At 42.5% G+C, this 144,179-nt stretch overlaps 1 protein-coding gene across 1 annotated transcript; it reads right to left on the bottom strand.

The window, feature by feature from the left end:
- Positions 1-37,744: 37,744 nt before the first annotated feature.
- LOC138762928 (omega-hydroxyceramide transacylase-like) lies at positions 37,745-130,129 on the bottom strand. Its single transcript, XM_069936438.1, has 8 exons — positions 130,051-130,129; positions 76,978-77,210; positions 75,687-75,752; positions 55,872-56,078; positions 54,031-54,091; positions 48,716-48,898; positions 46,796-46,892; positions 37,745-38,946 (listed from the first exon to the last, which is right to left on the bottom strand). The coding sequence occupies exons 1-8, from the start codon at positions 130,100-130,102 to the stop codon at positions 38,925-38,927; spliced, it is 921 nt and encodes a 306-aa protein (XP_069792539.1). The 5' UTR covers positions 130,103-130,129; the 3' UTR covers positions 37,745-38,924.
- Between the last annotated feature and the right edge of the window lie 14,050 nt (positions 130,130-144,179).

Here is a 144,179-nt window from a genome sequence, read left to right as displayed (position 1 = left end):
AAAGCTTCTGGTGGCTGGCGCCCCTGCGGAGATTATTGATGGATTAACGACGCGACAGTACTTGACTGTTACCCGATCCCTCACATTCAGGACTTTAAGGACAACCTGCATGGCGCAAGGGTACTCTCCAAGGTCAACCTGGTGCGCAAATAACATTAAATCCCGGTGCACCCCGAGGACATCCCCAAAACGGCCATCATCACCCCCTTCGACCTGTTCAAGTTTCTTTGAATGCCTTTCAGGCTCAAGAACGCAGCCCAGACCTTCCAGCGCCTTATGGATACGGTGGGCAGAGATTTGAACTTTGTGTTCATTTATCTGGACGTTATTCTTATCGCCAGCAGAGACAGGGCACAACACAAGTCTCACCTGCACACCCTCTTCTCCCGACTGGCTGACTTCAGCCTAACGATCAACCCGGCCAAGTGCCGGTTCAGGAAAGAGTCCATGCAGTTCCTGGGCCATAACATCACAGCCGAAGGAGCTAAACCAGCTGCTACGAAGGTCACCGCAATCAGGGAGTTCCCGTGTCCTGACAATCTCAAGGGGCTACAAGAGTTCGCGGGTATGGTCAACTTCTACAACTGATTTATTCCAGGCACTGCATGCATCATGCAGCTGCTCTTCGCCCTCATCGCGGCCAAGGACAAGACGCTCGCCTGGACTCCAGAGGCGAACAGAACATTTAAATCCATGAAAGGTGCCCTCGCGAAGGCTACTGTGCTCGTCCACCCATGCACTGACCTTCATATGGAGCTTGCCTGGGATCAGAAGTCCGATGAAGAGCTTTCCATCGTTGCCTCCGCCACCACCGTTGGTGTTGTCCTGGAGCACCATTTTAACAGACAGTGGAAACCACTGGCATTCTTCAGCTGACTTCTTCGTCCGCCAGAGCACAAGTATAGCGCTTTCAACCATGAGTTGCTGGGCGTGTACCTCACTGTGTGTCATTTTCACTATTTCCTGGAGGGGAGGCCTTGCACCATTTTTACCGACCACAAACCACTCACTCAGGCGCTCGCTGTGGTTAGAGATCCCTGGTAAGCCCGTCAACAGCATCACCTGTCCTTTGCGTCGGAGTTCACCACCGACATTTGGCACAAGGCAGGGAAATACAATGTGGTCACCGACGCGCTCTCCCGACCGGCCATTTGCTTGCTGACACCCGGGTTAGACTACGACCAGCTTGCCTGGGATCAGAAGTCCGATGAAGAGATGCAGACCTTCAGGACAGCCATCACAGGTCTGCGGTTCCAAGACCTCCCGACTCTTCTCAGTGATGATACCGTCCTGTGTGATGTCTCCATGGGCATCCCGCGACCAGTGATTCCCCAGCAGTGGCACAGGCAAGTCTTCCACCATATCCATGACCTTGCCCATCCTTCCATCAGGTCCACGGTTCATAAGGTGGCAGAACGTTTCATCTGGCACGGGCTTCGGAAGCAGATTGCAGACTGGGCCAGGACCTGCACCCATTGCCAGCTTTCCAAGGTACACAAGCACACCATAGCGCCCATGCAGGACTTCAAACATGTCCGAGAATGGTTCAGCCACGTATATGTGGACATTGTCGGCCCCTTATCCATTTCCCGAGGTAACCACTACCTTTTCATGGTGGTAGACCGCACCACTCGCTGGCCCGAGGCGATTCCGATGCCAGATGCCTCCACGGACTCCTGCTCTCAAGCACTTTTGACCGGTTGGGTTGCCCGGTTCAGCATCCTGACCCACCTCACCAGCGACCAAGGCGCACAGTTCACCTCCGTGCTCTGGGCACAGCTCACCAATAGACTGGGAATTGAGCTGCATCACACAACGGCCTATCACCCACAGGCCAATGGACTGGCCGAGCGATTACACCACCACCTTAAATCGGCACTTATGGCCTGCTTCACTGTCCCCGACTTGGTGGATGAGCTGCCTTGGGTACTCCTGGGCATCCGTTCAACACCCAAAGACCTGCAGGTGTCATTAGCCGAGCTGGTCTACAGTGCACCACTAGCCCTGCCTGGTGAGTTTATCAATGCACCTCACAGCCCTCGACAGTCACTGCAGTTTACTTCCCTGCCTCCTGGCCCAGTTGGACTCTTTCACACCCCCACCACCGCTCAGACATGGCACATGGGCCTCCTACATCCCCAGCAAGCTGTATTCTGCAGAATATGTTTTTGTCAGGCAAGGCCTGTCCACAGCACCCCTTCAAAGACCGTACGAAGGGCCATACAGAGTCATCCAGTGTTCAGGATCCACCTTCTCATTGGATATCAGTGGTAAGAGGGAACTGTTTACTGTGGACAGATTAAAGCCAGCACGCCTCGACCCCAATGAACCAGTGGTTGCGGCCCAGCCCAAGAAGCAAGGCCACCCGGAAAAGAAGGACATTGGCGCCGGTTTTGGGGGGGGCTACGGGGCGGCATGCCATTAGGCAGGCGAACCGGCCCTGCATGTCATGCACGCGGCGGGGCAGCTGGCCAAAATAGTGCCGTCAGGGGTTTTTTCCCCGACTTTGGCACCAGGCTTAGAAACCCGCGCCCTGCGGCCCACGTGACGCCCTGACAACGTCTGGACCCATGGTGCGGTTCTCAGCCAGGTCCGGGCTGGGAGAATAAGAACAGCCAGGCAGACCTCAATAAATCAGTTTTGCTCACTGAACTCAACCCGTTTGGTGGTGGAGTTATTCAGAAAGCAGAGTCACCGTCGCTACATATTCACCTTTGCTACATAAAGGACACTGACCTGCTGAGCTTCTCCAGCATTTTGTGATTGTTTTACTTCAACCAGTGTCTACTGAATTTTGTGATTTATTACTGAGGGCTAATCTGTGGTTTATGAACATTACTTCATTGTTAATTATGGATTCATAATGTGTGAGGGAGAATAAATTGCAAAAGTTATAAGGAGAGAGGGATTGAGACAATGAGAGTGCTCTTGCGGGAGTCAGCATGGACCCTGTGAGCTGAATGGCCTCCTTCCATGTTACCATACAATAAGATCACCTCTGCTTAAGTTCTCCACATTGGACCCCAATGCCAGGAAACAAGAAGATGAAGCCCTCTTGCAGCTATATCCTTCCATGAGTAGAAAGGCCTAAAGTGATATATAGGGTACGATTGCATTCTGTATATAGTATGGTTTCTTTACTATGGTTCCTTCTTACAATAAAGGTCAGCATCTTGTTTCCCCTCATTGTACCTTCCCATAGGATTCTCTGAACACCACACCTGTCAATCGCTCTCATTTGCAACAAGGGTGGCATGTTTAGCGTAGCGGTCAGGGCAACACTGTTACAGATTGGGATTCAAAACCAACTCTGTCTGTAAGGAGTTTGTACATTCTCCCAGTGTCTGCATGGGTTTCCTCTGCCTGCTCCAGTTTCCTCTCACCCTTCAAAAAAAAGTTCCCAGATTGGGTGTAATTGAGCGGCATGGGCTCATGGGCTGAAAGGGGCTGTTAAATTTTATTTAAAGAATCTTAACTCTGATCTTCTCTTACTTTTAAGCTGAGGAGATGGTCTCACACATTTATATATCTTTCATCTGCCATGGCCTGTACATTTTTTATTTAACTTTCTTTGCGTCCTCCTTGCAACTCACACCATTCATCAATTTTGAATCATTAATCAAGTCTGTGAACAGCTGTCAATCCCAGTGATACCCCACTGGTCAGTAATGACCAATATGAAAATTACTAATTTATTCCCACTCTATTTCACTTCATTAATCAATTCACAATCCATTGATAATGGATTCAGATATCTTTTGAACCAGATCGGAGCCAGACCACAGAAATAGCCCCCTGATCATCTTCCTCAGAGCAGAAGAATTATTCATTTTAATACTGTTCTTTTTGGCAATTGTTAGGTCTGCTTTGTTCATGAATGAGTGAGACAAACACCAGACTGAGTCGAAATCAGGGTTCTTTGTTCTTTATTACCGGATTGTAACACTTGCAACTAACCATGTTAGTCGGAGAATGCATTCTGCTGTTATCAGCAAAATGGTGATTTTTTATACCCTTGGATACGTGCTTAGAACATCATCATATCATTACTTGTCCAATGACTAAAACTGTTGCTATCCTTTCCCTGCTAGCTTCCTGCCTCTCAATCCATCAATGTCTCTCTTATCTTGTAAGTACAAGGATGCATTCACATCTTGTTACAGCCCTGCACATTCCCATCTTATGATGTTTTACCTTACACACTTCTCCAGGTTAGTTAGGGGTTCTGAGAACTGCACGACTCCAAAAGGCTGTTGACTGTGAATGCAAATGTTGTACTGCTAGATTAATTAGATATCTTTGTTAATTTTAGATTTTAGTTAGAACACACAGTACAGGCCCTTTGACTCACGATGTCGTGCCGCCTTATATAAATCAACTCAACAAATTAAACCTTCACCTCACACACAACACCTCCAATCTTAGTGTCATCAGCAAAATTGCTGAACCAATTTACCACATTATCAACCAGATAATTGATATAGACATCAAGCAACAATGGTCCAGCACCGATCCCTGAGACACACCACTAATTACAGGCCTCCAGTCTGAGAAGCAATCATCCATTACCACTCTCTGTCTTCTCCCCTTCAGCCAATTTTGAGTCCAGTTTACAACCTCTCCATGGATGAACCTTCTGAACTAGCCTCCCATGTGGAACCTTGTCAAAGCCCTTACTGAAGTCCATGTAGACAACATCCACAGCCTTTCCTTCATCTACTTTCTTGGTAACCTCCTCAAAAAACTCTACAGGATTTGATAAACACAACCTACCACACACAATGCCATACTGACTATCCTTAATCAGCACTTGGCTGTCCAAATATTTGTATACCTGATTTCCCAGAATGCCCTTCAATAATTTACCTATTGCTGATGTCAGGCTCATGGCCTGTAATTTCCTAGTTTACTTTTGGAGCCTTTTTTATACTTTAATATCATTCATTAACTCCTTGTATGATAGCTATAAAAACAACAAATGCTGGAGAAGCTCAGCAGATACAGAACCGACGTTTCAGTCTTGAGCCCTTCATCAAAGTATGAACACCAGCATTTTGTGTTTTTACTTCAACCAAGATGTCTACAGATTTTTGTGATTGACTTTCCTTGCATGATAGCTTATCATTGGTCTTTTGATCCTGATTACCTCTTGTATCTCTCTATGTTTCTTATATGCTTCTATCAGGTTAGGTGCTGTGATAGTTCACCTGGGGAATTTAGCCTGTACCTTAAAGACTCAACACATAGGTGAATTATGCGCTCTCTTGTAGATCAGCATCTAACACTTTCAATATATATTTGCTGTTTAACAATGTAATCTGAAGGCATTGCAGGTGATCAGAAGGCACTGTGAAAGGAACAGTACACAGCAATGATTGGAGGATCTGTGCAGGTGAAAGGACATAGCATGAACCAGATGGCACAGTATGTGTGATGTCAGAATACAGTCAGAGGGCATAAAGAGGGCAACAGTATACAGTGTGATCAAAAACCACTACGTAGGTTATAGAGCACAGCAGCAATGACAGTGCATGGTATCAGAGGGCACTGTGAGGGTTACAATATATAAGTTGGGTCACAGGTCACTGTGAAAATGCTTGTCCAGAGTTGGTTACTCTACCGGCAGCCTCTCATCCAACTCGGACAATCATAGAGAGTGCAGTGAAGGTGATGTCAAATAAATTTGGCCATCCACCCCTTCCTCCCCCACCTCCCACCACCATTTTGTTCGGGCACCTACCTACATTTTGCTCTTACTTAGGTGAAGGTCTCAAGCCTGAAACATTGGTTATGTATCATTATCATTGCTATATATACACTGTTTTACCTGCTGAGTTTATCCAGCATTGTGTTTTTACTTCAATCATTGCTTCTGTTGAATTCTGTGTTTTACTTAAGAGATGCCAGACAACGTGGGTCGGAGAGCATTGCAAGTTTGACTCTACAGTTTGACAAAGCCAAATTCTACAAGTATTTGAACATCTGAAATAGAAAAGAAACAGGAGGGAGCTCAGGAGTTCTGTGAAGAGAGAAAAACCCAGATAACGTTTCAGAGCCCTGATCTTTTATCAGGACAAAATGGGGACTTAAGGGCACAGCTGTGGTGGTGGTGCAAGGCATGCAAGGTTCAACATACAGAGTGTGTCAGAGAACACAGTGACGGTGCAGGTATAAGCTATAGATGTTTATCAAAGAGCCACAATGCCTTTGTCCAAGGGAAGAGGTAAACAAGGAAGTAGTGAGGCCTGAAATGATTGATTCCTTGTCCTTCCCTTCAATAAACAGAACCCAGAGTCAATTCTTCTACAGAATGTGTTCTGGTTTTTTTTTGTTGGTTGAACCACTTCCTTTGCATGCAATATCTGGAACAATAGAATGACTCCAATCTTCAGGGCTGAGAATTTGGATTTGCAGTGCTGTGATTTCAGTTCTACCTGTTTAAATATCTCTTTTCCAGGTTGAAGGAACTATTCCAGACTTTGGAACAACTACTTCCAGTTCAACACACAGCCAGGCCCACCTATGTAATTTCCCCAGTAGTAACGAAGAGCATGACAGGGGACCAGGTCACTGTCCCAGGAAGACCCTTACCAGAAACTCCAAGAGCATCCTGTTGTTTAAAAAGCAGTGTCATTTAGAAGGGTTGCCTGAGCAATCTTTGTGGGTGCCTCGATGTTTGTAATTTATCTTCTTTCCCAGGGGATTCACCTCTTTATCTCCCAAGCCCACCCACCTGAGGTCCAGAAGTCAAGATCTACAATTCTGTCTCATGCAGTCCACACCTCCATTCTCTGGTCTGCAGCTAAGACTTAGCTGGATCCCCAATCTTCACACACTATAGAACCAGTCCAAACAATCTATGTTCCTTTGAACTGCATGCGGTGGGTGAAGGGAAGTGAGCAACAAGCCATCAATGGCACTGAACCCTAAGCATCACCAGATCAAATGTTCCATTTTGTCCTGATAAAAGATCAGGGCTCTGAAACATTATCTGGGTTTTTCTCTCTCCACGGAACTCCTAAGCTCCTGCCTGTTTCTTTTCTATTTCAGATATTCAAATACTTGTAGAATTTGGCGATGTCCTTTAACTTATCCCCTTCTGCACTCACTTAAGGACCAACCCTGGTATTGTTCTGGACAAGTGTGTTGGTCCTGCAGTTTGGGAACTGAACCCTTATCTTGTAAAGGCCAAATGTTCGCATCACTGTCACCCTCATACTTTCTTCTGGACTGTGACCCCACTGTAGAAGATCAGGCCAGATGGTCACAGATCTAATTTCCTCAGGATAGCTACCCTCCACTCTGGGCCTTGTGGAGCCTCAGTCTAGCACTGCCCACTTAAAGCTCCTCCCCGAGATCCATGAACAAGATTATCCTGGCAGACCCGTTCTCTCAACCCCTCCATACCTTTCTGTCAAAGATGTCACTGATGTAAATAGGAAAAGACTGGAATGGAATTGAGATTGGAAGAAATATATTCAGTGGCGCAATAGCAGGCTGAGCGAATGGGTCTGCCTGCACAGTCACTTCGACCATTTCCACTTTCCTCATCCCAACCTGCTAATCTATCCTTTCTACCTCTTCACTCCATATAAAGAGGGTCTGTCATCTACAAATGTGTGATGGAAAGTGTGCAGATCGGCTGCATCATGGTTTGGTATGGGGACACAAATCCTCTGAGCGTAAAGGCCTGCAAAAAAATGGACATCACCACCTTCTGCACTATAGAGATCAATTACAGGGAATGCTGCCGTTGGAGAGCAGCAGCCATCATCAAGGATTCACGCCACCTAGCAGATGCTCTATTCTCACTGCTACCATCAGAAAAGAGGGTGGTGTTACCTATGCCGACTGGGATGTCTTGGAGCTGCAGTCTCGATATGGCAGTTCTTTATTGGGGCATTTCCTTGTCGCTCAGCTGTGCCTCTACCAGTGCCACAAAGTCCATTCCCCTCAATAGTGCATGGATACTCTGTCTGGACAGTGCATCGGCCACCACATTATCCTGCCGGAGATGTGCTTTATATCTGTGGTGTACTCCGAGATGTAAGACAATGTTGTTGCTGGAGGGCTGACCAGGGGTCCAAGATTTTAGCCAAGGCAAAAGTCAGGGGCTTGTGGTCTGTGGAAAACCGTGAAAGACCTGCCCTCTAAAAATTACCTGAAATGGCGAATGGCTAAGTACAGCGCCAGTAGCTATCTGTCAAAAGGGCTGCACTTCATTTTGGGAAGCCGCAGATGTTTGCTGAAGAAAGCCAGCGGTCACCAACTTCCTTTGATCTGCTGCACCAGAACTACACTGATTGCCGTTCCTGAGGCATCCACCAAGAGGGCCATTGCCCTGGGATGTGCCAGAAGAGCGATGCCTACCAGGACTTCCTTGGCCTTCACGAAGGCCTCCACTGACTCCTGATTCCACATAATGTCCTTCGCCTTGCTTGCCATCCGGAAGAACAAGGGCTGCATGATCTGGGCAGTTGATGGAATGAATTTGTAGTAGAAATTCATCATCCCCACGAACTCCTGTAGCCCCTTAGTCATCCCGGGCCTAGGGAACTTTCAGATGGCCTCCACTTTGCTGGGTAGCGATGTGGCTCCTTCCCTAGTTATCCTGTGGCCCAAGAAGTCAATGGTCTCCAACCCAAACTGGCATTTGGCTGGGTTGATTGTCAGGCCGAACTTACTCAGTCAGGTGGAGAGGTTGCAGAAATGCATCATGTGTTCTTGTCAGTTCCTGCTCACCACGAGGATGTTGTCCAGGTATACGAAGGTGCCATCCAGGTTTCGGCCCATTGCCATTAGTCACTGGAACGTCTGCGCAGCATTCTTCAGCCCGAACGGCATACAAAGAAATTTAAACAGGCCGAATGGGGTGATGATGACGGTCTTGGTGATACCAGGGTGTCCTGGGATCTGTTGATATTCCTGCACAAGGTCCACTTTGGAAAAGATCTTTGCCCCGTGCAGGTTAGCTACAAAGTCCTGGATGTGTGACACGAACTATCAATCTGGTGTGGTGGCCTCGTTGAGCCAGCAGTAGTCACCACATGGTCTCTAGCCCCAGTTGCTTTGCGCACTATGTACAGAGAGAAGCCCATTGGATGTATGATGCCGAGCTCCTCCAGTTTCTTAATTTCTTCCTTTGCCAGCAGAGCTTCTCCGGAGGAAGACGTCTTGATCTTGCATGGAGTGGCAGGCCATGGGTCAGGATATGGTGTTGGAGTAAAGGTGGAGTAAACGTGCCCCTTGCCCAAAGGTCTCGATAAGCAAGTCCTTGAAGGCAGGGTATGTGCCTTCCACTGGGGGTTCCTGGATGAATTTGGCCACCCAGCTTGTCGTGTCCTGGTCCAGGGCGCTCACCACATGGTAGTACTGGGTGGGCTCTGCTGTGATCTGCCAGATCTGGAACGTGCCTCAGCCTGGTGAAATCACACACGTGGTTGATTCGTCCAGAAAGTTGGCAACTTGAGAGCGACTGTATGGACTGGTGCCGGTTCACTCATTGTTGGGTTTAGATGCTGCCTAAATCGTCGTGACCACCGATTGTAGCGGCGCACTACATGAAAGAAAGCACACACACGTAGTGTTAGTCAAGTTAAGCTCTGTGCTTTATTAGGGGCTCAGACCCAATTTTTAGACTCGGCGTGTTCCCGCTGTTTCCCCCTTTTGCTTACATCACGATCTCCATAAGAAAGGTAGATTTCCTGCGCACGGGTACCTTCTTGCTTAACAATCCCTTCTTCCCCGCGTGCTGTCCCTGACTATTGGCTATGCATCAAGGTCAGCGTCATTTTGGGGTTGTTGGCCTTTAAGCTGCCCTTGCAGTTAAGTCTGCCGGTTTGCCTGTCGGGACCAGTGCCGCTGCGCAGGCTGCTGGCCTTTAGTTGGGCTCGCTGCTGCGGCATTCCGCCTCATTTCCATAATTAGATTGTCAAAATTATTTTTTATAATTCCACATTATTCTGCTGGGAACCACGCTGAGTTAGAACCCATTATGTTGTTTTTTTTTTGGCCAACTGAATAACAGTGATCAACTTGCTCACATCATTTTTTAAAGGGAAGAAACAATCTTTCAGAGTACCCAACTTTGCCGCAGCATGGTCTATTTAATTTTGAAACTGAATTCTGAGTAGAAATCATTTATTCAGTTTAGCCTGAAAGGGTGCAAAAGGGGCGGGTGTACCTTGTCCAGAGCAGAGAGAGTAGCCAAGAAGCCCCAGCTACTTGAGTGGAGTAGGCAGTGGGCAATCCGTGTTTTCCCCTGCTGGGGCAGCTCAGAAGGTGTCTATTCGATGCCCTTCATACCCAGTACATCCCTGCGGAAGGAGAACATACTGGAGGGGAAACCCTCAGGCCACTCCCCCAGGTAACGTGTCTGTTATTCAAAGAGGAAGTGGTGGCTGCTTTTGGGGGACTTAAACTGTGGAGGGGAGCTCAGTTGTGCTTGGATAGCATGGGAGGATGGACGCTCTTTTAACCATGTGTTCTCACGCAGCCTGGTGTCATGTCTGTGAAGAAGTGCACCTTGTTTGTTATGCAGCTGTTGCCCCAATTCCAAGAATTCTACAATCACTAGATTGTAGTATGCATTCATTTTGCTTCTGGGTGCTCTTGCAGCTTGAATTATGCTGGCACCAGGAATAGCAAAACAACTAAAAAGGATTCCAGGTTTTTGTGAAGAACTGCGTAGTTGGGCGACAGGGGTGTTGGGATGGAGCAGAGTGGTGGAATCGGTGTAGGGCTGTTGAGGGGGGGGGGGGGGTGATGGAGCAAGAGGGAAATGGAAAAGAGAAGGAGGGAATGGGGAGGAAGGGTAATGGAGGAGGAAAGGTGCAGGGTGGTGGGGCTGTCAGACAGCGGGGCTCAGGCAGTGGAGAGGGAGACTGTCAGACAATGGGGCTGGGGGGCTATCAGGCAGTGGAGCTCAGGCAGCAGGGCAGGGGGCTGTCAGAATGTGGCCGCTGCACAGTAAAATATAATTGCCAGACTGACACAAGCACAACATTAATGGTACCCAGTAAGTCGAGTGGACCATTCACACGGCCAGAAGACTATTGGTGAGTTAACTCGGCTGGGCTCTGATACATGTCCCTACCTTTGAAATTTACTTGCCCTAGCCAGTTAAATAATTTCACACCTCGCGATTTGACCCATCAAATTGGAGGGTTAACTTACATGTAATCAGTGGTGTGAAAGGGGCTTAAGAGGAACTAATCCCAGCAAATTTGGAAAGTGTTTGACACACAGAGAAATTTGAATCAACAAGTGATGTGAAATTAAGAACAGAACTGAAACATGGGTAACTGTTAAAAGGAATTTGATCTGATAAAGTAGGAAGAGGAGTGGGAAAGGTAACCTTAGTCAGATTTCTTAGAATGATGATGGTTGATGAAACAAGGAAAAGGGAGAAAACAAGTAGAATATAAAAATACAGAAGGGAAGCAAAATAGGAAACAAGTGACAGTACAAAAATAGTTTGGTGGCTAACATAAAAGGGAATCTCCAAAAATGCATGATAGGCAGATTACAGTTTGATGGTTGTCAGAGACGCCTTGTGATTGGTTAAGAATTAAACTGGAAAGCTTGTGGAGAATGTAAAGGCACAGCTAAAATATTAATTCGATAACAGAAAAGCTGGAAATGCTCAACAGATCAGGTTCAAAAGAGGTTAACATTTCAGGTCGAAGACCCTTCATTATGGAGAAGGGTTAGACTTGGAAGCAAGATGGGATTGGGAATGAGGAATTACAGTTACTTGAAAAGTCAAAAGATGCAGTGTTAGAGAAGTAAAGCCTAGGTGAGAATTGTGTAGAAATTTATCAGATTCCTGCAAATAGGAATTGGTTAAATACTTTGGGGGAAAGAACTGAGATGTGGTACAAATGGGAAAGTGAAACTGAATGGGTTCTTCTTTGACAAAGCTTGAGTGAACTCACTCGGTCTGAAATTTGGATTTTGTTTCTCTTTATGCAGATTCTGGTTGATTTGCTGAGTGTTTCCAGAATTTAGAATTATAGTCATCAAATTTTACAGCTTAGAAACAGGTCCAACTTGTCCATTGCATCCCAGTTATCCAACTCAACTCATTTTCTAACTAAACTCGTCCCATTTGCTTGCTTTTAACCTATATCCCTCTAAACGTTTTCTACCCATGCAACTGCCTAAACGTCTTTCAAATGTTGCAATTATACCCACTTCTACCACTTTGTCTGGCAGCTTGTTTCAAATCCCCATTAGCCTCTGTGTGAAAAATGTCCCTCCTCACGTCACTTTTAAATCTTAAATCTATGCCAATTAGTTCTAAAGACACCCTTTCCCCAGGAAAAATACTACGTTGATTTATCTAATCTGGTCTATGCCCCTCATGATTTTACAAACCTCTCTAAGGTCTTCCCTCAGCTTCCTATGATCCAGAGGGAAAAGTCCCAGCCTATTTAGCTTCTCATTATATCTCCAGGCTGCAACCTCCTTTGAAGAAGACCGCAGAGCCCACCTCACTGACAAAAGGCAAAGGAGGAAAAACCCAACCCCCAACCCCAACCAACCAATTTTCCCTTGCAACCGCTGCCTGCCTGTCCCGCATCGGACTTGTCAGTCACCAACGAGCCTGCAGCAGACGCGGACATACCCCCCCCCCCCCATAAATCTTCATCCGCGAAGCCAAGCCAAAGAAGAAGAATATCTCCAGCCTCCCAGTTCTGGCAATATCCACACAAATCTTTCCTGCACCCTTTCCAGCTTAATCATATCTTTCCTATCTTTTACTTTAATTTTGGATTTCCAGTATCTACATTTGTTTTTAATTTTTGTGAAATTGCATGATCTTTAGGATTGGTCCAATGATTCCAGAAAGATATAAACCTGCATTTAAATGCACATATTTTTTTAAAAGACAACAGGACGCGTAGAGAGACCTATTTTAAAATTGACATTTGGCTTTACAAAACTAATAATAGAATATAAAGCATGAAAACATTTATTCTGGCTGAATATATTTTAATTTCAAGTCAAGTCAAGTTTATTGTCATCTGATTACACAATTACAACCTGATGAAATAGCATTCTCAGGCATTAAGACGTTGGAGAGGAACTTCTGTACCTTAAATATTCTAGACTAGTATCAGAGAGGGTCTTTGTAGTTGTGTGAAAAGACTAAAAATCTATTTGCTAACGATGTGTTGATATATTTGACAGAACCAACGGGGCCATTGGCCAAGTTCCAAACCAGACTGGAAGATTATGGGAAATCTAGAGATACAAAATCAATTACGATAAGAATGAAATAATGCCACTAACAAAAGGGGACTATAAAGAATATTAACGAGAAAGTAAGTTCAAGTGGCCATAAAAGGGGATTAAGTATTTGGGGATAAGGTTGACAATAACTTACAGAATTTACGTAAACTGAATTAACTCTCTTTGCTTGGAAGGATTGTGCAGGACCTGCGCAGGTGGATGAACCTGCCCATAACGTTGATGGCCAGGATTAACTGTATTAAAATGAACATGATGCCAAGGCTGAAATACTTATTTCAATCTTTGCCCATGTCATTGTCCCAGCGATTTTTTATAACACTCAACAGACATGTTAGGCAATTTCTTTGGAGGGGCAAGATTGCTAGTCTCCATGGCGAAATTAACTTGGGACTTGTGATAGTACAGATCTATCACCAATGTACATAGTGTATATAGTTACTGTATCTAGACTGTGCTTACAGCGATTGGCTGAGAGCTAAGCCACACCTATTACCTGGGCCTTAAAGGGTTGTGTCCCTAGCCAGGTCGGATCATTCCGGACTGGTCGGCCACCTGTGAAGAGCTCCGGTCTTTTGCTAATAAAAGCCTTGGTTTGGATCAACAAGTCTTTGGTTCTTTCGACGAGCTCTACAATTTTATTAGCAAAATAATTTTTTTGAAAGGGATGGAGCGTTTAACTCGGCCAGAAAAACTTGATATCGACCCACAGTCAGCTACAGCCTTCAAAGCCTTTAACTTCTGGCTGCTGAACTTTGAAAACTTCCTGAGATTCATTCAGGTAGAGGAGGATAACCAGCGTCTAACAGCATTGCTGTCTATGGTATCCTTGAGAGTCTACGAGAACATCCAGGATGAGACCACTTACACCGCAGCCATAAAGGTACTGAAAGGACTGTATGATCAACCGGTGAACAGAGTTCATGCCCGGCTTGTGCTTGCGTCGAGGAAGCAACAGCCCGGTGAGTCCAGCAGGGCATATTTACAAGTATTAAAGGCATTGGGCAAGGACTGTAACTGTGTGGACAAAACTGCTGCCGAGATCACAAATGATCTCGTCCGGGATGCCTATGTGGCCGGGCTCAGATCGAATGAAGTGAGGCTGCGCTTGCTCGACAAGGGGTAGAAAAACTAGAGGACGTGGCCCGGATTGCAATCACAATGGAGGATGCAGCCTTAAAGTCCACCGAGCTCTCTAGGGACTGGACCCCTCGTTCTGATGTGAGTAGAGTGCCCTTCTACCCTACCCCTGACGGCCTGTCGGCTGCTGCTACACTGCCCCCTGCGAACCCAAAATGTTATTTCTGCGGGAGGGACAAGCACAGCAGGTCCCAGTGCCCAGCAAGAAAAGCCAGGTGCCAGAAGTGCCTTAAAAACGGCCACTTTGCTGCAATCTGTAGGTCTAAAATGGCCGCCAGCAAACACAGTGCCTCATGTGAAGCCCAATCGCCGCTATTCCATTCAAACTCTTCTTCCCCAGAGCTCTCGTCCAATGAGAGCGAGGGCTCCCCTGCACGGCAACGCCTGACGTCACGGAGACGCCGAACCCGGAAGGGGCAACCCACCCTCGGAACCATGGTGATGGCCTGCCTCTCGCCCCCGTGCGGAACACTCGACATTGCTGCTGCCGCCACAGCCACCCCCGGGGCCGACGCTACTGCCGCTGCTGCCGCCGCCACAGACACCCCCGGGACCGACGCTACCGCCGCTGCTACCGCCGCCACAGCCATCCCCGCGGCCAACCAGGTGCTCACCCTAGCGTCCATCGCTGACGACCGCCAGGGCCCGACCGCCGCGACCAACGACCTACCCACCGCCAATCGCGAGCAACTACAAACCCCTGTACTTACCATTCACCCACCAACGCCGCCACAACAGCACTTCCGGGAGGTCCTCCAACCTGCTCCTCGAGCGTTGACTACGTCATCCCGTTGCGTGACGTCATCCCGTTGCGTGACGTCATCGCGCAAAACTCCCCTGTCAACTGCTTCAATAACATTAAACCAGCAATGCTCTCATCCCCTCACCAGAGCAATGGAACTGATTAAAGTGCATGGACACTACACCAATTGCTTATTTGACTCTGGGTCAACTGACAGTTTTATCCAGCCACATCTGGCCCTCCGTTGGGGACTTGACATTATCCCCACTACCCAGAGGATCTCATTAGCGACGAGGTCGCACTCGACTGGGATAAAGGGGTATTGCATCGCCACGCTGGAAGTACAGGGCGTGACGGTCACCCACTTCAAATTATTCGTCCTTCCCCAATTGTGCGCCCCAGTGTTGCTGGGATTAGACTTCCAGTGTCAGTTCCAAACGGTGTCCCTACACTTTGGGGGACCCCACGCCCCCCTCTCGGTCTGCCATCGCCCCACTCCCGAAGCACCTGAGCAACCCGCCCCCATGCCCCAGGGCCAATCCTGCGGCCTTTCCATACTCCGGATTGCCCCGCCAGCACTCTTCGCAAACCTCACCCCTGGCTGGAAGCCTGTGGCCACCAAAAGTCGGCAATATAGTTATGAAAACAGGCAATTCATTAGGAGTGAGGTGCGTAGATTGCTGGATGAGGGCATCATCGAACCCAGTTCAAGCCCCTGGAGAGCCCAGGTGGTGGTTGTCAAGAATGGGGAAAAACTACGGATGGTGGTCAACTATAGCCAGACCATTAACCGCTTCACGCTCCTGGATGCGTACCCCCTGCCACGCATCACGGATGTGGTGAACCATATCGCCCAGTACCGCATTTTCTCCACTATTGACCTACGTTCGGCCTGCCACCAGCTCCCGATCCGCTGCGAGGACCGACCATTCACGGCCTTTGAAGCGAATGGGCGGCTATATCAATTTCTCAGGGTACCATTCGGGGTCACGAATGGTGTCGCGGTCTTGCAGCGGGAAATGGACAGGATGGTGGACCAGAACGGGCTAACCGCTACCTTCCCGTATCTGGACAATATCACCATCTGCGGCCATGACGTGCAGGACCACGATGCCAACCTAGACAAATTTCTTCAAACTGCCCATCAGCTAAACCTGACTTACAATTTGGACAAGTGTGTCTTCCGGACCACACGACTCGCTATTCTAGGTTGTGTGGTGGAGAACGGGATAGTCATGCCAGATCCTGACCGCATGCGTCCCCTAATGGACTTACCCCCCCCCACATACCCAGAAAGCTCTCAAACGTTGCCTGGGCCTTTTCTCGTATTACGCCCAATGGGTTCAAAACTACGCCGACAAGGCGCGTCCTCTTATCAAGACCACCTCTTTTCCCCTCCCGACCGAAGCCACAGCGGCTTTCGATCGAATCAAATCTGACATCGCTGCTGCGACGCTGCACGCGATCGATGAGTCTGTCCCGTTTCAAGTCGAGAGCGATGCATCCGACTTCTCCCTGGCAGCCACCTTGAACCAGGCTGGTCGGCCTGTAGCCTTCTTCTCCAGAACCCTCCAGGGTCCGGAGAGTAGACACTCCTCGATCGAGAAGGAGGCCCAGGCCATAGTTGAAGCGGTGCGTCGTTGGAGACATTACCTCGCTGGGAGGCGCTTTACACTGTTGACTGATCAACGCGCGGTCTCCTTCATGTTCAGCAACACCCAGCGTGGTAAGATAAAAAAAACGACAAAATCGCCAGATGGAGAATCGAACTCTCCACCTTTAACTATGACATCCTGTACCGGCCTGGTAAGCTCAACGACCCGCCTGACACGCTCTCCAGGGGGACGTACGCCAGCATACAGATGGACAGACTACGGAAACTCCATGAGGCGCTCTGTCATCCAGGGGTCACTAGGTTTGCTCACTTTGTCAAGGCGCGCAACTTACCCTACACAGTCGAGGAGATCCGCTCCATGACCCGAGCCTGTTCGGTGTGCGCTGAATGCAAGCCCCACTTCTTCCGTCCGGATAACTCCCACGTTATCAAAGCCACCCGCCCCTTCGAGCGTCTTAGCGTAGACTTTAAGGGGCCCCTACCGTCGACCAACCATAATACCTACAACCTTACGGCCATCGACGAGTACTCCCGCTTCCCATTCGCTGTGGCCTGCCCAGACACCACTGCCACCTCAGTGATACAGGCCCTTCACAGTATTTTCACCATCTTCGGGTACCCCAATTCCATCCACAGTGATAGGGGGTCCTCATTCATGAGTGCAGAGCTGCAACAGTACCTTCTGGAGTGTGGTATTGCTTCAAGCAGGACCACGAGCTATAACCCACGCGGTAATGGCCAGGTCGAGAGGGAGAATGCCACCATATGGAGAGCGGTTACACTGGCTCTCCGGTCTAAAGGTCTCCCCACCTCTCACCGGCAGGAGGTTCTCACTAGTGCCTTACACTCCATCCGCTCCCTCCTATGTACTGCAACAAATGCCATCCCCCATGAAAGGATGTTCCTTTTCCCGAGGAAATCCGAATCGGGAACCACTGTACCGGCATGGCTCACCGTCCCTGGCCCCATCCTTTTGCAACGCCACGTCCGGCACTCAAAGAACGACCCCTTGGTCGACCGAGTGACTCTACTCCACGCGAACCCACATTACGCATACGTGGAGTTCCCAGACGGGCGGGAGGATGCTGTTTCGGTGCGGGACCTAGCTCAGGACGCGGTAGACCCAGAAAACCCCCCAACTCCTTATTCTCCAGGCCCCGTGCTGCAACAGAAGGACCAACAGCACCCCAATGACCCGGGCCACCCTGCCGACAAAACGACTGGGGAATTGAGCGACGGAGCAGTCGCACCCGACGAGCCCGCTGGCGACACCACTCCAGCGACCCCAATCCCGGCACCACAGCGGTCACGCCGGATGGTCAGACCCCCTGACCGCTACAGTCCTTGACCTACCCCTTCCTTTCATTCTCTCCCTCGTTTTTGTTTTTTTTTTCCCAGGGTCAATTCTCCAAGAAGGGGTGAATGTGATAGTACAGATCTATCACCAATGTACATAGTGTATATAGTTACTGTATCTAGACTGTGCTTACAGCGATTGGCTGAGAGCTAAGCCACACCTATTGTCTGGGCCTTAAAAGGTTGTGTCCCTAGCCAGGTCGGATCATTCCGGACTGGTCGGCCACCTGTGAAGAGCTCCGGTCTTTTGCTAATAAAAGCCTTGGTTTGGATCAACAAGTCTTTGGTTCTTTCGACGAGCTCTACAGGACTATAGTCTGGGGGAAATGAGGCTCCCAGACTTCAAAAAATACTTTTGGGCAGCCTTGTCAAGTTTTATCACCTTGCTCTTTGAGGGAGATGGTAGACCCTCCTGGGTACTAACTGGTTTACACACGGTAGGAGAGAAGATGGCAGAGAGCTCATATATAAGTGGGATACTAAATTGGTATTGGGGAAAACGGACAATCCCATACTAAAACACATAATTCAAATATGACAAAAGATAAACCAGATCATTGGGCTAAAAGTGGGGTTATCCCCTAAAACACCCCTAACCCAGAATAAATTAATTCTTATGTCCATGGGTTACAAGATCCTGAACACCTGGTGCCAGAAAGGGATTATTATGAGAAGGGGTGGCTCATGTCATTCGACAATTAAAATACAAATTTGATTTATCAAATAAGACTTTCTTCTGCTTTCTTCAATTAAGATCTTTTTTGAGAGATAATTTAGGCCCGTCTATGATCCTGCTGGTGTGTTGTGACATGGAGGCTCTAATTCAAAAGGGGATTACATGTAAATTAATCTCTGCTATGTGTCTCTAAAATAAGGGCTTGAAATCAGGGCTCCATAAATCGAGACAAAGATGGGAATCAGACTTAGGAACAATAATTCAAGAGCGTTGCTGGTCTGCCTTATGTTGGGACAGCAGTCATTAATGCCAGATATAGGCTGGTGCAGTACAATTTCCTGCACTAGCTGTATCTTACAAGGCAAAAATTACACAAGGTAAAATCAGAAATCTCAGAATTGTGTTTTAGATGCAGCATAGAGACAGGAACCTTTGTACTTTCAACCTGGCTAAGCAGCAAGGTGAGACTGTTTCGGGTAGATCTAGGGGATATTTTTTGAAAAATCGCAGGGGTGGACTTTCTACAGGACCCAGAACTGTTCCTGCTGGGGAATATCACGGACATGAGTTTGAGATTGTCGAAATATCAAATTCAGTTTGTAAAGGTCACCTTGGCTGTGGCCAGGAAATATAAAGCAGTTACCTGGAAGTCTGACTCCCAGCTGAGCACCACATGTTGGAGCATGGAGATACAGAGCTGTGTTCCCCTGGAGAAAATCGCCTGCAATCTGAGAGGGAGGTATGGCACGTACATTGAAGTGTGGCAACTGTCCTTGCAATACATTGGAACGCAGGTATGATTACACCCCTCCCTTTTAAAAGAAGGATCAATGGATGGTAAGTTCATACCAGTCCTGAAATGCCAGGATGGAAAAAAATGACTCTGAGACCCAGTATTGTCTCTTTTTGTTTTGTTTTCTCGGTGTACTTTAGGTTGCTCGGTATCTTCTTGGCCAATGTTACCTTTGGATTATTTCTATGACCTGTTTTTAACCATTGTTGTTTTTTTCTGTTTTATTCTCTTTTTTAATTAGTATGTGTTTGTTGATCTATCGTTTTGGCTGGGGGTGAAAAGTGAAGAGCGGTGGGGGGGAAAGATTCGGTATGTTATACTCCGTAAAAGGGGACAAATCTTCCCTGTGTTGTTTGACATGTATATGTCTGTAAAATCAAAAATAAAATATTCTAAAAAAAAGACTGAAAATCCATGTTTTATTGTTCAGAGCAGAGATTTAGAGCATGTTAAATTATGAGGGCCTTTGATGGAAAATACAGGGAGAAACTGTTTCTATTGAATAGTTATAAATATGAATTTTAGTTAATCTGTGAACTAAAATTAAAAAAAAAATCTTCTGCAGGAACTCAGCAAGTCAGGCAGCGTCCACAGAAACTGACATTTTAGGCCAGAAAATATTTTTTGAGACTGGAGTGAAGTGGCCAGTTGATGGCAGTATTGGTCAATTCAACAATGTAGCTAATCAAGTCAAAATGAAGTAAAATATTTGTGGATAAGAGCTCTTACATTGAACATCCATCAAATATTAAAGGCTTGTGTAGCTGATAATGCTTTAAGAGAGCCCTCAGAATACCTCCAAGGTAGCTTGTGGGCCATTTACAACCTCACTTCACAATGTTGTCCTTCTGAAGAATAATCCCGGCTGTAGTGAAGGAAATGCAGCAACCATTTTGTGGAAATCCAAGCTCTCTCAAACAGAAGTTGCTTAATAATGAGATAATGTGCTTTAATGTTGATTGAGGAATAAATATTGGTCAGGATCCCAAGAAAAACTCCCCTGTTGTTCTTTGAATAGCACCATGGGATGGTTACCTGAAAATGAAGACATTCTGTTGAATCTACTCTGCACACACTCCAGAGCAATCGCATCCTTCCTATAGTTTGGCAACCAATACTGCATTCAGTTTTATAAGAACATAAGAAAAGGACCAGAAGTAGACCATCTGACCCATTGAGCCTGTTCCACCATTCAATTAGATCAGGGGTGTCAAACTCAAATTCACGGAGGGCCAAAATTAAAAACTTGGACTAAGTCGAGGGCCGAACTAAATATTTATTGAAAATTTTCAACAACATCTGCATGTTTTATCTTCTTTCAACATATGTAATGTTAAACTTTTTCTTATTAAAATAAATGTTTAATAATAGTTTTGGATAAACTCTTTCCAGAAGCATTAACAAATGAGAAATAAAATATTCAATAAATAATATTTCTCTATAGAGGATTTGTCAAATGTTGCTAGTGTGCTGCCGAATAGTAAAATCTGAGGGCTATTGAGAATGTGGGAGAATAACATGATTCCTGAAACAATCAAATGGGTGACTGATTGTGGGCATGAACTCTAGCAGGGTTATTTGCCATGCCCTTTTTCCATTGGTACAGATATCCTTTGATTTACACACTTTTCAAGTTTTATGCCTAATGAGCTTGTATCCAGGTGCAGGACCATTTTTACCCAGGAATATATTTATCACTGTGTCATGAAACTATTGGAAGATCGTTTTATCCTGAGATTAAAGTTCATAATCCTTACTCAGGCCTGTGTGCGGGAGGGCGGGGTTTGCGGGCGATCGGGTTGTACAACGACAGTGTGGGGGCATCGGCTCTCGCTGCAGGGCAGCATCTCGGCGGATCAGCGGCCCCGTCACCGTGAGTCGCGGATCGGCCTGCGGCAGGGAGGGGGAGTGGGCAACGGTCCTGGCGAGGTCAGGCCCGAGGCCTCTGGTTCCGGGCGCTGGGAAGCGGCCTTGGCTTCCCCTGACACCGGCCAGGCCCCAAAACCAGAGTCCATGGTGAGACCCTGCAACGTAAACAGAGGAGGTGGGGGTGATATGCAGGCTGACGCCAATGCATTCTGGGATTTGTTGTATTACTGTGCATGCGCTATACTGGCGCGGCGGCCAGCGGGCCACCTCTAATACATTTTTGAAATGATCTTGCGAGCCAAATATAATTATATCGCGGGCCAAATTTGGCCTGCGGGCCAGAGTTTGACATGTGTGAATTAGATCATGGCTGATCTATCTGCCTTTTCCCCATATCCCTTAATTCACCTACTTGGTAAAAATCCATCAAACCTTGTCTTAAATATATTTACTGAGGTCAACTCTACTGCTTCAATGTGGCCTCGTCAGTACATTGTACATTTGCAGCATAATCTCCCTGCTGTTAAATTCAATCCCCCTAGCAATGAAGCCAAACATTCTGTTTGCCTTCTTGATAACTTGCTGAACCTGCAAACCAACCTTTTGCGATTTATGCACAAGCTCTCCCAAGTCATTCTGCATAATAGCATGCAACAATCACTTGTCATTCAAATAATAATCTGATCTTCCTTTTTTACTTCAAACATCTTTTGCGATTTATGCACAAGCTCTTCCAAGTCATTTTGCATAATAGCATGCTACAATCACTTGTCATTCAAATAATAATCTGATCTTCCATTTTTACTTCAAACATTGTACTCCATCTGCCAGATCCTTGCCCACTAGCTCAACCTATTTGCAGTTCCTCTTCACAATTTGCCTTTCTGCTCAATTTAGTGTCATCAGCAGACTTAAGATACACCAAATCATTTATGTATATCATGAACAGTTGCAGGCTCAGCTCTGATTCCTGTGGTACCGCACCCACCAGATTGCTAACCAGAAAAACACCTCTGTATTGCAACTCTATTTTCTATTAGTTAACCAATCCTCTATCCATGCTAATACATCACCTCCAACTTTTTGCATCCTTATCTTATGAATGTCTTTTATACTGCACCTTATTGAACGCCTTCCAAAAATCCACATAAACAACGTCCATCTGCTCCCCTCTATCTACTCAAAGAATTCCAATAAGTTTGTCAAACAAGATCTGTCTTTGCTGAATCCATGCTGTGGCTGCCCTGTCCACAGCCCCGGTTATGCGATTCACCAGGATCGAGGTCCCAACATGATTCAGATGGAGCCTGTCCCATTTGAACATTTCCTTTCTTAACCAATACTGGTGCTAATTTCCCATGAATTGTAACTCGCTTCTCCCGCACCAATCCTAGAGCCAAGCATTTAATTCTCTAATCTTCTGGACCCTGTGTCAATTTGCACATGGCTCAGATAGTAATCTTCAAGGAATGAAGAACAAATTGTCAATAATATATCTTTACCTCCTACGGATGCCATGGGACCAGCTGAGTTCCTGCAATATTTCTGTGTGTTTTTATTACAATCACAGCATCAGCAGACTTTCGTGTTTCACTATCTTTTTAGTTGCCTCTTTAAGAAATTCAATCAAATTTGTGAGATAGAATTTTCTGTGCACAAAGCCAAGATGACTATCCCTAAGCTTCACCTGCTTGCCCTCTCCCCATCACTTCTCACCTTCTTTCTTTTCTACTTCCCTCCTGTTCCACCTTGAACCCCTTACCTGTTAGCCCGTGCTCCTCCCCTTCATACTCCTCACCACCCCCACATTTTTATTCAGGCATCTAGCCATTTTTCCACATTAATGATGAAGGACTCAGACCCTAAACATTGACTGACCCCAGCATCTGTTGATTTTCTTGTTTAACTCTTTTTATTCCTAATCAGTCAGGAGAAGGGGTTGAGGCCTTTGGCAATTCAGCATTAATTATAGTGAGGTCGGCAGGACTGAGTAGCCAAGAGGCCTGCACCTGCTCTTATTTTCCTGGGTTCTTGTGTTTAACTGATTACCTAGGAGACCAAACTAGCAGGGTTTAACTCTCATTTGAAGGATACAGCATCTGTCAGTAGGCACTGGAGTGCCAGAACAAATTATGTTCAAATCTCCAGAGTGGAACCTGAAACCACAGCCATCTGCTTCAAAGAGAGCACCACCCTACAAGCCACACCAATATTCCCTCTGAAAAAAATCCGACTCCTCCTATTTAGCCATCCAAGTCAAGGCAAAGTGGACAGAACTCTGATTTCCTTCTGCTACTGTGATTTAGGTTCCAAATCCAACTGCAATTTTAAACGGCTGTCCTTCATAACATTAAACTACCGCCTCACCTACTCTCCCAGTCAGAAATAAAAGGTTCTATGACGTATCTCAAAGAAGAGCAGAGAGTTATTCCTGGTGTCCAGGCCAGCTCAGTCAACATGAATTTTATCCATTTGGTCGTTATTTCACTGTAGTTTTTGGAATGACTTTAATCAGGCCTGTGTCAAGAAAACCTTGCCCACTACCACCAGCATGTAACCAGCACACTCGATCACTGCTACACCAAGATGAGGAAGGCCTACAGTTCTTTCCTGAGACTGCATTTTGGCAAGTCTAATCTCCTGGCTGTGCTCCTTCTGCCTTCATACAGACAGAGCCTAAAAAGAGAGGCTCCCAAGATCAGGACAGCTAGAAGGTGGTCGCAGGAGGCTGAAGAACGGTTACAGGACTTCCTTGTCAGTGGATTGGGTGCAGTTCATTGACTCAGCTGAGGATCTGAATGATGACACCAGGGCTGTCACAGACTATATCAAAACAGCTGTGGATGAGTCTGTCCCCACCAAATCATTCAAGGTTTTCCCCAACCAGAAGCCCTGGATAAACAATGAAATCTGGAACCTGCTGAGAGCCAGATCACAGGCATTTAAATCCAGAGATCCAGATCAATGTAGAAGGAGCAGGTTTGATCTGCAAAAAGCTATCTCCCGCGCGAAGTGGAGATTCAAGAAGAAAATGGAAACAACAAGGGACACCTGACAGCTGTGGCAGGGCCTAAATGCCATAACCTGCTACAAAATCAAATCTGGTTAAGTAGCAGACAGCAAAGCTTCACTCCCAGAGGAATTCAATGCCTTCTATGCATGATTTAACAGTGAAGAACCACCCCTCCTCACCTCTATGTCCCGATGATCCCATCCTGTCGGTATCTGAGGATGATGTGAGTGCTGACCTCAGGAGAGTGAATCCAAGGAAAGCATCCAGCCTGGATGGAGTACCTGGCCGTGTATTAAAAATCTGTGCTGACCAACTTACCAATGATTGTTAACTTAAGGAAGGAAAAACCAGAGGTATACAATCTAGTGATCATTGGGAGATCAGAGGTGGAGAGGGGGAGTAAATTTAAGTTCTCGAGAATCACTACCTCAGAGAATTTTTCCTGGACCGAACACACTAATGGCATCATGAAGCAAGCACAACAGTGCCTCTACTTCCTCAGTGACATCATGGTCTGGTATAGGGACACCAATACCCCTGAGCATAAAGCCCTGCATAAGGTAGTGGACACAGCCCCAGGACATCATAGGCAAAACCTTCCCCATTATCGAGAACATCTACAGGGAACACTGCCATCAGAGAGCAGCAGCAATCATCAAAGATCCACATCACTCAACACACACTCTGTTCTCGCTGCTGCCATCAGGAAAGAGGTATAGGTGCCACAAGACTCAGACCACTAGGTTCAGAAACAGTTGCTGCCCCTCAACCATCAGACTCCTCAACAACAAACTCAATCAGGAACTCATCAAAGGACTCTTAGTTGTGCACTTTATTGATTTTTTAAAAATTCTCTCTGTATTGCACAGTCAGTTTGTTTACATTTGTTATCTGTTTACAGTATACGCTGTGTACACTATTTTTTTGGTAATTCTGGCTCATACGCAGGAAAAAGAATCTCAGGTTGATATGTGATGTCATGTATGGACTGACAATAAATCTGAATTCTGAATGGTTCACAATTAGCTGCTGACCCTTTGCCTGCCCACGGAATTCTCGGCCATGATTGCCACAGTGTACTTTCCGCCTTTGGCTAATGAGGGTGAAGCCCTGAAGGAACTTTACAGTGCCATCTGTGAAGCCTAGATGTCCACCTTCACAGTGCCATGATTGTTGTTGGTGACTTCAATCACGCCAACCTGAAAATGGTCTTACTATGGTTTTAACTGCATGTCAACGTCACCACCAAATGAAAGAACACACTGGATCTGGTATGCACCTTGTGCACCTCCCCCCCCCCCCTCCCAGCCATCTTGATTATTCAGATCACTTATCTGTTCTGCTAACCCTGGTATACAGACCACTGGCAAAGCAAACTAAGTTAGTTTGCAAGGAGATCGGGGCTTGGCTGATTGGAGGGGAGGGGGAGGAGGGTAGCCACAGCAGTGCTGCAATACTTCTTTAAGACCATGGACTGGTGCGGTTTCAGAGACGGGGCCAGCAACATGAGCTCTGTGACTGGCTACATCAACAAGTACATTGAGGATGTCACTGAGATCAAAAGCTTCATAACCAGGGCTAACCAGAAACAATGGTGGGACACAGAGGTCCATCTCAGAGCTCATGTGCTGCCTTCAAGACAGATGATAGGATGCCACTAAGATCAGCCAGGGCTGAACTCTCCTGTTTAAGGCAAAAGGCAAAGTGGGGCACGCTCAGAAGATTCACAGACAGCTGTTCAACACCCATGACATGAGGCACATATGGCAAGGGATTGAAACTACAATGGATCACAAGGCAACCTTGCAAGTTAATGACAATAGCGCTTCCTTTCAAGACAGACTGAACATCTTCAATGCATGGTTTGATGAAAACAACAGGATGACGCCAAAGAAAGCTCCATGTCCCCTTTATGAATAGACCCCTGCAAAGCTGCAGCCAAGGCGAGGAGAAGCCTATCCGAGGTGAACCCACACAAGGTGATGGGACCAGATAACATACCTGGTCGGGTACTGAAGGACTGCGCAGACCAATTTACGGAGATCTTCATGGACATCTTCAGTTCCCAAAGGATACAAGATAGCCACCTTCATCCCAGTTCTCAAGAGAGCAACAATTACAAGCCTCAATGACTATCACCCTGTGGCACTGATATCCATCATTATGAAATGCTTTGAGCAACTGGTGATGGAATGCATCAAAGCACACCTCCCAGAGATGCTGGATCCATTTTAATTCACCTGTAGAAGAAACTATTCCACAGATGATGGAATAGCCTTGTCATTTCACTCCGTACTTCCTAGAGAACAACATCTCATATGCCAGACTGCTGTTCATTGTCTTCAGCATTTAACATGTTCATTCCTCATAGGCCAATGGAGAAGCTGTCCACACTGGTACTCAACACCATTCTCTGTAATTGGATCCTGGACTTCCTAACGGAAAGAGTACAGACTATCTGGGTTAGTAGTAGAATGTCAAGTACCATAACGCTGAGCACTGGCGCTCCTCAGGGCTGTGTGCTCAGCCTGCTCCTGTTCATGCTACTGACCACAACTGCATTGCTAGATCCATCTCCAACAGTGTCAAGTTTGCAGATGACCCACAGTAGTTGACCAACAATGATAAGTCATACTACAGAAAAGAGGTGGAAAATCTCAAGAAATGATGCGAAAGTTACAACCAGAGTCTCAACATGAACAAGACAAAGGAGATGATCATGGACTTCAGGGGGACCAGGAATGACCACCTTTCACTACACATCAACAACTCTGTAGTAGAAAAAATGGAGAGTACCAAGTTCCTTGGAGTTCACTTAACTAGTGACCTATTGTGGACACTCAACATTTCCTCACTTGTCAGGAAGCCACACAGCAACTGCATTTCCTGAGAAGATTGAAACGGGCAAGTCTAGTGGCCACTATTATGACAATCTGGTATAGGAGTTCTATTAAAAGCATCTTATCTGGCTGCAACACATTGTGGTACAGTTGACAGTTACTGCAGAGAAATGGATCAGAGATCAATTCACAGGACCATAAGAGGGGATCACTGGAGAATCCCTCTACCACCCCCATCAACGTGATCTACCGGGATCTTTGTCTGAAGAGGGCACACAAAATCATGGTGAAGCCCTTCCACCCAACACACAGCATCTTTCAGCTGCTCCTGTCAGGAAAGAGGTACTAGAGTATCAGAGTCAGCACCACCAGGCTGAGGATCAGCTTCTTCCCACGGACAATGAGAATGCTGAACGACCAAAGCAACTGCTCACACTAACAATCAGAGATTCATATTCATGAGGACTGGAGAAAGCTGTTTCGTTGGGCTGTACTTGTGTAATCAAATGACAATAAACTTGACTTGACTGTGCTTCCTGCACAACATAGTCTACACTTCATAGTTTGAACAATAGGTTGGAATGTCCTGAGTTTATAGCAAGTACAGGTCTTTTATTGTGTTACTAGGCTGGAAAACAACAGATAGATCTGCAGATTTTCTCTCAACTCAGGCAACTAGCAGCTCCCCATCAATCTGAAGGCCAGCAGTGGAAAACAGAAGATGAGAATAGAAAATTGGCCAAGCAACATGAAACCAAGAGCAAAATGTCAAAGGTTGTTTATAGGACTGGAGTGAAGTGTACAATGGAATTCCCCAAAGTTGGTACCAGGAACATTTTTTTTAATGTAAATTAAGGAATTATTCTTGTATATAAAGACCACAGGTGATACAAAACTTGGAGGTCGTAAAAGTAGATGGAAATCAAAGGAGTGAATACGGGGGACATTCTCTCAAGTGTATATATTTAATGTAAGGAGCATGGTAAAGTGGATCTATTAGGTTATCTATTAGGTTAGATAATAACTTAAGCCACCTGCACAAACTAAATTATCAGCCACTAATAAAGAAATTGCAGGAAGACAGAAAACATTGGAAAGAATTACCGCTAACTTTGATAGGGAGGGTAAATTGCATTAAAATGAAAATCTTTCCAATGATACAATACTTATTTCAATTGTTGCCAATTCCCTTAACAGAGAAATTCTTTAATGAACTAAAGACAATAATAAGGAAAGCTTAGAGAATGGATTGGCACATGGAAATATGATATTAGCCATCAGTGAAACTTGGTTGCAGGATGGGTATGATTGCCAGCTAAGTGTTCCAGGATTCCATTGATTTAGGTGTGATGGAACAGGGGGGATAAAAGGTGGAGGATCGCATTGGTTGTGCAACAGAGTATTTAGAGGTCGTTTGGGAGGAATTGTTAGAGCAGCTTGCACACAAACATTTTAAAACATAGAATATTTGCAGGACTTTTGCAGAATGCTTTTTGCAAAGAGAGCAACAAAGCATCAGCATACAGCTTGCCTGGGAGAGCATGTGCTTTTGCAGGCAGTGAGACCAGTTTTGCTCTCAGAGAGGGAGGGTGTGAAAACAAAAAGAGAGGAGACAGAAATCAGTTCCAGAAGGACAAAGCTGGCTAACTTTTGGAAGACTGTCTGGTCAAAGGAGAAGGCTGACTATCTGAAAGGTGACCTGAAAGAAAGAGGATCATCTGGAGAACCCTGAAGGGGGCAAGTTTCGTCAGCAAGACTGATTGAGAAGGAATCAGTTGTGGATGTCCTGGAAAAGGACTCTCTCTCTGAAAACCAGCAAAAACCTTCCTGAGTGGTAACCATTTGCCTGTTAAACACCAAAGACTGGTGAACTTTGTTAATGCTAACTTCTGTGCACAGTACAAGAATTGCCTGCAACCAATGAGATTGGACTGTGATCCAAAGAACTTTTATAATCTTAAATACATTACACACACCTGCACTTAGTATTAGAGGGGGGATTAAGTGGGTTAGGTAGGTTAAGTAAGTAGGTTAAGTAATAAGTTAAAGTTTAATTCTGTTTTCTTGTTTAAATATAATTAAAAACTACTTTTGTTTAAATAACCCTGTATTGTGGTGCATTTCTATTGCTGCTGGTTTTGGGGTCCTCTGGACTCCGTAACAGTTGTTAGAGAAAACAATACAACTGCTATGGCAGGATAGATTGAAGGGCTTGTCCAGTGAGGCTATTTTGGTGAGTGAGGAATGGGAAAGGCATGAAAACACTAATGGACAGGGGAAATTAGAGAAGCAAATTTGTAAGGAGATGGCATATATGTGTAGTAAATATAAGGTGGTGATCATGCCTATACTGTAAAAGGGCTGTCAAATGTGTTTACGAAAGTTTTCTAAATCAATACATAAAGGAACCAACTAGAGAGGGGCAATATTGAATCTCCTATTAGGGAATGAAATAGGTCAGGTGACAAAGGTTTGTGTTGGGGAACTCTGAGTCAAATGATCATAATACTATTATTTTTAGGTTAATTATGGAGAAGGATAGGGCTGGGCCGAAGGTTGAGCTTCTTGATTGGAACAAAGCTCATTTTGAGGAGATGCGAAAGGATTTAGAAGGTATGGATTGGGATAATTTATTTATTCAATAGGGAAATTTTGAGACTACAGAGTTGGTATGTCCCTATGAGGATTAAAGGAAAGGTTAGAAAATATAGGGAGCCTTGGTTTTCAAGGGATATTGGAAATTTAGTTCGGAGGAAGAAGGATATGTACAACAGGTATAGACAGCAGGGAATAAATGAGGTGCTCGAGTGCAAAAAAAATCTTAAGAAAGAAGTTAGAGAGAGGGGAGTCAGATGATGGAGTAGTGGCCGGTAGGGTAAAACCAGCCCTCTCCAGAAAAGAAGAAAAAAAGTGATGAAAAGACAAAGTTCAGTAAATACAAAATATAAGAAATAAAAGATAAAGTTGCAGAGAAGAGAAAGAAAATGGCACCCAAGAAGGAAAAAGTAAAAACAATGGGAAAAAAAGAAGAAAAGACACCGGAAAAGTAAGGAGAAAGCCTTACCTGCATGAAGGAACAAGGAGCCGTGGTGAAGAAGAGCACCTGATCTCTGAGGTTGGTGACGGCCCCGTGGAATAGCAATCCCCCCGACCGGTGGACTGGCTCTCTGAGCCAAACAAAAGTGCGCAACTGCGCAATCTAAGGTAAACACCGACGGGAGGGGGGCTCAACCGAGGAGTGGGCAACCATGAGGCGAGCAACTGAGGGATGCCTGACACCAGGGCTCTCAGCTGGAAGATGAGGAAAGCTGCAGGAGAGGGAGTGAAATACCAGGTGAGAAAGAAAGTCGACGGGGTGAACGGAAAGAGGAGCAGCAGCAGGAGGCTCGACAGATGAGCAGCTCAGAAAAAGAGGACCAACAGCAAGAGGCCAAGCAAGAAGAGAGCCAACAAAGTGAGACAAGCAACTCATCCGAAAAACCAGAAGAGACACAGATATAAAGAAGAGAAGAAAAAGACACAAACGCAGGTACAGACACAGAAGAAGAGGAAGAAGACCAAGATCTTCACAGAGAGATAGAAGGTAAAACAGATGGACAGAACAGAGATAAAGCTTTTTTCGAAGAACAAATGAGATCATGGTTGTCATTAGAATTTAGTGCAATTAAAAGGAAAATGAAAAGAACAGAAGATAAAATGCAAAGATTAGAACTAGTCATGACAGAAATAGGGAAAAGAGTAGAAAATGTGGGAGAATGAGAAACGGCTGTAGAAATGGAAGTAATTGACTTAAGAGGAAAATTATAGTAGGCAAGACAACATAAAATAGTGGGCATAAAGGAAGATGAAGGAATTATACAGAATTTAAAAAAGAATCACCATTTAAATGGCAAACACAAGCAATCCGATACTTAGGTATTAGGTTAGATAATAACTTAAGCCACCTGCACAAACTAAATTATCAGCCACTAATAAAGAAATTGCAGGAAGACAGAGAACATTGGAAAGAATTACCGCTAACTTTGATAGGGAGGGTAAATTGTATTAAAATGAAAATCTTTCCAATGATACAATACTTATTTCAATTGTTGCCAATTCCCTTAACAGAGAAATTCTTTAATGAACTAAAGACAATAATAAGGAAATTCTTGTGGAAAATGGGGTAACCGAGGATACCGTTAGATAAATTAACAGAGAGGTACAACCGAGGTGTTTTGCAGTTACCAAACTTTAAAAATTATTATAGAATAGCACAATTAAGGTATTTATCAGATTTTTACCAGACAAGGGAAAAATCAGACTGGACTAAGATAGAACTAGATAAAATAGGGGAGAAGGTACCGGAACATATACTGTATAAGTGGGATGAAAAGCTGGTGCAATATAAAAGCTCACTAGTATTGCTTCATTTACTTAATATATGGAAGAAGATCCACGTAGAAAGGAAAAAAATGAATTACCAAATACCAAAATTGTTATTGACACAAAACCCACTAATCCCTTTTACAATAGATAACCTTTTCTTTAGAGAATGGAAGAGAAAAGGAATCAAAAGAATAGAAAATTGTTTTATGTGAAATAATTTATTAACATTTGAACAGTTGAAGTACAAATATGGAATAACTCATGGTACAATGTTTGCATCATCAACTGAAAGCTTATTTAAAGGATAAATTGGGAAACAGACTGAGATTACCAGAAGGAAGCAGCTTTGAATATGTGATTACAGAAACAATTATAATTAAAAGATTTATAACGAACATGTAAATTAAGATGCAAGATAAGGAAAATTATGAAATAAGCTATAAACCCAAACAAAAGTGGGAATTTAAACTTAAAGATAAAAAATGAAACATGGGAAAAGTTATATTCTGGAACTATGAAGAATATAATAAACACAAGGTTACGCATGATACAGTATAATTGGTTCCACAGGTTATATCACGCCTCAAAAGTTTTTAAAAATGGGATCCAACATTATCAGTAGATGTTTTCACTGTAAGAAGGAAATGAGAACAACAGTACATGCAATTTGGGCATGTGAGAAAGTGAAAATGTTTTAGGAAGATCTAAATCAGATATTAAATAAAAATCACAAAAAATAACATACCAAAAAAATCCAGAGATCTTTCTTCTAAGTAATATAAGAAATAAGGAATTAGGCCTCAAAATGGATAAAGCGCAAAAAAAGATTGATTATGATAGCCTGAGCAGTAGCAAAAAAATGTATAATGTCAACTTGGAAAATGAAAGAGAGCCTGGGAATACAGCAATGGTACATGGAAATGAATAAATGTATTCCATTGGAAAAAATAACATATAATTTAAAAAATAAAGTCACATTATTTGAACAAATTTGGGAACCATACATAACAGAGAGGGCTTGCCTCGGACCTCCACCCCCTAAAATGATAAGAAGACAAAATGACTTGATCCAGTGTGTAAAAGTAGATGACACATTTTTTTTAATTATTTTTCATTGTGTGATGACATTGTTTAATGGTTTTATTGTATTGTATATGTTGAATATTTATTGGTTTTTGAGGGGGTGGGAAGGGGGGAGGGAAGGTAAGGGGAAAAATTGAGAAAATGTCACTGTGCATATTTAATGAGAAACATTTGTATATATTTTGGTTGATATGGTTCACAGTGTGAAAAATAAAAAAAAGGAAAGAAATTAGAAAGGCAATGCTCGGAGCAACTCTGTTTGCCTTACAGCAGGCAAAAGTTGAAGTATATCGTGTATATTATATTTTTCATGTATTATTACAAAACAAAAAAAGGAATCTTTAACCTTTAACCTTTTTAACTTAATACATTTTCCTCAGTTTTATAAATAGAGGCATTGAGTACAAGAACTAAGAAGTTGCAATGAACTTTTGCAGGATTTTAGTTCAGTCAAACTGGAGCATTCTCTCTAGTTCTGGAACTATAAGACATAGGAACAGAAAGAGGCTATTTAGCCCATCGAGTCTGCCCCATGAGCTGATCCATTTTCCCACTCAGCCACACGGCCTAGCCTTCTCTCCATCACTCTTGATGCCCTGGCTAATCAAGAACTTATCAATCTTTGCCTCAAATTCGCTCAATGACTTGACCTCTACAACCACATGTGGCAACAAATTCCACAGATTTACCATCCCATGGCTGAAGAAATTTCTTCACACCTCTGCGAATCTGCATCTCAATCTTGAAGTTGTCCCCTTTTGTCCTCTCCGATCATGGGAAACAACCTTTTTACATCAACACTGGCCATACCTTTCAACATTTGAAATATTTCAATGAGATATCCCTAATTCTCCTAAATTCCAATGAGTACAGGCCAAGAGCTGTCAAACATTCCTCAAATGACAAGCCTTTCATCCTTGTAAACTTCCTCTGAACCCTATCCAACATCAGCACATTCTTTCTTAAATGAGGAGCCCAAAATTGCTTACAATGCTCTATGAGATCTCACCAGGGTCTTATAAAGCCTCAATATCACATCCCTGATCTTATATTCTATTCCTCTTGAAATGAATGCCAGCATTGCATTTGCCTTCTTCACCATCAGATGAACAGGTTATCCTGCACGAGGACTCCCAAGTCCCTTTGCATGGGTATTTTCAATTTTCTTCATATATAGAAAATATTCTGCCCATTCATTTTTTCTACTAAATTGCATGACCATACACTTTCCGACACTGTATTTCATTTGCACTTTTCAGTCCATTCTCCTAATCTAAGTCCTTCTGCAGCCTCCCTGTTTACTCAACACTGCCTGCTCCTCCACCTACCTTCATATCGTTTGCAAACTTGGGCACAAAGCCATTGATTCCATAATCTAAATCATTAATATATAGCAAAAAAGAAGTGGCCCCAACACTGTTGAAACACCACTAGCAACTGGCAACCAACCAGAATATGATCCCTGTATTCCGACTCTGCATCCTGCCAATCAGCCAATGCTTTACCCATGCTAGTATGTTTCCTGTTATACCATGGGTTCTTCTCTGTTAAGTAGCCTTGTGTGTGACACCTTGTCAAATGCCTTCTGAAAATCCAAATGCAAAACATCCTCTGCAGCTCCTTTATCTAACCTGCTTCTTCAATGAATTCCAATAGGTTTTTCAAGCAAGATTTTCCATCAAGGAAACCATGCTGGCTTTGGCCTATCTTGACATGTGTCTCCAGGTACTCCAAAATCTCATCTCCAACATCTTCCCAACCACTGACATCAGGCCAATTGGTCCATAATTTCCTTTATGCTGCCTCCCTCCCTTCTTTTTTTTAAAAAACTTTATTTATTCATTCAAAAAAACAAATAAAATATGACATATACAACAATTAACCATAAACATGAATGTTATTTTTTATATATACAAAAAAAGAAGAAAAGAAAAGTACACACCCCCCCCTTCAGCCAACTCTCCTAAGGAGAGCCATAAAGAAAAAAAAGAAAAAATATTAAAGAAAAATTAAATATACATATTAAGATATAATCAATGTAAATTGAAATGTAAATATTCTGAATATAACAGCCACTTATTAATAAAAAATTATAATTATCACATGAAACATACATAATTTTTTCCATTATTAAACAATATCTCATCTCATTATGCCATCTATTAATATCAATCATATTTATATCTTTCCACGTACTAGCAATACATTTTTTCGCTACAGATAAAGCTAAATATACAAAAGCAAGCTGAAACTTATCTAATCCCAAGCCTTTCAGAGGTTGCAAACTACCCAATAAAAATACTGTCGGATCTAAAAGTATTTTAATCTTATATAAGTATTCTAAAAACAATTGAATTTTCTTCCAAAAAAATTGTATATGTATACATGACCAAACAGCAGGAAAAAAAGTTCCAACTGTATTACCACATCTAAAACACAAATCTGATTCATGAAAACCATACTTCTTTAATTTTTCAGGTGTTAAGTATAATTGATGTAAAAAATTATAGTTAATCATTGCATAACGTGCATTTATCAATCTACTTACACTATCATAACAGGTATCTAACCAATCATCCTCGGAAAAAATAAAACCAATATCCGCTTCATTTACTTTTAGATCTATCCCAACCCTTTTTATCCATACCATCCTGTAATATTTGATACATATATGAAATATAACCCTTCTCTGGTACCTTCATAAGAAAAGTCTCAAATTTAGTTATTTCAGGTAAAATCATATCTCTACCAAACATACGTTTTACCAAAGATCGAATTTGATAATAGAGAAACAAAGAGTTCTGATCAATTCCAAACCTGTCCCTCATCTGATTAAAAGGTAAAAATTTACCCTCTTTAAAACAATCTCCCAAATTTTTCACACCTTTAAATCTCCAATGCAATAAACTTCGATTATGTATTGAGAAAGAAATAAGTTGATTATTATACAACGGAGTCAAAGCTGATAATTTACCCCTTTATCCATAATTTTATTAAATGTTTTAGTATAGGCACATTATATTGCTGTAACAAATTTATATTCCATCTAAACAAAAATTGATGTATTTCAAATTCAGAAATATTTGCCATCTCAATTTTGGCTCAACTAGGAGGCCGTAACAAATCCATCAATGAACTAATAAATTTAAGTTGGGCTGCTTCATAATAATTTTGAAAATGTGGCAAACGTAATCCCCCTAACTCATATTTCCAAGTTAATTTATTCAAAGCTACTCTTGAAAATTTACCGTTCCATAAAAACTCCCTAACCATTTTATTCAAGTCTCGAAAAAAAATATTATCAAGTAAATATGGAATAGATTGAAACAAATATTGTATACGTGGAAAAATATTCAACTTAATTGTATTTATCCTACCCAATAAATTAATAGGTAAATCTTTCCATTTAATCAAATCAGTTTTAAATTTTTTTTAAATTAATGGAACAGAATTTAATTTATATAAAGACTGATAATTAACATTCAAAATTATACCCAAATATTTAATTCGATCAGTCCATTTCAAATTAATAATATTCTTATAAACTGAATAATCTCCTTCACTTACCGGTAATATTTCACTTTTTTTCCAATTAACTTTATATCCAGAAAGACATCCATATTGTATTAAACACTCCTTCAAGTGAAAAAGTGACTGAGTTGGGTTTGTTAAATACACCAATACATCATCAGCAAATAAATTAATTTTATACTCCTCGTCTAAAACTTTCATACCTTGTATCTGTGTATTTTGTCTTATCAGCTGTGCTAAAGATTCAATCACTAACGCAAACAAAGCTGGTGATAAAGGACAACCTTGACGCATTGATCGAGTCAATTTAAAAGGTTCCAAAATCAAATCATTTGTCAATACCCTAGCTACCGGTTTACTATATAGAGCCCTAATCCAACCAATAAAGAAAGGACCAAACTTAAATTTCTCCAAAACTTTAAACCAAAAATTCCATTCAACTCTATCAAATGCTTTTTCTGCATCTAAAGATATCACCATCAGGTGATCTGAAGATTGTCGAAATCTATTAATCAAACTAATCACGCGCAAAATATTATCTGAAGCGTATCTATTCTTTATAAAACCTGTTTGATCCATATGAATCAACTTAGGTAAAAATTTAGCCAATCTTTTCGCTAATATTTTAGCTATTATTTTATAATCTACATTTAACAACAAAATTGGTCTATATGAAGATACTTTCAAAGGAACTCTATCTTTTTTTGGGATTACTGTAATTAAAGCACTAGAACAAGACTCAGGTAATTCATAATGTTCTCCAACTTGACGTAATACATCCCCAAACACTATAGATAAATCATCATTAAAAATTTTATAAAATTCAAACGAAAATCCATCATCACCAGGTGATTTACCGTTCGACATTTTAATTTCCGGATCAGTAAATGGTTTTTCTAACTCCTGTATATCTGCATCCTCTAATATCAGTAAATTCAACTGTGATTAAAAAAAGATCAATCGATCCAGTTTCTTGTTTTCCTTCAGATGTATATAACTTTTAGAAAATGAACAAAATTCATCATTAATCTCACGTTTATAAGTAATGAGAATTCCGTCTAACAGCATTAATAGTCCTCGAAATCTGTTCTTTCTTCAATTGCCACGTCAATACCTTATGTGCTTTCTCTCCCCATTCATAATACTGTTGTTTAGTCCTATTAATCACACATTCAAATTGATAAGATTGAAAAGTATTATATTCCAATTTCAACCTAAATAATTCTATTTTCTGATCTTCTGTAGCATCTTTCTGGAATTCCTTTTCTAACTCATCAATCTGTTTCTCTAATTCAAGACTCTGATTTAATTGATTATTTTTTATTTTAGAAGTATAACTAATTATTTGTCCTCTCAAATAAACTTTCATAGCATCCCATAATACAAACTTACTTTGAACAGAATTAGAATTTTCTTTCAAAAAAAATTAATTTGTTTTTTCAAAAAATCAATAAATTCCATATTTTTTAACAACATTGTATTAAACCTCCAACGATAGGGCACTTGAATTTTCTCAGAAGTTGCATATGTAAAATATAACAAAGAATGATCTGAAATCACCCTACTTTTATATTCCGCTTGTTGTATTTTCCCTTGTAAATGTGCCAATACTAAAAAGAAGTCAATCTTTGAAGACAATTCATGTCTAGATGAATAAGAGGAGAAATCTTTCTCTGTCAGATTAAGACGTTTCCAAATATCTACTAAATTAAGATCTTTCATCAACGCTTGAACCTGAACTGCCATCTTAGATTTCTTAATTTTCTTCGGAGATTTATCTAATAAAGATTCCAAAACTAAAATATTATCATTAGCCTGACCCAAACATAAAAATGCATCTGAAATAAATATTTTATCATCTACAGTTGTGGCATAAATATTAAGTAAAGTCCAAAATTCACTAAAAATCTTACAATTCAATTTAAGAATACATCCTGCCTTTTCCTCCATTGACTGTAATTCAAAAGATAAACTTTTATGTATCAAAATTGCTACACCTTTAGCTCTAGAATTAAATGATATACATATACATGCCCAACCCAGTCCCTCTTTAATTTCATACTTTCCTTCACATTCAAATGTGTTTCTTGTAAAAAAGCAGTATAAATTTTCATTTTCTTAATATACACTAAGACTCACTTATGCTTAATTGGACTGTTTAATCCTCAAGCATTAAAAGTAGCAAACCTCAACTTTGACATATCTATCATTATTACTAAATACCAATGATATCAACGTATATAGGCCCTCCAATAGGAAAAAAAAATCACAAATTAAAAGCTAACTAAAATAAAAATTAAAAAAAATAAAGAAAAAAAAGAAAATCAATCCCCCCCCCCCACAAAAACTGCCAAAAGGTAGTAATCCCTAAACAAAAATTGGGTGTGGGTTACCCACCAGTGGCTGATGACTAGTAAAGAACTTAGAGCAAATCTCTCCCTCCCTAGCCAAACAATGAATAACATCAAAATATCATAATAACAAAAAAAGAAAGAAAAAGAAAATTCTTCTTTTCATCCAAGAGATTTCAAATCTTGAAGATCCCATTTCAGAAGAAGTTGGACTTTTTCCATTCCCGTTTTTCCCATTTCTGCCATTTCTTCCGTTTCCAGAACAACCAGATTTTTCTTTAGGAGACAATGGTGGACTACGTCTTTGTCCTCTTATATCTGGCAATGAATCAGCAAAGATCATTACTTCACAATCATTCTCAAAAAAATGAAATTGATAGTCTCCATAAAACACCTTCAACACTGCCAGGTAGCGAAAGGTAGACTTATAATCTTTACACCACAGAACTTCTTTAACTGGATTAAATCGACGTCGACGTTGAATGACCTCTTGACTCAAATCAGGATTTTAAAAAACTCTGCTATTCTGAATCAATAACGGAGTTTGTCGTTGTCTCACATTTTGTACTGCTAGTCGAAGTATTGTTTCTCTGTCCAAATAATTCAAACATCAAATTGTTACCGGTCTCGGTGGTTGACCAGCTGAGGGTATCCTTCTTAGAGCTTTATGGGCTCTTTCCAGTACCAATCCTCCAGAAAAAAATTCTTGCCCTAATACTTGTAGGATCCAGTCTTTAAAAAAACGAAGAGGATCTTGTCCTTCTATACCTTCTGGCAAACCAATGATTTTCACATTATTCCTTCTGCTTTGATTCTCCAAATAGTCTATTTTCCTCTGTAACTCCTTCTCGTGTTCTCCCAATTCTATGACTGATTTTTCAACTTTCAACAGTTTTTCTGTGTTTGAAGCCACTTGTTGTTTACAATCCAAAAAAGCAGACTGAATTTTAAAAAATTCTTCATAAGATGCAGCCACACGTACTTTAACTATATTCAATTCTGAACTTATCATTTGAGCCATCTCATTCATTAGAGGCTGAATAACTGCATTTAGTTGCATACACTATAGATCAGAAAAGCTCAGCCCTGCTCTCTGATGTAGTGGCAGAACAAGGTAACTGCAGCTCCTGCTGCAACTCAACAGAAGGCATTTTAAGTTTTACTGCAGGTCTGGAGTCCCAGTGAGGCACCCCAACTTCCTCATCTCGTTGTTTTTTCATAAAATCACGAAGGAAAGCAATATCTTCAGATTGAAAGGCTTCCTGATGCATTTCCAACAATGGAGTCGTCTTCCTGCGTGCTCCCTCCATTGAAATCGAAAGGCTTTCCAAATCGGGGTCCACTTCTTGGGAACACACACCTTCTTCCAGAGAACGGGTAATTCCAGTGCCATCCTTCACTTGGTGAGTAATAGACATTTTTTTTCAGCTCCCACAGGCAGTCTTTGAGGTTTAGACACTGAAGAGTTTAAGCCTGGGGCTGTATCAAGTCGTCTAGGCCCCAAATCTTCAACACTTCGAAAATATAACTTCTTTTGCACTTGAGATTTAATCTTTTTACCATTAATGGCCATAATAGTTCCTTAATACTTTAAACTAAGATTTTAAAAGTTTAAACTTGAAAACAAACGGTTAAAAAATGGGTACTTAAAAGTCTGACCAGAGAGGTCGAGATTACACGTCTCTAGACTCTACGCCATCTTGCCACGCACCCCACCCCCCCCGCCTCCCTCCCTTCTTGAATAGTGGAGTGATGTATGTGATTTCCAGTTCTCCAGGACCCATGCCAGAATCTATTGATTCCTGAAAAAGCATTACCAATGCCTCCACAATCTCTACAGCTACTTTTTTCACAACCTAAGGGTGCAATCTATCTGGTCCGGGGTCTTATCCACCCTTACACCATTCAGCTTTCTGGCCACCTTCTCTCTAGAAATAGTAACTGCACTCACTTCCCTTCCCTGATACCCTTCAACATCTGGCACACTGCTCATGTCTTTCATAGTGAAAACTGATGCAAAATACTCATTTAGTCCCTCTGCCATCTCCTTGTCTCCCATTATTATTTTTCTATCTTCATTTTCTAGTGGGCTTTATATCTATTCTCACCTTTCTTTTACACTTTATGTACTTGAAGAAGCTTTTTTGCTAGCCCACTTTCATACATCATCTTTTTCCTCCTGTTTTTTAGTCCCAATCCTCTATCTTCCTGCTAATTTTTGCTTCCTTCCATGCCCTCTCTTTTGCTTTTACGTTACTTTGACTTCCTTTGTCAGCCTCTGTAGTGACATTTTTCTATTTGAATATTTCCTCTTTCTTGGTTTGTATTTATCCTGCACCTTCCTTATTTCTTGCAGAAACACCATCTATTTCTGCTCTGCCGTCTTCCAATCTCTTGTGCGACTGTAGTTTCCTTTAGAAATACTGACACTTCTGACTTTAGCTTCACCTTGTTAAATCTCATATTGAACTCAATCATATTGTGATCACTGCTCCTAATGGTTCCTTTACACTAAGCTCACTAACCATCTCTGGTGCAGTACACAACATCCTATCCAGTGCAGTTCATCTCCTCATCGGCTCAACAACAAGTTGCTCTTTATAAGCCATTTTGTGGGCTTTACAAATTCTGTAATTTGGAAAAGTTGCAGAAGAGATTCCAGGGATGAGTGAATTTGGTATTGTAGATAGACTGGAGACGCACAAGTCCAAGGTCGAGCTTGACTGTATTTTTCCTAATGTCAATCCAATCGGGGATAGGTGTAATTCACAAGTGGTGTCATTGACCTATATGTTTTGGTTCTGTCCAGTTTTAGAAAGATAAATTTGGTACTCTTTCTGTAATTCTCGCAATTGATTTACAACCAAATCCTTTAACTGCTCTTTTTGGAGTTTTAGAAGCAGATGTAGGTCATTGTCTGGCTTCTGCTCACTGGATGATAGCTTTTACCACCTTGATGGCTAGGAAGGTAATTCTTCTTAAATGAAAGGCCCCCACTGCACCTATTATAGTTCAATAGTTTTCTCAAACAATGACCTGCTGGAATTTAGAGAAAATCAGAAGTGCTACATTTGATTCCTCTGTTAAATTTGAAGAAACTTTGTGCCCATTCATACAATATTTTCATGTGATTTTTAACTTTTTTCTCTGATTTATTGACCCTTCCTGATACCATTAAGTTTCTCTTTTGGGTGAAGACCAGGCTTCTTACGTTTGATGAACGCTGATCCAAGGCTTTCCAGTTTTTCTTGCTTTTTTTTTTGTTTTCCTTTCTTCATTAGATTAGTACAAGGGGTTGTACTATAAAGTGAATTTTTCTTTGCTTTTTTCTCTTTAATGAAGATACTATTATTATGTACTGATTGCTGAATATTGTAATCTTTTAAATTATGTATCCTTATTCTCTTCATCTATTGTTTATTGTATGTTCAATGAAAAGATTTAAAAATAAAAAAGCTGGAGAAGCTGGGGTTTTCCTCCACTGGATCAAAGGAGGTTCAAGAACCACGACATGTGAAATGGAGATGAATGACAAGAGGATCTATAGTGGCATGTGAAAGGGGAGAGGGGGAGCATAGTGGCGCAACTAGCAGAACCAGAGCCACACAGTGCCAGAGACCCAGGTTCAATTCTAACTTTGGGAGATGTCTGCATGGCATTTGCACCTTCTCCTGGTGACCATGTGGGCTTCCTTTAGGAGCTCTGGTTTCTTTCTAAATCCCAAACATGCAGATTAGTAGATTAACTGACCACACATGTGGATTAATGGACACAGTGGAGAGATGGTGAGAATGTGGGGAATATAAAACATTCTGTAAATGGGTTGGCGAAGACTTGGTGGGCTGTAGGACATGCATCTCTCCTGCGTTGCTTTATGATTATGACTAAATTAGTTAAGGACTAAAATGCACTGCCAGGGATAATAGGGAAGACAGATTCAATTATAGTGTTCAAAGCAAATCTAGGTAGGCCTCTAAAAAGTAAAATAAATGTGTGATTCAAGGGAGAAGGTCAGGGAATGAAATAAAATAAATTGTTAAATCGAGCTGGCATGATCTCAATGGGCAGAATGGTCTCCTTTTGTGCTGGGTCCATTCTGTGAGCTGACGATCATCATGTTTAAACATCAAACCAGCAGCCTCTAGGATGTGAAGGAATCACTTTCTAACTCTGGTGGAAGGAGGAACAAGAAGAAATAAAATAAATAAACATTATAACTTATTGTAGCAAGATATTTTTAGCAGTAACTGCTCATCAGAAACACCAGCAAGCAACCATTCAACATTGGTTATACAGTAAAACTCCTGGTATCCAAAATTCAAGCAATCAGCAAAAATAAAATCAAGGAAAATACATTTTAAAAATTAATACAAAAAAATGATTTAAAAATACGAATTTGAAGTTGTGCAAGTAAATGTTCTCTGAAGTAACACATAAATTTTAGTGGAGATGGGAGCAAGTGTTCAGCTTTGGTTGGGCTTTGCATGTAGTAGCTGCTTGAATAAAATTGTGTGAAACAGCAAAGGTGTCGCCCAGGATAAAGACCTGGTTGATGCCGCTTGCTGTTAGGGTGACTCTCTTAAAGTGTCACCTTATCCCTGCTTAGTAAAACTTGTCCCAGTCAGAGGCTTTATCTGTAAACATGGGGGAGGGGAGGCCTAATTATCTATAATATTATTGTTCATCTTTTGGGCAGCTCCGTGAAGGGGGAGGGAGAAGGTTAAATGTTTTCAAAGAATGTGACTGAAAATAAAGTAAAATGCTTTAAGGTTTACATATTCATGCATGTAAAGTTTGTTCAGTGTAACTACAGGAAAGTATTGTTGCCTTTTGTCTTTTAAACTGGGTATTCTTAATGCAGGCATTGTAAGAGTGTCTCAAGCAACTGGAAAATATACTTATCCGGCATCTACCAATCCCCATAGATGCCGGATACTAGGAGTTTTACTGTACTCTATCTTTAAATGTTTAACAGGAAGATCATTTTGGCATTGGAATACTTGGAACATAAGAGCACACAATAAATTGATTCTCAAGTTCTTTCTTAAGTAGATATGAGAAAGTAAATAGAATCTTCCCCACTTTCCCCTTAGAGTCAGTCATCATACATAACTTATACGAAATTGGTTAACTTATAGGTTAATTTTGCCTAAGTTCAAAGAATCTTGATTATAACTCAGAGAGGGAAAGACAAATCGAAGTGTTTTCAGCGTTTCTGGTTAATATTTCAGATTTCCAGTATCTGTAGTTGTTGAAAATATCTACATATAATCATCTAAATTTTGCTCACACCTTGATGAAGGGCTCAAGCCCAAAACATTAGTTATTAATCTTTATCTTTGTTAGTTAAACTACACTGTTTGACCTGCTGAGTTTCTCCAACATTGTGTTTTTAGTTTACTCACAGTGTCTACAGACTTCATGTTTTACTCCTCTGCTTCTACTTACATGTAACTGTCCTTCGATACCAAACCAACTCAATAAGAAACAAAACAAAATCAAAATCAAATTCAACATAGATTCAACAATGTCTCTCTCCATTAATGTTTTTCTGGCTAACAAATGGCTAGTTTATCTCTAAGTTGGGAGACTTTTTCCACAGACTAGCCAAGGATCAACCTGAGAGTATCAGACTCACAACCTGGGTGCCTCTGTCTTCATCCTACATTACATTTTGCTTCACCATCAAATCAGAACTCGCCAAGCTTCCTTTGCCTAATCTTCCTTTCTTCCACTTCCCAAAGATGTGAAAAATGGTGACTAATAGGCTACCACAAAATCCCCCCAAAGGATAGTGAGTGGGAAAATATGGGGGAGTAAATGGGATTAGTTTAGGATTAGCATAAATGGGTGCTTGATGGTCAGCTCAGAGTCAGTCGGTTGAAGGGCCTGTTGAGTGCATAACTGATGACTCAAGGCAGTGGTAAAGTGGCAATTGGAGAGAAAGTGCTCCCTGAGACCTCAACACTGACGTGTCCTGCTGATGAATCAATGCCCTGTCACTGAGAGTACATTAACAGAGAATGTGCTGTTATGGGCCCAGAGGACCCCAAAACCCAGCAGCAATAGAAATTCACCAAGACAAATGGTTACTTAAACAAACGTTACTTTTAATTTTCTTTAAACATAAAAACAGGATCAAACTTTAACTTATTACTATTAATTTAACTTAACCTAACCAATTCTAAGCGCTCGTGTATGTAATGTGTGTATAAGTTTAGAAAAGTTTTTTAATTCACAGTCCAATCTCACTTCTCACTCCTCCAAGTTCAACTGGTATACTCTGCACAGAATTGAACATTTATGAATCTTCACCAGGCTTTGATGCTTGAAAGGTAAACAGTTACTGCTCTGGAAGGTTCTTGTCGGTTTTCAGAGAGAGATTTGTCCTGGCTGGACACAAACTGATTCCTTCCGATCAGCCGCTTCAGTATCTTGCCAAAGAAACTTGCCCCATCAGGATTTACCAGATGATAACCTCTTTCTTTCAGGTCACCACAGAGTTCCTTTTCTGTTTCCCTTAATCAAGTGAAACATTATACAGCCAGCCATCTCCTCAAGGGTTTTGAACAGGATGAACTAAGAACTCATAACCCATCTTCAAAATGGGGTTTTCCACAAGTTTGCCAGCTTGTCATGTTCCAGTCCCAGCTGCTGCTGAACTGTAGAACTCTCTCTCTCTCTCTCTCTCTCTCTCTCTCTCTCTCTCTCTCTCTCAGAGAAAACAACATAACCCTCTTAGAACAGCCAACTTCACTTAGACTACAGCACAGGACCCAGTCTTCCGAGTCTGTTCATCTGTTGTTTTCCAAAACCATAATCTATTACTCCACAGCACGTCCAATTAACACCTACTTGTGAAGTCTCTATAGGCATTCTTCAAAGTTTTTGCAAAGGCACTTGGAGCCTGGACTGTCTGGCTTGAGCCAAGCTCTTGCATTTTAAATGAGATCTGTTTTGAAGTGTTTGTAGCTGTGTGTGAACTAACTAAAAAAAGCCTGCCACAATTTATCTCCTTTTAAAACATATCTATATACAATATAAAATATAACATAATTTGTCACAGTGCTCAGTGAGAAACATTTCAATGTTCATCACTGAAGATGACTCCATTCCACCCTTTGCCAACAGTGCCCCTAAACTGTATCTCAGGTGTGAGACTTCAATGCCCATCACTCCAATCGATCGGTGCTAAGTGAACAGAGAATAAAGGTTTCTGCTTGATTTCACTCATGAATTCTTTGTCATAAATGTGACTCTAAATGACAGGGATGGCTAAGTGGAATCACATTGATGGTACCCTCCACTGTGCTGTGTAACATGATAAAAGGGATAGGTTCAGAACAGATCTAGTTGCTGGAAATTGGGTCTTTGTGGGGCTGCAGAATCAATCGCACCGCACTACAACATTTAATTACATTTAACAGCATGTTCTAATTACAGGGTAAGAGATTTGCTCTCCTTAGTTAATCTACTTCACCTGAAACTCCTTTCCCACAGCAACTGAAAGCTGAAAAGGTCCAGTAACCTTCTTCAGTTGCATTTAAATTAGTAAGAATAAAACCAGGGACTATCCAGTGCCAGTTTCAGACATTTCTTACAAGCATCCAGATACTATCTAATGCAGAGACTGAGCCCCTGGACTAGACTAGCAACAGCTCAACTTTAAAATGAAAATAAAAATCTACAGATTCTGGAAGTTTGAAATAACAGTTCAATTTCATTGCTATCACAATCTTGCACCATACAGTTTAAATCCAGACTGGTTCTTATGTAGGGCAGACCCTCAGAAATTATGGCATGGTGTTATATCGGTGGGAAATGTTGATTCTATAAAGTTTATTATGGAATTATGTCAAACCCAGACATGGAAACATTTGAGATCACCATCTACCATTCCTCCTCAGGTGATGAATCTGCGCTCCACTATGTTGAGAAATCCTTACAAGGCAACAATATCCTGGGTGGGGGGGGGTGGGGGGGTGGGAGAGTCGGTGGGGTGACCGTGCTCAAATTCCATCACTCTGAGTGGTTCAATAGCACTACTGCTGACCAGAAGAGCCCCTCATGTCAGTGCTGATTTTCACTGGTCAATTCCAAAAACAGCAGGAAAACATCAATTCTCAAGTAACATTAGCAAACCTGTCACAAAGTGTCCAACACTTACCTATGAATCACAGATGTCATACCGTGCATTGAATAGGAGGCCAAACTGCGCAAGATGCCAAGGGAACGGGTTTTCCAATTGCTCTTAGACAATGACACTGATAAAACAGGGGAAAGTATAATTGAATTACACCTTCATCCCTCCAAAGATTTCGCTTGATAGTGAGAAGAATGTGTGACGTAGGGAAAAATCCGGAGGGAAAAATGCAGAGATCTAAGGAGAGCAAAGGGACAGAATCGAGAGGGGTAAAGGTAGACATTCGAGGGGGAAAGGGACAAAATCGAGGGAGGAAAAGGGAAACCTTCGAGGAGGGAGGTGAAGAAAACTGAGGGGAGCAACAGGAGAGAATCTGGTGGGGGGAAAGGAGAGAATGGGGAGAGCAAGAGAAGAGAATCAAGAGGCAAAAGGAGAGAATTGAGGGGTTATGGGATGAATCAAGGAGGGGAGAATTGATGGAGTAAAAGAACAGAATCAGCGAAACAGTAAGAAATACCGGGGGATAAAGGGAGATATGTGAGGGGTTCAGAGAGGAATAATTGATGGGGAAAAGTGAGGGAGAATTGAGGGGACAAGGGAGAATTTGAAAGGGTGCAAAGGGAGAGAGAAGCAATGAATGAAAACCAGAGAGAATTAAGGATGAAAGGAATAATGAACAGGTAGGACAAGCAAATGTGAAATGGAATTGAATGGAGCATTTGTTACATTTTCTATGATAAATTACTGTGCTTCTACACCGACTTCCCACTCACAAAGAGTACCTGGCCAGCAACCTGTCTCCAGATCTCTGCCAGTTCAATATAACAAGGGCACACCAAAGGAATGCTTCACAGCTCCAGGTTCACAGGTTCAATCTTGACACCTGATGCTGCCGTTTGTGGAGTTGGCACATTCTCGCTTTGACCCACAAGGGTTTCTCCTACTCGATCCAGTTTTCTCCCACAAGCCACAGATCTGCATGTTTCTAAGTCAACTGGCCACTGTAAGCTGTCCCCTGGTGGGGTACAGCGGAATGAATTAATTGGAATATGGGTAGAACAGGTCAGAGGAAAAACAAGTGAGGAAGTGGTATTGCACTAAGGGACTGGATGTTTTGAATGGGTTCCTTCCATAACCTTAAAAATATTGAATATGAAGTATTACATTTAGAATACTCAGCCTTCTGTATCATTAAAATTGCCAATTCCCCCAATTCCAATGAGGTCTCAATTAATGGATAGAACGATGATGTCTTGCATTGATTTCACAGTTGTAATATGGCTTCACATCAGAAAGCTCTTCAAGTTAAAATAACATACCAAATTTTTTGCCATAAGCTATTAGAACAAAGATTTTTATGGAGTGGCCTTAGAGTTGACAAGAGAAGTGAAGAGGCACATAGGTTTGAGGTAGTGATACTGTTGAGGGCTTATAGAATAAGAGGGAACTAAAATTAGGATCAGGTAGTTCGAGTCTGAGCTCAGCCAAGTACTCTGAAGTGTAAAAAGGGTTGTGGAGATTTGAGCATTTTTTTTCAAACAATAATAGATCCTGAGGGACAGGTGGAGATTTCAAGGCTGGAGTGAGTAGGTTTTGTTAGGGTATAACAGCTGTGAATACACAACAACGGCAGAATTGCCCCTTACTTTGACACTGGCTTGTACTATTTTTTATTTATTTTGTAAGGTGGTTTCTATAAATATTTGCACTAATGATGACGCCGTAAAACAACAAATTTCTGGACATGTTCATAATCATAAATCTGATTCTGATTCTAAAAATCAGATTAGTTCCAGTGGAAAGGTGGATAGCTGTAGCTTGAGGCTTTCTGAATTCTATTAGGAAGATGGAGCCAGAAAGCGCACAAATCCTTGGAGACAAGGTATTTCAACAAATTGGAAAGGAGTGGCTGTCAAACAATAGCAAAGCATATGAGAGTGATACCTTTTGGAAACCAGCCTTTGCACTGAGAAGATCCATCTTCCAGTGAACAAGGCTTGGAGCTGCCCTCAGATTGCAAGGAATGGTTGGCTTCTTCTGCTCTTGAAGTTGGACAGTGGAGACTTTTCGTACGACATTGATTGGATAAAATCTTGGTTATAACAGGGGAACCAAGACTTACCATGTCTGAAAGCAAACACAAGTTCCATGTAAATTACGTGTGGTGATAGATTCTCTCTTTCCTCAATATTGAGGACTAAGACAGTCTTCAAAGATAAAAGAATAGGTAAGAGTATTGTGTATTTAGATAAATCATTCATTGTATGCACATTATTTGTCCAAGAACTAGAAGGTTTTCTTTTACTGATAAGATACTTTTATTGTTTAATTTTGACAATATCTTGTAAAGTGAGCACTTGGACACAACAACAAACAGGCTTGTACTTTATAAACATAGAACATAGAACATTACAGGCCCTTCAGCCCTCAATGTTGTATTCCTACCAAAAAATCATGTTTTTTTCTCATCACTGTGAATCAGCTCTGGCTATCCCACCTACATATATAATTGATTATATTAACAGAGGGAAAGATGGTGGGAAGAGTGCAAAAACTTGGAGGGGAGATATGAGAGCAAGAAATCCTTGTCCTCCATTATGGCAGGATGTGACATTTAAGTATCAGAGTTTAGCTTTAAATTCCAACTTCAGGGTTCCTACTGAGTTCTCAATAATCACAGAAACCAATCTGCAACTCATTCATAATTTAAATTTAAATGAAAGATGCAGCAGGGTAACAGGCCCACAAGCCCATGCTGCCCAAATATATCCATGTGACCAAGTAAACAACTAACCTTGTATGTCTTTGAATGTTAGAAGAAACCAGAGCACCCAGAGGAAACTCACGCAGACATGGGGAAAACATACAAACTCCTTACAGACAGTGACGGATTCGAATCCGGGTCACTGGTGCTGTAATAGCGTTGTGCTAACTGTCATGCAATTTTTCAACCCAAATATTAATACAAGTAAAACCTCCAGTATCCAGATCTATGGGGATTGCACACTGCTACGTAGGGTCTTCCCTGACAATGGCTGCCGACATTGGGTGAAGAATATTCTGCGTGTACTCTCTGTGGAAATCGGCGGCTAGTCTTCCTGGTATGGTGAAGAGGTGAAGAACTCTGTGAGAAGAACCCTTTGCTGTAACCAACCTGGAAAGAAGACCAGTTTCTTCTGGAAGACACTCCTGTTTGGGGTGTCCAGAAAGAAGCAATCATCTCTCTGTAGCCCTCCACAACTTTTCTGCCTGTAATTCTGTAAAGCACTGAAGCTTGTTTGAACATAATGACTGTTTGATTCTGTGCACAGGATTGAAGATTACTGGAAACAGTAGTCTTGGAAACGTGGACAGTGGAAGATTGGCCTGTAAAAAAGGACTTTCTTGAAAACACATTACACACACTTGCGCTTAGATTAGGTTGGGGGGAGGGATTGTGTAAATAACTTAATCTTCATAAGTTAAGTGTTGATCTTGTTGTCCTATACTCAGAGAATAAAGCTAATTTTGTTTAAGGAACCATTGCTTTGGTGTATTTCTAATGCTGCTGGTATATGGGGTTCACTGAACTCTTAACACCAGTCTTGAAAAAGGAGCCTTTTCACCAGACTACTCATGTCCAGCCTTTCTTAAACCCCTTGTACACTTGCCAGTGATCCCAGGAATCAAATGCAAATCGGCCTTTAAAGTGGCAAATGTGAAAGCAAAATCAGCTCAACGCTAGCATCAGATGAGATCACATCATGCTGGGGATTGCCGGCCTCGACCCCCTAGTACAATCCCCCATATCTACAGATGTTGGCCACTGAGATTAGGCAAGTGTGAAACAGGCAATTGGATTGCAGGCACTTCCTATTAAAGGTAGAACAGACCAAACCCTTGCAAGTGTGAAATCATTCAGTGTCCTGGTTAGAAGTGGTCTAGTGTGAAAGGCTAAACCCCCATTCCTATGCCAGGTCACTGAATGGACAATTTACTGGGATGCAAGTGTGAAAGTCAGACTCCCTCTGCTAACTGCCTTCTCTCTCATTCTCTGCCCATCCCCTCCTGATGTTCCAGACACTATTTTTTTTAATTTCAGTTTGCAAATGTTGCAATTTTCAGGCTTTACAAAAAAACACATGGCCCCCAACTCTGCATATGTTTCAGTTTCTGGGGTGTGCTTGCAAATGTTGCTAAAGCCCAGAACCTTCTGTTTGCACCTGCCCTTGGAACTCTGCAAGGCATTATTCTGTCTAAAATGCATGCAGCCTAACAGCTAACCCAATACTAATCCCTTTTATAAGCATAAATTTAATTAACCCATTGTGTCACAGTATGTTCTCTCTGTCTTTGCGTGGATTTCTTCTGGGTGCTCTGGTTTCCTCCCACCTTTCAAAACATACAGGGAATGTAGGTTAATTGGGTGTAATTGGGCTGCATAGGCTTTTGGGCCAGAAGGGCCTGTTACCATGCTGTATATATATTTATAATTTCAGCCCTGAAAAATCACTGCAGGAACTCCTCAATGTTGCCCTTGGCCTCAACATCTTACCTGCTCCATCAAGACCTTCCTTACATCAGAAGGTCACACATGGAAATATGATGATGTGAACATATCTGAAAATGAAGCTATTGTCTATATGAAACACGACCTCGACCAACGATACTCAACCTTTTTTTTTTGGCTATAAACCCTTAGGACTTTGCTCAAAGTTTATGTCTCCCCCCACCCATGTCCCCCCCCCCCCCCTCCCTGTGAAGCAGTCAAATTTAGTTCATTTTTTTCTTACTTCTCACCTCCCAACTACATAGAAAATGTGAGAAACAGAAGTACCTTCACAGAATTTGCTCGAGACAAAAATTGAGAACAAAGAACTTTTATTATACTATGACAACAATGCAAAGTTGGGTGCTTCCCCTCACCCTGGGAATACACACATGTACTGGGGCTGACCCAACTTTTATACATTTCATTTCAGTACAGAGATACCTTCCCCCTAACATTCTTCTGTCTCCTGGATTGGTTTAGCATTAGGTAATTCCGCCCACGTGGATTCTAACTTCTTATCAGTTTATGTGCCTTCCTGCAAACTTGTTAGCCAGGAAATGAAATGTCATGTCTTTGTTCTTTACTCATTAATCAATCCCCAAGACTTGCTAAAGCTATCTACTTGCTATCCTGTTTTGAAGATCTTTATTTTATTATACTTTTATAACCCTTCCTCCCATTCCAGTATCCCTTCACCCTGATTTAACCCATAATACTTCATTTCTAATGAGCACTTGCTTGACTCCTCCCATTCCAGCATCCCTTCACCTTAAGTTAACCCATAATACTTCATTTCTAATGAGCACTTGCTTGACTCCTCCCATTCCAGCATCCCTTCACCTTAAGTTAACCCATAATACTTCATTTCTAATGAGCACTTGCTTGACTCCTCCCATTCCAGCATCCCTTCACCTTAAGTTAACCCATAATACTTCATTTCTAATGAGCACTTGCTTGACTCCTCCCATTCCAGCATCCCTTCACCTTAAGTTAACCCATAATGCTTCATTTCTAATGAACACTTGCTTGACTCCTCCCATTCCAGCATCCCTTCACCTTAAGTTAACCCATAATGCTTCATTTCTAATGAGCACTTGCTTGACTCCTCCCATTCCAGCATCCTTTCACCTTAAGTTAACCCATAATACTTCATTTCTAATGAGCACTTGCTTGACTCCTCCCATTCCAGCATCCCTTCACTTTAAGTTAACCCATAATGCTTCATTTCTAATGAGCACTTGCTTGACTCCTCCCATTACAGCATCCCTTACAGAAAACATTTTTTAAAATTTATGATTTCAGTCCATTTCCCCCTTCAATGTGCTGTGGGATCCGGTTGAGGGGGTGTATGGCCCCCATTGAGAATGGCTGACCTAGACAGCATTCAAGCACAGGCTAATTAACGGCATGCAGCATCCATAGCGCACACTGAACCATGGCCATCTCCTCCGAGAGAGTCCAACTACCTTCCTTTGATGATAATTACCATTACCATTAAGAAGACCATTAAATTTACACCTTGTTGAAGTTTATTGCTCTATGTTCTGTGGCACAGTGAGAAGGTTTGTTTTGCAACAATCCAGCTCATAAATCCATACTTAACACAGTATAATGGAGCAGAGTTACAAGGTTACAGAAAGAGTTCATGTAGAACAGAGTAAAGTCAACATTATTTTACCAGCATGAGCTTGGTTCAGGAGTCTGGTACAGTGGGGAAGAAACGATCCTTGAATCTGCTGGTGTATATTGTGCTACAAGTCACAGACTGAGCATTTTGCGACAAGTGACTCAAATACTAACACCCTCAGGCTTTTTCATCATCAATGAATCAATGAATGAATCAATGAATGAATGAATGCCAGGCATGTGAGAGAATATTTTCTGTTTATCGGCTCCAAGAATGCTCAGGAAGCTCTGTGTCTTTGAGGACATGATAGATGCATGATGGCACCCCATCCACTGCTCTAAATGTTCACCCCATTCCCCTCTGATTCATTCTGGATGCAATGTGTACCAGGCAGAGAATATATGGCAATTTCTCACCCAGGCTGCCTTAGGAACATCTCCTAAGCCTGTGAGCTTTACCAGCAAGAAGGCCAGTTCACCTTCAACTCACAGCTCAGCCTAACTTGGAAATATATTTGCTGTTCCCTTATCACTATCTAAATTGAGGGAACTTTGTGGGAGGGTGTAAGGAAGGGGGAAATAAGGACTCTGTAAATCATATTAAGCAGAAAAAGAGTGTAAAATTCAATTTCTTAGATTTGCACGAGTCTTGGAAAAATCAGAAATAAAATATTCCCAAAAAAAAGGTCATGGGGAGAAGGTAGGAGAATGGGGTTGAGAGGAAGAATATGCTCGATGGGCTGAATGGCCTAATTCTGTTTGTACATGCCTGAAATGTTGGTTACGCCTTACTTCATATGGCTGCTGCATGACCTGCTTAGTTTCTCCAGCGAGTTTGGGTATTACCAAACTATACATGTGTGAATGTTCACCAGTGGATTTAAGATGCAGGGTAGACTCAAGATGGATAGCATTTCACACAGAGTACCCAGTCCTTCGTTGTCACATTCTCAACTTAAGTGGTTCAAATCACATATGAGTTATTAGAGAATGTAAATAGATTACAGAACCAAGAACAGAGTGAAAAAACAAATTCACATAATCTAATGTGGAGACATGCAAAACAGATTAAGTTCAAAATCCACTACGAATTTATACTCACTGTTAGCCAGCAAATAAAGCAAAGTGTCACTGTAGCCATTCCAGAGAAACTTCTTCAGAATCTGAAACAAGAAGCATGTTGTTGAGCTCCATTCTCCCACTTTCTTCCATTATTCAACGTTCTGATCACTGACAGGACCAAGGATTCAAGCAAATTGGAGAGTGACATGAGGCTTTACAGCACCCCAGGGGAGAGAAGGGCATGCTGCAGATCTCAGAGAGTGGGATGGTTGTTCACAGGATCTCAGAAGGTGAGTTAATTACACCTGAGACCAACATGAGGGTATACAGAACATCAGACACTGAGATTCATGGGAGCTGACAGGATCATGAAGTTACAGGGGTGGAGGGGTGGGTCTTCACAGGTTTTTTTCTGAGAGAGAGAGATTCAGAGAGAGAGAAAAACAGACAGAGAGAGAGAGATTGTGTTTAAACTATTTTTGGGGTGGGGTGGGTGATGAGGGAGTTAGATCATTCCAGAGAGAGGGAGATGGAAGTTTAGACCATTCCACAGAAAGAGACAGTCAAGAAAGCACAGTAGGGCAAATGCTTTCTTTGAAGGAAATCTTCCAATAGAAAGCAGAGAGTTGGGGTGCAGGGGTGTTTTCCTGGTTGGCAATCAGTAATGAACGGGGTGCCGCAGGGGTCAGTGCTGGGCTTGCAACCATTCACAGTATACGTAAATAATCTGAAAGAGGGGACATAGTGTATCTAAGTTTGCTAATGACACTAAATTGAGTGGAGAAGCAAATTGTACAGAGGATGTGGAGAGTTCAGGGATACTATATAAAAAGGTTAAGTGAGTGGGCAAGGGTCTGGCAGATGGAGAACGATGTTGGCAAATGTGAGGTTTTCCACTGTGGAAGGAAGAATAAAAGAGCAGAATATTATTTAAAGGGCAAGTTATTGTAGCATGCTGCCGTGCAGATGGACTTGGGAGTATTTGTGTATGAATCGCAAAAGGTTGGTTTGCAGATGCAGTAGGGTATCAAGAATGCAAATGAAATGATGATCTTCATTGCTAGAAGGATTGAATTTAAGAGCAGGGAGGTTATAATGCAACTGTTCAAAGTATTGGTAAGACAGTATCCAGATTACTGAGGAAAGAAGTATTGGCTTTGAAAGTGGTGCAGAGGAAGTTCACCAGGTTGACTCCAGAGATGAAAGGGTTGGCCTATGAGGAGAGATTGAGTCATCTGCGACTGTACTTTCCGGAAATTAGAAAATGAGAGGTGATCTTAAAGAAACATAAAATTTTGAAAGGCATAAATAAGATAGAGGTAGGTAAATTGTTTCCTGCTCTTTACTCTTACCTTGAAGAAAGGCTCAGGCCTGAAATGACAGTTATACAGCTTTACCTCCTATGGACACTGTGAGACGTCTGTGTCCCTCCACCTTTTCTGTGTATTTATTGATTTAAACTAAACTAAAAGGGTTGCCAGTTGACTATTTCATCGGAAGTAGGCAAGAGAGAAACTCAATGAAATATTTCCTAACTCTTGATACCTTAAAGCATGGAAAGGACAGAATCCATCTGTTTAAGAAATGCCATTTACTTCAATACATTGTACAGTTTGCGGTTTGCCTGGCATGTCTTCAATTGGGAAAATACTTCAATAAAGTACTGTCTAACTTCACTGAGTATTATGAAAACACATTGCTGCCATTAGCTATCTTGGAAACAAGCACAGAAGAAAAGTTCTTAAACTTATAGCGTCATCAGATTTTTCCCTTTAAGGCTGGAAGAATTAAACAAATGAAAAATAATTACCAACTTAGAGGCTAAGGGTTTTTGGGGAAGATAGGAGATTTCTATGAAAAGTTCTTGAGCAAATGGATTACCTTGGAACAAGGAGGGAACAGAGCCAAGATGACACGATGGAGATTTTCAGGGATGAACGCGAAGCTGCAGTTGGCAAAGCAGAGGAAAAAGCAATCGGCAAGGTCCCTTGGACAAATATCAACCTCTCCTGAGAATGGGGAAATGGTGATGGTGTTCTTCTTGTCATATAGAGGCTGGCAGTTGGTTAATCCTCCGTCAATATAATGCTGGCAAAGAAACCAAAGGCATTAACATTCATTCCCATCCAGCTCATTCATCCCTAGCCCACTATCAAGAGTAATCTCTGTTCCGAACAGAAGCTGGCTTCATCAGCATCAAGAATGAGTCACCCTACAGAGAAAAGGTGATACGATGTGAGAATGACAATCTGAGTCTCAATGTGGAGAAGATGATTGTGGATTTTGAGTACTAGGAATGACTACCCTTCACTATACATCAATAACTCTACAGTGTAGAGAGCAGTGAAGACCAAATTCCTTGGAGTCCACTTAACTAGTAACCTATTGTAGACACACATCTCTTCACTTGTCAGGAAGGCATAACAACGACTGCATTTCCTGAGAAGACTGAAGCGGGAAAGACTACCAGCAACCATTATGTCAACCTTCTACAGGGAGCCAGCTGCATCTTAGTGTGATACGGTTGCTGCAGAGAAATGGATCGGAGGGCAATCCACAGGACCATAAGAGTGGCAGAGAGGATCACTGGAGTCTCCCTCCCCCCACCCTACCATCGACGTAATCCACTAGGATCGTTGTCTGAAGAGGATGTGCAAAATCATTGAGTACTCCTTCCACCCCATACACAGCATTTTTTACAGAGAGCTTCAGAGCTAGCACCACCAGGCTGAGAAACAGCTTGTTCCCACGGGCAGTGAGAATGCTGAATGAACAAAGGAACTTCTCACACTAACCATCCAAGACTCTCATATTTATGAAACAATCTTCATTTATTTATTTGTATACATGAATGCTTGTCCTGCATATTGTAGCGCGTCAAATGACTCAAAGACGTGTTGACTCAAACTAAGGCTTTTATTAGCAAAAGCCTGGAGCGTATTACATTGAGGTCAACCAGTTCAGACTGACCCGGGTCTGGTTAGGAGCAGCCCTTTATGACCTGCCAGTGGGCGTGTCTACGGCTCTCAGCCAATCATTACATGACAATATATACATTGGTGATAATATCCATACTGTATTGTTTGTCTATATCTGTGTTCTGCCTGGTTGCGTGCCTGCATGTTTTGCACCAAGGACCGGAGAACGCTATTTTGTCGGGTTGTACTTGTGCAATCAGATGATAAATAAACTTGACTTGACTATTAGTATCCAAATGTTGTGGTCACTTGCTTGGCAAATTATTTCTACACCTGGATTGTTAGGGGTGATCAGAGGATCAAATTCCTGCCAAGTTAATTAATCTATATTGAGTTTGTGGGAAAATTAATACTTGTAAGTTGAGAGGGGAAAAAATGTAAAAAGAACTTGAGGGACACTTTTCTCACACAGAGAGTGGTGAATATATGGAAGTGGTAGAGGTGGGAACAGATGTAACATTCAAAAGACATTTAAACAGATATATGAATAGGAAAGGTCCAGAGGGATATTGACCAAACACAGGAAAATGGACTGGCTTAGGTAGGCAGTTTGTTCAGCATGGACAAGATGGGCTGAAGAACCTGTTTCTGTGCTATAAAACTCTATGATTGTTATTCTAGTGAGATTAGCCTCTGAAAGAAAAAATGCTTGAAACACTCAGTCAGTTAAGAGATAACTATGGAAAGAGAAATCATTAATGTTTCAGGACCAGGGCCCTTCGTCATATTTGAAATGCCAACAGTTTTCTCTCTTTCTCTCTGTCTCTACAGATGCTACCTGACCTGCATTGTATTTCCAACATTTTCTGCTCTCCACCATCTGCAGTTTTCTTTTTGATTTTCATTCATTGAAAGGCCAACTGTTGAAAGGTTGACTGGTTACTTCATACAATTATTCAGATGACCAAATCCTGTGAAATCAGTCAGGAGGTTGCAGGTGTGGGAGTTTCATTCTTACAGGAATCAAAGCTGCTGGACACAAATCCAGTCATTCTCAATACTGAGGGATGGGCTAAAAAGAGGACACTCACTGTTCATTCACTGGCAGTTAACCAGAGGCATTAAATTTTTTTGATGTCGATGGGGGTGGGGGAGTGAGGTGAGGGGGAGGGAGACTCCAGTGATCTTCTCTGCCACTCTTATGGTCCTGTGGATTGACTTCCAATCCATTTCTCTACAGCAACCGTACCACACGGTGTTGCAGCCAGCCAGGACGCTCTCAAAAGACCTCCAATAGAAGACTGACATAATGGTGACTGGAAGCCTTGCCCATTTCAATCTTTTCAGGAAGTGGAGACTCTGTTGCACCTTCATGACAAATGAGGAGATGTGAGAATCCTTGATAAGGTCACTAGTTAAGGGAACTCTAAGGAACTTAGTGTTCTTCACTCTTTCTACCACAGAGTTGTCAATGTGTAGTGCTGAGAACCGGTACAATTCATGTGTCTCCCAAAACACATCAACAAGACAACAGTATAAATCCATGCCATGATGATTTAATATGTTAGGAAGTTAACAGTTAACTTGCCTTCCAAATACCTGCCTTTTAGAAGTCCCAGCAGGCATTCTTGGCCAGTCACTGAAGTGGAACACATTGGCAGCACATTCTCCCAGTGATGTTAATGCCATGAGCAGTGAAGTAGATGCTAACTAGTGGAACACTGTTCTGGGTAGATGTTGAGTTCTGAATATTGTTAGTGTAATCATCCAAGCAAGTAGACAATATTTTAATCATGCACTTGTGCATTATGGAAGCCAAAAGGCTTTAGAGAAATCAAGAAGTGAGTCATTCACCACTGAGGACCCAGAACCCAGCTCACTACCCATCTCTTGTTGTTACAAGATGTGTGCTATCGAATGAAAATTTTGGCCAATAAGTAATGCTAATATCACCCCTGCCAAAATCCTTCCAGGATGTTAATGTCCAACTTCACAATGGAAATTGCCTTGACAGTGGTTGGGTTCTCTAGCATTTCTGTCGTATATCATCTCAAATCCATGTCTCATTACATGAAGGCACAGATTGCTTCATTTCCTGAGGAAATGTAAATAAAACAGACAGCTGTGTAGTCACTGAAAATGTAATGGCTCTCTCAAGCAGTAGTTCTCATCTTTTTTCCCCACTTGCCTACCACCTTAAGTAATCCCTTACTAACCACAGAATGGATGCCATAGATACCAGAGATGCTCTGTGGTTAGTAAGAATATACAGAAAAAATAGAACCACTGACCTAAGAGGAGAGGGAAGGCCAAGTCAATGGGTGTATTTAAGGCAGATTGTTAGGTTCTTAGATGCCAGAGCATCTAAGGTTATGGGAAGAAAACCAGGCAGAGGGCCTGAATGGGAAAATGAATCAGCTCATGAATGAATGAATGGCCGGGAAGACTCGATGGGCTGAATAACCTCTGTCTGCTCTTACATCTTATGGTTTTAATAATGAAGCTACTGATGTTGGTCTAGCTTCAAAAGCTCATCCTCAGCCCCCTTTGTCCAAGGGAATAAAATGCTCTAGCCTATCCAATCTCCTTATAAGTCAAGTTCTCCAATCCTGGTAACATCCTCATGAATCTTTTAGGTACCTTTTCCATCTTATTGATATCCTTTCTATAGCAAAGTGACCAGAACTGCATACCATAATGTTTATGTTTCAGAGATGTTTAGAAATATTTCATTCTTGTTCTTTACTGAGACATGCCATTATTAAGAAAGCACATGGCATTTACCTCATTATCAACTAACAACCAGAATCAAGACAAATCCAGTCCAGTAAATATTAACCCCTTCAGTTTACTCTCAGCTACCCTGGACAATGAAGATTTCACTTCCTGAACGCTTATGGGTTTATTTTATGGATTTTGAACTGCTGATCACAAAAATTGCCTTAAAACTTTCCTATCACGGGGGAAGTCACGTGACGGAGTAGTGGCCGGTCGGGTTGAACCAGCCCCCTCCAGAAAAAAAGTTTGGAAAAGTCAGAGCTCAACGAATATAAAACTCAAGAAATAGAAGATAAAGTTACAGAGAAGAACAAGAAGATGGCACCCAAGAAAGAGAAAGTAAGAACAACAGGAAAAAAAGAAGAAAAATCACCAGAGAAGAAAGAAGAAGGCCTTACCTGAACGCGGGAGCAGGGAGCCATGGTGGTGAAGAGCAGCTGATCTCCGAGATTGGTGAGTGCCCTGCGAAGTCGTGACCTCCTGACTGGTGGACTCCAAAAATGGCCCTTGGAGCCAAACAAAAATGCGCAGTGCGCAATCAAAGGAAAAAGTGAACACTAGCGGGAGGGGGGCTCAACCAAGGAGCGGGTAGTTACAATGCGACCAGCTGAGGGACGCCCATCATCAGGGCACTCAGCTGGAGGATAAAAATAACGGCAAGGAAAGGAGTGAGGAGCCGGACGAGGGAAAACAAAAGCAGGGTGACCGACAACAAGAGGATCAACAGTAGGAGGCCCAACAGACAGACAGCCCACGAAAGGAGGCCCATCAGCAAGAGGCCCAGCAAAAGGAGGCCCAACAAAGACATAGAAGTAATTCATCAGGAAAAATAGAAGAGACACAGATACAATGAAGAGAAGAAGAAGACACAAACACAGGTACAGATACAGAAGAAGAGAAAGAAGAAGACCAAGATCTTCACAGGGAAATAGAAGGTAAAACAGATGGACAGAATATAGATAAAACCTTTTTTGAAGAACAAATGAGATCTTTAAAAGAATGGTTATCATTAGAATTTAGTGCAATTAAAAGAAAAATGAAAAGAGCAGAAGATAAAATTCAAAGTTTCGAACTGATCATGAAAATGTGGAGGAGCGGGAAATTGCTGTAGAATTGGAAGTAAATGATTTATGAGAAGAATTGGAAGAAAGTGACAAAAAAAAATAAAGAGACACAAGAGTTGTTATCTCAGAAAATTGATATTTTGGAAAACCATGGTAGGCGAAACAACATAAAAATAGTGGGCCTGAAGGAGAATGAAGAAGGCGCAGACATGAAGGAATTTATAAAAGGATGGATCCTGAAGGTTTTGGGAATGATAGAATTGCATGAAGAAATGGAAATAGAAAGGGCACACAGAGCATTAGCTCTGAAACCACAGACACATCAAAAACCAAGATCCATGTTCGTAAAATTTTTGAGATATACAACAAGAGAAAATATACTGGAGCGGGCAAGGAATAAAGTTAGAGAAGATAATAAGCCATTGGAATATAAGGGACAAAAAATATTTTTTTACCCAAACATAAGTTTTGAACTCTTAAAGAAGAGGAAGAAATTTAATACAGCAAAAACAATTTTATGGAAAAAAGGTTATAAATTCATGTTAAAACATCCAGCCGTACTTAAAATATTTATACCTGGGGAGCAAAACAGACTATTCTCAGATCCGGAGGAAGCACAAGAATTTGCAGGATGTTTACAGGACAGAAGAAGAGATGAAGAGATGTAACAAGAAAGAAGACCAGCGATAAAGTATATAAAGATGTAAAAATAATGTATATGTAAAGAACTAAAGATAGAAAAGAGAAGGAAGGAAGGAAGGGGGAAAAAAGAGAGAGCTTTGTTATATGTATAAAAAAGTGTTTTCTGGAGGGGTTTGGGGGGGAGAGAATAACTGTCACTGCGAAATCAGTTGACGCTTGTGAGCAAGATCACAAACCAAATGGAATAGGGAGTTGTGGTTGCCCAGCAAGGGATAAGGGGTAACTCAGAGAGAGGGAGGGTGCATTTGGGGTTAAGGTGTGATTGGGTGTGGGAATTGTTGGAGTATTTTATGTTTTAAATGTGTTGTCATACATTGAGTTTAAAAAGGGAAAACTAAAAGATAAAAATTGGATAAAGGGGGATGGAGGTGGCGAAGAGGTGGAAAAGAGGTGTAAACAAGATATAAGATGGCCACGTTGGTGACTATAAGCATTAATGGAATACATAACCAAATTAAAAGGAAGAGGCTACTAATTTACTGAAAAAAGAAAAATAGATATAACATTTGTGCAGGAAATGTATCTAACTGAAGTGGAATATAACAAATTGAAGAGATAGCGGCAGCATCATATAATTCAAAAGCTAGAGGTGTAGCCATATTAGTTAACAAATATGTACCAATCAAGATAGAGGAGGAAATAACAGATCTAGCAGGGAGGTATGTAATGATAAAGTGTCAGAATTTTGAATTTGCTCAATATATATAGCACCTAATGAGGAGGATCAAAAGTTTATGCAAGATTTTTTTTGAAGATTGCAGACACACAAGGAAATACATTGATAGGAGGGGATTTTAACCTTAATTTGGATCCATTGTTGGATAAAACTGGACAAAAGACAAGCAAAAAGAATAAAGTGGCCAAATTCATGGTTAAATCAATACAGGAAATGAAACTTATGGAGGAGGCAGCACCCAAAAGAGAAAGAATATTCATATTATTCGAGTAGGCATAAAACATACTCATGGATAGATATGTTTTTCTTGTTGGCCCATATTCAAGGGAGAGTTAGGTAAACTGAATATAAAGCGAGATTACTATCTGATCATTCACACCTGTTATTAGCAATAGAACTGGAGGACATCCCACCAAGAACATATAGATGGAGGTTAAACTCCTTGCTACTTAAAAGGCAGGAATTTAGAGAGTTTATTGAGCACCAAATTAAAACATATTTTGAAATAAACACAGAATCAGTGAAAGATAAGTTAACACTATGGGACGCAATGAAAGCCTTCATTAGAGGATAGATAATAAGTTATGTAACTAAGATGAAAAAGGACTACAATCGAGAAATATAGCAGTTGGAAAGGGAGATAGCAAGTATAGAAAAGGAACTAGTGAAAAGGGACGATATAAAGAAAAAGAGAGAATTGCCAGACAAAAAAAAATACGAAACATTACAAACGTACAAGGTGGAGAAGAACATAATGAAAACAAAGCAAAAGTATTATGAATTGAGAGAAAAAACATAAAATATTGGCCTAGCAACTTAAAACAGAACAAGCTAAAACAACTGTATTTGCATCAAGGAAAAAGGACAAACAAATCACATATAACCCAACAGAGATTAATGAAAACTTTAAGGAATTTTATGAACAATTATACCAAACTGAGAATGAAGGGAAAGATGATAGAATAGAAGAATTTTTAGTTAAAATTGAACTGCTGAAATTACAAGAAGAGGAACAAAACAAACTGATAAAACCATTTGAAGTAGAGAAAGTACAGGATATATTAAAAAAGCTGCTGAACAATAAAACACCAGGAGAGGATGGATTTCCAATAGAATTTTATAAAACATTTAAAGAGTTATTAATTCCTCCTCTCCTGGAAGTAATGAATCAGGTAGAAGAAACACAAAACTTGCCAGATTCATGTAAGACTGCAATAATTACAGTAATACCAAAGACGGGGAAGGATCCATTAACACCAGCATCACTCAGATTATAAGATAATAGCGATATTATTAGCAAACAGATTGGCCGACTATGTACCAAAAATAGTAAAACAAGATCAAACTGGATTTATTAAGAATAGACGAACAGTGGATAATGTCTGTAAACTTATTAATCTAATTCATGCAGCTCAAGGAAATAGAAAACCAACGGTGGCTGTTGCCTTAGACACAGAAAAAGCCTTTGACAGGGTAGAATGGAACAACTTATTTAAAGTATTACAGAAGTTCAATCTGCCAGAAAAATATATTAATTGGATTAAAGCATTATATAATGGACCATTCATTGGCAAAGGTAGTAGTAAATGGATATTTATCGAACCAATTCAAATTAAGTTGATCAACTTGACAGGGATGTCCATTAGCCCCCTCATTGTTTGCCTTAGCAATAGAACCATTGGAATAGCTGATTAGAATAGAAAATAAAATAAAAGGGATAAAAATAAAGGAGTATAAAGTCAGTTTATTTGCAGATGACATCATAGTATACCTAACAGAACCAGAGATATCAATAAAAGAATTACATAAGAAATTGAAGGAATATGAAGAAATATCGGGGTACAAGGTCAACGCAAATAAAAGTGAAGGGATGCCAATGAGTAACGCAGACTATACAGAATTTAAAAAAGAATCACCATTTGAATGGCAAGCACAAGCAAACCGATATCTAGGTATCAGGTTAGACAATAACTTAAGCCACTTGTACAAACTAAATTATCAGCCATTAATAAAGAAATTGCAGGAAGACTTAGAACATTGGAAATAATTACCGCTAACGTTGATAGGGAGGGTAAATTGCATTAAAATGAATGTCTTCCCAAGGATACAATACTTATTTCAATAGTTGCCAATTCCCTTAACAGAGAAATTCTTTGATGAACTAAAGAGAATAATAAGGAAATTCTTGTGGAAAGGGGGGTTGGAAACCAAGGGTAGCATTAGATAAATTAACAGAGAGGTATAATCAAGGTGGTTTGCAGTTACCAAACTTCAGAAATTATCATAGAGCCACACAATTAACGTATTTATCAGAGTTTTACCAGATGAGAGAAAAACGAGACTGAACTAAGATAGAACTAGATAAAATAGGGGAGAAGGTACCGGAACATATACTTTAAAAGTGGGATGAAAAGCTGGTGCAATATAAAAGCTCACCAGTGTTGCCTCATTAACTTAATATATGGAAGAAGATCCACGTAGAAAGAAAAAAAATGAATTACCAAATACAAAAATTATTATTGACGCAAAATCCGCTGATCCCTTTTACAATAGATAACCTTTCCTTTAGAGAATGGGAGGGAAAAGGAATCAAAAGAATAGAAAATTGTTTTTTGGGAAATAATTCATTAACATTTTAACAGTTGAAGGACAAATATGGAATCACTCACGGTACAATGCTTGCATACCAATGTTTGCTTATTTAAAGGATAAATTGGGGAATAGATTAAGATTACCAGAAGGAAGCAGCTTTAAATATGTGATTACAGACACAATGATAATTAAAAGATTAATAACAAATATATACATTAAGACTGCAAGGTAAGGAAAATGATGAAATAAGCTATAAACCCAAACAAAAGTGGGAAAAGTATTTAAACATAAAGATAAAAAATGAAGCATGGGAAAAGTTATGTTCTGGAACTATGAAGAATACAATAAACACAAGGTTACACATGATACAGTATAATTGGTTACACAGGGTATGTATCACTCCTCAAAAATTAAAAGAATGGGATCCAACATTATCAGATAGATGTTTTCACTGTAAGAAGGAAATGGGAACAACATTACATCCAATTTGGGAATGTACAAAAGTGAATGTGTTTTGGGAAGAACTAAATCAGATACTAAATAAAATTACAAAAAATAACATACCAAAAAACAAGAGATATTTCTTTTTAAGTAATATAAGAAGTAAGGAATTAGGCCTCAAATTGGATAAAGCACAAAAAGATTCATTATGATAGCCTTAGCAGTAGCAAAAAAATGTATAATGTTAACTTGGAAAATGGAAGAGAGCCTGAGTTTCCAGCAATGGTACATGGAAATGAATAAATGTATTCCATTGGAAAAATAACATATAATTTAAAAAATAAATTCACATTATTTGAACAAATTTGGGAACCATACATGGAACATAACAGAGACAGTTTGCGTTGGACCTCCATCCCCTAAAATGATAAGAAGACAAAACGATTTGATTTAGTGTGTAAAAGTAGGTGACAAAATTCTCTTGTTTGTTTTTCCTTTGTGTGAAGACATTGTTTTATGGTTTTATTGTATTGTATATGTTGAATATTTATTGGTTTTAGAGGGGGGTGGGAAGGGGGAGGGAGGGAAGGGGGAAAAGGGGGAAAAGGGTACATATTTTGGTTGCTATGGTTCACACTGTGCAAAATAAAAATTTAGATATAACTTATTTTGTGATTTCTTGACCTATTTTGTCTATTTCAAGCATACAAAACCATAAAGTGCAATATGTCATTTGAAATTTATTTTTCTGCATTCACACTTGGACTTGTTCCCTGCTGACTTTGTTCAATCAGTGACAAACATGGTGAAAGGTTTCACGATATTGCAACCATTTAAGGATTCTTACTTTAGCCCTTTATTGAATTTTTTTCCTTTGTTTACATTTCTTTACTTATTTACAGTTTTGAGTACAGTTTTTTTTTGCACTACCCAATAAGTGGTAATTCTGCCGCGCCCGCAGGAAAAAGAATCTCAGGGTTGTATGTACTCTGACAACAAATCTGAAATCTGAATCTACCAGGTACCAGATTAAAAGTGTTTGACACAACTGAGGTGTCACTGAGTATGATCCACATCATCAAGTCTGCTGACGACCTACCGTGGTGGGCCTGATCAGTAAGAGTGACGAGTCAGCATACAGAGATGAGGTGCAGTCACTAACGGACTGGTGCAGAGCCAACACCCTGTATCTGGAGAAACATTATCTCGTCTTTACTGTGCAAGCATGGTACGAACAACAAATAAAGGTGACTTGACTTGACTCGGGGTAGAATGTAAGTACAAAGAGAATCCTATCCAAGTTCCAGAGTCAACAGATGATACTGGTCCAGCAATGGAGGTCATAAAATAGAAACAGTCAAGGCCACTACATGGGGTGGGATTCATGGTTGAGACAAAAGTAAAATACATCAGAAGTACCGGTAGAGAAGATAAATGTGTTCTCGGAACAAATGCAATGGTAAAGGAGACACAGACCTTTCAGACGATTTTTACTTTCCAAATGAATGTTTCCAAATATTTTCTGCTGATTCAAAATGCACCCGTGGGTCTGTCTAGGAGTTAAACTTTGCACCAATGTGCAAAACACATTCTCCTGGAGGATCTCAGCAGGTCATGCAGCATTAGCGGGAGAAAAAGAATGGGGGATGTCTCGAGTTGGAACTATTCATCGACTCTGAGAGTTCACAGGGGACATGGTCGGGTGGGTTGATAAACCAGGTAGGTGTGAAGAATGAAAGATAGTTGGGGAGGCTGTTGATAGGCAGGTGTCTCCCTCTTATACACCAGTCTGATTGTTCCATATTCATAAACAATACTGGCTTTACTCATTTTGTTGCCACTATGAGGTGGTGTCAGATTTTTGCGAATTTTTTTTTTCTAGAGGTTCTATAAAGAGGATATAAAAATATCAGCGAGAGACTCTGGATTCTGTAACCCAATCATGTGTGGCACTGAGGCTCAATCACAAATTTGAAATTCATGCTCCCAATTTCTGTCAAGCTAGCAAAGATCTTTGAGGTCGTCCCTTTCTTCCTGTCCTCACTGCCATACAAGGAGCTGTGTTGGTCACCTGTATTTCTCTGCTTACCTCATCAGTATTTAAGCTATAGAACTACTTTTTAAGCAGTTTATTGGGCCCAGTTTCAATCCAACCTGAGGCAAGATTAGTGAATTTATTATTTATTTAAAGCACAGTAGAAGCCAATTCTGGATCCCAATGAACTTACAACCCCATCCATCTTGGAGGGTGGAGGAGACCGGGGAAAACCCTCATAGGCCATGGAGAGAATGTACAAGCTTCTTACAGGCAGCGATGGATTTGAACTCGGGTCATTGCTATAATAGCAACGTGCAAACTACTACACTGAGCATGCCATGATTTAAACCATTATCTAACATTAATCAGACTGCCGAGATAACAGCTAATGAGCTCTCTAACTGAATAACATACCAAACAGTTCAGTAACCCTTCTCAGGCACTTGGTATCACTTAATAAAAACATTTAACAATCTTGTTTATAGCAATGTAACCAAAAAGTACATTCAATTAATTTTGGAGACTGGGTATCTCAGGAAAGAGACCGAAGTTGGTTCACTTGTTGACCCAAGTGAAATAAGTGTATACATCAGCACATTTGAATAGTGGGAAAAGGAAGATGAACATTTATGTGCTCAGTTTTAATAGAAATGACAAGTTTCACATTCTAACTCTTAAAATAGGGAGAGAATATGGTTAAGGGAACTTGACAAATTTAGTAGCACTTCGCACCCGTTACTAATGACTTTAGAAATGAAAATCTACAGGGAGTTGTGAGCTCGGCTAGCACCATCATGTCAATGCAATCACAAAGAAGGCTCACCAGTGGCTTTACTTCATGAGGAGTTTGAGGAGATTTGGTATGTCACCAAAGACTTGCAAATTTCTACAGTTGTACCGTGGAGAGCATTCTGACTGATTGCATCATTGTCTGGTAGAGGTATGCCAATGCACAGGATAGGAAAAAAAATTACAGAGGGTTGATAACTTGGCCTGCAATATCATGGTCAACAGTCTCCACTCCATCGAGGACATCTACAAGAGGCAGTGTCTTAAGAAAGCAACCTCTATCCTCAAGGATCCTCACCAAGCCCTCTTCACACTGCTACCATCGGGAAGGAGGTACAGGAGGCTCACAGACGCTACCTCACTTTCTCTTCTTTTGCACTAATTTATTTATTTTTAAAAGTAATTTATAGCAATATTTGCACTGTATTCTGCTGCAAAACAATAAATTTCCTGACATGTTTATGACCATAGATTCTGATTCCGATTGACATCTCATTTCATATTTTTGATGGAATGAGCTCCTTGAAAAATTCAAGAAAGTCAAAAGTCAAATAACTCTTTTGAAGAACAAGGATGAAGCAAATTTCAATGATATGAAGCTTATTTTCATGCATGCAATAATACAAAGGGATACTGTCACATACGAATCTCATATGATCAAACATCAAGAGCGAGCCAAGTAAAAAACAGACTGTTAGTATTAAACAAAATCCAGGGCTCTTATGAAAGAAGTAGTTCAACTGATCATTAATGGCTTGAGATTTTTGAACAAAACTGTACCATGAAGTCCAAAGCCACAACATAGAGTGGGGCAGTGAATGAGTTGTCCAAACGAGTCAAGAATTCTTGTCAATTACAATAGGGTCACAGGAACACTCCAAATCAATCAGTAACCTGAAGACAAACTTTGGAATAAGTGGAACACAGAAATCCCAAGCCGTCTAACATTTCCTAGAATTACAAATGCTGCTGGGTGTTAATTAACTTTAACAGGATTTACATTTGGAATGTAAATCCTATTAGTCAAATGACTATAATTGCATTTGATCATATAATGTTTGGTGATCCAAAAGTATGTCAGAAGAGACCCTGGAAAGAAAGCATGTATATTCAAATTATTAGGTATCCGGTACCTATACGGATGGCAGTCTCTTCAATCTGAGGCGCCTGCAAGCTCACACCAAGACACAAGAGCAACTTGTCCGTGAATTACTCTTTGCAGACGATGCCGCTTTAGTTGCCCATTCAGAGCCAGCTCTTCAGCGCTTGACATCCTGTTTTGCGGAAACTGCCAAAATGTTAGGCCTGGAAGTCAGCCTGAAGAAAACTGAGGTCCTCCATCAGCCAGCTCCCCACCATGACTACCAGCCGCCCCACATCTCCATCGGGCACACAAAACTCAAAACGGTCAACCAGTTTACCTATCTCGGCTGCACCATTTCATCGGATGCAAGGATCCACAATGAGATAGACAACAGACTCGCCAAGGCAAATAGTGCCTTTGGAAGACTACACAAAAGAGTCTGGAAAAACAACCAACTGAAAAACCTCACAAAGATTAGCGTATACAGAGCCGTTGTCATACCCACACTCCTGTTCGGCTCCGAATCATGGGTCCTCTACCGGCATCACCTACGGCTCCTAGAAGGCTTCCACCCAGCGTTGTCTCCGCTCCATCCTCAACATTCATTGGAGCGACTTCATCTCCAACATCGAAGTGCTCGAGATGGCAGAGGCCAACAGCATCGAATCCACACTGCTGAAGATCCAACTGTGCTGGGTAGGTCACGTCTCCAGAACGGAGGACCATCGCCTTCCCAAAATCGTGTTATATGGCGAGCTCTCCACTGGCCACCGAGACAGAGGTGCACCAAAGAAGAGGTACAAGGACTGCCTAAAGAAATCTCTTGGTGCCTGCCACACTGACCACCGCCAGTGGGCTGATATCACCTCAAACCGTGCATCTTGGCGCCTCACAGTTCAGCGGGCTGCAACCTCCTTTGAAGAAGACCGCAGAGCCCACCTCACTGTCAAACGACAAAGGAGGAAAATCCCAACACCCAACCCCAACCAACCAATTTTCCCTTGCAACCGCTGCAACCGTGTCTGCCTGTCCCGCATCGGACTTGTCAGCCACAAACGAGCCTGCAGCTGACGTGGACATTACCCCTCCATAAATCTTCGTCTGTGAAGCCAAGCCAGAGAGAAAGAGAGAAGAGATTAGGTATGAATAAAAAGCAGGCAGATATCTGAATTAAAAGGCTGGGGAGAAGGAAAGAAAGGGGAGGGGGAGAGCATAGACCAACAGACAAAGAGTGTTAATTGGATATGGATCAGAGAGCAGGAGAGATGAAAGGGGAGGATTCATTGGGGAGGTGGTTGGTTCTGTGGATGCAGAGATGGGAGATAGGAGAAAGGGAAAAGGGGAGAGATGTAGCTAGAGGAAAGGAGACATATGGATAGATTGTGGGTTTGGGATAATGGAAACCGGAGATTGAAGTTAATGCCATCAGTTGGAGGATGCCCGATGGTGCTATTCCTCCAATTTGCGGGCAGCCTAAGTCCAACAGTTCATGATACTATGGATAGATATGTCGGCAAGGAAAATGGGCGGAGAATTGAAATGGGTGGCCTTTGGCTGATTCACGCTATTGCAGCGGACAAAGTGATTTCCCATCCTGCACCCAGTCTCCCCAATGTAGAGGAGACAACAGGAGCAGCAAACAGAGTGAATGACCCCTGCTTCACTTGGAAGGACTGTTTGGAGCTCAGAACGGTGGTGAGAGAGGAGGTGTGGGCTTGTGCAGCACCTCCTGCAATCACAGGGTATGTACGAAGAGGGCGATTGGTGGGAAGGGAGGAGTGGACAAGGAAGTCACAGAGGAAGCAGTCCTGGTGGTGGAGAGGGGAGGAGCAGGGAAGATGTGTCTGGTGGTGGGATCACATAGTAGGTGATGGAAGTGGCAGAGGAGGATATGTTGGATGTGGAGGCTGGTAGGGTGGTAAGTGAGGACAAGGAGAATCCTATCCTTGTTGCGCATGGGGGCAGAAGGGGCCAGAGCAGATGCGTGGGTCATGGAGGATATATGGGTGGTCAAGTTGATGGTGGCAGAAGGGAAGCCATATTTTTTGAAGAAGGAGGGCACCTCGGATGATCAGGCATGAAAAGCCTCGTCCTGGGAGCAGATATGACAGAGATGGAGATATTGGTAGAAAGGAATGCAATCCTTACAGGGGATAGATGTGAAGATGTGTAATCAAAGTAACTGCATGAGTTGGTGGGTTCTTAGAAGATGTCTGTTGAGTTTGTCTCCCAAGATGGAAGCAGAAAGATCAATAAAGGGGAGAATGTTGCAAGAGGGACCACAGTTAGGAATGGTCCAGGAACTCATCAGAATTCTAACCTAAACTTTCTGGGGAAGAAACACAATCTAAGATCTTAGATTGTGGTCCTTACCCTGTTTGACATTGAGATTGCTGGGGGAGTTCCTCAAGCAACAGAAAAAGAGTAACCCTAGAGTAGGGCACATTTGCGGCAATGATGTTATAAATGGTCAATGCAACAATGTACAATTATAGAATGATGTACAAATAAATTTGACACTATGAATGTGAAAAGACTTTGCATTCTTTTCCTTTATATTTATGAATATGACACTACAAAGGTGAAAAAGTCCATATTTTTATTGTGAATAAAGATTAATTCTGAAATTTTAAAAAATCACCTAACCTCTTTCTCTGCACTACAATACACCCATCATAGAACACAGAGCATTACAGCACAGAACAGGGCCTTCGGTCCATGATATTGTGCTGACATATATAATTGCCCACAAAAGAAACTAAACCTCCCTACCTCATAACCTTCTGTTTTTCTTTCATCCATATCCCTGTCTAAGAGTTTCTTAAATGTCCCTATTGTTCCAGACTCCACCACCACCCCCGGCAATGCATTCCTAGCACCCATGACTCTCTGTGTAAAAAGCTTATCCATGATGTCTCCCCTAAAGTTTCCTCCCTTCATTTTATACACACATTCTTTGGTGTTTGCTACTCCTGCCCTGGGAAAAAGGTGCTGGGTTTGTACCTTATCCATTGCCCTCATAATCTTGTCACTCTCCATTAAGTCATCTCTCATCCTTCATCACTCCAAAGAGAAAAAGCCTCTGCTCACCATGCTTCAGAAGACATACAGTATTTTCCAATCTAAGCCACATCCAGATAAATCTCCTCTACACCTTCTCCAAAGCTTCCACATCCTTCCTGCAATGAGGTGATCAGAAATTAAACAATTTTCTAAAAGTCGACACACCGGAGATTTATAGAGCTGCAACATTACCTCACAAAATTACAACTTTCCAAATTGGTATTCTGCTATCAGTTAAAAACAATAATATAAAAGTATGAGCACCTAAAAAATATGCATATTTAAAAAAACTCTGTCCATGTGCCTTAGTCAATTTATTCACATCCATAACCTTAAATTTAGTCCCAATTATGAGCACTAATTCATGTGGCACTCATGAGTTCATGGGAAGGCCTGATTCAATCTGTTAATAGTGTCTGAAAGTCAAAAAAGTCCAAAATAAATATAGTCTTTCACCTTTAGGAGGACACTAATTGCCAGAATCACTGCATTCAAAAGCATTGACAATTCAGCAACCTAACAATATTGAGATTTGGGAATCCAGTGTTACAAAATTAATATATAGCCAATCTCTGAGTTCGAGTAGTTTAGGTCAAGGAAATCTGTCCTGAGAGAATTCACAAATCATCACCAAGTTTACCAAGTCCAGGTTGGAAGCAAAACCTCAAGTCCCATCATGGCGAGCACTGGAATACCTCAGGACTGTGTCCTCAGCACACTACTGTCCATGATATTGACTCATGACTGTACTTCCAGACTTATTTCTAACAGAATCAAGTTTGCAGATGACACAATAGTCGTTAGCTCCATTGACAACAATGATGAGCTGGCTTACAAAGAGGAGGTTGGGAACCTCATAATATGGTGCAAGTCAACAAACTCAGTCTCAAGTAAAACATGAAAATCTGCAGACACCTAGGTCGAAATAAAAATACAAAGCTGGCAAAACTACCTTCCATAAAACTGATTCCCACTCTGACCCCTGCTTGGTCTTTAGTATCCACTCTGACCTACCCCTCTCTGAGATGGAACACTCGGCCCTCAGCAGAGGTCTTCTTACCTTTGTCCCCCTCCATCCACGATGCTGAACTCTTCTTCCGTTGCCTCTGCCTCCTGGCTCACTTCCATAACCATGGCTCTCCAACCCCACCCCAGCCAAGACCCCTTCTCCCACTTTAAGCCTTCTTCCTCCTCCTGGACACCTCTTCCTGGCCAGCTGCTCACTCTGGACATTTTTATTTCTAACTGCCGCTGAGACATCAACCACTCCCCTCTCGTATTCTAATCTTACTTCCTCCGAACCCTCTGCTCTCCAGACTCTCCGCAACAATCCATCAAACCCGCAGACAAAGTGGTGCTGTTGTGGTCTGATGCACTGACCTCTATATTTCTGAGGCCAGACAACAGCTCTCACTATCTATCCCTCCCACAGAACCCACCAAGGCAGATCAAGCCACAATCTACACCATATCCAATCTCATCACCTCTGGTCACCACCCCCCCCCCCACCCTCCACAGCCACTAACCTTATTGTCTCCCATCCCCACACTGCTCTTTTCTACCTTCTACGCAAGATACACAAACCCAACCAAGCGGGTAGACCCTTTGTTTCTGCTTCTTCTTGTCCCACTGAATTAGTTTAATCTTTTAAACCCCACCCCCCACTCTTTTGTTCAGACACCTGTGACATTTTTCCATACTTTGATGAGGTCTCAAGTCCGAAATATCGGTTATGTATTTTTACCTTTGCTAATATAATCTGAGTTGGGTCTTCAGCAGCGTGGATTCGATGCTTGCGGATTCTGCCAGCTCGAGTATTTCGATGTTGGTGATGAAGTCATTCCAATGAATGTTGAGGATGGAGCGGAGACAGCACTCATGGAAGCGTTCTAGGAGTCGTAGGTGATGCCGGTAGAGGACCCATGGTTCAGAGCCGAACAGGAGCGTGGGTATGACAACGGCTCTGTACACGCAGAATCCGCAAGCATCGAATCCATGCTGCTGAAGACCCAACTGCGCTGGGTGGGTCACATCTCCAGAATGGAGGACCATCGCCTTCCCAAGATCGTGTTATATGGCGAGCTCTCCACTGGCCACTGAGACAGAGGTGCACCAAAGAAGAGGTACAAGGACTGCTTAAAGAAATCTCTTGGTGCCTGCCACATTGACCACCGCCAATGGGCTGATATCGCCTCCAACCGTGCATCTTGGCGCCTCACAGTTCGGCGGGCAGCAACCTCCTTTGAAGAAGACCGCAGAGCCCACCTCACTGACAAAAGACAAAGGAGGAAAAACCAAACACCCAACCCCAACCAACCAATTTTCCCTTGCAACCGCTGCAACCATGCCTGCTTGTCCCGCATCGGACTTGTCAGTCACCAACGAGCCTGCAGCAGATGGGGACATACCCCTCCATAAATCTTCATCCGCGAAGCCAAGCCAAAGAAGAATAATCTGAGTCTCAACATGGACGAGGCAAAGGAGATGATTGTGGACTTCAGGTGGATAAAGGTTGACCACTCTCCACTACACATCAATGGTTTAGTAATGGAGAGAGCGGAGAGCACAAAGTTCCTTGGTGCATATAAAGGACATATGTATCCTGGACCCACAACATCTCCTCATTAGTCAGGAAGCCACAGCAACACTTACACTTTCCAAGGAGATTGAAGAGGGCAAGGTTATAGTTCCTTTCTGGATGCATCAATGAGTGGTATAGTAGCTGCAAACCATTAAACTGAAAGTCAATATAGAGAATCCTCAAAATACCAAGAAGATCATGGGGTCTCCCTTTTCTCAATTGATGACATTTATCAGGACTGTTGCTTAAATACAGCTGAAAAAATTATAGAAGACCATTTCCATCCAGCACATAGTATGTTTGACCCACAAGAAGGAGGTACAGGTTGGGAAATAGCTTCTTCCTGCAAGCTGTAAGATTGATGAACAGTATCCCGTAACTGAATAAATCATACCAAAATATATTTATTTTAAATTATATATATATATAAATGAGATTATTAAGTTCTGTGTATTATGTGCATATGTGTGCCCACTGTGGTCCAGAGAAACTCTGTTTTGTCAGATTGTACGTATACAGTCAGATGATAATAAACTTGAACCTGAAATCTGAGATACAGAACAGAAATTTGCTCTTGCAAAATAAAGAGTTTTTTCTTGATTCATGTGCAGATGATGTGGCTTCTCTTACAGAAAATCACAATTCTGGGAATCCTGTAATGCAGGAATCACCTGGTTACTGCAAAAAGCGAGTTGATGGAGGAACTCAGCAAGTCAAGCAGCCAACTGCAGAGAGAAATAAGTCACCGTCATTCAGGTCGGCACCCATTATCAGGACTTGATGAAGTGTCTCAACTCAAAATGCCGACCCACTATTTCCCTCCACAGATGCCACCTGACCCATTGGGTTCCTTCTTGGCTGCACATAAAAATTCAAAAACAATGTGGCCCTTGGAGCTGTTTGCAATTTGAACCAAATTGCAGGTATTCATTTCTGCAAACAATTTGGAAAATGGGTCACCACCACATACCACACCACGGAAGGTTGGAGGGATCAGCCCACAGTAAGCAGGAACAAAACAGCTGCACAACAATGCCTGTTGAAGGTGTAAAAGAAAAATTAAATTTCAAACCAAAAACAAGTTTAATGCCACATATTCATATTTAGTTCATGTTAACTTGCAATCAAAGCATTTCATTTACTAGATATTTCAGAAAAAGTATTCTAAAAACCTTATGTATTTTTCAAATTAAAACTAAAGAATAAAAACATTCAGAACAAGTCCCTGAGAAACAAACAGAAATGAACAAGGACAGAAGCAGTATGTGCCAGGCACATACCCAGTGAGTCAGAATACTGAATGCAAAGACATCAGCGCAGTAAACATGGGGAAGGGTGTGGGAGAGGGGGAGATGGGTTGAGGAGAGAGATTGAGGAGATGGAAGATGGGTTGAGGGGAAGAAAAGATGGATTTAGGGGAGATAGATCAAGAGATCTCCCCTTATGAATGAATGGGAGGATGAAGGATTGAGGAGAGGGAGGGGTGAATCAAGGGAAGCCAAAGTAAATTGAGGGGGAGATGGAGAAGAAGATTGGAGATGGACTAAGGGGGCATTAGGGTAATCATGGGGAGCACAATCTAACACTCGAATACTCACTCAGTGGGGGGGGGCAGTAGCCCGTCCCTCCAACGTAACGTACAAACACGCTGCTTATTGCGTGGAGACTAATGACGCCATACACTAGTGACGCTAGTGCTCCAGGTGGAAGAAGGGGTGTCAATACCTCATTTTTGGGGGTGATGACCATGAGTAGGTGGGGGGGGGACACAATACCTCCTTTGAGGGGGAATTCTCGTGAATACCCACCCCCCACCCCCCGGCCGGCACCAACTCTGGGTGGAGATAGATTGAGGGATCTGTGTAGAAAGGAGAGATTCTAAGAGCAAGAAGGGAGGTGGGAGATAATAAATATGGGGAACTAGCAAATAATGATAGTGAATGAACAGAGATGAATAGCAAGCTCAAAGGATGGCGAGAGCAGGGACAGGAAGACAGCAGATCAGGTTTTTAGTTCAATGACCCCTGTTGCAACCTGTACGTGCATGGGTATCAGGCTTTATTTAAATAATTCTGTTAAATCTCTGATTAGAATAGATTCTCACAGAAGAGACAAGTGCATGCTAAAAGTAATAACTTTAAGATTGGGTGAGAGATCACTAATAACATTGAATAATGTCAGTTAGAAATCAGGAAATATTCCCTTAGTAGAAACCCATAAATTACCTATCAAGTATCAAATGAGAAATGGTAGATTTTTACCTGGATAAGTTCCTCATTGGAACTGAAATCAGAGACTAGGACATTTTGTTTATCAGATGCTCGGGTCATAGAGATAAACAGTCTCCCACAAGCAAACTTGTATGCATTCTCATGAAGATTCTCCATTAAGCTCTTCCTTACAATATGGAGTGGGTCAAATAAGGGGTTAATTAGTCCAAGAAGCCACCATCTTGACTGTTTAACAGCCTGTTTAACGCTCTGATAGAAACGATCTAGTAGGGAGTAAAAAACAGATATAATTTAGATTTAAATATTTTTTAGATTTCAGATTTATTGTCAGAGTACATGCATGACAACACACACATCCCTGAGATTCTTTTTCCTGCAGGCGAAGCAAAATTACCACTTATTGGTCATGCAAAAAATGTTCACATGTAAACAAATAAAGAAATATAAACAAACTGCAATACAGAGAGAAAAAAAATCAATAAAGTGCAAAAGTAAGGGTCCTTAAGTTAGTCCCTTATTGAATTTGTTGTTCAGAAGTCTAATGGTGGAGGGTCCCTGCTGTTCCTGAAACTGGTGGTGCGAGTTTTGAGGCACCTCTTTGCTGATGGTAGCAGCAAGAACAAAGTGTGTTTTGGGTGATGTGAGTCCTTGATGATTGCTGCTGCCCTCCATCAACTCCATCTGGCTCAGAAAAGCAGCTAACATATTGAAGTCTTATGGCATCTATACCTCATTTCTGTTGGTAGCAGCAAAAAACAGAACATGTGCTGGGTGATGTGGATCCTTGATCATTGTTTCGGCTCTCTGATGGTGGCGTTCCCTATAGATGTTCTCAATGGTACAGACATTTTTATGCTCAGAGGTATTGGTGTCCCCATACTAAACCATGATGAAGCCAGATAGAACACTTTCCACTACACATCTGTAGAAATTTGCCAGGGTTTCCGATGTCGTATCAAACCTCCGCAAACTCCTGAGGAAGGAGAGGTCTGCGCCTCTCCTTCCTCAGAAAGATCCAATGGACAATACAAAGCTGTCACAAAAACATTTGCATCATGAGTAGCGTGAAACGATGTCAGCTGTGCCCTTGGAAATTTGCATCAGACCCATTTACAATTGAAAAGAATGAGCTAAAATATAGATTCAGATTTCAGATTTAATGTCAGAGTACATACATGACATCCTTAAGATTCCTTTATCCTGTGGGCGCAGCAGAATTACCACTAATTGGTAGTGCAAAAAATAAACTGTACACATCATAAAACATGTAGACAAACAAGGAACTGTAAACAAACTGACTGGGCAATACAGAGAGAAGAAAAAGATCAATAAAGTGTATGAGTAGGAGTCCTTAAATGAGTCTTTGATTGAGTTTGTTGTTGAAGAGTCTGGTGGTGGAGGGGGAGCAGCTCTTCCTGAACCTGGTGTGTGGTGAACTGCTGAACTGTATTATATTCCTGATTTCTTGATTACCTGGCTCCACCCCGACCTGTGACTATACCCTTTTGACTGTATAAAGCCTCCATCACCCTGATCCTTCCCCAGAAAGTCCTTGTCCATTGTGAATAAAAGCCTGTAGATCAGTGACTCAGTCTCAGCCTTACTGTGTGTCCTAGTGGTGTGAGTCTTATAGCACCTAGACCTCTTTCCTGATGGCAGCAGCAAGAATAGAGCATATGCTGGGTGATGTGGGTCTTTGATGATCGCTGCTGCTGTCTGATGGCAATGTTACCTGTAGATGTACTCAATAGTGGGGAGGGTTTTACCTGTGATGTCCTGGACTGTGTTCTCTACCTTTTGAAGGGCTTTACGCTCAGGAATGTTGGTGTCCCTATACCAGACCTTGATTCAGCTGGTCAGCACAGTTTCCACCACACCTCTGTAGAAATTTGCCAGGGTTTCTGGTGTCATACCAAACCTCCACAAACTCCTAAGGAAGTAAATGGGCTAACATGCTTTTTTTGTTCACAATGCAATTGGTTGTGTTAAGTCCAGGGAAAGATCCTCTGAGATATTGACTCCTAAGAACTTAAATTTGCTCACCCTCTCCACCTCTGATCCTGCAATGATCACTGGATTGTCTACCTCTGCTTTCCTTTCCTGAAGTCAACAATCAGCTCCTTAGTTGTGGTGACATTGAGTGCAAGGTTGTTGTTACACCATTCAGCCAAGTTTTCAATCTTCATCCTGTACGCTAACTCATCCCCTTCCTTTATACAACCCACTAACAAGGTAGGTATTGTTTGCGAATTTGTAGATGGTGTTATTTTTGTACTGAGGGACACAGTTGTAGAGCAGGAGGCTAAAAGTACAGCCCTGTGGTGCTCTGGTACTGATAGAAATTATGGAGGAGAAGTTCTTACCAACTCTCACTGATTGTGGTTTGGAGTTGAGGAAATCCATGATCAAATTACACAGTGGGGTGTTAACTCCCAGGTCTTGGTGTTTGCTGATCAGTTTTGAGGGTATGATGGTGTTAAATGCTGGACTGTAGTTGATAAAGAGCATCCTGATGTATGGATCTTTGATGTCCAGGTGTTCCAGGGTTTTGTGTAGAGCTTTGTGTTTTTCTTTATGTTTTTCAAATTGTAGATAATGTATTGCCTTTGAAAATTTGGCATGTCACCTGCGTCCCTTAATAAATTCTACAGATGCACAATCAAAAGTATCCTAAAGGATACATCATTGCCTGGCACAGGAACTATTCCATCAAGCCTCTGCAAGAAACTGGAGAGAGTTATGAACACTGCTGAGATGATTAGACAAAACCACCTCCCTCCACTAACTCTATGTAACCTACCCACTGACTCTGAAAAGCAGCCAACTTATTAAAAGGATTGTCCTACTCCAGCCACACTCTCTTCTTCTCCACCCATTGGGAAGCAGATTCAAGAGTGTGAGATCATAGACCACAAAATTCAGTTTCCTTTGCTCTATTCTAACTGATCTCCCTCTGTAACTGTGAGCTATACTCTGTTTTTAGTGTTGTACTGTATATGGAGTGATGAGCTGGATTGCAAGCAAAACAAATTTTTATCTCAGCACGTGGCAATAATCTTGAACTTGAACTGTGTTAAGAATTTATCACATGCAAGAAATCTGAATATGTGACGTTGGAAGAAAGGTGATGGTTAGCAAAGGTGAATTGGTTGAATGGACCTGTCATAAACTGAGTGAATGATGGGAAAGGTTGGAAAGGCTAAACTACCTACTCCTGCTCCTGAATAAGGACTTTGAATGTTCTCCAGCCTTTATATTTATTTTCAGCCCCTGTTTTACTTATCTTAACTGTCTCTGCCTCTGGTGTCTTAAAATTTGGAGAAAAATCTGTTGAATTCTTTTCTATCCAAGTAAAATAATTGCCTCCAATTTTTTTTTCCTGTCATGAAATCAATTAGCTAAAATTTTCTATGTTCTGTCAATCCATTATGGTCTCTTTGCTACTGTTTAATTCCATCTACTCTTCTTAATGCCATCAGCCATCATGCCATCAGCTAAACATATTGTAAAAAAGAGAAACACACCACGATTAGTGTACCAGTTAGCACAACGCTGTTACAGCACCAGTGATCAGGACTTGGGTTCGAATCCCATGCTGTCTGTAAGGAATTTGTATGCTCTCCCCATGTCTGTGTGGGTTTTCCCAGATGATCCTGTTTTCTCCCACCATTCAAAATGTACTGGGGGTTGTAGGTTAATTGGGTGTAAATGGGCATCACAGGCTTGTGGGCTGAAATGGCCTGTTACCATGCTGTATATCTACAATTTTAAATCTGAAATTTAAATTTAACAACTGCAGATGCTGGAATCTTAAGTGAACAAAAAAAAGCTGGAGGGATTCAGTGGGACAGGATGGAAATGATCAGTCAACATTTTGAGTTAGGACCCTTTATTGAGACCAAATCTATTTTGATAATGACAATCCATGATATTAATAACACTGGATTCTCTCGCCAAATCACAGCCTGCCCAATTATGCCTCCTTTCCCCACCACTCAGATTTTGCATACTGCAGAATATCATGGGTTTGAAAACAATAACTGTATTTATAGTAAAACGCTCTCAGATGACATTATTTTACTACATAGAAGGAGATCATTTAGTCTCGCTGGCTTACAGAGCAAATCTTCAGCCCTATTCATCCACATATTTCCCTGTAATCTATGCTCTTCCACATGCTTTCCCCATCCCCACCCCATCCCCACTTAGGATCAACAACAAAATTTATCATAAAAAATACATTGAGAGTGATTGTCAAAAGTTTGGTCAAAGAAGTGGGGTTTTAAGGAAATGGAAAGCTAATTATTGGGCAGAATTCCAGGGCTTGTGTCCTTGGTAAGAGAAGGCACAGTTGCCAGTAGAAGATGATAAAGAAGATAGGGTTGAAGGAGCAAATTTCTTGGAAGACTATAAAGCTAGAGGTGATAACTTGGAAAGGTAGAGAGGTGAAAGCTGGAGAAATATGGTGGGGGGGGGAAGAGAAGAGATGAGAATCAAGAGATTAAATACATTGTGGTCAATGCAAGTCAACAAAGCATAAGGCTGACAAGTAAATGAAACAGTGTGATTTAGAATGCAGGCTGCAATGTTTTGGAGGGCCACAGTTTAGAAAGCAAAGAACCACATTGGCAAGGAGTGTATTGCTACTCAGTCAAGATCACAGACTACAAGGATAATGTTGAGGGATTGAGCAGAGGATGAGTGGAGGCATAGCTACAATTAGGCAATATTAAGAGGTGAAGTTGAGATTCTTAGAGAGGACATGGACAGGTGGTCCAAATTAAGCTCAGTTTAAAAATAATCTTATAAACTGAGAGCTATGCATTCAGTGCAATCTGTCAAGTCCCCGGAATCCTCTCTGCGACGATTATCATGGATGAGCAACACCATCTAAGATTCCTTTGAATATAGGTCTGTGGTCCATGAACTTACACCAAACCAATAATGCAAAGTCACAAACAGTGACAGAATTAATCAGGACCAAATTAATGGACGTAGCTCATCATCTCCGTCTTAATTTTGTACTTTTTCATCATTACACCATCATTCAATTCCAAGAATAGATACTTGGATTTCACCGCCAAATTTGATTTGTAGTCTTTGGATTAAGATCCTCTCACTTAATTCGTTAAGTGACCAGGTTTGCTACCCATCAGGCAAGGTCATTAATCAACCCCCTGATGAGCACAAGATGAGGCTCTCTGTGATATTATTTGACTCTGCAGCCAGCATATGTTCTTTGCTCAATTTCTTTGGGATTTTTTTGTGTATGAACTGACCACTGTGCTTCTCACGTTAAGCAGTAACTAAATTTTAAAAATTGGTGGTAAAATGTTTTAACAGAGTCCAAGGTTGCAAACGACATTTTTTTTGGACAGCGAGTTTCAGGAGTTTATTTGACTGCTGGACAATCCTCGTCCAAAGACAACGTGCGAGTCAGCACAAAGTACATTTGTGTCCTTTGCAAACTGATGCATCCCTAGCCGGTATTCCAACCTTCATTCACACCACCAAAGGGATTGGGATTAAACTTGGAACCTTCCAGGACCACAACCCACATCATGATACAGACTTCAGGAGTACTAGTCATGGTCGAATTCCTTCATTAACATCATGCCCATTTTCTGCAGGTAAGAGCAAGCTTAACATAGCCACTGCCAAAAGTACGCATCAATGCAGCAAGATTGATGGCTTACTTACCTAGATCAATTCCACAGACTACAGCAGCGGCGATGAGGGAGCCGGCAGAAGCTCCAAACACTCTCGGAGCTCTAAGAACAAGCTCGGGAATGTTTTCCAACAAGCACACCGCTGCGCCGATGTGATAAGTCACCAGGAACCCACTGCCAGAAAAAGACAGTGCCGGGGGTGGAATCCCGCTATTCTCCGGCACCCGATTCTCCATCTCACATCCGATTCTTTCGTTATCTTCTGAGCCGCCGGCCTCACCCAGTCCACCTCCTCTTTGCAGGCGGACCTCCACACGCTGGTTTCCTTGGACCTCAAGAATGGAGTGCACCCTTGGTGCACAACTTCCTGGGTCCCCAGCCCTCCCTCCTTTGCCCCACAGTTTGAACCCCTCTATCTCCTCTTCCTGAAACACATCCATTGATTGAAAGAACTCTCGAATTCCCTCTCCCTTAGCCAGTACTCCAGAGGACTTTTCTTTGCCTTGTACAGAAGCTGAAGTCCATCCTTGATGTTGTACTCCTGGGAATCCCTTTCCCATTCGCGTGGACGCTGAAATCCCCTCTGCCTGAATTAGTACTCCTGCAGTGCCTTCTTCCCGCTGCAGAGACCCCCAAATGTCCTCTTGATCCCTCGTTCCAGAAAACCTGCCTCTCCATTGTTCATTCAACCCAACACTCTCATCCTGCTCTACCACACCCAGATGCCCCTCGTCCCAAAGATTGGGAGCTTCAACTCCTCTTGATTTAAGACATGTTTCCAGGTGTTCTCTTTGCCCAAACTCAACGCCCCGAGTCCTCTCTTCTTGTTCTCCGGACGTAGATAACATTCTGTTCACTTTTTCCCCCTTATTTTCCTTGGACAACTCCTTGATGGAGCAAATTGTTTGACGTTGCCAAACACAACCCTTTGTCCTGCTTTTCCACACTTCCTTCCCTCAATTGAATTTCCTCGACTGTTTCTGCATCCCCGTCAAAACTTCTCTCCTCCTCCACGCACTGCTTCTCCTTCGCTATTTGTTGCGGTTTGATGTCGCGGTTTCACTCGACAGAGGGAGCGCCGAGCTGTCATCTCAATACAGCCTCGTCCCTCTTTCAGACTTAGCTCTTAGGGTCTGGGGTTTGTGGGTGACTGCGGGTTCTTTTGCTCTCTCTTCGCCCCGCAAAGGGACCAGGGAAGCATTGGCGTCACCGGGAGGGGTCACTGAGGGTGCGGGGGGGGGGGGGGGGTCGCTGAGGGTGCGGGGGGTCGCCACCGGGTGAAACCATCAGAGGGGCTGACACCAAAATTTTTGTGCAGTGTTTCAGCAGAAATTTATTATTTTTTAATAAAAATATCCCTGAAGTTAGTTATAACAACAAAAACATTTTTCTTAATCCCAAATAGCATGTATCAATACACCGACAAGGCTAAAACTCTATACTAATTCACTTTTTGAACTTTCTAATGCACTCCCATTATTACCCAATTACAATGTTGCTTGGAATCAAATTTTGTCTGCACCAAGACAAGTGCTATTGCTTTCGTGGCTGCTTGTGTATAATATTGTAATTTAAAGGTGTAATTTTAATTTTGCTAGTTGTTTACCTCACTACTATTGCCATTACATTCTGTGATTTACGGGCATTAAAATTCACGAGTAACATTGGTACAAAAAGATTCCGAAGGGTTCTGTTGGTCTAGTACGGGAGGAGGTCCGTGGAGGGCGGGGGTGGGTTATACCATGAGTTACCGCCCTGGGTGACACCTCGTGATGCCACTGAGATCAGGAACTTGAGTTCCAAGGGGTACTTTGGGTGTTTGCACGTTGAGCGGGGGTGGGCTGTTGAATTGCCTGGGTATGTATCGTGAGGAGATGAATGTTCTCGGGCTGCACTGTGCGGAGATTTGGGGGTGGCCAGGTTGTGTTCAGAGGGGTTTCCGGGATCTGCGAGAATTTTAGTTGCAATGTTAAGGTATGTAGTCACTGAGTCCCACAGTGTGATTTTTTCTCGTTGCTTGTTCAGTTGATTGAAGGCACTTTGTGGGTAATAGTCCACTGTACTGTGTGAAGTTTTGGGGTGTCTCAGGGATGTGCGGGTTTGAGGTGTCCACCTTACTAGCATAGGGCTTGAGAGTGCCTGCCGTTGGCACAACGTGAGATTTTGGTGGATTTAATTTAGAACATAGAACATTACAGTACAGGCACTTTGGCCCTCAATGTGGTGTCGACCTATATATTCCTACCAAAAAAAATACTAAACCTTTTCTACCAAGTAACTGTGATAGTAGATTTTATCACCAATGTGTATATATGTACAGATTGTAGTGTAGGATGACTGTGATTGGCTGGTCTTAAAGGATTGCTCCTAGCCAGACTGGTCGACCTACATGTGATATGCTCCATTCTTTTAGTTAATAAAAGCCTTGGTTTGGATCAACAAGTCTTTGGTTCTTTTGACGCACACTACAGTAGCCCTCTATTTTTCTTTTCTCCATATGCCTCTTTAAATGCCCATAATGTTTCAGCCTCCACCACTGCCTCAGTGTAAAAATTTATCTCTGATGCCTCCCCTAAATTTTCCTCCCTTCACTTTGTACATATGCCCTCTGGTGTTTACTATTCCTGCCCTGGGAAAGAGGTATTGGCTGTCCACCTTATTGATGCCTCACAGACCTCCACTAATTCTCTCATCCTTCTTCAGTCCAAAGAGAAAAGTCCCAGCTCTGCTATTTTCCAATCCGGGCAATATCCTAGTAAATCTCCTCTGCACCCTCTCCATAGCTTTCACATCCTTCCTACAATGAGGTGACCAGAACTTAAGTGTCGTCTTACCAGAGAGTTGCCACACGACTTCTCGACTCTTTGACTCATTCCCCTTTTAACAAAGCCCAGCATCCCATAGGGCTTCTTAACTTTCCTGTCAACCTGCGCAGCAACCTTGAGAGAGGTATGGATTTGGACCCCAAGGACACTCTGTTCCTCAGTTAAATGTCCAACCATTAACCCTGTACGCAGCCTTCAGGTTTGACTTTCCAAAATATATCACCTCATACTTATCCAGATTGAACTCCATCTGCCACTTTTCTGCCCAATTCCATCATGTCTATATCCTTTTGTATTTTGCGTCAAACTTCAGCACTATCCCCAACTCCACTGACATTCGTATCACCTGCAAACTTACTTGTGCATCCTTCTTTTTCTTCATCCAGGTCATTTATAAAAATTACAAAGACTAGATCTCCAAAATGTAGACTGCAGCATGTTCAACTGTAATCAGTTTCAGGTGTTTGTGGGTATTTGAGGGTTCCTCAAGCTCTAGTGTGAGGTTTGTGGGGTTAAATTTTGGAAGGCTCCGAAGTTATACACTCAAGTCAGTGGGCCATACAATTTGGAGTTTTGGGATGTCAGGCAACTGCAGGTTGTACAGTGTGTGGCATTGAAATAACTGTGGTTCAGTGGAGGTTTAGGGTGTTGGGTGCCTATAGGTTCTTGGTTGGAAGAGTTTGCATTGCTTGTACTGTATAAAGGGGAATGCTGTGGTGATGACATTTTGCTTGTTGGGAATGTCAGAATGCCTGAGTTACACAGTTTGAACATTAAGATATCTACTTTCACAGACTGGAGCAAAAAACAGAAATGCCGGAGAAACTCAGCTGGTCTCGTAGCGTCCATAAGAGGTAAAAATATATTTTACTGGCTTTCAGGCCTGAGCCCTTCTTCAAGGTATAAGCAAAAAGCAGGCAGGTGTCTGAATTAAAGACAGGAGAGGAAGGGGGACGATGGGATGGGGAAGAGTCCAGACCACAGACAAATGGTGTTACTTAGATATGATAAGAGGAAAGGTGAGAATTGATTTTAGTTCTGTGAAAGGAGACAGAGGGAAAGGGGTGAGAGGGGGGAAGAATTCTCTTTGCTAGCCTTTCCAATAGACCCAGCTTTGAAATCAATGTATGGAATTTTCATAATTACTCTGTGACTATCTAATTAATATAACAAAAATGGTTCAAAGTAGGTTAATGTTTAATGATATGATAAGACTTCATTACAGTCAAACAACCTCTCTGGGCCTGGAAATATAATTTCACAAATTCCTTCAGAATTGGAGCTTCAGTATTGGTAATTTAAATTTAAATTAAATGGTCAAATTTATCACTTTTTTAATTAGTGGAGACAAGGGCATAGTCCTGAAGAATTCATATGGTGTATTCAATGGCATTGAAAACTAGAGAGACAAGAGGAAGATTTGGGGGAGGGGGGTAGGGTGTGTAATGGAAATTGAAAAAGTCGATGTTAATGCCATTTGGTTAGAGGGTGCCCAGTCAGAAGTTGAGATGTTGTACTTCCTGTTTGTGGTAGTCTCAGTCTGGCAGTGCATGATACCATGGACAGACACGTCAGCATGGGAATGGGACAGGGAATTGAAATGGGTGGCCACTGAGAGATCCATGCATTTGCGGCCGACAGAGCTGAGATGCTCAACAAAGCAATCTCCCAGTCTGCGTCGTCTCTCTGATGTAGAGGAGACCATAATAGGAGCACCAGATGCATTGGGCATTGGGAGGTTGCCGTATCTATCAATCGTAATTTGTGGAGTTTAGAGATGTCTGTGATTGCTCAATTGAGTTTAGATCTCTGTTCTTGCTCTGTCCATAAAATAACACAGGACAATGAAGATTTCCAAAAAGTTTGCTTCCTGAAAAAAATTGGGGATTATTGTAGACAATTTCAAGCTGAACACAAAGAAAATGTCAGATTTGCTGTATCTGCAGCAAGTTGGAGAAAAGTTCAATTACTTTGATTGAATTTAGTATGTTTAATTGCATAATGATGCTGACACATTGCATTAGATCCACTGACCTAAAAATGTTCTACCGCTGATTTTCGTTTGTACTCAGCATCTAATGCCTCTCGAGACAGTGTCTGACAATAATTGCCCAGCATTGATGGATTGCAGTTGCCCCAATACTGCTTTTCCATGGTCACAATGTCCTAGTTTGTCACTGACTGCACCAAGATCAGCAGGGAAGAAGTCCAAGTGCAAATGCACAAAATGAATTTTCAATGGCATGTTGGTTTCATGGTTTTGTCTGCTTGAAGTAGACTTAAAATATGACAGGAAATCACAAAAAAACAGTTATATCTAAAAACAAAAAGGTATGTGATAGGAAAATTTTAAGGCAATCTTCAAGATCAGAAGCCCAAAATCCATAAAATATGTGCAAAAATGTTCAGGAAGCAAAATCTTCATTGCTCAGTGTAAGCTATCTTTTGTCTAAGTGGTATAACCACCGCCAGTGGGCTGATATCGCCTCAAACCGTGCATCTTGGCGCCTCACAGTTCGGCAGGCAGCAACCTCCTTTGAAGAAGACCCCAGAGCCCACCTCATTGACAAAAGACAAAGGAGGAAAAACCCAACACCCAACCCCAACCCACCAATTTTCCGCTGCAACCGTGTCTGCCTGTCCCACATCGGACTTATCAGCCACAAACGAGCCTGCAGCTGACGTGGACATTTACCCCTCGATAAATCTTCGTCTGCGAAGCCAAGCCAAAGAGAGAAAGATTTGTTGCTGAACCACTGAGGGGCACTACTTAGCTTCAAACTTTTCAACCACAATTCATGTTCTCTCCAAACTGGAACTTTAAAAGTAAAAGCAGGTTGGCGATGCTCATGAATTCAACAAAGAATGAAAATCAGTGGGTAGCAACTGTGAACTTTGGCAATGTCCATCTAATTATTGACGTCTATAACGTTATCTGCTGACATTCACTTTGATGCTTAATAGTGTGCCCTGCATTAAGGTAAATTTAGTATTTCAAAGGGATTTTTTTTATTTTAGCAATAGGTAAGTTAGCTAAGGCACTGGAAGATCACAAGTATTAGTTCTTGGATTGTTCTAGGCCTAATATTTTGTAATGAGAAAGAGTTCATTGATCTGAAAGTTAAGAGAGCCTTCAGGGAACAGTGAGTGGTCACAAAATGGAAAATAATTCAAAATTACAGCAATTTGAAACTTGGGTCTTAATCTCAGTGAGATGAATTGGCTATTGTAAATCGAGAAACTACCTGTATATTATAAGATAACACTGTAAATAAGTGAGCTGCTGCAGGGATTCATGACTGGAGCCCCCAGCTGTCTTCAAGCAATATCAGTGCTTTGGACAAGGGGATTAAAGGTAATTATTTCAAATTTGCTGATTATACAAAGCTAGGTGGCAGTGTGGACTGTGAGGGGAATGCGAACTGGCTTTAAGGGAGCTTGGATAAGTTAACTCAGTTGTTTTCAAACTTTTTCTTTTCTCATTCCACTTTAAGTAATCCCTATCCCATAGGTCCTCTGTGATTAGTAAGGGATTACTTAAGGTGGTATGCGAGTGGGGAAAAAAGGTTGAGAACCACTGCTCTAGACTCAATTGTTACTGAAATATTTAGCTTGAGAAAAATTGTCATTGGCCCATTTCCTTTGGAGTTATGAAACAGTGAACATAAGGAGTCATCTAGGTATGATTAAAACAGTGGTTTTCAAACTTTTTCTTTCCACTCACATACCACCTTAAGTAATCATAGAGCACCTATGGCATAGGGATTACTTAAGGTGGTATGTGAGTGGAAAGAAAAAAGTTTGAAAACCACTGAGTTAACTGATTAGATAAGGATATAGTTGTTGAAAAATTCTGAAATCAAGTTCATGTTTATTATCACATGTAATGAGGTACAGTGAAAAGGTTTGTTTTGTGAACAAGGCAGAATGTAGAGCTACAGAGAAATTGAAAGGTGTTGGTGCTCAGAAAGTATTCTCATACACAAAGTTCATAGCACAGCAAACAATTAGAACGATACACTGGTCTTCACTGTAAGATTTAAATTCTTGAGGCAGAGATTTTTTTCCAAAACAAAATAGGGCCCAGGGGACATTATGTATATGTGTAGTCTCCTCCAGGAAAAACAAGGACTGGTTTGACGAAAACAGCCAGGAAATCCAGGAGCTGCTGGCAAAGAAGCGAGCTGCCCATCAGGCTCACCTTACAAAGCCGTCCTGTCCAGAGAAGAAACAAGCCTTCCGTCGCGCATGCAGCCATCTTCAGCGCAAACTCTGGGAGATCCAAAATGAGTGGTGGACTAACCTCGCCAAACGAACCCAGCTCAGCGCGGACATTGGCGACTTCAGGGGTTTCTACGAGGCTCTAAAGGCTGTGTACGGCCCCTCACCCCAAGTCCAAAGCCCGCTGCGCAGCTCAGATGGCAAAGTCCTCCTCAGCGACAAGATCTCCATCCTCAACCGATGGTCAGAACACTTCCAATCTCTTTTCAGTGCCAACCGCTCAGTCCAAGATTCCGCCCTGCTCCAGCTCCCTCAACAGCCCCTAAGGCTAGAGCTGGATGAGGTCCTCACCCTGGATGAGACATATAAGGCAATCGAACAACTGAAAAGTGGCAAAGCAGCAGGTATGGATGGAATCCCCCCAGAGGTCTGGAAGGCTGGCGGCAAAACTCTGCATGCCAAACTGCATGAGTTTTTCAAGCTTTGTTGGGACCAAGGAAAACTGCCTCTGGATCTTCGTGATGCCACCATCATCACCCTGTACAAAAACAAAGGCGAGAAATCAGACTGCTCAAACTACAGGGGAATCACGCTGCTCTCCATTGCAGGCAAAATCTTCGCTAGGATTCTCCTAAATAGAATAATACCTAGTGTCGCCGAGAATATTCTCCCAGAATCACAGTGCGGCTTTCACGCAAACAGAGGAACTACTGACGTGGTCTTTGCCCTCAGACAGCTCCAAGAAAAGTGCAGAGAACAAAACAAAGGACTCTACATCACCTTTGTTGACCTCACCAAAGCCTTCGACACCGTGAGCAGGAAAGGGCTTTGGCAAATACTAGAGCGCATCGGATGTCCCCCAAAGTTCCTCAACATGATTATCCAACTGCACGAAAACCAACAAGGTCGGGTCAGATACAGCAATGAGCTCTCTGAACCCTTCTCCATTAACAATGGCGTGAAGCAAGGCTGTGTTCTCGCACCAACCTTCTTTTCAATCTTCTTCAGCATGATGCTGAACCAAGCCATGAAAGACCCCAACAATGAAGACGCTGTTTACATCCGGTACCGCACGGATGGCAGTCTCTTCAATCTGAGGTGCCTGCAAGCTCACACCAAGACACAAGAGAAACTTGTCCGTGAACTACTCTTTGCAGACGATGCCGCTTTAGTTGCCCATTCAGAGCCAGCTCTTCAGCGCTTGACGTCCTGCTTTGCGTAAACTGCCAAAATGTTTGGCCTGGAAGTCAGCCTGAAGAAAACTGAGGTCCTCCATCAGCCAGCTCCCCACCATGACTACCAGCCCCCCCACATCTCCATCGGGCACACAAAACTCAAAACGGTCAACCAGTTTACCTATCTCGGCTGCACCATTTCATCAGATGCAAGGATCGACAATGAGATAGACAACAGACTCGCCAAGGCAAATAGCGCCTTTGGAAGACTACACAGAGTCTGGAAAAACAACCAACTGAAAAACCTCACAAAGATAAGCGTATACAGAGACGTTGTCATACCCACACTCCTGTTCGGCTCCGAATCATGGGTCCTCTACCGGCATCACCTACGGCTCCTAGAACGCTTCCACCAGCGTTGTCTCCGCTCCATCCTCAACATCCATTGGAGCGCTTTCATCCCTAACGTCGAAGTACTCAAGATGGCAGAGGTCGACAGCATCGAGTCCACGCTGCTGAAGATCCAGCTGCGCTGGGTGGGTCACGTCTCCAGAATGGAGGACCATCGCCTTCCCAAGATCGTGTTATATGGCGAGCTCTCCACTGGCCACCGTGACAGAGGTGCACCAAAGAAAAGGTACAAGGACTGCCTAAAGAAATCTCTTGGTGCCTGCCACATTGACCACCGCCAGTGGGCTGATATCGCCTCAAACCGTGCATCTTGGCACCTCACAGTTTGGCGGGCAGCAACCTCCTTTGAAGAAGACCGCAGAGCCCACCTCACTGACAAAAGGCAAAGGAGGAAAAACCCAACACCCAACCCCAACCAACCAATTTTCCCCTGCAGCCGCTGCAACCGTGTCTGCCTGTCCTGCATCAGACTTGTCAGCCACAAACGAGCCTACAGCTGACGTGGACTTTTACCCCCTCCATAAATCTTCGTCCGCGAAGCCAAGCCAAAGAAAAGAGTCTCCCCACTAAAGGAATGGGATACTGAAGGAATGGGATACTGAAGGGATGGGATACTGAAGGGATGGGATACTGAAGGGATGGGATACTGAAGGGATGGGATACTGAAGGGATGGGATACTGAAGGGATGGGATACTGAAGGGATGGGATACTGAAGGGATGGGATACTGAAGGGATGGGATACTGAAGGGATGGGATACTGAAGGGATGGGATACTGAAGGGATGGGATACTGAAGGGATGGGATACTGAAGGGATGGGATACTGAAGGGATGGGATACTGAAGGGATGGGATACTGAAGGGATGGGATACTGAAGGGATGGGATACTGAAGGGATGGGATACTGAAGGGATGGGATACTGAAGGGATGGGATACTGAAGGGATGGGATACTGAAGGGATGGGATACTGAAGGGATGGGATACTGAAGGGATGGGATACTGAAGGGATGGGATACTGAAGGGATGGGATACTGAAGGGATGGGATACTGAAGGGATGGGATACTGAAGGGATGGGATACTGAAGGGATGGGATACTGAAGGGATGGGATACTGAAGGGATGGGATACTGAAGGGATGGGATACTGAAGGGATGGGATACTGAAGGGATGGGATACTGAAGGGATGGGATACTGAAGGGATGGGATACTGAAGGGATGGGATACTGAAGGGATGGGATACTGAAGGGATGGGATACTGAAGGGATGGGATACTGAAGGGATGGGATACTGAAGGGATGGGATACTGAAGGGATGGGATACTGAAGGGATGGGATACTGAAGGGATGGGATACTGAAGGGATGGGATACCTACTGATAGATGTGCTGCAAAATTTCATCAATTACTGGGTTGAGTGGTTTGACACTGGCATTTTTAGTCTCAGAAGTATAGATGAATAAGATTTATTCATCAGATTCTTATGAGGATTGACAGGGTGGATGAGGAGTTGCCCATTGCAAGAGTATCCAGAACCAGGGCTCATAGTCTCAAAATAAGGGATTGACCATTTTGAACTCTATTTAGTGTCACCCTCTGTTCACTCTTCCAGATCATTTATGTATATTGTGAACAGTTTTGAGCCCAGCACTGACCTCTGTGGCACCCCACTCGTTGCTGATTGCCAACCAGAAAAACACCCCTGTATCCACACTCTCTGCTTTCTATTGGTTAATCAATCCTCTATCCATGCTAATACATCACCCCAACTCCATGCATCCTTATTTTATGAGTGTCTTTGATGTGGAACCTTATCAAATATGTTCTGAAAATCCAGATAGTGTCCACCTGCTTAGATCTGGCAGATAAATCTTTGGTTATAATAGGAGTTCTGTTACTATCAAGAAGCCAGAATTGAGAAATGGGGATAACTTTGGAATGTTGTTGGGTTACCTCCGGTTAAACAGTGTCTTAAATTAAATAGTTTCACATTTGTTTTCAATCACACAATGGTCTCATCTTTCCTTTATTCATAGCAATCACCAGCTTTTTGAACATCCAAGGTTTCAGTGCTTTCCATTTCTGAGCTCTGCATCAGACTCAGAGTTAATTGCTGCAGCATTGACATTCATGCTTTAAGCTTGGAAATGTCCTTCCATCTCTCTTTCCACTAATACACCCTGAAAATTTACCACCTTCATTAACCTTTTGGCCATCAACCCTTTGCCTTTTATGGGTTAATGTAAAATTATTTGCAAAATACTCTCAATGGAACAATTTGCCTCATCGCTAAATACTTGAAAGAATATGATTTCCAAAAGAAATTTAATACATTTAGTTTTAAACTTTAGAGACACAAGATACTGGAATCTGGAACAGAAAATTCAAACTGCTGGAGGATCTCAGCGGTTCAAGCAACATCAGTGGAGGTGGATGGATGTTTGATGGTTTGGATTGAGGCAATATATCAGGACTAGTTTTAAATTTCTCCCCTCCACCCTCTCCAAAAATCTCAATAGCCTTTATTGGATTTACTGTTCCACAAATGTGCAAATGTTTGCCCAAGTACTGATTATTTATGCTTGATCATTGTTAGCCTGTGAATCTCAGACTTGAAGGCCTTGTACTCAAGTGTAATTTTCTAAATACTTTCCAGCAACATTAAGGGTGAAAGCAACCCAGCTGCCTTGGGCACCATCTCATTTTTTTTAAAATCATGTACACAATGTGGAGACTGAAAGCAAAATTAGATTTATTGATGATGCCTACTCACCTTTGGGAAGGTGGTGCAAGACTCAACCATTGCACTCAAACTGATGAAAAAGTTCTCACAACATTGGCTAGCAAGTTCAAGATTTAGATGCCCCAACAATGAAGGGAAAATGGTTTATTACCATCCTAATAGTGTACGACTTCAAAATAGTAGAGATCATGGAATTGAGCAGTGCTGTGAAAAAAAATCAGTGATTGCTTTCGTGTGCATTTAATGGATGGTAGGGGCTGCAGCAAGAATGCCCTAGTGCTGAAGACAAAGGATCGGCTGTCAATTAAGCAGGCTGCTTTGCCCATATTGTTGTTGAGCTTTTTGAGAGCAAGCAGGAATTGCATTAATCCAGACAAGTGAAAAATAATATTTTGTACTTGTGGATGATGGAAAAGCTTTACAGAGTCAGTTGTAGCAGAACATCTGGTCTTTGACTTGACCTCCTTAATCTTGTGACTCAAAATTTACATACTGGCTCAGTTAAATTTCTTGTCCCTTAATCACCAACAACCCCTTCCCCACCCCATCAAGATCTTGATCATGGTGAACTCAGCAATGATAATGCTATTACATGCCAAGGGAAAGTTCTTAAACTCTTCTAAGAGCAAGATGTTGCTTGGCATTTGTGTGGCTCAAATAGTTTTTGGCACTTACCAACAAATGCCTGCTTGGTTTCTGTGTCTTGTTGCACATGGGAATGGGTTCATTGAATCATACTTATTTTTTCAAAAATAAGCTTTATTCACTATATAATGTTTACAAAAGGAAAACCATTCAATCTGTCCCCACCCATATCCATACACTGCCTTATTACATTCAATTCCATTTCCACCACTGTGGCACCTTTTCGCTTCTTACCCCCTCCCCCCCAACCCGTCACCCACTTCATTGTTTGAGAGACTTTCCCTCAGACTCAGCCCCTCAATGCCCAGTAATGGGAGGACTCTAGACTGTGGACTTTCCACTCAGTCCCCTCGCATTGAGGCTGCACCAAACTTCAGTGGGTCTCTCAGCACGTACTACTGCAGCTGGGAATGTGCCAGTTGGCAGCATTCTCACACCGACATCTCCATGTGCTGAAAGACCAACAGGTTTTGGCCAGACCAAAGTGTATCTTTCACTGAGTTGATGGTCTTCCAGCAGTTCTTGATGTCTGATTTGTCTGATTCTATGTGCATCTCTGGGAGCAGCCCAAAGATCAGTGAGTCCTCTGTCACGCTGCTGCTGGGGATGAACTGTGACAAGGACCCTTGCATCCTTCTCCGCACACTCTTAGCGAATGTACATTCAGCAAAAAGGTGGCTAATTCTTTCCAGTCATTTTGAGGACAACATGTGTGGTGAGTGATATTCCAGTTGTACAGGAATGATCTGACTGGGAGGGCTCCTCTCACTACCAGCCAGGCCAAGTCCTGGAGCTTGTTTGTGAGCCCTGGCAATCAAAGAGGCATTCCAGCAGACCTTATGGAAGGTCTGCTCAAGGAACCACCCTACCTGATCTATGCTGACTGTAAAATCTATCCACCTATCTACATTCTCATCCCAGTTATATGAGTGGTATCGTTAACACAATGCTATTACAGAGCACCAGCAACCAGGGTTCGCTTCATTCTCCCTGTGACCTTCATGAGTTTGCTCCAGGTGCTCCAGTTTCCTCTCACCCTCCAAACACGTATTGGGGATGATAGGTTCAGATTTAGATTTTAGATTTATTGTCAGAGTACTTATATGCATCACAAACAACCCTGAGATTGCTTTTTCCTGCAGGCATGGCAGAATTACCACTAATTGGTAGTGCAAAAATAAACTGTACACAGTGTAAACGTGTAAACAAATAAAAGAACTGAAACAAATAATGAATGTAAACAAACTGTGCAAAACAGAGAACAAAACAAAATCAATAAAGTGCAAAAGTGAGAGACTTTTAATGAGTCCCTGATTGAATTTGTCGTTGAGGAGTCTGATGGTAGAGGGATAGCAGCTGTTCCTGGAACTGGTGGTGTAAGTCTTGTGGCATCTATACCTCTTTCCTGATGGCAGCAGTGAGAACAGAGTGTGTGCTGGGTAATGTGGGTCTTTGATGATTGCTGCTGCCCTCCATCAGCAGCGTTCCCTGTAGATGTACTCAATAGTAGGGAGGGTTTTGCCTGTGATGTCCTAGGCTGTGTCCACTACCTTTAGGAGGGTTTTACGCTCAAGGGTATTCCCATACCAGACTGTGATGCAGCCGGTCAACACACTTTCCCCACACCTTCTGTAGAAATTTGCAAGGGTCTCTGGTGTCATACCAATCTTCCACAAACTCCTGAGGCAGTAGAGCCACTTTCTTCATAATGCCTTAGTGTATTGGGTCCAGGAAATATTCTCCAAGATATTGATTCCTAAGAACTTAAATTTGCTCACCCTCTCCATCTCTGATCTCCCAATGATCACTGGATTGTATACTTCTGGCTTTGCTTTCCTGAAGTCAACAATCATTGGATGGTTAATTGGATGTAATTGGGTAGCATGGGTTTCAATGACCAGATTCGGCTTCTACAGTGTTGCCAATAAATTTGAATTTAAATGTTCTTGTTTAACCCTAGGTTAATTAAGAAATACTTCATAAATTAAAAAAAGAATTGCGGTATGCCATTTCCTAATTTTAGATATTACAATTGGGCAATTAATATTCGGTATGTAATTTTCTGGACACAAGATTTGGATGATATTCAAGTCCATGATGGGTGAGTCTTGAGTGCAGGTTTGTGCAGGATTCTCATTGGGTTCTAGTTTAGGTGCTTCGTTCCCCTTTGCCCTCACTAAATTGAATAAACAAATGATGAATCCAATAATTAAACATTTAATACAAATATAGTTTCAATTTTATAAATTTTTTAGATTGAACAAATTTATCTTGTCCAGTCCTATTCTATCTAATTTTTTTTCTTCCAACCATCTAGAATTGATCAAGATTTTATTTTTATGGAAATACAAAGGGAATAGTATGTTTTTGTGATTGATTTATTTACGGTTAACTGTCTCATGTCTTTTGAGCAGTTGTCTAATAAATATAATATGCCTAGATCACATTTTTTCAGATATCTACAGATTAGGAACTTCTTAAATGTTACTTTATCTACTTTTCCGATACCTGATCAGACTGAAGTTATCAATAAAATTTTATATTTAAACCCATTTCAGAAGAGTTTAAAAGCAACAATTTATGATTTTATCTTGAAAATATGTCCAGTGATTTCTGAAAAAAAAAAAGGAACTGGAAAGAGAACTTCAAATACCTTTACCTATAGAAACGAGGGAGAAAACTCTCAAATTAGTTAGCATTAGTTAGCATGTACTCGACACTATTTGATACAGTTTAAGGTGGTTCATAGTGTAACAGATTTATGTTAATCTTTAATTTAGCGTTAAACTATATTTCTCATATATAAATGTCTTTGCAGATGTATTGTTTGTAAGTAAGTTTGGGTGGTTACAGGGGCACAAAGACAACACATTAGCATTTTAAGCATACATGGTTCTTTGAGATAGAAGACAGAAGCCAGTTTGAGATTAAAATGGATGCTGCTGAAGTTAGAGTCAGGAAGATGGAAAGGATTTATGATGGTTCTTGAGATATTGGAAATAATAGGTTAATACCTATTTCAAAAGCACTTGTATTAACACACAGCCATTTTAGTTCTGAGGAAAGCAGACTTCATGGAGACATTCGTATCGAAAGACCTTATGAGCTTCAAAGACAGAAATTATGTCACTTACCATGTGAGATGAGAAATGGGAGAAATATATTATCAAAATGAGAGACAAAGAGTTCAGTTCAGTTTGGAATTGACAGAAGTCAAAACCCTGTGACATACATGGGCTGAAACCTTGTGAAAGACAATGTTGATTTACAGTAAGCAGAATGGATGTTGTGTGTGTTATTCCTGAGAAAAGGGGAACACAGAATCATTGGCTTTTGAAATAAGGAAGACCACATTCGCTGTCTCTTTGGAAAAGAGGACAGATTTCTACTGGGTCTATTTTTGCATGGCCACTTCATTTAACCCTTGTCTGGGTTTGTGAATTCATCGTGGAAGAAAATAGCTACATTGTGAGTAAAGAGGCCTGAAGATATGATGTTTAAAAGTGCTTTATAATTATTTCTGAACTGAGAATTTAAGACCTTCAAGCAGGACTAAAATTATGCTGAACTTTTAAAGATTGACTGTTCAGAATGGGACTTTATTACACGCACACACACAACACACACACACACACCTATATTTGCAAATAGTGAGGTTAGAGTTAAGTAAGTCTAGAGGAATAAATGTTATGTTATTATCTTTGGCTTGGCTTCGCGGATGAAGATTTATGGAGGGGGTGAATGTCCACGTCAGCTGCAGGCTCGTTTGTGGCTGACAAGTCCAATGCGGGACAGGCAGACACGGTTGCAGCGGATGCAGGGGAAAATTGGTTGGTTGGGGTTGGGTGTTGGGTTTTTCCTCCTTTGCCTTTTGTCAGTGAGGTGGGCTCTGCGGTCTTCTTCAAAGGAGGTTGCTGCCCGCCGAACTGTGAGGCGTCAAGATGCACGGTTTGAGACGATATCAGCCCACTGGCGGTGGTCAATGTGGCAGGCATCAAGAGATTTCTTTAGGCAGTCCTTGTACCTTTTCTTTGGTGCACCTCTGTCACGGTGGCCAGTGGAGAGCTCGCCATTTAACACGATCTTGGGAAGGCGATGGTCCTCCATTCTGGAGACGTGACCCACCCAGCGCGTGGACTCGATGCTGTCGACCTCTGCCATCTCGAGTACTTCGACATTAGGGATGAAAGCGCTCCAATGAATGTTGAGGATGGAGCGGAGACAACGCTGGTGGAAGCGTTCTAGGAGCTGTAGGTGATGCCGGTAGATGACCCATGATTCGGAGCCGAACAGGAGTGTGGGTATGACAACGGCTCTGTATACGCTTATCTTTGTGAGGTTTTTCAGTTGGTTGTTTTTCCAGACTCTTGTGTAGTCTTCCAAAGGCGCTATTTGCCTTGGCGAGTCTGTTGTCTATCTTGTTGTCGATCCTTGCATCTGATGAAATGGTGCAGCCGAGATAGGTAAACTGGTTGACCATTTTGAGTTTTGTGTGCCCGATGGAGATGTGGGGGGGGCTGGTAGTCATGGTGAGGAGCTGGCTGATGGAGGACCTCAGTTTTCTTCAGGCTGACTTCCAGGCCAAACATTTTGGTAGTTTCCGCAAAACAGGACGTCAAGCGCTGAAGAGCTGGCTCTGAATGGGCAACTAAAGCGGCATCGTCTGCAAAGAGTAGTTCACGGACAAGTTTCTCTTGTGTCTTGGTGTGAGCTTGCAGGCGCCTCAGATTGAAGAGACTGCCATCCATGCGGTACCGGATGTAAACAGCGTCTTCATTGTTGAGGTCTTTCATGGCTTGGTTCAGCATCATGCTGAAGAAGATTGAAAAGAGGGTTGGTGCGAGAAAATAGTTTAATAAAAAAACTATTATTTTCCATTTATCATTGTCTGGTGAATTTTCCATTGCTGTTCCCCTGTTAATGCTAACAAACTCCTTTTAGTCCCAAAAATAATTAAAAGGTTGTTAGAATGTGACAATAGGGCCCATATGTCCAAGGACAAGCTAGCTTGTTTTTTTCTCTCATATAACCCCTATCTGTGACATATATGTTTTTGTCCTGCCTTTCCCTGAAAAATATTGAGAAGATATTTTTGATATTATTTCAGCAATTTTGCTCATTGACCAATAACCGCATCCTATTACTGCACTTTTTGGGTGATCAGTTTTGGACTCTGGCCACTTATCTGCTTCAGCTTGTCATGTGATTACATTTGTTAACCTTCGGTTAAATTTTAATAAAACATGGAGGCCATTTATTCAACATTTTTGTCTGATGTAAATTGATCCTTTCTGAATCTTTTTCCATTCTTTTTGTGTGTGAGTGTAGAGGAGCGGAATTGAGCACAAAATAATTGTTTAACTAATTGGTAGCCCCAATTTTGTTTTCGTTTTTTTTTTGTTTCTTGAAGGATATTTTTGTAATAAAATGTTATTCCTTTTCGTGTTTGGCCTTTAAGGAGGCTCAGGTTACATATATTGCTCAATGTCTGTATTTGTTTACGCTACCTGTTAATGCAATCCTGATCTCTTTGTATCATTCTTATGTTTATTAATCTGAAACATAAAAAAGAATGAAAAAGCTAAATATTCTTGTTTATTATGGTAGGCATCTGGAATGCACTGCCAAAGAAGGTAGAGGGAGCAGATACAATAGCAATACAGTAAAATCCCCATTATCCAATACCTATGGGCATCAAGGATGTTGGGCATGAAAATTTTCCAGTTGGCTGAGACTCACTCTTACAATACCTAACTAATACACCTGCATTAGGAATACACCATTTAAAAAACAAAAAACAGTGCTATATGTAAAGTATTTTTTTAAAATCGGTATTGTAGTATTTCATTACGTAAAGTTCACTTTAATCAATTAATTCCAGTAACTTTCAAGTTTAAATTCGAACCCCTCCTTGCTGGCTCTTTAACTGTGCCACAGCCATAATTAACCCCCTCCTCCAAGTTTACAGATAAAGACATTAATATACCCAATATAAATAAAAAATAAAGACGTGGCGGCACGCCATTAGGTAGGCGAACCAGCCCCGCATGTCACGCACGCGGCGGGGCAGCCAGCCAAAATGGCACCGTCGAGGGTTTCTTCCCGACCTCAGCACCAGGCTTAGAAGCCCGCATTCTGTGGCCCACGTGATGCCCTGGTGCCGTCAGGGCTAATGGCGCGGTTCTCAGCCAGGTCCGGGCTGGGAGCATAAGACCTCAATAATTCAGTTTTTGCTCACTGAACTCAACCCTTTTGGATGTGGAGTTATTCAGTAAGCAGAGTAGCCGTTGCTACATTGGTGACCCCGACAGGTTCAAACACCTTTGAACCCGATATGAACGACTCTTCAATCAACACTATAGCCATCAAGCTTCCTAACTTCTGGGTTCAGGAGCCTGAGACCTGGTTCAGCCACGCAGAGGCTCAGTTTCACCTCCGCCAAATTTAATCAGATACGACCAATTTTTAACATGTGGTCACCGTCAAACGAGTGCTGCACCTCGTTCTGCACCCTCCCGCGTAAGATAAGTATGGGACCATCAAATGGGTGCTCACCGGCTCCCTCGGCCTCTCCAGGTGCCAGCATGCCGCTCACATGCTGCATCTCGACGCCTTGGGGGACAGAACTCCAATCGCATTAATGGATGAGATGCTCGTGCTCATGGGCGATCACATCCCACTCTTCGAGCGCATCTTCCTTGACCATATACCCGCAGACATCCAGCCGTTACTGTCCCAGGAGAGCATTGACGATCCCAGGAAGATCGCTCAAAAAGCTCAGGAGCTATGGCTTGAACAATTCCCGGAGAGCTCAGCAGTCCAACTGGTGACAAACCCCGGGTATGACCACGCCAAGCCTTCCTCTAGCACTGTGGAGGTACACTTGGCCCCTGCAGGGACCTCAAAGAGCACAGCCAGAAGCAAACCATCCACTTCAGGCCTCTGCTTCTTCCACCAGCACTGGGGAACCAAGGCTTGGAAGTGCCATCAGCCCTGCTTGTTCCAGGGAAATGACCAGGCTGGCCGCTGTTGATGGCTGCGGCGGCTGGCCAAGAACACAGCCTTCTCTACCTGTGAGATGTAATCAGCGGCGGGGGCGTGGCAAGATGGCGTAAGAATCAGACGTGCCTTCCAGTCCTCTCCTGACTCTATCTTATTGTTTTGTCTAGAAATGCCCGTTAAAATTCTTTAAAACTTTAGATAATTTCAGTGCTGTTAATTTAACTTATGATGGTACAATTGGTGAAAAAGAGCAAAAAAAACGACAACAGATCATCAAAAAACTACATTTTCCAAAAGTTCAAGTTTTGGAGCCTACCTGCAGGAAAGACACCGGGACTCAGCGTGAAATGGATCCCAGGAGAGAGGTACAGTGTTCGGATGTAGAGCTCTATGTTACATCGGTAGAGCCCCCTAAAGAGGGCGCCAAACAGCCTTTAGAACAAAGAGTTACTCAAAGATATTTGTCAACTGTAGAGGTGGCGCTGCAAACTGCACCTCTTGAGATAGAAGAACCTATACAACTTGATGTACTGGGAGAACTTAATACATTATGGACTGGGGAAAACCCCGGCCAGCGTCCTCCAGTCACTGCTGGAGAGGCTGTGGCTGGGGTTTCCACACGCAGTCATACTACAAGGAAGGCAACCAGAATGAAGGAAGGAACAGAAGATCCTTTGGTTATGCAGAAGAAGCAGGAATTTGTTGAGCCAAAATCTCTTCCAATTGAAAAGATTTTTGTGAATCTTGAATCTAAATGATGTTATACAATGCAGGGATTATCCAAGATTATGACCGAACTTGGTACTAGGTTTAATACTCTGGTGAAAATACATTCTCAACAGATGGCTGAGTTTGAAGCTTTTAAGCTTGAAGTGAGAGATAAATTTAATTCGTGTGAAGAAGATATAGACGAAATACGGGATCAAGTTTTTGATGTGACCAAAATGGTCGAAGACTTACAAACTCAAAATAAAAATTTGGTGAAAAAGATTGATTATTTGGAAAACCAATCCAGACGGAACAATATAAAGATTATTGGTTTGCCGGAAGGTATGGAGGGACCAGACCCAAGAAAATTTTTTACTGAATGGATTCCGCAGGTGCTGGGTCAAGAACATTTCCCGGAAGGTATAATACTGGAACGTGCTCACAGAGCCTTGCGTAGAAGACCTATTTCAGGTCAAAGTCCAAGACCTGTTTTGGTTCGTTGCTTGAATTATTACGACAGAGAAATAATTTTACGAGTGGCTATTAGAAATGCACAACAGAGAAAATCACCCTTGATGATTCAAAATAATCGAGTTTTCTTCTATGCGGATTTGAATCAAGAAGTTATGTTCCAACGACGGGAATTCAATCCTGCTAAAGAGTTGTTGTGGAAGAAAGGTTACAAGGCAACCTTTAGATATCCAGCTGTTTTGAAGGTTTTTCAAGATGGTTACCAACCAAAGTTCTTTGATTCTCCAAAGGAAGCTATAGCATTTGCTCAAGAGCTGCCAATTACTCAGTTTCAACAGAGACATAGTCCGAGACAAGAGATGGAAAAAAAGAGCCGCGCTCCAAGAAATGGTTGTAATGGTGACTCGGCAGTTGGAGCTGATTAAAAGAAGAGTTGTCCTTTTTTTTTCTAATTTTTTTAAAAAAAAAGGGATATTAAATAATGATGATGCTAGTTTAAGATGAAGTGAGAGTTGGGGGAGAGAACTGGATAGGCACTATTTCCTGAAAGTCATCTGCTACGTGTGAGTTATCTCATACCCATTTTTTTTGGGAGTTACCGCATTGCGCGGTTTAGACGGGAGGGGGTATTTTTAACCTCCTACCCGTTTTTTTTCCTTTTTTTTTGTATTATTAAATTAAAGAGTGAAGGGGTTTTTTTTTGTTTAAATATTTTTAAAAAAAGCATAAGAAAGTATTTGATTGTTTAAAAAAACTAAAAATTGATGTGGTTTTTTTTGTAAAGTTTATTCAGTAGATAAGGAATATCTGAAATTTAAATGTGAATGGGATGGATAAGTTTTTTTTATTTTTTTTTATCTTTAAGGTGAAAGGAGTGGTAATTCTGTGTATATTATTTTGCTATTTTAGTTATAGAACAAAGGGAATAATGGTGAAAGTTATAAATTGAATTGTACAATTCTTAATGAGGCTTGAATTTTGTTTGTGGTTTATGCTCCATTTGTTGAAGATATAGATTTCGTTGTAGATGTGTTTTTATTATTTGGATATCTGAATTTTAACGTAATGATTGGGGATATTTAAATGTGGTATTGGAGCTTTTATTGGATAACTATTCAAGAGTAAAAGGGAAAAATGGTGGAAGAGTACTAAAATTGAATTGTACAATGCTTAATGAGGTTTGAATTTTGTTTTAAGATGGTGGTTTATGTGACTAATATGATGATAGATGTGAAGTTAGTTGATATTTGATAAAGGTTTATCTCTATAGAGAGATTTTTTTTCATCTTTTTTTCATGCTACAATTTTTTTTAAGAATTGATTATTGTTTAAGATTTTTTGATAGATAATGTTACTAACTTTACTAATTTTTTATATTAAGTTTGAGTTAAATATATGTTTCATCTTAACTCCGTTTGTTAAATATATGCATTTAAGTTTGATTTCAATGTTTTTTAAGTCTGATATCTTAGTATTAATTACTTTTCTTTTTGTTAGTATTTTAATCGGTTATGTTTTTGGTTTTTTTTTGTAAGTGGGTTTTTTTTCTCACATATATTATTAACTTTATTAATTCTTCACTCTTTATTTTGGGGGGAAGGAGGGGGTTGGACTAATTTGAGTTGGGTTATTAATGTGTAATAATTATTGGGCAGGGTACAGTTTATTTAGATTACTGATACTGTATTGTAATTTTATTATTTTATTCTTAATTTTTTTTAATGTAATCCTATATGTTATTCATGTTATAAAATCTTAAATAAAGTTTAAAAAAAAAAGATGTAATCAGCGGCAGACACTTCCTCGTTGACACTGGGGCCCAGATCAGCGTCATCCCAGCCACAGCCATCGAGTCCCGGATCCGGCCTCAAGGACCTCCACTCTGTGCAGCCATTTCGATGGAGTCTGAATGTATGGTAACAAGACCGTCCACTTCCAGCTCATCCAGCAAAAGGTCTCGTGGAAGTTCACCATTTCGTCCCTCCGAACCTCCATTCTGGGTGTCGACTTCCTCCTCGCCCATGGGCTCCTGGTCGACCCCTGAGATAGGCGACTTGTCGATGCCCGTACCTTCCAATCCATTTGCCTCAACGCCTCCCACAGAGCAGCTGCAGATGGCCTCTATCAGTGCACCCACGGACGCGTTCCAGTGCGCCCACGGACGCGTTCCAGTGCGCCCACGGACGCGTTCCAGTGCGCCCACGGACGCGTTCCAGTGCGCCCACGGACGCGTTTCAGTGCGCCCACGGACGCGTTCCAGTGTGCCCACGGACGCGTTCCAGTGCGCCCACGGACGCGTTCCAGTGCGCCCACGGACGCGTTCCAGTGCGCCCACGGACGCGTTCCAGTGCGCCCACGGACGCGTTCCAGTGCGCCCACGGACGCGTTCCAGTGCGCCCACGGACGTGTTCCCATCCCTCCACAAGCCACAGTTCTCCGCTGCCTCACCACGCCATGGGGTGTTTCATTATATCCCCACCCAAGGCCCGCCTGTCCACGCCAAGGCACACCGGCTCCCATTGGATAAGCTCCAGATAGCAAAAGAGGAGTTCTCGCATCTGCAGGAGCTGGGGATCATTCGACCCTCCGACAGTCCTTGGGCCTTGCTGCTCCACCAAGTCCCGAAAGCTTCCGGTGGCTGGCACCCCTGCGGAGATTATCGATGGTTTAACAACACAACAGTATCTGTCCGTTACCTGATCCCTCACATTCAGGACTTTACTGCCAACCTGCATGGCGCGAGGGTGTTCTCCAAGGTCGATCTGTTGCGTGGGTATCGTTAAATCCCGGTGCACCCTGAGGACATCCTCAAAACTGCCATCATCACCCCCTTTGGCTTGTTCGAATTTCTACGAATGCCTTTCGGTCTCAAGAACGCTGCCCAGATCTTCCAGCGCCTCATGGAGAGTGTGGGCAGGGATTTGAACTTTGTGTTCATTTATCTGGATGATATTCTTGTCACCAGCAGAGACCGAGCACAACACCAGTCTCACCTGCACACCCACTTCTCCCGACTGGCCATCTTCAGCCAAACGATCAACCCAGCCAAATGCCAGTTCGGGAAAGAGTCCATGCAGTTCCTGGGCCAAACCATCACAGCCAAAGGAGCAACACCAGCTGCTATGAAGGTCGTCACAATTAGGGAGTTCCGCGCCCGGACAACCTCAAGGGGCTACAAGAATTCACGGGTATGGTCAAGTTCTATAACCGATTTATTCCAGGCGCTGCATGCATCAGGCAGCCACTCTTTGCCCTCATTGCAGCCAAGGAAAAGATGCTCACCTGGACTCCAGAGGCCAGCAGGGCATTCGAAGCCATGAAAGTTGCCCTCGTGAAGGCTACCCTGTTCGTCCACCCGCACACCAACCTCCATTCAGCGCTCTCTGTCGATGCCTCTGCCACTGTCGTCAGTGCTGTCCTGGAGCAGCAGGTTAACGGACAGTGGAAACCACTGGCATTCTTCAGCCTACTTCTTCGTCCGCCAGAGTGCAAATATAGTGCTTTTGACCGTGAGTTGCTGGGCATGTACCCCGCTGTGCACCATTTTTGCTATTTCTTGGAGGGAAGGGCTTTCACCATTTTTACCATCCACCAGGCGCTCGCTATGGCTAGAGATCCCTCATCAGCCCACCAACAGTGTCAGCTGTCCTTTGTGTCGGAGTTCACCACTGACATTCGGCACAAGGCAGGGAAAGACAACTTGGTCACCGAAGCGCTCTCCCGACCGGCCATTTGCTTGCTGACACGCGGGTTAGACTACGACCAGCTTGCCTGGGATCAGAAGTCCGATGAAGAGATGCAGACCTTCAGGACAGCCATCACAGGCCTGCTGTTCCAGGACCTCCTGTCTCTTCTCAGTGACGATACCGTCCTGTGTGATGTCTCCATGAGCACCCCGCGACCAGTGGTTCCCCATCGGTGGTGCAGGCAAGTCTTCCACCATATCCATGACCTTTCCCACCCTTCCATCAGGTCCACGGTTCATATGGTGGCAGAATGCTTCTGGCACAGGCTTCTGAAGCAGATTGCGGACTGGGCCAGGACCTGCACCCATTGCCAGCTTTCCAAGGTACACAAGCACATCAGAACACCCGTGCAGGATTTCGAACACCTGAGAACATAGATGTGAACATTTTCAGCCCCTTACCCATTTCCCAAGGTAACCGTTACCTTTTTACGGTGGTAGACCGCATCACTTGCTGGCCCGAGGCAATTCCGATGCCAAATGCCTCCACGGACTCCTGCTCCGAGCACTTTTTACCAGTTGGGTTGCCAGTTCAGCGTCCCGACCCACCTCACCAGTGACTGAGGTGTGCAGTTCACCTCCACTCTCTGGGCACAGCTCGCCAACAGGCTGGGAATCGAACAGCATCACACAACAGCCTATCACCCACAGGCCAATGGACTGGATGAGCGATTGCACCGCCACCTTAAGTTGGCACTTAAGTTGACACTGGGGCCCAGATCAGCGTCATCCCAGCCAAAGCCATCGAGTCCTGGATCCGGCCTCACTGGCCCCAACTAGGTGGATGAGCTGCCTTGGGCACTCCTGGGCATCCACTTAACACCCAAAGAAGACCTGCAGGCGCCATCAGCCGAGCTGGTCTACAGTGCACTGTTAGCCCTGCCCGGTGAGTTTATCAATGTACCTCACAACCTCAACAGTCACCGCACAGTTTACCTCCCCGCCTCCTGGCCCAGTTGGACTCCTTCACGCCCCCACCACGTCCCCAGCGAGCTGTATTCTGCAGAATGTTTTTATCAGGTGAGGTCTGTCCACAGCACCCCTTCAAAGACCGTACAAAGGGCCGTACAGAGTCATCCAGCGTTCAGGATCCACCTTCACACTGGACATCAGTGGTAAGAGGGAACTGTTTACTGTTGACAGATTATAGGCAGCATGCCTCGACCCCAACGAGCCAGTGGTCGTGGCTCGGCCCAAGAAGTGAGGCCACCCAGCAAAGAAGGACATTGGCGCCGGTTCTGAGTGGGGGGCTGTGTGACAGCATGCCAGTAGGCAGGCGAACAGGCCCCACATGTCACGCACGCAGCGGGGCAGCCGGCCAAAATGGCGCCATCGGGGTTTCTTCCTGACCTCGGCACCAGGCTTAGAAGCCCGTGTTCTGCGGCTCACGTGACACCCTAACGACATCAGGGCCAATGGCGTGGTTCTCAGCCAGGTCTGGGCTGGGAGCATAAGACCAGTCAGGCAGACCTCAATAAATCAGTTCTTGCTCACTGAACTCAACCTTTTTGGTTGTGGAGTTATTCAGTAAGTAGAGTAGCCATCGCTACAGACTCTTTATTAGGGAGTGATAGACACTTTGGGAGAATTACCCCAGTGGCGAGTGGCATGACAGGCTCTTCATCCTGGTATCCTGGTCAGACTTTTACCACAACCTGACTCACCTCCACAAAACTATTCCAATCGGGCCCTCGGCACAACTCACAAGTGCCCCAGCCAGACCCTCAGAGCACCTTCCTCACGAATGACAACCCAGCTCATAACTATGCAAGTGCCCAGGTAAGTTCCTTGGCGCACCTTCCTCATGCTGACAACCCAGCTCATATCTATGCAAGTGCCTCAGTTAGTTCCTCGGCGCACCTTCCTCACACTGACAACCCAGCTTATTTCCATGCAAGTGTCCCAGACAGTCCCTTGGTGCTCTTTCCTCACACTGGCAGCCCATTTCATCTCCTTGCAAGTGTCCTGGACAGTCCCTCAACACACCTTCCTCACACTGAAAACCCGGTTCACCTCCATGCAAGTGGCAACAACATAAAGAATGCATGCGCATTGAGGGGCATTGCCTATTTAGTGGGACAAACTAGTGCGTGTCCAATTAATTATCAGCACTACCCCACAGGGTCTATCAGACCGCCCTTATTTTTAAAAAATATTTATTTACTTTCTTTTTTTTGCCAGTTGTTTGAGTTTCAAGTTGATTGAATGCTGGATAATGGGGATTTTACTGTATTTAAGAGGCATTTAGATAGACACATGAACATGCAGGAAGAATATGGACCATGTGCAAACAGAAGGGATTAATTCAGATTGCATTATGGTTGGCATGGACTTTGGGGCTGAAGGGCCTGTTTATGTGCTGTATAATTCTATGTTTAATCTCCATTTTTCCAGGGAGATGTCAGAGTTGTAACTATTCTGAAAGTCATTGGTTTAAAGCAAACTAATTGCAGATCACAATCTTCAGCCTTACAGCCAGTGTGTTGAGAGATCTTATGCTCTATGCAATGTCAAGTCCTCTTGGTTAGTTCTTCTTTGAAATTAGTAGAATAAATCAAAGATGCTGAAGACCAGAATGTGTGGAGAAGCTCTGGGTGGGGAGCCAAGCTGGGCTGCGAATCTGGCTGAAGGTGGCTGCAAATGCCTCAACTTTATCTTTGGTGTTCAAATTCTAGGCACTATCAAACTTGTGAAGCTTCCTCCTCCTCCCCTTAGATTATTTAATTTTCACTGATAAGTGAAAAATAAAAAGGCTGCAGGTGTTGGAAATTTGAGTGAAGGAAATACAAGTATTTTTGCCTTTGACCAGATGCCTTTGGATATTATAGAGACCAGACTCGATCTTGGGAACACCAATGACAACTTTAAAACTTCACCTTAAAATCGGGTCATCTTATACAAAGGGTCTAATATTCTTTCCTTGACAACATCGTCTCAACACTGCTGCCATCTTCCTGCTGGCTCTGACGCAATCTTGTGCATGTCCCGTTAGTTATTTGTGAAGTCTCAGTGCTTGTCCGATGGATTCATCCACCCTGCTCTGCACAGACTTTAAACGGCCTGTTACAGGAGCCAACAGTGGTTTATTTTTAAATATCTAAATAAAATTTAAACCTTTGAATAATTTGTTATTAAAATATTGATATTTGCTTTTAATAGCATCCACTGGCCAGCAGTAAGTTCCAGATTCGGGGATGTCTTATATTTAGGATATCGTTCAAAAACAACATTTTAGGTGGAAATTCCAGGGTTGTCCTATACAGAGCCTTCTTATACAATGGTGAATATGGTAAATTAACTTACCACAATATGCCATGAGACAGAAAAAGAGATAATAAACATAAACGGACAGATAAATTAATATTAACAATTCCAGTTAGTGCAAAAAAGGTGATATTTTAACTATGCAGACAATCTTTAGGTGTTCCTGGAGTAGTTTATTATTGGATTAGGGTAATACAGGGGTGTTCAAGAGCCTGATAGCTGATGTTTAAAAAAAAGCCTGATCTTGAATCTAGAGATGATGGACTTCAGGATTCTCTACAATCTACCTGAATATAGCAGTGAGAAGAGATTGTAGCCAAGGTGATGGAGATTCTCTATGATGGCTGCATTCTTCCCAATGCCTGTGAACATCTTCAATCGATGGTAGGTCAATGCAAGTGATAGGCTTGGCTGGATTTGCCACTTTCTGAAGCCTTCTGCGTTCCTGGGTACTTGAGTTTCCAATCCAGGCTGTGATGCAACCTGTCAGTTTCCACAGTACACTTATAGAAGTTCAATAGAAAATTCAACAATTCTCCAAATCTCCTCAGACTTCTGACAAAGTAGAGGCATTGGTGTGCCTTTTTCACCATTTGGTGGGTCGGTGATGCCAATGGGACAGGATATGCTCAGGAAGAATGATGGACCAGTGCGGACTCGAAAGGCCAACATGGCCTGTTTCCGCTCCGTAAATGGTTATATGGTTATGGTTATATGGATGAGATAGGGACACAAGCCGAATGTTACCATTTTGTGAACACAATTGCATCAACCTGTTACTTCATGGGCCTGTTAGGGCTGCACATGCCATGATCATGTTCAAATCTAATGCCTGTGTCTGTGGGAGATAGTGTATCCTCTTTACTCCTGTTCCATTTTGGTGCAGGGATATGACACAATTAGCAGGCGTGGTTCGTCATTTGAAAAGTTAGTACAGAGTCAGAGAAGTTGCTTTGGCCTGGAGTCCTACTTAAATGGAATTAGGAAAAGGCCAAAGACTTAATCCCCTGCAGATGAGTTTTTATGACATTCAAAGTTTTTCCGATCACTCAGAATGGACAACCACCATATGCCTCGCTAGCTGCTCTAGCGTGAACTGAAGAACAGAAGGAGACCTCAAGGTTGTCTACGCAAGCGCTAAAAAGATGCTTTGAAGGAAACCCTATGCTACTGTGACATCCTGCCAAGAAGCTACAGCTGCTGACAGGTCCCGCTGGCAAGCCCTGTGCGATGAAGCCTATGCTAGTTTCGAAGACAGGCACTGCCAAAAACTGGTGGAGGGTCACAAATGGCATTGCAGAGCAGCAGCCACAGTTATTACAACAACAGACTTCCAGTGCCCCATTGTCCTTTGCGCTTCCTGACTGAGACTGCAAAGTCATCTTCGTTTCCACAGATGAACTGCACAACCACGTGTCTTCTTCAAACCAAAGGACAACCAATATACTGCTGAGGTTTTTTTTTAAATTCCACAATTAGCTGATTAACTTTTTTTAAATTTTCAATTGCTGCTGCAGTGCAACTCCAGCCCTTGTTTCCAGAAAAATAGCTCAGGCCTCTGGGTAACTAACCCAAAGCATAATGACTGTTGCCAGAATTATAATCAGCTGGCTTTACACAGACCAGACTGACTCTGAGATCTTTCTATTCTGCATGTTTCAACTGCACAAGAAATAGAGGCATTTGCCTATGGCTTAATTAATCCCTTGACTCTTGGTCTTAATATAGAACTATTTCATGATGCAACACTTACTGGTAATACTTTTGGTAGTGAAATCACAAAAATTTCTCTCTCTGGGAGTCCCACACCCTACTTCTGCCTTTTACAGTGATCACATCAAGTTAGCCTCTGTAAACTCTTGGTTGTGTTCAGTCAACAACTTTCCTTTTTTGACCTTCAAAACTAAAACATGAAAATCCTTCAAGATAATGAGAAACAACTCAATCTTTTCCCTAATTTTGTTGTTCTGAATCAGTTGCAATAGTGAATGACAAATTAATCTTTCATTCCATCAGGTTGTGGAGGATAGATTATTGGGACTATTCAAATAGGAGGTAAATATATTTTGAAAGATCAGGGAAATCTGGGCAATGGAACATTGTACAGAGAGGTTTTGAGAGCTGGGCAGATCAGCCATATTGAATGTCACGGTAGGCATAAGGGGAGGAGTGGTCTACTCCTGCTGCTATTATCTTTGTGTATACCAGGCTCCATGAATGAGGGGATATTTGACAGAGATAAACGAAATTATGAATGGTATAGATAAGGTAAATGCAAGCAGGTTAAACAAGAACTAGAGGACATGGCTTGAGAGTGAAATGTGAAAGAGTGAAAAGGTGAGAGGAACTTCTCTACTTGGAGGGTATTGAGAGTGTGGAATAAGCTGCCAACGGTGGTGAATGCAGATTTTGATTTTGACATTTAAGGGAAGATTGGACAGGTACATGGATGGGAGGGGTATGGTCAGCTATAGTCTGGGCACAGGTCAATGAGACTAGGTGGAATTATAATAGTTCAGCGTGGACTAGATGAGATGAAGGGCCTGTCTCTGTACTGTAGTGTGATAGTACAGATTCTATCACCAATGTGTATATGTACAGATTGTAGTGTAGGATGATTATGATTGGCTGAGAATGTAACCATACCTTCTGGCAGGTCTTAAAGGATTGCTCCTAGCCAGACCAGGTCATTCTAGACTGGTCGACCTACTTGTGATATTCTCCAGTCTTTTAGTTAATAAAAGCCTTGGTTTGGATCAACAAGTTTTTGGTTCTTTCGATGCACTTTACAATTTTATTAACTAAAAGGTTTTGAAGGGATGGAGTGTACGCTACGGCTGAAATGCCTCGACATCGACCCACAGTCAGCTACAACCTCAAATGACTTTAAGCACTGGGTGAGATGCTTCGAAACATACTTCCAGCTCTCTGACCCTGCCATGATAGAGGACAGCCATCGACTACTAATATTGATGACTATGGTGTCCCCAAGAGTCTACCAGAGTGTCCAGGAAGCTACCACTTACGCCGCAGCCATGAGGGTGCTGAAAGGGCTCTACGAGTGACCGGTGAACAGAGTCTATGCTTGGTACAAACTTGCTACAAGGAGGCAATAGCCCAATGAGTCCTGTAGAGCTTATATTCAGGCACTAAGGGCAATGGGCAGGGACTGTGCCTGCACAGACAGAACTGCTGCGGAGATCACAGATGATCTCATTCGGGATGCCTATGTGGCCAGGGTTCGATCGAATGAGGTGAGGCAGCGCCTGCTAGAGCACAGGGGAGAAAACCTAGAGGACATGATCCAGATCACAGAGATGATGGAGGCTGGGGTCTTAAGTATGGACACGTACTCTTGGGGCTGGACCCCACACTCTGATCTGAGTAGGATGCCCTCCCTCTACCCTACTACTGCCGCTACACTGCCTGATACAACTCCAAAGTGTTATTTCTGCAGGAGGAACAAGCACAGCAGGTCCCAGTGCCCGGCGAGAAAAGCTAGGTGCCAGAAGTGCCTTAAAAACGGCCACTTTGCTGTAGTCTGTCACTCCAAAATGGCCGCTGTCAAACACAGTGCCTCATGTGAAGCCCAGTCGCCACTCTCCATTTCAAACACTTCTTCCTCAGAGCTCTCATCCAATGAGAGCGAGGACTCCACCGTGCAGCAGCGCCTGACGTCACGGGGCAGACGCCAAGCGCGGAAGGTACAACCCACCCTCGCCACAATGACATTCACCCTACCTCACAAAACAACGTCTGACCAAACCCCAGCCCCGTCCTCAATGGCTGCCGCCGCCGATCAGGGACCTGTCGCCGCTGCCGACTGGGGACCCACAACTGCGACTGACGCTACCGACCCAGTACCCACCGACGCTGCCAACCAGGGACACACTGCCACGACTGACACTACCAACCCAGTACCCACCGACACTGCCAACTGGGGACCCGACGCTGCTGATCAGGGACCCGCCACCGCCCCACCACTGATGGCAAGCAGTGACCCCCAACACTTACCTTTGGCCCCCAGCAGGCTGCAGGCAGTAACACCAACTCCTTGACGCTGTCTCTTCAGGCCCATCTGTTTGCGTGACATCATCACGCACACGTTGCTTGATGTCATCACGCAGGACTCCACTGTCTGCATTGTAACCCTCAACCAGGACTTGCCCCAACCCCTCAAAAAAGCTATGGAACTGATTAAAGTGCATGGATACTATACCAATTGCTTATTTGACTTGGGGTCAACTGACAGTTTTATCCACCCAGACCTGGCCCACCGTTGCGGACTGGCTATTCTCCCCACTGCACAGAGAATTTCATTGGCGACCAGATCACTTTCGACTGGGGTAAAGGCGTATTGTGTGGTGACCCTGAAAGTCCAGGGCATCTCGTTCACAGACTTCAAACTATTAGTCCTTCCCCAATTGTGTGCCCCTACACTGCTGAGACTGGATTTTCAGTGCCAGTTTCAAACCATTTCCCTGCACTTTGGGGGGCCTCACACTCCACTCTCTGTCTCTCTGTCTGTAACCACTCCACCCCGGAAGCCTCCTGCCAGCGGCAGCCCTAGCCACCCGACCCCGCGCCCCGGGGCCTCACCTGTAGTCTCTCCACCCTCTGAGTTGCTCCGCCAGCACTTTTCACAAACCTGAACCCTGGCTGGAAGCCTGTGGCCACCAAAAGCCAGCAATATAGTTATTATCACAGGAAATTTATCACAAGCGAGGTGCGCAGACTTCTGGACGAGGGCATTATCGAACCTAGCTCGAGTCCATGGAGGGCCCAGGTGGTGGTTGTTAAAAACGGGGAGATGCCGTGGATGGTGGTTGACTACAGCCGGACAATCAATCGCTTCATGCTTCTGGATGTGTACCCCCTTCCACGGATCACGGATATTGTGAGTCAGATCACCCAATACCGTGTATTTTCCAGCATTGACTTACGTTCGGCCTATCATCAGCTCCCAATCCGCCAAGAAGACCGACCTTTCACGGCCTTTGAACCGAATGGGCGGCTGTATCAATTCCTCAGGGTACCCTTTGGGGTCACAAATGGCGTCGCGGTCTTCCAGCGGGAAATGGACCAGATGGTGGACCAGAACGGGCTGAATGCTACTTTTCCGTATCTGGACAATGTCACCATCTGCGGCCATGACACGCAGGATCATGATGCCAACCTTGAGAAATTTTTTCATACTGCAACTCGGCTGCACTTGACCTACAATTTCGACAAGTGTGACTTCCGGACCACTCAGCTCGCAATTCTGGGTTGTGTGGTGGAGAACGGGGTGGTCATGCCAGACCCTGACCACGTGTCCCCTCATGGACTTGCCCCCCTCTGCACACACCCAGAAGGCACTCAGACGCTGCCTGGGCTTTTTCTCTTACTCTGCCCAATGAGTTCCACACTATGCCGATAGGGCATGGCCACTCATCAAGACCACCTCCTTCCCCCTGTCAACTGAAGCCAGAGCGGCCTTTGACCGCCTCAAATCGGACATTGCTGCTGCAACGCTGCACACCATCAATGAGTCCATTCCGTTCCAAGTCGAGAGCGATGCGTCCGACTTTACACTAGCAGCCACTTTGAACCAGGCCGGCCGGCCAGTAGCTGCCTTCTCCAGAACCCTCCAGGGTCCTGAGAGCTGACATTCCTCAGTTGGGAAGGAGGCCCAGGCCATAGTTGAAGCAGTACATCGTTGGAGACACTACCTCACTGGCAGGCACTTTACGCTGCTGACCGACCAACACGCGGTCTCCTTCATGTTTAGCAATACCCAGCGAGGTAAGATCAAGAATGACAAAATCGCCAGTTGAAGAATCGAGCTCTCCACCTTTAATTATTACATACTGTATCAGCCTGGTAAACTCAACGACCCGCCAGATGCGCTCTCCAGGGGGACTTGCGCCAACATACAACTGGACAGGCTGCAGAGACTCCACAAGAATCTCTGTCATCCAGGGGTCATTAGGTTCACGCACCTTGTCAAAGCTCACAACCTGCCTTACACAGTCGAGAAGATTTGCTCCATGACCCGAGTCTGCCCAATGTGCGGTGAGTGCAAGCCCCACTTCTTCCATCCAGAGAATGCCCACATCATCAAAGCCACCCACCCCTTTGAGCGTCTCAGCGTAGACTTCAAGGGGCCCCTACTGTCGACCAACCGTAACAACTATATCCTTTCGGCCATCGAAGAGTTCTCCCGCTTACCGTTTGCTGTGCCCTGATCGGACATGAGTGCCTCCTCAGTTAAAGAGGCGCTGCACAGCATCTTCGGGTACCCCAGTGACAGGGGGTCCTCGTTTATGAGTGCAGAGCTGCGGCAGTACATTCTGGAGCATGGTATTGCTTAAAGCAGGTCCACCAGCTATAATCCACACGGTAATGGGCAAGTTGAGAGAATGCCATCGTCTGGAAAGCGGTTACACTTGTTCTCCGGTCCAAAGGTCTCCCCACCTCTTGCTGGCAGAACGTGCTCACTAGTGCCCTACACTCCATCTGCTCCCTCCTATGCACCACAACCAATGCCACCCCCATGAAAGGATGTTCTCTTTCCTGAGGAAATCTGAATCAGGAGCGACCATACCAGCGTGGCTCATGGTTCCCGGTCCGGTCCTCTTATGACACCACGTCCAGTACTCAAAGAACGACCCCTTGGTTGACCGAGTGACTCTGCTCCATGCGAATCCGCATTATGCCTACATTGAGTACCTGGACGGGCGGGAGGTCACAGTAGGGACCTATCCCAAGCCGGATCAGGCGCAGAAGTGCCTTTAACCCAACCTCCCACTATTCCTTATCCCCCAGGTCATGTGCTTGAACAGAGGGACCAGCCACACCCCACCAGCTCAGGCCAGACTGTCGACAATGCCGTTGGGGAGTTGAGCAATGCAGTGGCCGCACTCTACGGGCCTGTTGGCGACCCCAATTCTGGCACCACAGCGGTCACGCCGGATGGTCAGGCCCCCTGACCGGTACAGCCCCTAACCTCCATCCATCCCAGGGTCAGTTCTCAAAGAAGGGGTGAATGTGATGGTACAGATTCTATCACCAATGTGTATATGTACAGATGGTAGTGTAGGATGACTGTGATTGGCTGAGAGTGTAGCCACACCTTCTGGCAGGTCTTAAAGGATTGCTCCTAGCCAGACCAGGTCATTCTGGACTACTTGTGATATGCTCCAGTCTTTTAATTAATAAAAGCCTTGGTTTGGATCAACAAGTCTTTGGTTCTTTCGACGCGCTCTACAAGTAGTATTCTCTGGTTCTTTGCTGCAACTGCTAGATTTTTACAAACCCATTTAGCCTGCAGGTTTTTTTTATGGTTTCCTGCTTCCTGCCTCTCACCCTTTCTCAAATAAAGAAGTTTCATTTCATATTTTCAAATTTAATGGAAACTTCTTTGAATTTTGTAAAATTAAAACCAGCACACCAACTGTTCCTCCAACCACTTCCTTTAAGATCCTCGGAGGAAGTCCATCAGGGTCTGGCAGCTTTTTATAATTTGCTGAGTACAGCTGCCATGGTAATTGTAACTTTCCTAAATTCCTACTTTCCATTTATTTAAAGCTGTTGTGCACACACTGATGCAAAATATTTACTAAATTCACTGGCAATCTCCTCTCCATCATTAATTCACAAGATTCACTTTCTCTAGGACTAGCAGTTACTTTATTAAATCTTTGCTTATTGTTTTTTCCTACACTTCTTATGGAGATGTGGGGGGGCTGGTAGTCATGGTGGGGAGCTGGCTGATGGAGGACCTCAGTTTTCTTCAGGCTGACTTCCAGGCCAAACATTTTGGCAGTTTCCGCAAAGCAGGACGTCAAGCGCTGAAGAGCTGGCTCTGAATGGGCAACTAAAGCGGCATCGTCTGCAAAGAGTAGTTCACGGACAAGTTTATCTTGTGTCTTGGTGTGAGCTTGCAGGCGCCTCAGATTGAAGAGACTGCCATATCTCGGCTGCACCATTTCATCAGATGCAAGGATCGACAATGAGATAGACAACAGACTCGCCAAGGCAAATAGCGCCTTTGGAAGACTACACAGAGTCTGGAAAAACAACCAACTGAAAAACCTCACAAAGATAAGCGTATACAGAGCCGTTGTCATACCCACACTCCTGTTCGGCTCCGAATCATGGGTCCTCTACCAGCATCACCTACGGCTCCTAGAACGCTTCCACCAGCATTGTCTCCGCTCCATCCTCAACATCCATTGGAGCGCTTTCATCCCTAACGTCAAAGTACTCAAGATGGCAGAGGTCGACAGCATCGAGTCCACGCTGCTGAAGATCCAGCTGCGCTGGGTGGGTCACGTCTCCAGAATGGAGGACCATCGCCTTCCCAAGATCGTGTTATATGGCGAGCTCTCCACTGGCCACCGTGACAGAGGTGCACCAAAGAAAAGGTACAAGGACTGCCTAAAGAAATCTCTTGGTGCCTGCCACATTGACCACCGCCAGTGGGCTGATATCGCCTCAAACCGTGCATCTTGGCGCCTCACAGTTTGGCGGGCAGCAACCTCCTTTGAAGAAGACCGCAGAGCCCACCTCACTGACAAAAGGCAAAGGAGGAAAAACCCAACACCCAACCCCAACCAACCAATTTTCCCCTGCAGCCGCTGCAACCGTGTCTGCGTGTCCCGCATCGGACTTGTCAGCCAAAACGAGCCTGCAGCTGACGTGGACTTTTACCCCCTCCATAAATCTTCGTCCACGAAGCCAAGCCAAAGAAAGAAAAACACTTCTTATACACATCATTCTAACTCCATTTACAAGCTTGCAGACAACACCACCGTTGCAAGCTAGACCTCAAACAATGATGAGATGGCATAGGGAAATGGTAGAGTCCAGAGACATGGTGTCAGAAGAACAAACTCTCCGTAAATGTCACCAGAACAAAAGAGTTGGTTGACTTCAGGAACTGGATAGAGCAGAGGCCAGAGTCTGCAATAATGAGGTGGAGATAGAAGAGAGCTTTTTTAGGTGCAAATGTCACCAACAATCTTTCCTGGTTCAACCACACAGGTTCTCTGAACATCTCTATTTCTTCACTTGAATCACAGCTTGATCTGAGAACTGCTCTGACAAGACATAAAAAAATTGTAGAGAGAGGTGAGCACAGCTCAGACCATCAAGCAAACCAACCTCCCCTCCATCAACTCTCTCTGCACTTCCTGCTTCCTCAGGAAAATGAAGGATCCATTCCATCCCACCCACACAATCTTCTGTCCCCTCCTGTCAGGCAGAAGACACTAGTTGAAAAAAAAGGACAATCCAGATTCTTCTCTGCAGTTATCAGACTATATTGAATAGACCAATCGTTAGCAAAATGATCCTGCCCTTGCACTGTTTTAACTGAAATATATTCTGCACTTTTATTTTGCACGACATGTTGGACTCAAGGGTAGGATGACTTTACTGGATAGTGTGCAAAACAAAGTATTTCACTGTATTTCAGCATGGAGCAATTACAAATTCAATTGAATTTAATCCTGCCATAGTGAGGATTGTGGGAGATCGTGTGAAGAGCAAAAATAGACAATCTATTAATTCTTTGGATTCCGGCCATTTTTAACATTTCATAATACAGGCAGTTCCTGGGTTATGAATGTCCGACTTAAGAACAATTCGTATTTTCGAACGGCTTCAGCAATTTGTCAGCTGGAGGAAGGAGAACGCCATCCACCATTTTAAGTCGGATCACGTTGCCTCCCTTGGTGCCTACTTCAAGAAATTGACTTCAATAGTTTTATATGCATAAAGGTAAAATATATACTATATACTAAGACAAACATTTGACTAACTGACGCTAAATAAGAACCGTATGTACCTGTTCTGACTTACCTACAAATTTGACTTAAAGACAGACTTAGGAACAGATCATGTTCGTAGCCTGGGGACTGTCTGTCTATACCCTGGGCTGTGTCTGGACTGGACTAGACTACAGTATGAACACCAGCATGAACCATGATGGATGGGTACAAAACTAGTCCTGGAAAATGAGGACATGGAGTATATGTGCTTGTTGGTAGTCCCTCAAAACTGGGACGTGGAGTTCAAAGGGTTAAAGCATTGACCAAACAGCAAAGGCAGCAAAAGTAAGAGCTGCAGTGTCGCACTGAAGTTGTGGGCAGTTTGTGAGAACTGGTCGTTATGTTAGGATAATGATTGTGACCATTTGCAGCAAAACAAAGGTTATTATTGTGGGGCTGAGGTAAGGTTATTATTTATTGTTTCACAGATTAGAAACTGAGGCTATGGGATACACGTCAGCTTGAGGTCAATTTTTTTTATGAGGAAATGAAATTGAAACTTAAGACAAACACTATCTTGTCAATCTGTGATTGCAGTAAACACACCAAAATGCTGGAGGAACTCAGCTGGTCTTTTCACCATCTATAAGAGACAAAGATATATTGCTGATGTTTCGGGCATGAACCTATCTTTAAGGAAAAATCTTTAAGGATATATCAGAAAGTCTCAGAGTTCAAACAATGGGGGAGGAATCCAGACCAACAAAAGGTTTTAATGGACTGATCCAAGAACAGTTTAACACAATGAAAACAGTTCAGCAGGTGCCCAGTATTTTTCACCAATATCAATTGCTGGCTGAGGGTTGGTTTTGAGACTATAACTTTCGACTGTGCCACACAGCCTCTCTAGCTGCGTGATTGATAGTCTGTTGGTTTGATCAATCACACTACTGAAGTCAGCCCCCACACCTGAACAATGCAATTTATTATCTGTGATTCATATGAATAATATTTAATGTCATGTATGAATAAGTGCAGGACAAATTGTACACTAAGTTCTGTGTTGAAGTTCACTGTGTTTCCTGACAGATTTACTGATTCCATCCAGTATTCATATTGAAAAATTATCCCACAGTCATTGGATCAGATTAAAGGTGTGTATCTGAAGGGATGTGGTCTAGCTATTAAGGGAGACATTAATCTACATGGCCTGGACACATCAAATTTCTAATGTTAAGGTGGAAGATGAAATCACAGAATGTCTTTGAGATCCCTTTCCAGGCTTCATTAGTATATAAAGAATGAATGTACCCGTGTCAAAAAAATTAATATTGAGGCACAGAAACTCAAAAGGAAAAGCAATTCAAATATTGTTTTCTTTCCAATGTTTTTTAAATTTATAGTATTAAACTTAAAAATAAAAGTTATGAAGTAGGCCTGAAGATTAGGAGAATGTTAGAACTCAGCTGTGAAGAGCAAGAAATTGATTTAAAAAAAAGGCAAGGCGGGATACAAGTAAAGAAACATAGAAAAAGACTGTAACTATCGTTTTAGACATTTGCACAGGAAAAGATTAATGAGAGCAAAGTGTCCCACTACAGATAGAGATTGGTGAATTTATAATAGAGAATAAGGAAACAGTAGAGGAATTAAACAAGTACTTCCATCTTTCTTCACAGAAGAAAACTCAAAGACGTTGCTGTATATATCAGAATTATTTTGAGGCTGCACAATTAAAATTTGTGAATAGAATGTTAGATGTTACTCAACCTCCTGGTTGGGATAAAGTTGAATTGGCTTGTATTTCTGAGCTTCAGGTTCATCAATTTATATTTAAGTGGAATTGTTGTTTGTTACAGGGATATAATATGCTGGTTTTAAAACATTTATTAGCAATTTGGACTAAAATAAATTGTGTTATAGGTTCTGGGGATAAGATCATGGCCCAACCCTGTTATATCAAAATAAAGTTATTCCTTTTTCATTGAATAATTTGTACGTAAAGATTTGGGATTCTAAAGGTATAAAGGTGATGGATGATTGTTTTGAAAATGAACAGTCTCTTTCTTTTATTAGATTTACAGAAAAATTTGGGATACCATCTAATTCTTTATCAAGTGCAAGCTTTGGTGATAGATAATTTTGTAAGAGAAATTATGCTACCTAAATTGACTAAGTTTGAGCTTTTGATTTTAGACACATTAAAAAAGGAATTTATTTCAGATATGTATACCCTGCTACAAGATAAGATGATTAAACCAGATTTAAGTAAATCCAGAATTAAATGGGAAGAAGGTTTATCTTTTGATATATCTCGGGAAGAATGGGAAGTTATGTGTCAAGATAGTGTGACTAAATTATTTAATGTAAGATATTGTTTAGTTAATTATAATTTTTTACATCAGCTATACTGACTCCCGAGAAGTTCATAAGATATAGTTTTAGTAGTTCAGATTCATGCTTTAGGTGTGGACTTCATACTGGAACATTTGTACATGCAGTTTGGTCTTGTGATAAGGTTCAACCATTTTGGGGGAAAAATATTAAAGTCTTTTTGGAAAAATTATTTAAGATTAAATTACCATTGAATCCATTAATTTTTTTTTGTTGGGTTAGAACATATCTTTAGTCACTGGTTTAGGGTTGGACAAATTTTAGGTGGCGTTTGTTCATTTAGCATATTGCGATTACATGAAAAGATCATGTAGAATTAAATATAGCCTGCTGGCATAACAAGTTGAGATCTTGTATCTATATGGAGAAAATAACATATAATTTGCATGATAATTACTCTTTTTTTGTTCAGATGTGGTCATCTTATTTGGAATTTATGTGTTTGGAAATATCTTAATTTTTTTAATTGCAAGTTTGATATATATCAGTGTATGTAAGTAATTAAATGATATATGTTTTTTGCTCCCCTTGAGGGCTGTTGTGAGTGGGGGGTGGGAGGGGGGAGGGTGGTTTTATTTATTTTAGTTTGTCTTGTTTATATATTTATTCTAAAATTATAAATAAATTTTTCAAAAAAAGGCGGGATACAAGTAAAGAAACATAGAAGAAGACTGTAATTGTTGTTTTAGACATTTGCACAGGAAAAGATTAGTGGGATGTCCCACTACAGACAGAGACTGGTGAATTTAAAATAGAGAATATGGAAACAGTACAGGAATTAAACAAGTACTTCCATCTTTCTTCACAGAAGAAAACTCAAAGATGCTGCTGTATATATCAGAGAATTAAGAATCCAGTGAATATGGATATATTTAATAGAGATTAAAGCATCTCCCTAAGTTATGGAATAACTTAACTCTCTAACTTACAAAAATCAGATTCTGTGCAAGATCTCTTGTAAATTTTCAAAATATTTTTCAAGATAGTATAATAATCATAAAACGTTTTGTGGTATTCATTAATGACGACACCATATATATTCCATTAGTTTAATTCTGGGTAGTGTTAGAGTGATTATTCAATAAATTGAAAGAATTATAGCAAATGTGATATAGGTTTCTGTAGGAAACAGATGTTTCAGACTTACAAATAAATAAATTTATGGACTGTTCTCACAAACCATTACATCACCTGAGGACAGCCTACATGAGAGAAGTTGTTCAGCTTTGAAGGCTGATGGATTCTAAGGACCTAATGATCTACAACCTAGAGTTGGATGAGATGGTTTTAGAATTAGTGGATGCTTTGATTATCATTTTCTAAGGTTCTGTATATTCTGGAAGTGTTTTTATAGATTGGAGGGTGACAAATATGTCATATAGTAATACAGCATGGGACAGGCCTTCAGCCCATCTCTTCCATGCCAACCAATGTGGCATTCTGAGCTTGTTTTATTTGGCTGCATTGGGTGGCCAATCTTTTCATTTTTAGACATACAGCATAGTAACAGGCCATTTTGGTGTACAAGTACGTTCCAGGAGTGTAGGTTAATTGGGTGGCACGGACTTGTGGCCCAAAATGGCCTGTTACAGTGCTCTATGTCTGAATTAAAAATTAAAGGGTTGGCCCACCCCCTGTATCTAAACCCTTCCTATCCATTTATCTGTCCAAATGTCTTTTGAAAGATTGTAACTGTACTCGCCCCACTACTTCCTCTGGAACTTCAATCCAGAAAGGCTCTGCCCTCTAAGTGAAAAAGTTATCCCTCTCGTACCTCTAAAATCTTTCCCCTCTCATCTTCTAGTTCTAAAATTAGCTAATCCACTAGAATTCTTTGAAGATGTAACTGATAGAGTGTTCTTGCTCTGTGGCCTCCTCCTTTCTTATCTGGAAATAAGTTAAATTGATAAGGGGAACCAATAGATGTGATTATATTTGGATTTCTAGATTAGAGCAGACACAATTGGGGTAATGTACTGACATGGATTGAGGATTAGTTATTGCACAGAAAGCATAGAGAATAATTAGATCCTTCTGAGGTTAGCAGGTTGTAATTAGTGGAATACGGTACTGCAATGCTCAGTGCTTGATCCCCACATATTCATGATCAATATCAACAGTTTTCATGTTTCCAAGTTTGCTGGTGATTTTATACAAGATGGGAATGTAAAATCAGAAGAGGTTGTAAAGAAGTTTCAATGGGATATAAACAGCCTGAGTGCAAGGCAAGAACATGGTTAGATGGAAATATAATGTTAAAAAAATGTAAGGTTTTCTGTTTTGGTGCAAATAATAGAAAAAAAAACAGAGTATTTGTAAAATGGTGATGAACTGTAGTGTTAATGTTCAAGGGACCTAAGTGTGCTTGCACATATCACTGAAAGCCGTCATGCAGATTCAGCAAGAGATCAGAAGGGTAAATGTTATGTTAGGTTAACCTTTGTTATGAAAAAGATTAATTCCAGGTGATTTTTACAATTACACAGGGTCCTAGTAAAATGAATTTAGAGTATTGTGTATAATTTTGATCTCCTTACTTAAGAAAAGATGTACTTGCCATGGAGGGAATGCAGGGAAGATTCAACAATCCGGATCTAGTGATCATGGGTTTGCCATGAGGAGAGATTGAACAGACAAACATTAGAGATTAGAAGATTGATGTATCATTTGGAAATTTTCAAAATTTTTAAAATGCTGAATGCTGGGAAGAGAATTTCCCTGATTGAAGTGTAGGACCGGAAAGTTGGAGGGGCGGGACAGTTTCAGTATAAGGGGTAGGCTATTTAGGATTTGCTTGAGACATTTCTTCATTCAGAGATAGTTGATCTTGTTTTTTTTTGTTCCAGATTATAACAACTCTAGTCCCTTTTGCCTCTAACCTTTTCTATTGTCTCCTGCTGAGAGCTTGGAAACTCAGTCAATATGTTCATTCAAGACAACGATTTTTTTTTTTAATTTTTTTAATTTTTTATTTTTCACACCATAAATCACATTTGCCATGATATACACTATTTCTTTTTCACACATATACAGTGACTTTTTCTCCCCCCCCCCCACCTCCTCCCAAGCCACCCCCCCACCCCACCCCTCTCATCCATTTTAGGTATACAATCTAGGTTGCATTAAGCCAGTCAGACAATGTTGTCATTCAACAAAAATACACCAGAAATTCTACTGAGTCCATTCTTTTCTTTCCTTCTCCTTCCATCAACTTAGGTAATGTTTGTCCCCGGTAGGTTTTCACTATTGTATTTAATGTAAGGCTCCTATACTTGTTCGAATATTTCAAGATTATTTCTTAACCTATATGTTATTTTTTCTAATGGAATACATTTATTCATTTAAATTTAGTAGTTTCTTCCTTTTAATTTGGTTATGTATTCCATTAATATTTAAAGTCATATAGTTCAGCGTAGCCCTTTTATATTTTGTTTATCTTCTCTTTCCGTTTTTCCATCATTACCATTCCTCCTTTTCCATTTCTGTTTTCTTATTTTCAACTCTTTATAAGACAACATTCCTACAAAATCCAACATTTTCCTTATTCTCCTATTTCTATCTTATTTATCCCCAATCTCCCCTTCCCCTCCTGAGTTGTCCTTTATCCCTTGTCGGACAACCACATCTCCCCTCTCCATTTGGATTTGCGAATCCACTCGCAAGCGTCAACTGATTTTGCAGTGACCGCTATTTCCCCTCACCCCGCCCCCCCCCAGAAAAGATTTCACTTTTCATATGTCACAAAGGTCACTCTTTTAGTTCCCTCCTTATTCTCTCTATTCCATTACCTTCCCTTATTAATTCTTGTCTATACTATCTATATTTTCCTCTAAGTACAGATACATTCACATATGCACATTGTCTCTATTCACTCTTATACCTCTTTACCCGCATACATATCAATCGCGATCATTTTTACTCTCATTACCCGTCTTCATCCCTCAGTCTATTTTTGTCTTTACCCACATACATATCAATCGTGATCATTTTAACTCTCATTACCCGTCTTCCTCCCTCAGTCTATTTTTGTAATTGTTCTGCAAATTTTCGTGCTTCTTCTGGATCCGAGAATAGTCTGTTTTGTTGTCCTGGAATAAATATTTTCAATACCGCTGGATGCTTTAGTATAAATTTATACCCTTTCTTCCATAAAATCGCCTTTGCTGTATTGAACTCTTTTCTCTTCTTTAGGAGTTCAAAACTTATATCTGGATAAATGAAGATTTTTTGCCCTTTATACTCCAGTGGTTTGTTGCCCTCTCTTACTTTTTCCATTGTCTTCTCCAGTACCTTTTCTCTTGTAGTATATCTTAGGAATTTTACTACAATAGATCTTGGTTTTTGTTGTGGTTGTGGTTTAGAGGCCAATACTCTATGTGCCCTTTCTATTTCCATTTCTTGCTGTAGTTCTGGACATCCTAGGGTCTTAGGGATCCACTCTTTTATAAACTCCCTCATATTCTTGCCTTCTTCATCTTCCTTAAGGCCCACTATCTTTATGTTATTTCTTCTGTTATAATTTTCCATTGTATCTATTTTTTGAGCTAGTAGTTCTTGTGTCTCTTTAGTTTTTTTATTAGATTCCTCCAATTTCTTTTTTAAGTCTTCTACCTCCATTTCTGCTGCTACTGCCCGCTCTTCCATCTTGTCCATTTTCTTTCCCATTTCTGTTAAGGTCATCTCTATTTTATTCATTTTCTCTTCTGTGTTGTTTATTCTTTTTCTTAAATCCTTAAATTCCTGTGGTTGCCATTCTTTAAATGACTCCATGTATCCTTTAATAAGAGAAAGTATATCCTTTATCTTGCCTTTTTCTTCTTCTATTTCACTGTACTCTTCCTCTTCCTCTTCCTCTGGGTTGGCCATCTGTTGTTTCTTTGGTGCCCTTTCCTTCTCTTCCTTCTTGTTTCTATTGTCTTCTGTGGTCTCTTCTTGCTGCAGGTGTTCTGCAGCTGTCGTTGCCAGCTGTGGAGATCGACTCCCCAGCTGGTCCCCCCTCCCGTCGGTGTGTTTTTTTTCATACGCATCGCGCATGCGCGATTCCTCGCGCATGCGCGGTTGCGCACTTTTACTCGGCTCAGCGAGCCATTTTTGTAGTCCATTATTTACCGACCTGAGGGAGCGGGTTTCTCTCTCCGCAGCGGGCCTCTTTGGACAGGTAAGGCCTTCACCTTTTTCCTCCTTTGTCTTCTCTTCCTCTCTTCTTACCGTTGCTTTCGATTTTTCTTTTTTTGTCGCCATCTTCTTTCCACCTTTATACTCACTTTTCTGTAACTTTTATTTCTGTGCCTTTGTGTTTTCCTTTGTTTTTCCCGACTTTTCTGGAGAGGGCTGGAGTTCACCGTCCGGCCACTACTCCATCACGTGACTCCTCCCCCATTCAAGACAACGATTGATGGATTTCTGGGCACTAAGGCACTCAAGGAAATTGGGGATAATGGTGGACAATGGTGCCTAATGGCCTATTTGTTCCTCTATTTCTCGTATTCTGTGTTGTATTCCCCCATTCTGTTCTGAATCATTGAAAATTGAGTAAGTAATGGAAAAGAGACATCCTCATCTTCAACACCATAATAGCATAGCATGTGAATAGAAACATTTTCAGTAAAAACACATAATGCTGGAGAAACTCAGCAGGTCAAAAAGTGTCCTTTATGTAGAAACAGTAAAAATACATAACTGATGTTTTGGGCTTGACCTCTTCATCAAGTTAATGGAAAAATGTCGGCAGGCGTCGAGCAAAAAAGTAAGGGGGGGAGGTGTGGTCGCAAAGGCAGGAGATAATAGGTGGAGACAGGAGGGAGGAGACAGCAGGGGTCAAGGGTAGGAGGGCTGGCTAGGTGAAAGGAGGGGGAAAAGGAGAGCAAGTTAGCAGAAACCAGAAAAGTCGACGTTGATGACATCTGGTTGGAGAGTGCCCAGATGGAAAATCAGGTGTTGTTCCTTCAATATGCAGGTAGTCTTGGTGGAATAGTACATAAGGCCATGGACAAACATGTGAGTATGGGAGTGTGACACAGAACTGAAATGGTTGACTACTGTGAGGTCTCTGTCATTGGTGCAGATGGAGCGAAGGTGCTCAGCAAAATGATCTCCCAATCTGTGCCCAGTCTCTCTGATGTAGCAAAGGCCACAAAGGGAGCTCCGGATGCAGTAAATCAGTCCTGCAGATACCCAAATAAAGTGTTGCTTCACTTTAAAGGCTTTTTTGTGGTGGCCCAAACCATGGCGAGGGGTTTGGTCGTGGGATCCTGTTGTAAATGTTGGAAATTACAGAGGATAATTTGTTGGATGTAGAGGCAAAATTCCAGAAGATAACATGATGACATTTTCACCCATTGTAGAGCGCATCGAAAGAACCAAAGGCATGTTGATTCAAACCAAAGCTTTTATTAACTAGAAGGCTGGAGCGTATCACATGCATGTCGATCAGTCCAGAATGACCTGGTCTGGCTAGGAGCAACCCTTTAAGACCTGCCAGTAGGTGTGGCTACACTCTCAGCCAATCACAGTCATCCTACACTACAATCTGTACATATACACATTGGTGATAGTACAGATTCTATCACATCCATTTTACTTTAGGCAATTGAGAAGTGAACATAATGAGGCAGTATTTGTGTGTTTCCTGCATTACAGGAGTGTTACATTCCTAGTATCATGATTTTCTGGCAGGGATGCCACATCATTTGTGCAAACATAAAGAAATGCAAGTCCAAAAAAGAGTTATATATTTCTTTTTCACATTAATTGAGCAAGACTGGATTTATATTTTGTATCTCAGATTTCAATTTCAAGTTTATCATCTGAGTGGACATATACAACCTGAGAAAAAAATGTTTCTCCAGACCGCAGCATACACACCTACGCAGCATATAATAATCATATATATATATATATATATATATATATATATACATATAGTTATAATTTTAAATAAATAGTTTAGAATGATTTACTCAGTTACAGAATAATTTTCATCAATCTCACAGCCTGCAAAAAGAAACTATTTCCAGCTTGGAAGTCCTGATTTTGATGGTCCTGTACCTCCTTGATAGTAGTGGGTCAAAGATACTGTGTGCTGGATGAATTGTGGATTGTGGAGAGCACATGGCCTCCCTATATGGAACATTGTGGATTGCGGGGGGGGGGATGGGTCACGTCACCTCCCTGTCTGAAACTTCTTCGGAAGTCTCATCACCTCACCATTGACTCATTTAAATGATTCAGTGTCATTATTGGGCTAGATGCCCGGCTCTGAAAAGACAAAATATCAATGCACACCACATTTCTTTCTCCCTACCTCTTGGTCCAAGTCCCAGACATCGCTCCAAGCCAAGACACAAAGCATCGCAGGTATGGTATGCAGAACACTGAGTTGAGCCGAAGTACTGTGATAGATCAATGTCAACAGAGAGCACGGTACAGGAAATTGGGAGTATATTTAAAAGCCACTGCATGTGAAGTGTGTACACATGTGGCAGAGTGTGGTACGGTAAGCAGCCACCGATTTCAGAGTCCTTTGTGCCTGCTTGCACCATTAGGTTTTGTTTCGTACTGTGTAGAAAAGGGCTTCCCAAACCTTTTAGCTCACCGAACCCTTTTGATGAGCACTTGGAAATCGCAGAACCCCATAATTACAAACGGGAAGCCAACAGGAAGTAGAATGTTGTCAACTTCTGGCTCAAACCTGATTGAATCTAATTTAAATTATTTTTCTTAAACAGTAACCAAACTGAGGCAGTGCTTGCAAAATCTCATTTCTTCAGAATTTGAGTATTTTGTTTCAACTGAATATTAACCAAATTACAAATACAAATATCACCAACCTTCCAGATGTGGGTTTCCAACCCGTCCCCACCCATCCACAGGCCAGAACTCCCAAAGCCTCTGAAGTGGTATCCATCTCAGCCCCAGCTGCCTGAAAATGGAATTCCTGATGCCCGTGACATGGGTTTGCATCCCAGCCCCAGCTATTCACAGGTCTGAGCATCCAACACCTCCATTCCTAACCCCCATCTCTGCCAATCAGGTGCTGGAGCCACCATCGCCTCTGCCGGTGGCCCCAATTGCAAACATACCATGGCTTCCAATGCCTCTTTCGATAAAGGTCCCAGTCCCGTCAAACACCATTTCAATGCCTACGCCGACTCCATCATTAGTTCCCACAACAAGAGGGAGGGGGGAGGGAGCAAGTGAGCAAGAGGAAGTGAGGGGGGAAAACACAAAAACCACAGAGAGTCAGCAAAAGCCATTTCCACAGTACTGCACATGTGGAATATCTTTCAGATTAAATTTTAAAACTGTGGCCAGTCTTGTGCTGCTAACGTCAGGCCTCAAGATGTAGTTTTGTTTTGTTAGGGTCGAGGCAAATGTGAGCAGAAGGAGAGGACCCAGTTAGTAAAGGAACACCAGGGTCGGAATATAAAAGCCCCGGATGGACCGACGACTGCCAGGGGTTCAGCCATTTGACAGCACAGCTGGCAAGCCTCGCCATGCCAGTCGACTGCATCATCAGGCTGGACTTCCACGGAGAAAAGATAGGGCACCACATGGTGTCCCTCCTTGAGAAATTGGAATTTCCAGAGACTGAGGGGAGTCTTTTGCCTTATGGTGTCCCTCCAGAGACACCAACACAAAATTGCAGGAGAATTAGACCAACAGGATGCACAGAAAGACAGGGAGATAGAATCTCCTCAGCATCACTGTAGTGCACTACAGTAGGCAGCGCAGACTGCCCAAATGCAAGCGACCAAACTAAAAGTGAGTCATGGAGGCAGCTTCAAAGCTGATTGGGACTCAGCAGCTCCAAGCAGTTTGCTGTCCTGGCTGGTAGTTTGACCCAGAAAACGTCCTAGCCATTGCCCAGCAGGGGGAGAGGATCAGCGCGTGTTAAGGGGATGGGTATATGTCGATGGATGGTGATAACTATGAGGAATCTGAATCCAATGACACACATCCTCCCCTGCATGCCCAAACATTTTCAAGCCTGACCAGTGACCATGCAGTCCTGCTATGAGGGCACCCTGAAGACCCTCAAAAATGGGAAGGCAGCCAAAAATGGGAGGACCGTATATGGTTACTGTGAGATAATGGAGACCCAGGACTACTCCATCAAGGAGCTAACCGGGCTAAGGGACCAATATCACCAGCGGCCGGGCAAAAACCTAGCCATGCCATCGCCACAGCTGTAGGACAAGTGGGACCCCAATGTCCGCCTCTCTCACTGGGAAGCAAGTGCCCTGGGTGATCTGTCTGAGTAACAGGCAATTGGCATCACCTTGTGGGCGCAGCCAAATGGAGTCAATATTGGCACCACCCTAGGGGTAAGAGTAGTGACTGTGGTCCAGGCCAGGATCCCTGCACAGCCAACTGCAGAGGCACACCACACACCTTTGGCAAGGGGGCACGGGTTGTGGGGGAGTGGGCACTGATCATGGGTATCTACGGGGGCTCCTGCAAGCATCACTTCCCAGGGAGCACGAAGGCTTTGGTGGGTATTTAGTCACCACCGCATGCCACGACCTTAAAGGAAAACCATCTTGGAAGCCATTGCCCTCCTGGAGAGATCAGAGTATATGGAGCAGGGAGCACCCACTCAAGTTTGCAGGGCTGAGGCAAAGTTTGCAATGTCACTCTGGAGAGAGCATTGTGGAGGGAAGCCCCATGAGGGTGGAGCTTCCCATGCACCGCCCATTCCAACATGACCAGCCTCCTCCCTTGTCCTCCCCTACCGAAGGTGGCCCCTGACTAATCTATCTTTTGACCTCACCAAAATTCCCACCCCCACCCCCACAGCGGGACTACACTTCAAGCTGTTGTTCTTCTTGCTGTGAGTCTACAAAGCACCCAGCACTCCAGATTGCTGCAATCCCATCAGTGCTTCTGATAGTCTTCCACACATCCACCATAGCAGCAGGAGCTGTTGGTATGAACCTTTTCACAGGAACTGTACAGAAAGATTTCAGCAGACAAAAGCTGTTGCCATGGACAGTCTCTCACAAGAAATTTAATCTTAACAATTTTCACAACATTTGTCATGCATCTTTCAATTACAGCCTTTGTAATGGACCTTTTTAATCAAACCCTGAGCTGTGGTATTTACTCTTCACTAATGTCTTTCATCACATTCTCAGGAAATTGTAGTTTCAGCTTTTAATTAGAATGTTGCAGATCCTCCATTAGCAGGAAATATTGTATATATTTTGTAACCACTTGGTAATGACAGCATCCCTCCAGTCCTCCCCATAACAAATACTATTCCTCATGGGATAGGTGCTTCAGGAACATTTATTCAAACCCTACTAATTTGCAGTCCTGACTCCTCCTGGCTATCAATATGGAGAACCAACACAGGCATATGTGGCACCAATTTAAAGGGAATGTGAGCAGGAATGGCACCATGGTGTCAGTCAGACGAAAGACCAGAAAAATGGGGTGATCCCACGAGAATACGGGTACACCCTGGATGTGCACCTGCTGGCCTGTCCCATCTCGCCACGGGATAGCATATGATGGGCATCTAGGCTCTGTGCTGAGGGAGCAGCCAAATGTGAAGCTAAGGCACAGGATGTGCTAGCCAAGGGAGGCTTATAAATGACCTTGCACTGCTTGATTGCAGTCATTGGTAGTAAAGATGCACACATATGCCAACAGCCAGAGAAACCAGGCATGCGAGTCAGTGAACAGACAATTTTTCTTTCTCTTCCCTCCCCTCTCACACTGGGAGCAGTTCTCACAGCATCTTGCTCCATCAGGAACACAATAACCCTGTTTTGTCGGTGAGGGGGGGAAGCTGGTGAGGAGCTGTCATTGAGTTTGACAACGTGCCTTGTCCACCATAGGGAAGGTACTTGTGTATATATCAATCCTCTTGATTTGCATTGTTTAAAATATGTTTTTACAGTTATAACATGTTATTTAGATTTTACAGTTTAGAATCCAGTTATTTATCGTGTTTGTAGTGATTGGCGAGTGATGTGACTTCCAAGGGGTGGAATGTTATATGTGGATTGTGGAGGAACCTATGGCCTCCCTGTCTGGAACATTATGGATTGTAGAGGGTCACATGACCTCCCTATCTGAAACTTATTCGGAAGTCACACCAATCAGGGTTGGACTCCAGCCACCCATTAGTGCACATCTAACCATTGGCACATTTAAATGATTCAGTGTCATCATTGGCCAGATAATCAGCTTAGAACAGTATAAAACATCGATGCATGCTATAATGATCGTGATCATGTTTGCATTACTAGCAATGTCTTAAGGATCATAGTTCCTGTTTGATTATACTTGGCTGCCAGCAGGGAGCTCACAGATGGAGAGCCTGCTGTATGGGAGATCTGTAATGGAGGCTTACAAACCTCATGTCAAGCCTCGTGGTGGCTGTTTACAACAACTTTAAAGTAAATAACCTTTTCCTTCATCCATACATTTTCTAAGCACTCATACAGACAAATACAAGATAAAACACATGCCACATTTCTTTCTCTCTTCCTCTTGATCCAAGTCCCAGAAATTGCTCTATGCCAGGTCATTATTGTGGACATTGCTGGAGGAGTTGTGGGTAAGGTGTGCACTACATGTGAGTCGAGCTGTAGTACTGCACTCGTTCAGTGCTTGCAGAGAGCCACAACCTCATTGGTACAGGGAATCGGAAGTGTATTTGAAATTCCATCTATGAATTGTGCACACTTGTGGGAGAGTGTGGTAGGATATTGTCTTGAAATGTGCAGAAGTTAGATGGCCACTGGTATCGGAGTCCAACCTGGGTCTGATATGAATATCTATGTATTTAGTTATTTAGTAGTAGTCAAGTCAAGTTACCTTTATTTATCATTCATACCATGCCTGCACGGAAAAGACATGAAAGGATTTCTCCAGGACCATGGAGCATGTTTACATAAATATAAGTTGAAATAGAAGTTAATCACATTAAAATATTAAGACTTATACATTAACAGTCCATGGTACCCTATCCCCAAATGTTCTTGGGGTTTAGGAGTCTGATGGCTTGGAGAAAATACCTGTTGCCCAATCTGGACACAAGGGCCTGAGTGCTGCTGAACCTCCTACCAGATGGCAGAAGGGAGAACAGTTTACTTGAGGGGTGTGTGGAGTCCTTCACAATATTTATTGCCTTTCGCCTGCATCAAGCGTCATAAATGATCTGCATGGTAGGAAGAGAGCCTCCAATTATCTTTCCCACTGATTTCACTATCCTCTGCAGGGTCTTGTGGTCCAAAGAGGTACAAACCAGGCAATGATGCAGTTGCACAAGATGCTCTAGATCAGGGGTGTCAAACTCAAATTCACAGAGGGCCAAAATTAAAAACTTGGACTAAGTCGAGGCCCGAACTAAATATTTATTGAAAATTTTCAACAACATCTGCATGTTTTCTCTTCTTTCCCTATGTAATGTTAAACTTTAGGATATAACTTTAGGAGGATAATGTTACAGGTCAGGAGTAGGTAGCTCAAGTTCACCCTTTGCTTGACCTGAGGGAAACCTATTTGGTCCCTGTGGAGATGTAGTCAGCATTCACAGGCTGTGTCCATTTTGGCCTGCATCAGGACTCAGCATTTCCTGCTCACTCCTCAGGCTCTAGGCCTCTATTCACCCTCGACCCACCATCCCTCTACCTGACCAGTCCTTTACCCAACCTCTACTCACCCCTCACTCCACTCGCTCTGCCTCTACCCACCCCATCCTATACACGCCCCTCTATTGCCTCTCCCCTCAACCTGTTCCTCCCTCTACCCGTCTCTCACCCTCTAATCACCCCTCCCTTACTCGCCCTGCCCCTCCCCTTTTACCTCTTCCCTATCCACCCCTCCTTCTACTCATCCCTCCCTCTAACTGCCCCTCGCACCACCATAACTTCCCCTGCCTATTACTCCTCACCTACCCCCTCTGCCCACCCCTGCTTACCCACCCACTCAGGCCCAGCGCGCTGCCGATCAGCCTTTGCGGACAGCCACCATCTCTCTCTTCACGTGCAGGGCCGAACCAGCCGTCCCTGGGGTCAGCACGGGTGCAAGGGCTGAAGGCCGTGGCGACCAGGAGACGTGTGCTCGCGCTGTGGAAGGGCCATCCGGTGCCAGTGGCACGGGGCTCACGCTGCCCGGGGGCCGTGCGCAGCCTGCCATGTCCGTCGCACCGACAGGAAATCACAGGCGCTCGCCCATCCGCCGCACCGCTCGACAGGTGGGAGAAGTGACTGGTTGTGCGGGGAGCCTTCCAACCGGCTTGCCGGCTGATGATATCGACAGACTTCTCGTGTTACAATTTCTCGTGTTACAATGGGGAAGGATGTGCAATGAAGGGGGAGGATGGTGGGGGTAACATTACCAAAAAACAGCATCAGCTCTCGCTGTAGGGCGGGCCACCTCTAATACATTTTTGAAATGATCTTGCGGGCCAAATATAATTATATCGCGGGCCAAATTTGGCCCGCGGGCCAGAGTTTGACATGTGTGCTCTAGATACATCCTCTATAGAATGTAGTGAGAATGGGGGTGGGAGATGAATTTTCTTCAGTCTTCACAGAAAGTAAAGGCACTGCTGGGCTTTCTTGGTTATGGAGCTTGTATTAAGGGACCATGTGAGGTTCTCCTCCAATTGCACTCCAAGGAACTTGATACTCTTGATGACCTCAACAGTGGAGCTGTCAATAGTCAGCAGAGCGTGGTAACCCCAGGCCCGCTTTTGTTTTTTTTAGCATTCAGGTACAGGTTTTTGGCTGTACTTCAGTCTGTTAGCGACTGCTTCATCTCAGTACACTGGCTCATCATTCTTACTAATCAGGCCCACCACGGTTGTGTCATCAGCAAACTTGATGTGGTTCAAGTTGTGTTTAGCTGCACGGTCATGGGTCAGCAGAGTGAACAGCAAAAAACTCAGCACACAGCCTGGGGTGGGGAGGGGGGGGGAGGTTGGGGGCTGTGCTCAATGTGATGGTCTTGGAGATGCTGTTACCAATCTGGACTGCCTGAGATCTCCCCAACAGGAAGTCAAGAATCCAAGTGCAGAGGGAGGTGTTTAGGCCCAAGCAGGCTCAATTTCCTTATCAGGTACTGTTATGAGCCCAGAGGATCCCAAAACCCAGCAGCAATAGATATTCACCAAGATAAATGGTTACTTAAACAAAAGTTGCTTTTAATTATCTTTAAACATGAAAATAGAATCACACTTTACCTTATCACTATTGACTTACTTAACCCCCTTCTAATTCTAAGCGCACGTGTATGTAATGTGTGTGTAAGTTCAGAAAAGTTTTTTGGTTCACAGTCCAATCTCACTTCTCATTTCTCCAAGTTCACTGGTTGCAGGCAATTCTTATATATTTAACATTTAAAAAGTTCACCAGGCTTTGGTGCTTGAAAGGTAAATGGTTACCGCTCAGGAAGGTTCTTGTTGGTTTTCAGAGAGAGATTTGTTGTACGATGGACACCCAGCCACTTCAGGATCTTGCAAACGAAACTTTCCCCCTTCAGGGTTCTCCAGATGATAACCTCTTTCTTTCAGGTCACCACAGAGTGCCTTTTTCTTTCTCTTATTCCAAGTGAAACATTAGCCAGCCATTCCTCTCCTCTTGCTTGAACCCAAGGGCTTTAACCAGGCTGAATCAAGCACTTACAACCCATCTTCCACATGGGGTTTCCACAAGCATGCCAGCTTGTCCTGTTGCTGTTGCTGGCTGTAACACTGTAGAAGTGATCTCTGCTTCTCTGTCTCTCTGAGAGAAAGCCCGTTTGACTCTCTCTGCTTGCAAAACCACATGACCCTCTTAAAACAGCTCCAGACAATCTGCGGCTCCAACAAGATCTTTCATCTGTTGCCTTTTTGTAAACAACAATCCATTAGTCAAGTCTCTTGGGCACTCTCCAAAGCTCTTGCAAAGACTGTTGGCCCCAACATGTCTAGCATGGGGCAGAGGTCCAGTATTTTAAATAAGATCTGTTTTAAAGTGTTTGTATATGACCTACTCTCACAAACCTTTCCCAATTTATCTCCCAAAAGCATATCTATATAGTCTGTCATAGTACTGTGACATGATTCTGTTGAATGCTGAGCTGAAGTCAATAAACAGGATTCGAACATATATGTCCTTGTTTTCCAGGTGGGTGAGGGCTAGATGGAGGCCAGTGGTGATAGCATCATCCATAGAGTGGTTGGGTCTGTATGCGAACTGCATGAGGTCTAGTGACAGGAGCAGCAGGAGCTTGATGAGCCTCTCGAAGCATGACAATGGGCGTGAATGTGACAGGGCAGTAGTCATTGAGGCAGGACACACCAGACTTTGGCACAGGGACAATGGACAATTAATATTGTTTGACATCTTCCCGTTTGTTTCCCGTATATTGAATAAAGTTAACTTTGATTGTAACACATGTCCAGACTCGTCTCTCTGTGAACCTACTGAACATGATACTTTCTCAAACACAACAAGGGTCCTCAATAATTTTTTGAGCCCTATTAAAGCAATGCTCCTAATAAATGCTATCAATAGAGGAAAGGGAGTCCCCAATGTTCTTTTTGATGATCATCTCTATTGACTTCCGGACCGATGCTTTGCAGGTACTATACCGCACAATGATACAACCAGACAAGATGCTCTCAATTATGCTCCTATAATATCCCAAGATGGGGGCTGGTATCCTTCCTCTCCCTAGCCTTTTTAGGAAGTGTAAGCGCTGTTACACCTTCCTAACTAATGAGATGGGCTAGTTAGCCTAGCCCCTATTTCTTGTATTTTTATGTCCAAGTCGATTAATGCAATGTTCTCGGCCACATCCCCACATCAGATTCCTGGAGATCGGTAATAACTCAGAAACTTTCAGAAGTATCTCCCCAAATTCCAAGTCTTGCCTTCCCATCATTTTACTTTTCCATATTATTCATAATTTCACCATTTGTGCCTCAGGCTGGACTGGTAACTTGGAAATATTTTCTCCCAAAGAACTTACAAGGTTCAAATTTATTCACCATCAGTGGTCCATTGTTTTGCTTAGTCTGATTGGTATGTAGTGTCAGACTAGAACAGTAGTTGGCGATGCAGTGATGATACAGTTATTCTGCAGAAGGCATCTAATTAGGACACATCATATGGCCTGAGCTAAGAATACCTTATCACATCCAATTACAGTACAACTCCGATTATCTGAAATAGTCAGAACCAGGCCTATTTTGGATAAATATTTTTTTTGGAGAATTGGTCTTTTTTTAAAAAAACAGCCCAGTAGCAACAGCAAATCACTTGTACTAATGTTTAAACAACAAACAACAAGGGAAGGCTTAAGTATTAAAATGCTTAATTAAAAAAAGCTGGCCCCCACCAATCACCGATACTTCCCTACCAGGACCCCACTTGTGCTGGGAGCCCAAGGGTCCTGTTTGTGCCTAGGAGCCCAAGGTCTGTTGTTGCTACTGCCAGGAGCCCAAGGTCCGCTGCTTTTGTCACAGGGAGTCCAACATCCTCAGTCAAATAAATGAAGATTTCTGTTTTGTTTCAGATATCCTCATATATCCAATTTTTTTAAAAAATTTGGATAACTGAGGATTTTGAAAAATACCATTTCAGATCATTGGAGTTGAAATTGTAACATCTTTTGTGGGTCTGGATTCTTCCCCACTGCTTGAATTCTGAGACTTTCTGATATATCCTATTTCTCTGCCTTTTCCTCGAAGAAGGGCTCAGGCTCAAAATGTCGGCAATATATCTTTGTCTCCTATAGATGCTGAATACACCAGATGAGTTCCACAGCATTTTGGCATTTTTACATCATCTACTCTTACTGCCTGCCATTCACTCTTGTTGTAGCTATGGTGTGGATTCCTATTGACAAAATTCCCAATTGAGTGTTTCCAGCATTTTCTGTTTTTTATCATTACAGGTTAGAAGATATTGAAATGGAGAGATAGATTTCAAAGGTGAAAGAGGCCATGGTTAAATATAAGGGTGACAAAAGGTTTGAAAGGGACAATGCGGAAGAATAGTTGATAACATCAGGAATAAAACACAAAAATCTGTAGCACAGTAATTGAAGTAAAAACACAATGCTGGAAAACTCAGCAGGTCAGTGTACTTTATACCTTGATGAAAGGCTCCATCTCAAAACGTTGGTTATGTATCTTTATCTTTGCTGTGTCAGCATTGAGCTTCAAGTTAATATTATCTGTTGGTCTGGATGTTGGGTGGCAGCAATTTCTTGAGAATACTTAGATATAGATTTGCTAACCATGAAGAAGGTGTGGTGGAAGGTAGGAGAAGAAAGTCTGACTCAGGAAATGGAGGGAAATGGCAGCAACCATTGAATGAATGGTCTCAATCTATGTGACTGAAAAAGTCACTGTATATGTGTGAAAAAGAAATAGTGTATATCATGGATAATGTGATTTATGGTGTGAAAAATAAAAAATAAAAAATAAAAAAAAATCTATGTGTCTGAGAAGCCTGTCACTTAGAAATGCATGTATACCACATCCACCTGCTCCTCTCCATCCACAACACTTGTTATATTCTCAAAGAGATTGAGTTAAAAATTACCTGTCCTACCTGAATTCATGCAGCATCTGCCTGATGGAACAATATCTATCCAGACGTCTTCCTATTTCTTCCTTTATAAAAGCTTTATGTTTTCCAAACTATGGACAATAAGCTAATCGGTCTTTAGTTATCTTTTTTGTTTAACTTCTTTATTTAAAAAGTGAAGTTATATTTGCCATCTAATCTGCCAGAACCTGCCCAAAGTTTATAGAATTTTGGTACATTACCATTCACGCATCTGCTATAATTTCCGTCACTTCTTTCAGTATCTTTGCATGCATTCTATCAGGCTCAGGAGACCCACTAGTTTAGGCCCACTAGTTTTCCCAACACTACCTCTTTGGCAATATAGTAATTCTTTCTAGGTTTCTTAACATGCTCAAGAAAACCATGGAGGATTCAGTTAATGGATACCTCCTCAAGGCTGCTTCAACTGATCTGATTTGACTAACCAAAATGTAGTTTTAAATCCCTGTGACAGCTGTCACAAGTTACAAGTGTCAATTATTCTTTTGTTTATTGCCTGTGGCATGATAACGTTTTTGGTGACCTATAGACCACTCCCATTAGTGACCTTTTTCCCTTTACTATTTGAAATCTCTACCCTTACAGCCTATACCACCTCTCACTATCGCCCTGATCTCCTCCTTAATTAAGTGTCTAGTTTATCATAGTCCCACCTCCATTCAACTTCAATTCAGTTCACGCTAAACCTTCATGTCATCAATATATCCATTACATTACATTGATGCATAGAATGTACTTTGTTTGAACTTGTTTTCTTGGTCATGGTCCACCTAGGTACAAATTACATATTTGTGACTCAGTTTCACTACTGGATCTGGCACTGGAACTGACAATAATCTACATACGCCATGTGTGGACATGTCAAGCAAAAGAAGGTTGCCATTTAAAATTCCTGTACTGAGTTGTGATTATTGCTCATTTGCAATCCTGCAAAAAAGCTTTTGCTTTATATTGTAATATTCTATGGTTCTAAGAAGACAAATCTGACACTTTTTGTCAGAAATAGATACACAGACACATGTGAGTCATTCAGGTTTCTGAGTCAAGGATCATTAGCATAATCATTAGCTGAACTGAAACCAGCTGTGGTGCAATTCTCGCCATTCAGAAGAGTGACTGAGCTCCAGGTTAAATTCTAACAGTGTTTAAGGAGGGCTCAATTTCAACATTTAAAAAGAATTTGGGCACATGGGTGGGAGAGGTATGGGGGGCTATGAAATGGGTGCACGTCAGATGGACTAGGCAAAAATAAATGGTTCGGCGCAGACTCAAATGGCCGAAGGGGCCTGTTTCTGTGCTATGGTATTGATAGGATTCCATGAGAGATGGGAGAAAGCTTGAATAGAGTATAAATGTCAGCATACTCTATATATATATATATATATATATATATTCCAAGTACTTTAATCTACTTACACTATATCATATAAAAAAGGTTCTGTGATTTCATTAAAAGTCACATCCTCCCATTTGTAACCCTTTGTCCTCTGACTTTTAACCTTTAGGATTGCACAATTAATATGCTCAAAACTTCCAAAAGATCTGTATTCAATTTTCAGAAAACAAAGCAAGTTGTATGTACAAAATTGGCAGTTGTCCAACGTATAAGATCATCGCAGTTTACCGAAACAAACCTCCCCCCCACCCCTCCTCGGTATTAAGCAGAGTTGGATTTCCCACAGGAACTGTAACTGGAGCCAATGGGTAATGTATTGAACAGATAGCATAAGGTGAAAGTGGTGACTGTAAGTATTATTATTTAAAATCCAAAAGCAGCTGCTTTTTGTAATGTAAATACTTTCAGGTCCTCATTGTATGCAGATGGAGAAATGCAAAATCTGCCCAGTAAGGACAGATGGGAAATGTGGCAGTGAAATAAATATGGGGAATTACAACAAAAATTGAACCCAGCTCGACATAAATGCAGCTAATCAGTTTTTCAGTGTTCCATACAGCAACTACACTGAAAAGATGTTCAAAGTGAAGAATATTACAAAATAAACCTGGACAACTAACTCTGCTGCTATTCTGCGATATCTAACCCCAGCAACACTGACTATTTCACCACATCAGTAAGGCTGGAATTGAAATATAGTTGAAGTAAACAGCCAGATTCCATCACAAAAATGCCTTAACTGCATCATTATAATTTGGAATAATCGGAAAAGTAACGATTAAGTCAGGTACAGACTCGGTTAGTTACAGAGTAGATTTTAAATGAGAACCTGCTTCCATAGAATAGTGAATAATATTGTCTCCTTCATAAAGAAAAAAGTTTAATGGAATTATGGAATCACATTGGGAAAGAGTCAAATCAGGGTGCCACAGAGCATAAAAACAGCCCCTTTGGCTCCCTTTGTCCATGCCATCCATCAAAGGAAATTGCTCCCCCAGGCAGAGTGCAGGAGTTTTTAATCACCAACATCTGAGTAGAAAAAGGAATCTAAGTAATTTACCAGAGGAGTGTTTGATTTATGATTAGGTCCCTTTGTGACATGGTTGTCAGGTTTCTAGTTGCACACATATCAACTAGTTCTATAATTAGTCTGTTGAAATCTTTGTGGCAGCACATGGCAATATAAAGAGTCCATTCATACACAGACAAAGCATAACCATATTGTGAGAAAAATTATATATGAAGCTAAGTAGCTGACCTTTCTACACTGTAGAATATAGTATAGTAAGATTCATTGTTCTTCTCTCTAATGTTTCTTTTTTCTTTTCTTTGGCTTTGCGGACGAAGATTTATGGAGGGGTGTGTCCACGTCTGCTGCAGGCTCGTTGGTGACTGACAAGTTCGATGCGGGACAGGCAGGCACGGTTGCAGCGGTTGCAGGGGAAAATTGGTGGGTTGGGGTTGGGTTTTTCCTCCTTTGTCTTTTGTCGGTGAGGTGGGTTACTTAATGAGCTACTTAATCTCAGTCGACAAAGCCATTAGACAGTTAAGAGATACCCTCCGATTGTAGCCAATGTCATTTTGATGTTGCAAAAACATACAATGTTCAGATGTGTTAGGTTTGTCTTTGATCCCTATTCAAAATCATTCACACTATGTTAGCCAACATATGACCAAATATGGAACATATGACCAAACACTTCCGTATTCTCTTTTGTACTGAGTATCCCCTGCAGTGGGACACTAATGTCCCTGTTCACATCCTTTGTTGTTGCTCTGTATTGTGCAATATCTGTTCATCACAATGAGTATGGCATGAAGGTCATGTCTATTCATATGTGTAAATTTAGAAGGCATATTCCCATATGGTTGAATGTTTTGCACTTTTTCTTAATCAATGGCTTCAGGATTTGTAGCTGTCTATAGGGAGTTTGTACTTCCTCCCTGGGACCTGCATGGGTTTTCCCCAGGTGCTCCAGCTTTTTCCACCCTCCAAAATGTACTCTGTTGGTAGATTATTTGGGTGCAATTGGGTGGCATGGGTTTCGATGGCTGGAATCAGCTTCTAATGAGTTGCACTGTTAAAAATGTAATAAATTCGGCACTCTTGACAATTATGTCTATCCTGACTGTAATCTAAGTAATCACAACTGCCTGCACAAGTTCCTTATCATTCTATCCCCTGCCTGTTCCTGTGCCTGTCTAAACACCTCTTAAATGCTGCTATCGTATCCATCATTGCCATTGGAAATGCATTCCAGGCACCTACCACTCTCTGTGAAAAAACTTACCTTGCAAATCTCCTTTAAGCTTTCCTCCTTTCACCTTAAATCCAAGCCTGATAATATTTAGCTTTTTTTTAATTTAGACATTCAGCAGGGTAACAGGCCATTTCGGCCCACAAGTCCATGACACCTACATATAGAACGGTGTGAGAAAACCAGAGCCCCCGGGGTAAACGCACGCAGACATGGGAAGAACATACAAACTCCTTACAGACAGCGCAGGATTTAAACCTCAGTCCCAATCACTGGCGCTATAAATAAGGAGAATATTCCCTTTCAGGATGATATCAAACAGTGGGATCATTTAAAAGACATTTGCTTACCCAAGATGTTAATTGGATTAGATGTACCAAAAACTCTTCAACCTCTAGAAGTAATAAGGAGTCAAAATGACAAACCTTATGCTGTGAGAACATTGCTTGGATGGACAATTAACAGACCATCAGAAGGAAAAATCAATAATGATCACGAGTCGTCAAATGTAAATGTCAACAGAATTTCAGTTGTCAAACTTAATGATCTATGGGAACAACAGTTTAAAATTGATTTTCCTGAATGTCTCACGGATATTCAAGAACCTTCAAAGGAGGACAAGCAGTTTCTGGATTTAGTTCCAAATTCTGTGAAACATGTTGATGGTGATTACTGGATCGCATTACCATTGAAGAAAAGATAAATTCACAAGTCTTACAATAAAATAATTGCAGAACAGTGTATTCTAACTTTGAAAAGAAAAGTCAAGAGAAATTATTTTCATTTGGTATATACCAATGTCATGTCGGTCATGATAACCAAGGGTTATGTAGAAAAGGTATCAGAAGAGATCTTGGAACGGAAAGATGGTAGAAAATGGTATTTACCTCACCATGGAGTTATACATCCATAAAAGGAGAAATTACGAGTAGTATTTGATTGTGGAGCATCATTTCAAGGAGTTTCATTGAATTCTC

This window comes from Narcine bancroftii, chromosome 5, assembly GCF_036971445.1.
Source record: "Narcine bancroftii isolate sNarBan1 chromosome 5, sNarBan1.hap1, whole genome shotgun sequence".
NCBI lineage: Eukaryota > Metazoa > Chordata > Chondrichthyes > Torpediniformes > Narcinidae > Narcine > Narcine bancroftii.
This window is presented reverse-complemented; position numbering and strand designations above follow the sequence as displayed.

Excerpts from the sequence above, each read along its gene's own strand:
- LOC138762928 (XM_069936438.1), bottom strand. The coding sequence starts at position 130,102 with ATGGTGTTTGACGGGACTGGGACCTTTATCGAAAGAGGCATTGGAAGC. Across the intron at positions 77,211-130,050 it reads AAGAGGCATTGGAAGCCATG|ATCGTTTCTATCAGAGCGTT; the intron begins GTATGTTTGCAA and ends ACTCCCTACTAG. Across the intron at positions 54,092-55,871 it reads TGTTCCCTCCTTGTTCCAAG|ATTCTGAAGAAGTTTCTCTG; the intron begins GTAATCCATTTG and ends TTCTTGTTTCAG.